The 144179-nt window shown below is 45.3% G+C and overlaps 2 protein-coding genes across 3 annotated transcripts in view; both read right to left on the bottom strand.

The window, feature by feature from the left end:
• Positions 1 to 61168: 61168 nt before the first annotated feature.
• USP12 (ubiquitin specific peptidase 12) lies at positions 61169 to 131475 on the bottom strand. Its single transcript, XM_040422447.1, has 10 exons — positions 131455 to 131475; positions 127960 to 128208; positions 92418 to 92498; positions 82348 to 82561; positions 75720 to 75949; positions 72458 to 72534; positions 68990 to 69073; positions 67107 to 67304; positions 66148 to 66226; positions 61169 to 61823 (listed from the first exon to the last, which is right to left on the bottom strand). The coding sequence occupies exons 1-10, from the start codon at positions 131473 to 131475 to the stop codon at positions 61722 to 61724; spliced, it is 1335 nt and encodes a 444-aa protein (XP_040278381.1). The 3' UTR covers positions 61169 to 61721.
• A 10425-nt stretch (positions 131476 to 141900) lies between these two features.
• The window catches only part of MTIF3 (mitochondrial translational initiation factor 3), a 19024-nt gene continuing 16745 nt past the window's right edge, over positions 141901 to 144179 (bottom strand). For both annotated transcript variants that reach the window (XM_040426182.1, XM_040426183.1), the window contains exon 5: positions 141901 to 142184. In XM_040426182.1, the coding sequence (XP_040282116.1) occupies positions 141966 to 142184 (219 nt within the window). In that variant the 3' untranslated portion in view covers positions 141901 to 141965. The remainder of the gene's footprint in view (positions 142185 to 144179) is intronic.

Below are 144179 nucleotides of genomic sequence, written 5' to 3'. Positions count from 1 at the left end.
TAGTGTAAACATAACGTCCCCCAAAAATAATTGTGGTAAGCTGATACTGTGCCAAGGTGTCCCCACGGTAATAGTGCTCCCAAAAGTCCCACCAATAGGAATAATTCTCTGCTAGAGCACACATGGTAGTAAAAGTGCTCCTACAGTGCCCCCCAACATGTCCCCACTGTGCCCCAGAAGTAATATTGCTCTCATAGTGCCCATACTAGTAATCATGTTCCCCCTAGACCCCTAGTAGTAATAAAGCCCACCATAATGCCCCGGTAGTAATAATTCTCCTTATAATGTGCAAAAATACCCCCTTTTAATGCCCCCAGTTGAGCTAATGTCCTCATAGTGCCCCCATAATGTGCCAGTATAAATTACCTCCATAGTGCTCCTCTCCCCTCTTCTCCTAGTGGCCCCCATAATGTACCAGTATAAAATGCCCCATATATAGTGCCTCAGTAGATGCCCTCAGTTTCCCCCATAATTTGCAAGTATAAAATACCCCTTTTTAGTGCCCCCGTAGATGACCCCATAGTACTCCTCTCTCCCCTTCCCCATAGTACCTACCATAATGTTCCCCAGTATAAAATTCCCCTATACAGAGCCCCCCATATAAAATACTCCTTCTTTGTGGCCTCAGTAGATGACCCCAATAATGTGCCAGTAAGAAGTGCCATCCAATAATGTGCCAGTAAGAAGTCCCCCCATAGATGCCCCCCAATAATGTGCCACCAATAATGTGCCAGTAAGAAGTGCCCCCCCCAATCGTATGCCAGTAACAAGTGCCCCCCATAGATGGCCCCCCAATCATGTGCCAGTAGCTAGTATTGTACCATATAAAAAAACACTTATACTTACCTCCATGGCAGCGATGCGATGCAGGCCTCTTCTGGCCTGTGTCCTGCGTTGTACGGCTCAGGCGGCGTGATGACGTCATCGCAGCGCCGCCTGCACCGCCCTCTGATAGGCTGCAGGCACTAGGCCTGCAGCCTATCAGAGGAATGGGGAAGAGAGATGCCTCTCCCTCCCCTGCCCCACAGCACATCCATCTGTATCGCTGTCCTGAGGACGGCGATACAGATTACTATGGGGATGAGCCTTCCCCTGTGTAACTTCGATGTCAGCCAGTGGCAGCTCATGCGTGACACCTGCTGTTTGCTCAGGCCCTTTGAGTAGGCCACATTATTTGTCAGTCGCCAGGACTACGGGATGAACAACGTCATTCCACTTCTTCATGTCCTGGAACAGATGCTGGTAAATCTGGCTGGTCAGGGGACTGGAGATGTGGTGCCTAGACCTCACAGCCACATGAGCCCTGTGGGGACTGAACTGCAGGAGGAGGACATTGGAGCACAAGCAATGTGTAGCGAAATTGATGGTTTTTATACACAGGTGACAGACAGGAGGAGCAGGAGCAGCCAGAGGAGCTATAGGGCGATGAGGAAGACAAGGCAGAGGACCCAGACACACCGTGGCAGTATCCAGTGGAGATGGAGACAGGGAGTTCCTCCGAGTCACTTGCACAAATGGCCCAATGCATGCTCACTTGCTTGCGTAGTGACAGCCGAATTGTCAGCATTTGGCAGAGGGATGACTTCTGGCTCTCCACCTTGTTGGACCCTCGCTACCAGTCCAAAATGGGGTCCTTTATTACACCCACTGAGAGGGAGGACAAACTGAACTACTATAGAGACATCCTATGTAGTCATTTGGCCGCTGCCTATCTGCGCCATCGTCCATCCTCTTGCAGTACTGCTCCCAGTCCATGCAAACTTCCGTCAGTGTAGAGTGTGAATGGTCTGTCATACTGAGCATAAGCCAGGATGGGGGTTCTAATCAGGGCTTTCTTCAACTCGTCAAACACTTGCTGCTTTGGCAGCCCCCATGATATGGGTCGTGTCTTCAGACCCTGGGCAGTCCCTCTCAAGAGTTCGCGTAGCGGACCGGCGATCTTCGCAAAGCCCTTTATAAATCTTCTATAGTAACCAGCCAATCCTAGGAATGCTTTTACTTTTTGAAGCGTCTTAGGTTGCTGCCACTTACTCACTGCCTCTACTTTACTCTCTGCGGGGCGAACTCCCTCCGCTGATACGATGTTTCCCAGATACTCTAGGCTAGTTTGGAATAGATGGCACTTCCTCAGTTTGGTCTTAAGGCTAAGAGCGCGGAGCCTACCGAACACTTGCTGCAGTCTCCTCAAATGTTCTTTAAACGTAGGTGCATGGACTATCACATCATCCAGGTAGATTAGAATTGATTCAAAGTTCAGTTCACCCAGGCAGTGTTCCATTAGGCAGAATGTACCCGGAGCATTCGTCAGTCCGAAGGGTATTCTGTTGAGCTCATACAGCCCCATGGGTAGGATAAAGGCTGTCTTCTGTCTATCCTTCTCTGCCATGGGTACTTGCCAGTAGCTGCTCGCCAAGTCCAGAGTTGAGAAATAATTGGCACGCTGTAGAGTCGTCAATGTCTCTTCAATCCTAGGCAGAGGAAAAGTCTTTTACTGTGGCAGCGTTTTACTTTCGATAGTCCACACAGAACCTAAAGGACCCATCCTTCTTCCGCACCAAGACCACTGGTGTGGCCCACGGGCTTTGGCTCTCTTTTACCACTCCACTATCTAACATCTGTGACAGCATCATTTTCACTTCTTGGTAGAGAGTGGGCGGAATCTGCCGGTACCTTTCTCGAATCGGGGGAGTATCGGTATTTTGTGTTACATAGCCGTTGTGCACCCGAAGTCCTCCTCACATCGCGAAAAGGCGGATTGAAACTCCTATAGCACTGCTTCAATCTTCTCTATCTGATCGGCGGTGAACTGGTTCACATCCATCTCCATTTGTTCTAAGATCTGCCAGCCATTCCACTCAGGTGTGGGTTACTCCACAGAGTTCTGGTCCACTGCCAAAGTCCAGGCATCATTTTCAAGAGCCCGTAGGCCAAACTGACTACCTGCGAGTGGTTCTCCTTGCAGCACATACAACTTAGCCACTTTCTCCCCAGCATGGAAGGTAACTTTATGATCGTGTACATTGACACATCGAACTAACACATGTCTCTCCGTGACTGTCATGATGGTCCTGGTGACCACTGGGCTACGGCTGGCTTCAGACATGCCCAGGGGTTCTATCAGCATATCTATCCCATTCAGTTTCCGCCGGCTTCCGACAGGCATTCGAACTATCTTCTCCTGTTGCGGAGGTACAGTGCAGGCTCTTCCATATGGGGCATACGTTGCTCCAACCGGCTTACCCTCAGGAGTGCTTTTGAAGATACTGCATGTCCGGATCAACCTCTGAAATGCTCTCTGGGTAGCCTTGTGGGAAGTCGTCTTCCTCCAATAACTTGGGTCCACCTTTGTAAACATGAGCTGATCCGATTCCCGCAGAACGTTCATTCCCAATACAACAGGAGCTCCGTCCCAAGCCGGTTTCTCTACAAGCACCACTCCCTTCTTGCCGACATCTTGTCCGCATAGCTTCATTCTAATCCAAGCTACTCCGAACACAGGTATAGCAGTCTGATTTACCACCGTCAGCTTAATCACGGTGGCTTTGTCAGGCTTTGTGAGGTAGCCAAAGTATCTCTCAAAGAACTTCACTAGCATTGTGGTTACTTCCGACCCTGTCTACAAGACATTTCACCATCTGTTCTTCAATCTGCACCTGTAGGTAGGGGCTTTTGGTCACCAGGTCCCGGAGTTCGTTAGGGGTAACCTGGCAACTGGCCTCCCCTGCGGTGTGCCCCACTACCATGAGGGGTTCCCATTTAATGGTGGCTGTTCTGGATTCAGGGCCTTTTGTGGGCATTGACGGGAGATATGTCCTCTTTCTCTGCAAATCCAACACTGCGGCCCCCTTGCCTTCCTGTCTTTTGAAAGACCACACATTTGTGCATCTTTAGGTGGGGATGGACCAGCCCAGTGCTCGATATAGAGGGGGACCCATGGGGGCAGCACCCCTTTTCCAGTAATCGGACTGAACTGGGGTCATCGATGGAGCCTATAACTGTGCCAATTGCCTCTGAATTTCTCCCAGGGATACACTCAGTGCCTTCACTGCCTCTCACAGATCCTTTTCATCAGAGGGAGCTCTTTGACTTCCTGCATCCTGCATCCTTACGGTGTAAGCCCCATAGCAACATAGCATCCACCAGGATACGTTCCCTGAGAGCCTGGCAAAGAGGAGGGCTACGCAATCCAAGAACGAACTGGTCCCAGAGGAATTGATCTCCATTTCCAAGAATGTTAGCACCGTTGGCCTCTCTCTTCCGTACATGTGACCAGATCTCCTGGAGGGCGTTGGCAAACTGGGGAATAGTCTCATCTTCACGCTGGAAGCTAGTGAAGAAACAGGACCTAAGGCTGCCGGTACTGGTCGTTTCTCCGTAGATAGACTCGAGAATATAGCATCCAGTGTTTTCCCTTCCTCTTCTGGACGTAGCATGACAATGCGTCTAGCATCCCCTTCCAAGGCGTTCAGCGCCACATCTGATTGTAAATCTGGAGCCAAGTTGTACAACCTGAGGGTGCTCTTAAGGTGTGCGGCCCAGTCTTCTAGCAGCATATTGTGGCCATATAGCAGCATATTGTGGCCATCAAACCCTTCCAGAATCTGCAGAGAAGATCTCTTCTGGTCTCCAGCAGCACCAAGCACCGCCTCCGTCTCTTCACTTCCTGCTCCCGCCCCCCACAGGGAGAATGTGATGCAATAAGTAATTTGCTAAGTGCAGTGTCAAACCTCCATATACAGCCTGCTATCATACTTCTAGAGGTCCAACACAGCCCATAATTTAGCTAATTACCAACTTTGCAAACAAAACAGGTTATTAATATTACTCTTATAGGCAGCTCCATGTAGACTTTTAGCATGTTATCCTTTGCTGCCATCTACTGACCAAAGTGAGACATTGCAGTAATTATACAATTTACACATGCAGAGTATTGCACAGTATTTGGACTGCACTGTGGAAAGGGTTAATATACAGCCAGCTAATACTGAGAGACTTTTAGACTTTCTGTAGGCACTGAAAAGCTGGTAAGTTTTCACAGTTACCATAGGAAAATATGCAGAGTTAAGTTTTGGAGGGGAAAAACAGATATAGTGACCTTTTGACTGTCTGGTTAAGCTCCTTCTAGACTGTTGATAGGTCTGAAAACTGCTTACGGTGCGTTCACACATGAGCGTACGGGATGGAGCGTTCTGTATGCGTGATTGTATGCGCGTTTACAATCGCGGCTCCGGAACAAGCGAACGCCCATTGTCGCGCGCCCCAAAGAAGCTCCTGTACTTCTTAGGGCGTCGGGCGTTTTACAGCGCGATCGTACGCGCTGTAAAACGCTCAGGTTAGAACCATGCCCATAGGAAAGCATTGGTTCTTGCCTGTTGAGCATTTTACAGCGCGTAGGAACGCGCTGTAAAACGCTCAGGTGTGAACCCAGCCTTAGTCCTTCCCATTGACTTATATTGAGACTCAGCACAAGTCCATGGCAGACTGAAATTGCAACATTGCTTCTGTTAGGCTGTGCATCTCCAGCTTCACTACTCCCACTAGAAGGTTCTAGGTCAGCTAGAAATTGTATAAAGTGAAGCAGTCAGATATTAGTTGTCTGCAGATAAGGGCCTGTGTTCAGTAGAAGAAACTGTGCCAGACTCCATGAGTGAGCAGACGCTGAGATGGGGATACTGAGCCACAGACCTTGGTACCACTTTTGCCAGGGTACCAGTCCTCTGAGAAACAGAGTGACAGCTAGGCTCACGCCTTTCTTCAGCACAGAACAGCCAGCTCAGTGCCTTGCCTGCATTGTTTTGCACTTCCTCCAGTAAAGAAGCACACTCGTTTACTGCAAACCCCGACTCTCTGGTCTAATTTCCCAATGGGTTTCACATGCCTTACCACTCCTTCCAGAGAGCAGCAATGCATGGTGACACCTCATTGGTGCACGGGGGACCCAGTGCAGCATTGGGGCCACACCAAAGTCAGCCAGCTACTGCAATGGCAGACGGGACATGAGTTGCACACATTTTGAAAAGTGGATAGATTTTTGCTGGCTAAACCAAGGTATGGAGTCTAAGGGATTCCATGGTTTTCCCCCTTTATCCCATATACAATGATGTAGACTTCACTGCAGAGAATCCTGAGGTTGTGACACCCGTAAGAGTCTCAGATTGGCAGTGATAGCCAGCAGAATTGTAAGAGTATTCAGAAACAGGCAGGAGGTCAGCAGAATTACCCAGGATGAAGAGAGGAAGCATGGTGTAGAACAGGCCAACATAAGTATTGTGGAAATACAAGTACCAGGCAGTCCAAGGGGGAATCCAAAAGGAACATCAGTGGGAATTACAAGATCAGCAATAAGAGTAAACAGTCATAGATTTATAGCAAGCATAAGACAACATCCTGAGGCCGAAACAAAGTTTAAATAGGCCACCGTGGCATCATCTTGCCTTGGCAACCCCACACCACTGAGAGGACATAGCTTTCAGGAAGAAGATGAGGTGGGTGCTGTTATATGTCTAGAAGTTGGACACCTAGGACCTCTAGTCGCCACTGCAAGAAGAGAGGGCTGTAGGCTGTCTAGCAACCACACGCTTACTATGGTTGGGAGTTGTTACAGCTGCTGAGACTTTCCTTTGGAACCTGGATGGCTAAGAAACATTTATTATGACTATTATTGCAACTGTGTTGGTAAATTCAGGTCATTTAAAGGGGTTGTCCCACGAAAAATATTCTACAGTTTTCAAACTAGCACCTGGATCTGAATACTTTTGTAGTTGCATGTAATTACAAATTTAGCATAGCCACTGAGTTATTCAATAAAATGTACCTGCTGTTTGTTTTTTCTTATTTCTTTGACCTGCTCACCGAGAAGGCCGCACATGCTCAGTTTCATCCTTCAACTGCTTTCTGAGCTGTGATAGGGAGAGCTGAGACCCACAACAGAAAAGACACTCCTCCCTTTGAGCTGTGAGGTTGATACATTTAGAAGAGCAATGAGTGGGGAGATGTCTGGATCCATGTGAGGTACAGGGCTGGTTCTAGTTTTGTTAGAAAGATAGTGGCTTTTCTCACATTGTTGGTCCCTGGGGCCATGCAGTAAAAGGAGGAGGCACCCTTTCTTCTATTGGGGCACACCCTGATTCTGGGGCTTCTGCCTGGTGGTAGTTGGGGTGCAAAATGGGAGTTGTAGTAAATCCAACAACATTAATGCACAGTTTCTTCTGTACACAGTGCAAATCCTTTCCCCAGATAGCGATGTATGGAGACTGGCAAAGCTCGGAGTTATCACTCTCTTTGTACATTGTCTTTCTAATGTCTCTCTCAGTAGAATCTATGGCTGGCAACAGTACCTTCGCGATAATGGCTGTAGTGTCCACAGCAGGATAGAGGGTTTTTGAAGGCACACCTGACCAGGACGTGTCCAAGTGTGAAGGGTGCCTTAACATTGTCCCTCACTTCAGCAAAGTCTGCATAGCTGTATTAGCGGTTACCTATGCTTGGCTAGGCAGATTCTAAGGCCTCTTTCACACTTGCGTTGTCCGGATCCGGCGTGTACTCCACTTGCCGGAATTACACTCCGGATCCGGAAAAACGCAAGTGTACTGAAAGCATTTGAAGACGGAACCGTCTTCCAAATGCTTTCAGTGTTACTATGGCACCCAGGACGCTATTAAAGTCCTGGTTGCCATAGTAGGAGCGGGGAGCGGGGGAGCGGTATACTTACAGTCCGTGCGGCTCCCGGGGCGCTCCAGAATGACGTCAGAGCGCCCCATGCGCATGAATGACGTGATCCATGCGATCACGTGATCCATGCGCTTGGGGCGCCCTGACGTCACTCTGGAGCGCCCGGGGAGCCGCACGGACGGTAAGTACACTGCTCCCCCGCTCCCCGCTACACTTACCATGGCTGTCAGGACTTTAGCGTCCCGGCAGCCATGGTAACCACTCTGAAAAAGCTAAATGTCGGCTCCGGCAATGCGCCGAAACGACGTTTAGCTTAAGGCCGGATCCGGATCAATGCCTTCCAATGGGCATTAATTCCGGATCCGGCCTTGCGGCAAGTGTTCCGGATTTTTGGCCGGAGCAAAAAGCGCAGCATGCTGCGGTATTTTCTCCGGCCAACAAACGTTCCGTACCGGAACTGAAGACATCCTGATGCATCCTGAACGGATTACTCTCCATTCAGAATGCATTAGGATAATCCTGATCAGGATTCTTCCGGCATAGAGCCCCGACGACGGAACTCTATGCCGGAAGACAATAACGCAGGTGTGAAAGAGCCCTAAGTTATCCTCTTTCTCTCTTCTTTGTCTCTCTTCTTCTTTCTCTCTCTCTCTCTCTTTCTGTTGATCTTGCAGAAACCAGTGAGTCTCTGTAGTTTGAGGCCTCAGAAGAAAGAGCACTGGTCACTGCTTTCTTCCTCCAACGACTGCAGTGTGCACTATTCTAACGTTAGGGGTGGGGCCAGCCCACATTTACCCTCCTACAAGGGCATACCATGTTATGATGGCTATACATTATATAACAATACAATACATTGAATAACAAACAATTTAAAGATATTCCGCTCTGAAACCGCATGCTTTGATCTACTTTTGTCCCTGGCAATAGATGCCTCATGTGCTGAACCATAATTTAACCATGTATTAACCAAGAGTTTTTAGAATGATGAGTGAACTGACAGGTCTTAAAGGGAACCTGCCATCAACTTTATGCTGCCCATACTAACGGCAGAATAAAGTAGAGACAAGTGAGTTGATTTCAGCGGTCTGTCATTAAAAAGTTAAAAGTAAGTGGTTGCCAAGAACCAACATCAAAATCATTGCAGACTGGACCTGGAGAAGAGTCCTGGTTATTCATGAATTCCTGCTCTCCTGCTGATGACTGACAGTCTAATACCTAGTTTTCTCTCTTTCTCTCTAGGAGAGAACTGCCAATCATCAGCAGATGGGCGAGAGAGCAGGAGATTAGGAATAACCAGGACTCTTCTCAGGTAGATTGGACTCTTCTCCAGGCCCAGTCTGCAATGATTATGATGCTGGTTCTCGGCAACCACTTACTTTTAGCTCATGAGCGACACACCGCTGACATCAGCATTTCTGTCACTAATTTATGCTGCCCTCAGTGAGGTCAGCATAAAGCTGATGACAGGTTCCCTTTAAAGCAGAAACAGCAGTGGATTTTAAAAGTGCAGTTTACACTGCTGTCCAGTAGGTGTCAGCATAAGACTGTACTGTACACTGTAGAACTTGTAATATGATTCCTTGAAGAGACATTTCCTGTATTCTTCTTATATGGATGAAATAATCCCTAATAAACATATGCATTCTCATATGCTAAGTAACATGTTAGGACATGTTGGCCATTTTATCTAAAAGCCAGAATTGGTACTTTTGGTTATTATATAACATTGGTGCAGGAACCGTAGACTAAGTTTAATTCTGCACACTGAAGATTACTCAGGGGACCGACTTTGCTGCGTTTTCTGCACATGACGCTCCTAGACCCCAGTGCAAAATCTCTACCATGGTCCACTACCTGCTATGCGCCTTTTATAACAGTGGTGTCTTCTTTAGTGGCAAAAAGACCTTTGGGTCCCTAAAGCACTAGGGCCTGGTGTGACTGCTACCTCTGTAACCCCCTGTTTTTTTTTTTACTTTAATGATTTTTCAGACGTGCAATCATTAAAGGGGTTCTGCCATGACTGTTGTGAAAAAAAATGAAAATAAGGCTACTTTCACACTAGAAGCACGGACCTCCGGCAGGCTGTTCCGTCGGGTGAACAGCCTCCCGGATCCGTCCTGCCGCTAGTGACCATGTGCCCCCGGACTGCCGCTCTGTCCCCATTGACTATAATGGGGGTGGGGGCGGAGTTCCAGCAGAGGCATGGCAGCGCACGGCGAGAGGCTGCCGGAATAAAACTACAACATGTCCGACATTTATTCCGTCAGCCTCTCGCCATAACTCCGCCCCTGCACCCATTATAGTCAATGGGGATGGAGCGGCAGCCCGGGGGCACGCGGTCACTAGCGGCAGGACGGATCCGGCAGGCTGTTCACCCGACGGAACAGCCTGCCGGAGGTCCGTGCCGCTAGTGTGAAAGTAGCCTTAGACATTGTATAGTACATGACAATACTTTTCTAACAAAGCTAGATCCAGCCCTGTACCTCACATGGATCCAGAGATCTCCCCATTCACTGCTGCAATTGCTCTACTAGATTATCTTCAACCTGGAGCTCAGGGGGCGTGTCCTTTCAGCTGCAGCTCTCTCCCTTTCACAGCTCAGGGGGGCATGTCCTGTCTGCTGCAGCTCTCTCTCACTCTGTAACTGCCACAGCTTCTAACAGAACATATGGCTGGTCGCAGTTGAAGATTTAAACTGAGCGTGTTCGACCAGCTCAGAGAGGTTGACAAAAAATAAGGAAAAGAGAAAACAGTAGGTGGCGCTATACAGATATTTTTTATTGAATAGCTCACTGGCTATACTAAATTTTTAATTACATGCAATTACTAAAGTATTCAGATCCATGTGCTGGTTTAAATAATGTAGAATATGCTTTGTGACAAAACCCATATAAGTGTTACAAAGGATCATCCCACAGACCACTGGTCACATCCTGGGTGGGGCTAGCTAGAGTCAGATTTGCCAAGCTGCCACATAGACATTTCTTACATTTCCCAAGTGCTAGAGACTGTCCAACAGAAAACCTGTCTTTGTTGCCCATAGCGACCAATCACAGCACAGCTTTCATTTTCCAAGAGCACTACTAAAAATGAAAGCTGCGCTGTGATTGGTCGCTATGGGCAACAGAGACAGTTTTTCTTTTAGACAGTCTCCAAGATCTTCCCTGTGTGTTTCCACCGCTGGCTCAGCCCTCTGTATGAGTGCGCTCAGTCAATTATAAGCCATGTGGCACATAAAAGATTACCACAGAGTTAGGCCTCCTGCACACAACCGTTTTTTCCCCCCGTTTACTAGCCGTTTTTTGCGTTCCGTATACGGTCCGTATACGGAACCATTCATTTCAATGGTTCCGCAAAAAAAACGGAATGTACTCCGTATGAATTCAGTTTCCGTATTTCCGTTTTTCCATTCCGTTGAAAGATAGAACATGTCCTATTATTGCCCGCAAATCACGTTCCGTGGCTCCATTCAAGTCAATGGGTCCGCAAAAAAAAACGGAACAGTTACGGAAATGCATCTGTATGTCTTCCGTATCCATTCCGTTTTTTGCGGAACCATCTATTGAAAATGTTATGCCCAGCCTAATTTTTTCTATGTAATTACTGTATACTGTATATGCCATACGGAAAAACGGAACAGAAACGGACACACAACGGAAACAAAAAATGGAATAACGGATCCGTGAAAAACGGACTGCAAAACACTGAAAAAGCCATACGGTCGTGTGCAGGAGGCCTTATACTGAGGGTATGGCCACACGTGGTGTAAATTGTGGGAATTCTCCACAGCGGAATTGCATGTGGAAAATCTGCAGCATTTTCAGTAGCAGCAAAGTGTATAAGATTTTAACAAACATCATCCACACACTGCAGAGGGCATACCAGCTGGATCTCTGCAATAAGTTCCGCTACGGTTTTTCTGCTGCTGAATATTGGTCCTGCAGTACCCCAGTGGAAGGAGGGATCTGCAATTAACTCTTACTGTTATGTCATGTTAATGTAATGCACTAGCCCTCTCTGGAGCTTATGGTGTGGGCTGGCTCCACCCCATAGTTCCAGTGTTTTTTAGTTAGTCTAGCTGTAGCAAGGGAGGAAGTAGGGAACAGTCTCCATGTGCTCCTCTCTTCAAGCCCAGAGCCTTTGGTACCTCTATGAGCTCCAGAGGATGAAAGAGAGGAAGATCTGGAGGTGGCTACAGCGTGAGAGTCAGCAAGATACCCAGCATAAAGCATTTCAGACCCTGCTACTGGCGAGGAGTAACCTTTTAAGACACCCTCAACAGCCACGGTTGCCAGATTGCAGTCGCTAGCCAACTATACCAATCCCAGAAACTTTAGCAAGAGAAAAAAATAATCAGAGGGCCATTGCTCCCAACTAACTTATTAGCTCATGCTTGGACATCTGGGAAGAATGTGGATTGTGTATTACTATTTCTATTTTGTACACAGTAAATAGAGACACCATATGCTTGCTATTTTACTATTTCAAGCCCTGCCTTGCACCCACAAGGACATTTCACATCAAGAGCACCCCAAAGCCATGAGCCCTAGCTACAGGGGATGCCACGCCTTCATTGCACAGACCCCTGGGAGCGACGGCTTGAGGGAGTACAACGTGACACATCTTCATCAGGACCACTACCACTCCCATTCTCTTCTACAGTTCCTCAGGGGCTCGCTGCAGATCTGCTGTGGACCTGCCATGTGTGGCTGTACCCTTGTGACTTCACTGTACTCAGGAGCGGAGATAGGTCATACTTAGTCATACAGAACGTCTAGGAGGCTGCTGTAAAAAGGGGAGACCTTCCTAACTCCCAGAAAAGTTGACAGACCTCCTGGGTTCTGGAAAAGCTGCCCGGCATCTCCCAGTTGGGTTTGGGCCCTAATTGGGTTTGGGCCCTGGGACTTATGTAACATCCCAGAGTTATGTTACTAAACTCTCCCCGCTACATCCTGTTAAGTGTATTTGCATTGTCATCCTGTGTAACTTAAAATCACATTCCTCACAAATGTGCATATTCTAAGCCTGTTACATATATTTTCTGTAATTTCCATGTACACCAGCAGGTGGCAGCAATGTTTGGCAGGACCTTAGTAACAGTTTAGCATATCTAGACTGGAATAGTACATTCTAGTTTAGCTCCCCCCTCTTTGAGGAGGTGTGGAATGTTCCCACATCCTGCCTCATGGAGAGGAAAGGAAGTTAGAGTTAGTGTACCAGCCACCCCGGCTAGGGGAAGGCTGTGCTGGTAGGAGCTCCCAGAAATAGGGATCCAGGCCAGAATCTAGTCTCGGCTGAGACCAAAGATCTTCATCCCAGTCTGAGCCTTTCAGCCTCAACTGGTGACAAGCAAGCAGCACCTCCAGAACTCCAGGGCGAGCCATTCCCTGTGAGCAGAACTGTGAGTAACTATCCAGAGACCAGGATAAGCCAAATTCCTCCTCAGCTAGTAAGTCCCATACCAAGCAGAAGATAGACAGAGCAGAAGACAGATTCCTGCCATATTCTCTAGGCACATAGTATAGGAGCAGAAGAGATATTGATCCCTGCTATACATTGCCAAAAGCCTGCTGGGGACCTAAAAGACTAATGCTGTATCTCATATGGATTCAAGCTGCAATCAGTAAAGACAAGTTGGATTATATTACAAGTCTAGATCTCATTTACTACTACTAAAATCCTCCATTACTCCTACTAACAACACTCATTTATTGCAAGTGAGCCAGGATCCAGGAGTCCAGCTGTACCAAGGTAGGAGACACCGTTGACACTATACCTACTACTACACAGAGACATTACCCCACTCTGGCATTCCTAACCTGGTACGTGAGTTGCAACACCTTAAAGGGCCCTAAAACTGTAACCTGCGCACACTGCAATTGGCGTCACAAACAAAACTCTTAACCATCATTGACACCTGACCCAGTCAGTGCATATTATTGCGCCAGTGTGCATTAGTCCAATCCGGCTTACTGCACTTACATCATCACATGCAGTCCCGGCCACCACACTGATGGGGTGTGCAAGACCAGTAAAGGGGGGGGGGGGGGGAAATATAGAAAGGGGCATGACTCATGGGTCAGATCAGTAAAGGAGGCAGAGTATTAGTAAAGGGGCATAGCATGTGTGAAGGGGTGTGGCTGTGAGACGAAGAATCCCCAGAGGTGCGCTAAACACACGGCAACCTTTCCAAAAGTTGGCACTTGGCAAGTAGAAGAAAAGAAGAAGAAAATCCCTTTATTGTCCCTCATTGGGGAAATTTTGGAACAAGATGGGTTTGTCACGAGTTGGAGGTCCCAGGAGAGACCACCGCGTCGTCAAGCAATAAACAAACGGAAATCAGGTACAGACACATAAGAGTTTATTGCACAGACAAAACATGAGCTCTATGTACCGTCAGCACAGTGGGAGAAAACCCCCACTGCGCCACTGTCTAGTAATACTCCAGAGGGGCATGACTAAGCAACTCCTGGTATTCACTAGGGCCCCAGAAGGTAGGGTTAGACTTTGCCGCAGGAAGTTGCCAGGGTCCACTCTGGAGCGTGAACTAGACCAGTGTTTCCCAACCAGTGTGCCTCCAGCTGTTGCAAAACTACAACTCCCAGCATGCCCGCACAGCCAAAGGCTGTCCGGGCATGCTGGGAGTTGTAGTTTTGCAAAAGCTGGAGGCACACTGGTTGGGAAACACTGAACTAGACAGTGACAGCAGGAACGAATGGACAACAGGTACCAGAAGGTACCGACGGCACATAGGCAAACATAACAGACAGGTAAATACAAAACAGGGCAACTAATAACACAAGCAGAAGTTCACGCAAGGGAGCAGGAGTGGCAATGAACAGAGAAGGACTTGCTCCACCAGTAGTAAACTGCATGGCCTTGCGCATGCCACTCTGCTGCAAAGGCTTGCTGAACACAGACATATGAATAAACACAAAGTAACTAAAACATAACTGGCAGAACAGATAACAGAAAGACAGGAAAGAGGACGTCAAAGAGGACGGGAATGAACAAGTAGGGAAACCCACAGAGCACAGACAGACACGGATCCCATGGGTCAGCAGCATGGGAGAGAGAGTACAAACCAGGAGCAGGACAAGACAACACACACCAGGAGAGCTGACACAGAACTGAGGAAACCTCAGCCTTATATACAGGTTCCATGGGTGCAGCAGAGAGGCCACACCCATGGAGCAGACAGAGAGAATTAACTCCTAATAGGAAAACAGGGGAGTTAACCCATACAGAACCACAAATGACACACAGGAACGGAGCTGCAGCGAGAGCAAAGACAGAAGGTCACAGCCAAAGGTAACGACTGTGACACTCCCACCCCTCAAAGCCCCCCCCCTCTCCTCCCCAAACAGAAAAGGGGAGGAAGTGGGGCAACAAACCAAACAGAACCAGGCAAGGGGACAGAAATCAAAGGGGTGACGAGGTACATGGGCAGGAACACACACACGACGACCGCAACCAGCCCAACCCCTGAAAACCAGCCTACACGGAGGGTCCGCAGCCAGTACGCCAGGGGAAGATAGCCAACCAACACGGCATACACCCCAAGTGAACCGCACCATGCAGTTACCTCCCCCTCCACTCTCCCTCCGGAGAATGACATGTCTGCCAAGAACTGATTGGCCAGACATGCAGACACTCCCTTCCGGAGGAGTGGGACCAGGAACGGGAACCAGACTGGAATACAAAGACAATCGGAATCAAAGGGGTACAGAGGTACACAAGCAGAACACATAAGACGACCGCAGCCAGCATGCAGCCCCTAGCAACCAGCCTACACGGTAAACGCAGCCAGTACACCAAGGCAACCAAATCCGATACCTAAAGGCAGCATAAAGAGGGAAATACAGAATGCACACACACACACACACACACACACACACACCACAGATAAGCAGAAAACAGAACAAAAAAAAAAAAACTCTGTGAAAGTTCACTTGTTCATTCTGTCACGAGTTGGAGGTCCCAAGAGAGACCACCGCGTCGTCAAGCAATAAACAAACAGAAATCAGGTACAGACACACAAGAGTTTATTGCACAAACAAAAACAGGGAAGGCAGCACAGACAAAACATGAGCTCTATGTGCGCCACGGTCTAGTAATACTCCAGAGGGGCGTGACTAAGCAACTCCTGGTATTCACTAGGGCCCCAGAAGGTAGGGTTAGGCTTTGCCGCAGGAAGTTGCCAGGGTCCACTCTGGAGCGTGAACTAGACAGTGACAGCAGGAACGAATGGACAACAGGTACCAGAAGGTACCGACGGCACATAGGCAAACATAACAGTCAGGTAAATACAAAACAGGGCAACTAATAACCCAAGCAGAAGTTCACGCAAGGGAGCAGGAGTGGCAATGAGCAGAGAAGGACTTGCTCCACCAGTAGTAAACTGCATGGCCTTGCGCATGCCACTCTGCTGCAAAGGCTTGCTGAACACAGACATATGAATAAACACAAAGTAACTAAAACATAACTGGCAGAACAGATAACAGAAAGACAGGAAAGAGGACGTCAAAGAGGACGGGAATGAACAAGTAGGGAAACCCACAGAGCACAGACAGACAGACACGGATCCCATGGGTCAGCAGCATGGGAGAGAGAGTACAAATCAGGAGCAGGACAAGACAACACACACCAGGAAAGCTGACACAGAACTGAGAAAACCTCAGCCTTATATACAGGTTCCATGGGTGCAGCAGAGAGGCCACACCCATGGAGCAGACAGAGAGAATTAACTCCTAATAGGAACACAGGGGAGTTAACCCATACAGAACCACAAATGACACACAGGAACGGAGCTGCAGCGAGAGCAAAGACAGAAGGTCACAGCTAAAGGTAACGACTGTGACAGGGTTATGTAACTTAAAGGGAACCTGTCACCAGTTTTATGGCGTCCTAACTAAGGGCAACATAAATAAGTGACTGATTCGCTTAGCAAAATGCTGGGTCACTTTCTTTAATTGACCCAGTCAATCTGCCAACATCTTGTATTGAAAAGCTCCAGCTGATAATGATGAGTCCTGAATATTCATGAGCTCCTGACTCTCCCCGCCCACCTGCTGCTTAATGACAGTTTGTTTCCATATGAATCAGCAGCAGGTGGGCAAGGGAGTGGCTATAGCTCTGAATTAAATATACGCTGGACTCAATGACATCACGCCGGACTCCAATCAGCTCATTAGCATGCGGCATCTTTGTGTGTATATTATGAGGTAACCATCTGTCACACCAGTAAGTGAATACATCTAAGGCACTTTTTAGTAGTTAATGATTGTATATAATTAGTTAGATTATAATCAAATATCCACATGACAGGTTCCCTTTAAACAGTGGAATCCAACTATTGCTATATTCGGGTCGCACAACCTATACCCACTTCAGTAGTAATTGGTCAGTATGGCAACTGCCTTGGTCCCCTTCTTTTAGTGTGCCATTGCCATAATCTCTAATATTACAAAACCACAATTAGTGCAATATGTGCGACACCGTACCTAAAATCACCAAATATTCAAACACACACATATAATGTAAAATAATAATTTATTGATGCAATTTAATACAAAACTCAATGAATGACATTATAAAAAGTTTAGCAGCAATACATGAGATGCCATGACAAAGACACTCTCCCCAAGGTTATGGTCACATGTTAACTATAACTCACACAAGTATAGACAAAAGTCAATGTATAGTGACCACTATAATTGGTAGTGTACCACACTTATATACTCCACCCTGATCCTGCACAAGGCATTAGGACACACATTCAGAAAGCAGCCCAAATATTTAAGGCAAAATAATTACCATAATACACCCCACTTGGGCACCAGGCTACTGCTACATTTGTGATAAAATACCATGAAAATAACCACAGATCATTATGAGGAGTTTCCTATACAGACCGAGAACTTGGAGAGACCACCGAACCCCGACTCGCGTTTTGCTGACGCTTCCTCCTGGGGGCGTGCCCAACCATCCTCTCCACCTCCTATTTATACCCCATCACATGAGTCTAAATTTACTACACCTGCAGGTAATCCGTCACATCCGAGACAACCGCAGGTGATGCAATGCTGCCTCATCCCGTCTACACAAATCGTTCTGCCGGGTCTCGCAATGAAGGGCGCCCACGTGATCCAGCTGGTCACGTGATCCGCCCCGTCATGGCTCCCAGCCGTATCTAAAAGATTGAGATATTTTAACTGTGTGTATCGGCCATGTGACCACCCGGTCACGTGAGGCACGCTAGCCATGGCCTAAAACTGTCACCCGATCAAACCCAAGGCGCCATCTTGGAAAAAAGGGGGGGGCAACCTGCCCTCAACCTGATTCCAATGAGGGATCCAAGTAAAATGAACCTAATGACTTGGGACTGGACATAATAGAAAAATATCTATTTGTTCATGATCATACTAACCCCATCTCATATTACACATTTAAAATACGGGGAAATTTGTTAGAAATAATCCCATCAGTTTACTATATAAGAGCATAAAACATACTAATTGGTTTATATACTTCAGTGAGCATGATTGATAGTGTCATTACAAATAAATATGCATAATTATTATAGTGAGAATAACTCCAATTAAAAAACTACTTAACAATGGATGCTTAGCATGATTATCTTATAACTAAATAATGTGATAATTATAAATCAATTAATAAATATATAAAAAAGGGAAAAAAGGAAAAAGGGAAAGGATTACATTAAGTGAATGTAATAATCAAAAATATTAAAAGCAAGACACCGTAAAAACACACAAAAGTGCTCAGTGCGACTGTGATGTGCAAAGTGCAAAAAGTGATATATCAGAATTAGATTGCATAAAAATAAATAAGAACAACCAATGGGATAGTCATGCGCCATGTCATCTAATGCTCAGTTTTTTATAGGGCCGTGGCCCCAGTGTTCACACAAGTCCAGATTATTCTCATTGATTACTGGCACACAACCGATTTTTTCAAGGAGAGAAACTTCAGTGTCAGAATGCCTATGACCCATAGTCATAATCCAAAGCCAGGGGCACCCAGAGGCAGACTAGAGATGGGTATCTGAAACACACCAAGATGGTTAGATAGAGGGTCACAACCTTTTAGTAACTGTTAAAAAATAATATATAAACATAAACAATACTACTGTTAAAACATAATAGCCGCAGGTCACAGGATCACCTCAAAATATAAACATGCACAGTTGGATGCCTAAAGGAATGGGGCAAAGCTATTGCCCTCTTTGAGGCCAAACGGTGTGACTGTATTGAGGGTGAAATTCCACTTCATCTACTTTTGACCCAGTATCTTTTTCCAGTTTCCTCCTCTGGGAGAAACAAGGACTCGAACTATCCCCCTGAAGCCCAGGAGGGATCCCTCGGATCCATGTTTCTCCCTGAAGTGTCTCGCCAAAGTTTGCAGTTGTGTAGGATCCTCAGCATCCCTTGCTGCCTCAATGGACAGGACATGCTCCCTAATCCGCCTCCTTAGTTGTTTCGATGTCATACTGATATATATCTGGTTACATGGGCATTCCACCCAATATATTATGACAACCGTGGTACATGTAATTGGATACATGATCCTATATTCTCTGTCACGTGCAGAATTCCAGAAGCTATCGGCCCTGTCCATGTTCGCACAGGCCATGCATTTTCCACATTCCTTACTACCCAAGGGAGTGCCCCTTGTGCCAAAGAGCCCCGGCTCCTTCCGAGTATAATGACTTTGGACTAGACAGTCCCTGAGGTTTCTAGCCCTCCGGTATGTTATTGATGGACCCAAGGGGATTATTTGTTTTAATTGAGGATCCACTCTCAATATTTCCCAGTATTTGGCCAGGGCGGAACGTACCTCTTTCCACTTCGTGTTAAATCCTGTAATGAACCTTATTTTTTCAGAATCCTGTCTGTCTCTTTGTGTCTCTATGCAGAAGATCCTGTCTCCGCGAACCCCTTGCTCTCCGGTAAGCCCTCTCAACGCATCGCGTTCCATAGACTCTCTGCTGAAACCTGTGACGTAAATCCTCTGCCTGCAATTCAAAGGACTCATCAGTCGAGCAGATCCTGCGAGCCCACAGGAACTGGCCAACCTGCATACTTTTAATCAAATTACCTGGATGCGATGATCTTGCGTGCAAGAGTGCATTAACAGAGGTCTTTTTTCTGTACCAATGTATCCTTGTGAATCCAACTGGAAGATCACATCCAAGAATTCCATATCTGTTCGGCCCACCTTAAAGGTAAATTTTATGTTTCTGTCATTTCTATTCAGTTCCTGTATGAACTGCCCAAACTCATCTTCCATACCCTGCCATATGATCAGGATGTCATCAATATAACGTCCCCAAAACTGGACCTTACTTGCCATTAGCAGGGGGTCTGTCTGGAGGACCTCTCTCTTCCACAGCCCCAGGAACAAATTTGCATATGAGGGCGCACATGACGCCCCCATTGCGGTGCCCTGGAGCTGCAGGAAGAAAGACCCCCCCCAAATAGGAAAAAATTATGAGTGAGGACATATTCAAGGAGAGTCAAGACAAAATCACACTTCCTCTTACCCACATTTGTGGTGTACAAGAAAAATTCGGTGGCCTTTAATCCATCCTGATGTTTTATGGAAGTATAGAGTGATTCCACATCACACAAAGCTATCAACATGTTCGGTTCCAGATGGATATCTTTTACCTTCTTCAAGACATCCGTTATATCTTTAAGGTATAAGGGAAGACCTGTAGCTGGCCAGCTAAGACCTGTACTAGGTTGCTAGTATAGGCTTATATGTGTATACAGCTAATCCTGCTAATAACCTTAATACAGTTCCTATGTTTATGTGTTAAAGGCAAAAGCAGAGTTATTTACTGTGATATTATGTTTTGGATGTCATATAACTGTTATAGTTTGTGTTCACAGAAGCAGAAAAAGATAATATGCCTTTAAGATTCATTTTGTAATGAAAGGTAATCTCAGTGACACAGCAGAAACAACAGAAAGCATAGTGTTAATCTGTTGTTGCTGGGCAGAAGTCTAGACCTATCACAGCCAGCTTCTCATACAGCAAGAGTTTTCACCAATCACAGCCAGCCTCACAGACAGCCTGTCTGGGAATTCCCCCAGCTCCTGCTGCTAGAATCATTATTCACCAGAGACAGGAGCTGAAAAGACATTCACTCCACTGAGAGCTGAGTTTTATGGGAACAAGAGGCCAAAAAAGGTAGTTAGAACCGTTATATAATGTTCATATTGTTAGTATTGTGATTAGAACTGTATACTGAACCAGTTATATATGTGTTTACTTACAGTTCCACCAAATTGCAAGCTACAGTTGCAAACTGTGAACTACTTAACAATCCATACAAATTGCAACCATACCAGATCATACTCAACCAATCTGCAAATAGTTACTGCTGAAAACTGCAAACCAAGTTTAGCCAGTAGAACTGTTAAATCTCAGATATACCTCTCAGAGAAATCATAAAGTGCTTAAATAACTTAAAGTGAGAGTACAGATACTCAAGAGAGAAATATATCCACCATTTTATGTTGAATGACAAGATTGAACAGTTGAACAACCATCTTATGCATACTGCCATTTTGTGATATCTTTTCAACACGTGTTATGTACATGGACTATCTGCTGCGGAGGCGGCAGTGTTATATATGAAGAAAAGTTAAGTTAATAAAGAAGTTATTTCAAGCATTTGGTGTGCTCTTAAGGGCTCATTCAGACGGCCGTATGCTGTCCGCAAAAATACTGAATGCTATCCGTTTTTTTGCGGATCCGCAAAAAAAATGAAACATGTCCTATACTTGTCCGTGAAAATCAGTACATGGCCCCATTGAAGTCTATGGGTCCGCAAAAATACTGAATGCTATCCGTTTTTTTGCGGATCCGCAAAAAAACGGATAGCATTCAGTATTTTTGCGGACAGCATACGGCCGTCTGAATGAGCCCTTAAACCTACTGTTTCCATAGAACGGCGCTAGAGGAATTACAGAGTAATAGACAGTCTGGTTAGACTAAAAGTCAGAGATATCAAAATTCTTCTAATGCCACATCGCAAAAGGCACTTCATAGTGTTGCGCCTGCCACAAGACCCTCCACCAATCGATGTAGATAGTGTTCCATGTACTTACAGATGGCATCATTCAGGCCGTATATTCTTGAGACAATCGGTCTCCTGGGTGGGTTCACCGGAGAGTCAGACCTTTGTGCACCTTTGGAAGGAAATGGAGGGTGGGAATTACCGGAGAGTCAGACACTAGGTAGGAACATTGTCGAGGAGAAATGATCCCCTCCTTAACCCCATGTTGTAGGATCTCCTCCAACTCTTGTTTAAACTTCATCAACAGGTTGAAGCTTAGCTTTTTGTAGCATTCCTTTTTATTTAACTGTCGCTTGGCCTCTCTCTCATACATAACTGCAGGCCAAATGACCACATTCCCACCCTTGTCCGCCGGTTTTATAACCACATCATTCCACCCTTCCATCTCTCTTAGTGCTCTCCTTTCCCCCCTTGTGCAGTTGTCTTCTCCAACTTGGCTAGAGATCTTCAATAGCTCTCCTACCACCAGTTGGACAAAGAGTTCCACATTAGGGTAGAGAGACAATGTTGGAAATTTGGTATACTTCGGAATCAGGTGTTTTGGGAACTCACCCAACTGTACAGATTTATCCTGTTCCTCCAGTAGAGCGGTGTAACGCACCTAGTTGATCAGTTAGGATCTCAACTGCGGAAGCAATGGACATGCACTATTATCCCACTGCCCTTGTTCTTGGCTGTGGGATTCGCGGTTACTCAGTATGTACCCCAGGCGTCTCTCTCAGTCTTGGGCGGAGAGTTTGGGGTAACAAAATCATTTACCACTATCCATCTATTTAGTATTACTGCTGGAGAGGAAGGTCTCCCAGTATTACAGGAGTCACAAGTTAGTATAAGCTTGTGCACAGTTCAGAGTTAGTATCTAGTATGCAATAGGTTCAGGGTTAGTATATAGCATGTCCTCAGTTTAGTATATTGTATGCCATAGGTTCAGAGCATGTCCACAGTTTAGTATATAGTATGCAGTAGGTTCAGAACATGTCCACTGTTTAGTATATAGTATGCAGTAGGTTCAGAGTTAGTATAGCATGTCCACAGTTTAGTATATAGTATGCAGTAGGTTCAGAGTTAGTATAGCATGTCCACAGTTTAGTATATGGTATGCAGTAGGTTCAGAGCATGTCCACAGTTTAGTATATAGTATGCAGTAGGTTCAGAGTTGGTTTGGGAGTATCTTCTCACACCAGTCAGGAACCACCCCACTCAGAGTTCCAGGACATTAATCAGAGCAGGTAACAGGCATATACTTGCGGTTAAGTTGGTCCTGGCTAGGAAGCCAGCAGAGGAAGCCAGTGGCAAGAAGGTAGACAGTCCTTCACGCTGTTGTTAGGGATCCAGGTCTGGATATGTGGACAGAGTCCTCAGATGCAGTGGAGCTAGCAGGGTGCGCACTCCATTAGTGGAACACCCTGCTTAGCACCTGTCTTCTATTTAAGGGCCGGACGGTAAGTGGGCGGAGTCACAGGAGGGCCCAGCAGCCACTGCGTTCCACGCTGGAGCGCAAGCCAGCGTAACAACACAGGCGGTCGCTGCGTTCCACGCTGGAACGCAAGCCAGCGTATCATCGCAGACGGCCGGTGCGTTCCACGCTGGAGCGCAAGTCAGCGTATCGTCACAGGGAGCCGCTGTGATCCAGGCTGTACTGTTACAGTGCCCCCCCCCTTAAGGGACCCCTCCGGGGTACCCCACTAGGAGAGGGTCGGTTGGGAACTCTTCTATGGAACAATCTTTGGAGTCTGGGAGCATGAACGTTTTGCACATCTTCCCAAGAGTCATCCTGGGGACCATACCCCTTCCATCTAATGAGATACTGGATCTTCCCCCGTCTTCTTCTGGAATCAATGAGCTGCTCAACTTCAAATTCTTCTTCTCCTTGGACCTCTATCGGAGGCAAGGGTCGAGGATCACTTGATGGGAACGGCCTAGATCTAAACGGCTTCAGTAGTGACACGTGGAATGTGGGATGTACCTGTAATCGCGGAGGAAGGGTGAGTCTCACCGTGTTGGGGTTAATAATGCTTTCTATCGGAAAAGGACCCAGGAATTGTCTTCCCAATTTCTTGGAAGGTACCCCCAACCGAAGGTTTTTTGTTGATAACCAAACCGAGTCCCCGACCTGGTAGGGAGGACTTTCTCTCCTACGACGGTCGTAGTAACACTTCTGTCTTTCTTTTGCCCGTTGAAGGTTGTCTTTTAGCGTCTTAAGGGTAGTTTGCAAAGTGGTCAGATAATCGTCTGTGGCTGGAACTTTTGTGGGAAGGCTGGTTTGAGGAAGAGACCTAGGGTGAAATCCGTAATTAGCAAAGAATGGAGTATGTAATGTGGAGGAATTCGTAGAATTATTATAGGCGAATTCAGCGAGAGGAAGTAGGCCCTCCCAGTCATCCTGGAGAAATGAGCAGTGACATCTGAGATACTGTTCCAGACACTGATTCACCCTTTCAGTCTGCCCATTAGTTTGGGGGTGATAGGCGGTAGACATTCTGTGGTCGATTTGAAGTCTGGAACAAAGTGCTCTCCAGAATTTGGATACGAATTGCGAACCCCTGTCTGATATGACCTGGCTAGGAATTCCATGTAACTTAATAATATTAGACAGGAATACCACGGCCGTTTCCTTGGAGTAGGGTAACTTCTTGAGGGGCACGAAGTGTGCCATCTTAGTCAGCAAATCCACTACCACCATGATGGTGTTGTTTCCTCTGGAAAGGGGAAGTTCAACTATGAAATCCATCGAGACCCATTCCCAGGGTCTGTTGGCGATGGGAAGACTCATTAGGAGACCATAAGGTCGGTTTCTGTCAGTTTTACATGAGGCACAGGTCTCGCACGTGGAAACGTATTCCTCAATTTGTTTGGTCATCTTTGGCCACCAGAAGTTCCTGCGTATCAGGGTTGTGGTTTTAGCAATGCCGGGATGTCCCGCGAGGGGTAAATCATGGCAAAGTTTGATCACCTGATTGGTGAGGGAGGGTGGTATGTACAGTTGGCTGTCCTTGTAAAGGAGACCCTGTTGGTTCTGCGAAAGACCAGGGGGGTATTAGCATGGTCATTAATTAGAGCATCCTTGAGCTGGGTTTCCAACGTTATGGTGGCAAGGACGAGTTTCTTCGGTGGAATGATCCATGTGGGGGCCGTGTCTAAGGTGCGAATTTCAGCCAGTCATGACAAGGCGTCGGCCTTCCCATTTTTTGAGCCTGGTCGGTATGTAATTTGGAAGTTAAACCTGTCAAAAAAAAAAACTCCACCGTACTTGACGGCCTGATAATGTTTTATTGGTTTTCAGGTATTGTAGATTACGGTGATCCGTATAAATTGTGATGGGGTGTATTGATCCTTCAAGTAAATGCCTCCAATTTTCCAGGGAGCACTTTATGGCGAGGAGTTCCTTTTCGCCTATGGGGTAATTGAATTCGGCGGTATTTAGCGTCCGGGAGTAGAACCCGATAGGATGTAACGGAGTTGAAAAAGAGCTTCGCTGGGACAGAACAGCTCCTATGGCTGCCTGGGATGCGTCTACTTCCAGCACATAGTGATGGTTCGGATTTGGGAGAGTTAGTATCGGTGCCGTAGTGAACCTGTTCTTTAATAACTCAAACGCTGATTGGGCGTCCTTGGACCAAACGAACTTCGTGTTGACACTAGTTAAGCGGGTTAGTGGTTTAGTGGTAGCGGAGAAATCTTTAATGAATTTCCTATAGAAGTTTGAGAACCCCAGGAACCGTTGAAGAGCTTTCCTGGAATCCGGAATCGGCCAATTTTGGATGCAAGTGATTTTTGAGGGATCCATCTGGATACCTTTGGGTGAAATTATGTATCCGAGGAAGGGAAGAGAGGTAGTCTCGAATACACATTTTTCCTGTTTGACGTATAAGCGATGAACACTTAACCGTGCGAGATCCCAACGACATGTTTCCTGTGATCGTGTAAGTTATCGGAATACACTAGTATATCATCAAGATAGATGATTACACATACGTCCAGTAGATCCCTAAAGATGTCGTTAATAAAATTTTGGAATGTGGCAGGGGCGTTGCACAACCCGAAGGGCATCACTGTATACTCGAAGAGACCATACCGAGTGCGGAAAGCTGTCTTCCATTCATCACCTTTTCTGATCCTAATTAAGTTGTATGCGCCTCTCAAATCCAGCTTGGTGTAGATTGTTGCTGTTTGTAATCTTTCTATGAGTTCGGATATTAGTGGCAAGGGGTACCGATTTTTGATTGTTACTTTGTTCAAGGCTCTGTAATCTATAATGGGCCTTAGGCTTGAGTCTTTGTTTCTCACAAAGAACATCCCTGCTGCTGCCGGGGAGGTTGAAGGCTGAATAAAACCTTTTCGTAAGTTCTCTTCTAGGTACTGTTTGAGGTGAACAAGTTCTGGTTGTGCCAATGGATAAATTCTACCCGTGGGTATCTCACTACCCGGCAGCAAGTCTATGGGGCAATCGTAAGATCTATGGGGCGGAAGAGATTCCGCCTTCTTTGCGCTAAATACCTCAGCAAAGTCTGCGTATTGGCTGGGGACCTGGTTCACTCCCACGTGCATGAGAGATTTGAGAGGAAAGCAGGTCTCCATACAATAAGGTGACGTAAACTGAACTCTCCCCTGTTTCCATAGGAGGGTTGGCTGGTGTATTTCCAACCATGGCAACCCAAGAATCACGGGAAACAATGGAGAGTGTATGATATCAAAGGATAAGAATTCTGTGTGGTTATTTTCACATGTCACCATGAGGGGTTGAGTCTGACTGTGGATAGGACTAGAAGTGGTACCGTCAATGAAACTCACGGATATCGGAAAGTTTTTTCTCATGTGGGGAATTTTATTTCGCTCAACCAGATGCATATCGATAAAATTCCCCGAAGCTCCCGTGTCCACCATGGCTTCAACGATAATCCGGTTTTGGTCCCACTGTAAGGTGAGAGACGTGTATATGTAACCACCAGTACTATTCTTTGTACTGCCTAAGGTACAAGACGTGCCGCTCTTACCTTCGCACTTCTTACGTATCGCGGGGCATCCGTCAACGGTATGGTCAGCAGACGCACAATATAAACAGAGGTTGAGGTTACGTCTCCTGGCTTTCTCTCTCTCGGTCAGAGGACCTCGGATCGCCCCAATCTCCATCATCTCTACAGCAGGACCCTGGCTGGACGGTCTTGGGTTGGGTGTGAAGCCTGAGACTCTCTCGGCTCTGCGTTCCCTCAGCCGTCTGTCAATGGTGGTGGCCTTCTGCATCAAGGCATTAAGTGTAAGTGGTAATTCTCCTTGGGCTAATTCGTCCTTCAGGGCCTCGGAAAGACCTAGGCGAAACTGATTCCTAAGGGTGAGGTCATTCCATTCAGTCTCCCGGGCCCAGCGAGTGTATTCCGCAATAAAGTCCTCTACAGGTCGTCTCCCTTGTTTAAGGCTGCGTATAGCGGTCTCAGCGGTCAGCTGTTTACTATGGTCCTCGTAGAGAAGGGCCATTTTTTCAAGGAACAGAGGGAAGGATTCCAGGACTGGGTCTTCTTTTTCTAAATAAGTATTGGCCCATGCTCTGGGCTCCCCCCTGAGGTATGAGATCATGGTAAGTACTTTTGTTCTGTCAGTTGGGTAAGTCCGGTGCTGCAGCTCAAACATTAGTTTGCACGCGTTCAGGAAATCCCTGAACTGCCTTCGGTCACCCGCGAATATCTCAGGTGGGCTGACCTTGGGTTCTGGTCCATCACGGGGGTGTCCTGGCCCCTGAGTGACAAGTTGCCGTATTGCCTGGTTTTCTAGCTGGAGATGTTGTATAGTCACATTGAGGGTCTCCACCCTCTTAGTGAGGGTGACGAGGTGACCTGCAACCTCCGCTGGATCCATGTGGGTTCCACTAATATGTAACGCACCTAGTTGATCAGTTAGGATCTCAACTGCGGAAGCAATGGACATGCACTATTATCCCACTGCCCTTGTTCTTGGCTGTGGGATTCGCGGTTACTCAGTATGTACCCCAGGCGTCTCTCTCAGTCTTGGGCGGAGAGTTTGGGGTAACAAAATAATTTACCGCTATCCATCTATTTAGTATTACTGCTGGAGAGGAAGGTCTCCCAGTATTACAGGAGTCACAAGTTAGTATAAGCTTGTGCACAGTTCAGAGTTAGTATCTAGTATGCAATAGGTTCAGGGTTAGTATATAGCATGTCCTCAGTTTAGTATATTGTATGCCATAGGTTCAGAACATGTCTACAGTTTAGTATATAGTATGCAGTAGGTTCAGAGCATGTCCACAGTTTAGTATATAGTATGCAGTAGGTTCAGAGCATGTCCACAGTTTAGTATATAGCATGCAGTAGGTTCAGAGTTAGTATAGCATGTCCACAGTTTAGTATATGGTATGCAGTAGGTTCAGAGCATGTCCACAGTTTAGTATATAGTATGCAGTAGGTTCAGAGTTGGTTTGGGAGTATCGTCTCACACCAGTCAGGAACCACCCCACTCAGAGTTCCAGGACATTAATCAGAGCAGGTAACAGGCATATACTTGCGGTTAGTTGGTCCTGGCTAGGAAGCCAGCAGTGGGGAAGCCAGTGGCAAGAAGGTAGACAGTCCTTCACGCTGTTGTTAGGGATCCAGGTCTGGATATGTGGACAGAGTCCTCAGATGCAGTGGAGCTAGCAGGGTGCGCACTCCATTAGTGGAACACCCTGCTTAGCACCTGTCTTCTATTTAAGGGCCGGACGGTAAGTGGGCGGAGTCACAGGAGGGCCCAGCAGCCACTGCGTTCCACGCTGGAACGCAAGCCAGCGTATCATCGCAGACGGCCGGTGCGTTCCACGCTGGAGCGCAAGTCAGCGTATCGTCACAGGGAGCCGCTGTGATCCAGGCTGTACTGTTACAAGCGGTAAGTGTGGCCAAAGTATTCTGTTCGGATCGAGTAGTAAAATTGGGATCCATTTTGCTGCTATAAAGTTTCTTAAAAATCACCCGTCTAGTAAAAAGGTGTAAGTCTTTCACTGTGGAGAAATAATCAAAATTACATGTCGGTGAGAAAGACAATCCTTTCTCCAATATTGACAATTGATCATTGGTGAGGACATGGTCAGAGAGGTTAATTGCCTGACGTCTTTTCCCTACAGGCTGTTGCGCATCCCCCATCTTTCGCTTGCTGAATTTTTGGGGTATCTCCGTAGTCCATGTCCCGATACGCTGCCTTCTTTACTCATAGACGTTACTGAGGACATTGATGTCAAACGTGTCCTTCCCCCATTTGTATAGTTTCTCCAACGATAAACCTTATTATTTTCTTGATCATGTAGATCCCGTTGGAATTTCTTACTTTTTACAATTTTTATTTGCCTTTCCCAAACCAGGAAGGCATCATCATCTCTTTTTTCAATCCCTCCGATTCTGTAGTTATCAATTTCTGGGAGAGTTGTTCCTCTAATGTAATAATATCCTCCTCCAGCTGAGACATACTTTTTATATTCAAGTCAATAATGAGGCGCATAAGAGCAACCAAACAGGAGCCACAGGCCGCCTCCCATTTGTCACAAAATTCCTCATCTTCCCTTTCAAAGGATGGGAACGTTTGTACTCGCAGCCCTCTTGGTATTAGTTCCTTCAGGATATATTTTTCTAAAGTGGCCTTATTCCACCATAGTTTCATCCTTCTGTGTAATGTATTTTTGAGTTGTGCCTTCAACTCACCAGTGCTCCTCTGACCTGGGTCGTCACCCACCACGGCAACTCCAGTAAAAACTGCATCAACCTGGGATAATTAGAATAGATCACGTGATCGAAAGTCCATCCTTCTTGGCGCTAAATCTTCTGTAAAAATACAGGAAAAATCTGAATCTCTAATATTACAAAACCACAATTGGTGCAATATGTGTGACACCGTACCTAAAATCACCAAATATTCAAACACACACATATAATGTAAAATAATAATTTATTGATGCAATTTAATACAAAACTCAATGAATGACATTATAAAAAGTTTGCCAGCAATACATGAGATGCCATGACAAAGACACTCTCCCCAAGGTTATGGTCACATGTTAACTATAACTCACACAAGTATAGACAAAAGTCAATGTATAGTGACCACTATATTCGGTAGTGTACCACACTTACATACTCCACCCTGATCCTGCACAAGGCATTAGGACACACATTCAGAAAGCAGCCCAAATATTTAAGGCAAAAGAATTACCATAATACACCCCACTTGGGCACCAGGCTACTGCTACATATTTGTTTTTTTGTGCCATTGCCATGCTAAACATATGTGTAGCTTTCAGGGGTACAGAGGCAGCAGTTGCATCCACACTCTGTGTGAGCCAGAAAGACCCTGTCACAGAAGAAGACACCACTACTAAAACAGCACATGGTAGATGGGAGACCTTGAACAGATTTTGCATTGGAGCCCAGGAACTTTAAGGGCCCTTTCACACCTGCGTTCTTGTCTTCCGGCATAGAGTTCCGTCGTCGGGGCTCTATGCCGGAAGAATCCTGATCAGGATTATCCCCATGGATTCTGAATGGAGTGAAATCCGTTCAGGATGCATCAGGATGTCTTCAGTTCCGGAACAGAAAGTTTTTTGGCCGGATTAAATACTGCAGCATGCTGCGCTTTTTGCTCCGGCCAAAAATCCGGAACACTTGCCGCAAGGCCGGATCCGGAATTAATGCCCATTGAAAGGCATTGATCCGGATCCGGCCTTAAGCTAAACGTCGTTTCGGCGCATTGCCGGAGCCGACATTTAGCTTTTTCTGAATGGTTACCATGGCTGCCGGGACGCTAAAGTCCTGGCAGCCATGGTAAAGTGTAGTGGGGAGCGGGGGAGCAGCATACTTACCGTCCGTGCGGCTCCCGGGGCTCTCCAGAGTGATGTCAGGGCGCCCCAAGCGCATGGATCATGTGATCGCATTGGACACGTCATCCCTGCGCATGGGGCGCTCTGACGTCATTCTGGAGCGCCCCGGGAGCCGCACGGACGGTAAGTATACCGCTCCCCCGCTCCCCGCTCCTACTATGGCAACCAGGACTTTAATAGCGTCCTGGCTGCCATAGTAACACTGAAAGCATTTTGAAGACGGTTCCGTCTTCAAATGCTTTCAGTACACTTGCGTTTTTCCGGATCCGGAGTGTAATTCCGGCAAGTGGAGTACATGCCGGATCCGGACAAACGCAAGTGTGAAAGAGCCCTAAGTTATATCTCTGATGTAAGACTTGTGTCCATGACCTTAGAGCAGGGATCAGCAACCTTCGGCACTCCAGATGTGGGGAGACTACGACTCCCAGCATGCACACTTGCTTGGCTGTTCTCAAAACTCCCATAGAAGTGAACGGAGCATTCTGGGAGTTGTAGTTGTACAACAGCTGGAGTGCTGGAGATTGCTGACCCCTGCCTTAGAGAGTAACTGTGTGATCTGCTTTTAGGGTGGACTGGCCATAGACTCTACAGGAAAATGTATTGGCGGGCCAATGCCCAGAGGTCCACCCAAGTCCTCCTTACGCCACTGGCTATGTACATAATGATCTGATGCCCTCAGCATTAATTAATGCTAGGAGCATCATGTACTTATGCACCTGGCCTGTAGCCGCAGGTACCCTCCTGAACTCAAGTCCTCAGGATGATGATACAGTTGAATACTGCAGCGGGGGTGGCAGTATTTTGTGATGCACTGTGGTATTTGGTTCTGTTGTGGTGGTGTTTTGTGCTGCTCTACAGAGTTGCTGGTCCTGCCTACTTCTGTTGTCCCTGCCTAATTGTGTTGCCCCACCTTCTTCTTTCAGTTTAAACCCGGATACTTTTAGGTAGTATTCTATGGCCACTCTAAGTTCCCAGGCCGCCCTGTGTGCTTTTCATCCATAAACAGACTGAGGGTAAGTCATGCTGTCATCTTCTGCTATTTATGGGGAACTGTGGGCACAAGAACTCATTCCGCTTTCAAGGAGGTTCTATGTCAATTCCAGACATTTTCATGTAAACATCCTCCTCCAACTAGGGGGTTTCTGACCTACAGCCTCATAGATTCTCCATCTCCAGGGCTTCATGTCTGCTCATTGTTTGGATGTCTCTGAACTTATTCAGGCATCCCATTATTTGGCTGACGTAAACCGCCTTGCAGTAAGCATTCTTTACCGGAGGACTTCTGAATAAAAACATGCCACAGAAATATTTACTGATGAAACCTTCACCGCCATGCCAACATACAGAAACGCATTAGTCAAGGGTACAACGTTTGGGTTGTGTCAAAGTCATGGCAGTGATCACCATATACAAACACCAGTGTTTTGTGCCTACAGTGTTATAATCATTTTTATGACGTCCTTCTATTAGACCTGTGAAGTATGTGTGGTATTCACCGCCATAGTAGTGTGTTTACTGTAAAAGTGTATAGAAATACTTGAGGATGGAACAGGATGAACATTTCAGATCAGGTCATGCCCTCTCATGATGGACTACAATAACATGCCATAGAAATTCCCTTTCAAGGTATATATAGTTTCTGCTGTCCCTCAGAGCAGAATGATTTTGTTCTAATAGTTTGGGATATCAAGGAAGGCTTAGAATAGAATAGATTTACTTTATAGAGAATTCACCCCTATTGGCCACCTAAGCCCCATTCTCAACTTAACAGTGGAGTCTGGCTACTTCCACTACTACTTGGAAACCCCCTCTGCAACTGAACTGGCTGCACAGGCCATATATCTGTCTTTTGAGTCGTTTTTATCAGCCAACCACTTGCAGCTAGCATCTCTGGAATGCCAGGCATTTGCTTGCTTTGTGTGATGGTTAAGGATTCCCCTGTGTAGTGACCCACTGGTTCACTGCAAAGGGGTTAAAGTATAACTGCAGTTTTATATTTTTATACCCTAGTGGTATAGTACACCCTGCTGTATAAATGCTTTTGTGCTTTATAATTTAATCTTTTTCAGTTTCACCTCATAATAACACCCAGAAATGTGTGTCACTTTCACATTGAGCAGCCTCTTCTCCCAGCGTTGTCATGTGCAGCCGTCTCCTCTCTGATATAAAGAAGAGACGGGGAGAGCACTGGGAGGAGGAGCACAGCCCGGAGTGCCTGGGCTCGGGCAGAAAGTGGAGGGGAGGGCTGCTTTAGATGGTGATATCTCCTGAATGGTAGCAGCTAGAAACATACAACTGGTCTTGTTTGAAAGCGGACATTCCAGTCCAAGCAACAGAGGAGAAATCACTGTTAGAAATTAAGTTGGGAATAATCGCTGATAAGATCTGCTTTTACTTTCACTTTCAGCTGCATTCACGGCATCCCAATTTCTATCAGTGATATCTTCCCCTGTACTGAACAGATTTCTGTCATTCTGGTATTGTCTAAAAGCTTGGAATATCATCTACAATGCAAAGCACATATCTCTAGCTGGTACCAAACCAGAGATATGAGCAGTTAAAGCAGACCCCCCTCTGTCAGTGTGGAGAAGAATGAGGGAGGAGAGAAAGATAGTAAAAAATATATAGAACATTTAAAAATGTGACATTATCATCAGTGTAGTGACCCACATAATAAAATTATGCCATTAAAAAATTCCACAAAATAATGTAAGGGTACTTTCACACTAGCGTTTTTCTTTTCCGGCACTGAGTTCCGTCAAAAGGGCTGAATGCCGGAAAAGAACTGATCAGGTATATCCCCATGCATTCTGAATGGAGAGCATTCCGTTCAGGATGCATCAGGATGTCTTCTGTTCAGTCTTTTTGACTGATCAGGCAAAAGAGAAAACCGTAGCATGCTACGGTTTTATCTCCGGCGAAAAAAAGTAAAACTGAAGACTTGCCTGAATGCCGGATCCGGCATTTTTTTCCATAAGAAAAGTATTAGTGCCGGATCCGGCATTCAAAATACTGGAATGCTGGATCTGTCCTTCCGGTCTGCGCATGCGCAGACTGAATCAAAGGTGAAAAAATAAATCCTGTATCCGTTTTGCCCAATGACACCGGAAAGACGGATCCGTCATTTCAATGCATTTTTTTGACTGATCAGGCATTTTTAAGACTGATCAGGATCCTGATCAGTCTTACTAATGTCATCAGTTGGCATACGTTTTGCCGGATCTGGCAGGCAGTTCCGGCGACGGAACTGCTTGCCGGATCACTCTGCCGCAAGTGTGAAAGTAGCCTAAAATTTGCAGTTTTTTTTAATCTTTCCCCTAAAAATAAATTAATAAAAGTTAGTTAATACACTATATATACCCCAAAATGGTTCACAGGATGGCCTCAAGGACATGGTAAAGATCATCACAGGAAGTACAGCAGAGGCCCTCTTAGGAAGATGCTGAAATAGAGGCACAGAGAAATAGGCTTGCTAAGGGCTGAATACAGACATCAGAAAGGTAAAATTAAAGCGGTTGTCCAAGATCAAACGTATTTAAAAAAAAATAGTTTACTCACTATTAATAGCCAGTCAAGGACCCCCCCCCTCGATGTTTTTAGGTATTTTTTCCACTTCTGCATGGCTTCGACAGTCCCCCACTGATTGTTGACATCGATGTTTATTTGTGTGATAACTTCCTGCCGCACTGTGGGTCCCAGCGTAGCGCAGCATCTCCTGATTTCAGCTGTCTATCAACTCGTCCCTGCATCTGCCCCCTCATTCATATTCCGCCTCCTGCTTTCATTCATTAGAAAGCGCCATGCCCGGTGACGTCCGTGCGCTCTGCATAATTACTTAGGCTGACGGTGACGTGGCCAGGCTCCCTGCGAAGCGGAAGAAGAGGCTTCGCTCTCCAGCAAGGGACCCGGTACGTCACTGACTATAAGAAAATAGCCACTTCCGGCTAAGAATTTGTGATATGAAAATGGGGCATCAGAAATGTGTGGCAAAGCTAGGACAGGCATGTGTGTAATATTTATGTCACTGTTGTACACTTACACCAATGTCCCCAATCCTGAACAACCCCTTTAACTGAAAAACAAAGCTTCATAAATATCTTCCCTTCAGCATCACATATGTTAGGAATTTCATTTTTGGTAGTGAAATGGCAGATACACTTTAATCTTATGGTTTACACTTCAAGCTACTTTCACACTAGCGTTTTTTGCAGATCCGTCATGGATCTGCAAAAACGCTTCCGTTACAATAATACAACCGCATGCATCCGTCATGAACAGATCCGGTTGTATTATCTATAGCCATGACGGATACGTCATGAAAGTCAATGGGGGACGGATCCATTTTCTATTGTGCCAGATTGTGTCAGAGAAATGTGTCTGATCCGTCCCCATTGACTTACATTGTGTGCCAGGACGGATCCGTTTGGCTCCGCTTCGTCAGGCGGACAGCAAAACGCTGCAGGCAGTGTTTTGGTGTCCGCCTCCAGAGCGGAATGGTGACAGAACGGAGGCAAACTGATGCATTCTGAGTGGATCCTTTTCCATTCAAAATGCATTAGGGCAAAACTGATCCGTTTTGGACCGCTGGTGAGAGCCCTGAATGGATTTCACAAACGGAAAGCCAAAACGCTAGTGTGAAAATAGCCTTAGCTGTTAAAATGTTTACTGGGATGATATGTGCACTATATATCCCAAAAGGGTATGTATAGGTAAGAAATAGTTAACTGGCAGTTGTTAGTTCCATTTGATGGGTATTGGGCTGGTCCCATGATCCCCTGGTTAACTGGTAGAGTCTGCTACTGAACAGGCAAGAGACAAGACCTGTTTTGCATGTGCTGCTTAAAAGTATGCCAAGAAAAAGGTTCACCCGGAAAACACCATTCCTGAGAGTGGAAAACTGCCAAAAAACACCTTTGCTAAGGTTTATCCCCTGAGAGAAGGAAACACTGAATATTTACAGAAGGTTGTGGACCATTAAAAAAAGGCTGTGTTAGACTGAGACAGTAAGGCCTCATGCACACGACCGTTGTGTGCATCCGCGTCCGTTCCGTCATTTTTCACAGTTTAGCGGAGGTCCCATTCATTTCTATGGAGCTGTGAAAAAAAAAATGATAGTCCTCCGTTTCTCCGCGTCCGTGATTCCAGTCCGTCAAAAAAATATAACCTGTCCTATTTTTGTCAGTGGAAAACGGAGGACGGACCCATTCAAGTCAATGGGTCCGTCAAAAAAACTAGATGCAAAACTGGTATGTCATCCGTGTCCGTGTCCGTGTCCATGTCCGTTTTTTTCTACAAGACCTTGGTGCAATAAAATTACACTTTTCATTAACCTTACTTTTTTTCCCCTGTCATACAAAAAAAAAAGGAAGACACAAGGAAACACAACTGAAGCAAAATCGGACACGGACCACTGAAGCCAAATCACTGACAGTGAAAAAACACTGTCGTGTGCATGAGGCCTAAGGTGAAAGCACGTTTATGGCAATAGACCTTACTGCAGATGGAAAAGGTAACTGCTTAGTGTAATAGCTATAGTGGAAGCAGGGGCTGTGACTGCTACGGGGCCTGAACTCAGAAGGGGCCCAACCAGGAGGACAAAAAGATTTTATCGTCAGGGCCCCCTCAACAGTATTATACAATGACATTATATACAGTAACATGACATACAGTATATATGTGTAGGAAACAGACAGAGCGGCTGTCTGGCTTGGTCTGAGACAGTAATCTTGGCTAGCCACAGGAGGGGGGTTGCATGGAAGGAGGGGGTTGTGAAGAAGTTGCTGGGGAGGCAGGGGGTCCATTCAAACATTTGCTGTGAGGCCCAGTCATTTCTAGTTACGCCACTGACTCTGTTGCTTCTAGGAGTCCTGTCATGGATCTACTCTTTTTATTTAGAAATGTTCCACATCATATGAACCTATATACTGTATAGTTAGACTGTTGCTCTTGCTCTATTATTTACTGTTCTCAGATAGGACAGCAAAAATGACCAGACTGGTTTGCTTTAAAAGGGTTGTCCAATGAAAAATATTCTACAGTTTTTATACCAGCACCTGGATCTGAATACTTTTGTAATTGCATGTAATTAAAAATTTAGCATAGCCAATGAGGTATTGAATTAAATGTATCTGTATAGCGCCACCTGCTGTTTTCTTTTTCTCATTTCTTTGACCTGCTTACTGAAATGTCCGCACATGCTCAGTTTCATCCTTCAACTGCCTCCTGAGCTGTGATAGGAGGAGCATGGACACGCCCCCTGAGCTGCAGCAGAAAAGACACTCCCCTTGAGCTTCCAGCTTGATATCAATCTAGCAGAGCAATGAATGGGGAAATCTCTAGATCCATGTGAGGTACAGGGCTCGTTCTAGCTTTGTTATAAAGAGATTGTCATGCACTATGATGTCTGATTTTCATTTTTTACATTAGTCATGGGATAACCCCTTTAAATTATAAATTCCCAGCCACCACTAAGGGGGCTTAGGAGACTACTGTTCATAAATTAAGTCCAATGATAAAAAATATTTGCAGTGACACAGTGGTTCACTGCTAAAGGATTAATGCCACTGGCGTAGCTATAGGGGTAGCAGCAGTCACAGTTGCGACCAGGCCCCTAAGCTAGAGAGGCCCAGGCCCTGAGAAGAGACCCAGAGAGACCACCGAATGTGGAGAGTGGCAGCAGGAGAGGTAAATATATATTTTTTATTTTGAAGTGTGGTCTGAGGTCTGATATTGGGGTCTGGAGGTCTAATGGGGTTCTGATTGGGGCTCTGGAGTAATAATGGGGGTCTGATATGGGGCTCTGTAAGTCTAATGGGGGTCGGATGGTCTAAAGGGGGTCTGGAGGTCTAGTCTGAGGTCTAATGGGAGTCTGGAGCTCTGGTCTGATATGGGGGTCTGGAGGCCTAATGTGGGTCTGGTCTGAGGTCTAATATGAAGGGGTCTGGAGGTCTAATGGGGGTCTTATCTGAGGTCTGATCAAATCGAATATAGCCAGCACCTGCTAGTTACCTGGCATTGCCCGGAAGGAGCGAACTCCACGTAAATCGCTGAAAAATCCAGCAAGACGCCAATATGTTGCGAATATGAATCTTCTTTATTGCTCAGTAGAGTAGATTATTTCAAAATAACGCGTTTCGGCATATAGCCTTTATCAACAGATACATCTCAAATTCACAGTGACTCATATATACACATCAAATAAGCAAAGTGACATCATCCCCCTCCCTCTTGGGGGCGGGAACAAAAAATAAACCAACCGATTTCTTGGTTTCACTATAGCATGGGAACACACATAACAGAAGATTTTTACATTATCGAAAATAGCAGATCAGCGAGTCGATAATGTCTACAATAAAGGAAAATTATTTGAATCAAGCAGTACGAAAACATACACATATCCAAACATACGCTTGATACATTGTATCCCAGAGGTCTTAATCGTGATTATGAGGTTGTAAGGTTATGAGACTATGTGTATGTTTTCGTACTGCTTGATTCGAATAATTTCTTTCTTTTCCTTTATTGTAGACATTATCGACTCGCTGATCTGCTATTTTCGATAATGTAAAAATCTTCTGTTATGTGTGTTCCCATGCTATAGTGAAACCAAGAAATCGGTTGGTTTATTTTTTGTTCCCGCCCATAAGGGGGTGGATGATGTCACTTTGCTTAATTGATGTGTATATATAAGAGTCACTGTGAATTTGAGATGTATCTGTTGAGGAAGGCTGTGGCGAAACCAACCTCGCCACTGGGTTCTGGAGAAGCCTGGTTGCCAGCCTCTTGCCCCAGGATTATGGGCCCTCTCATCAGCCCATGCTAAACTTAAACTCCATGGCAATTAAACTGTATTCGTGTAATCTGAGTGCCATTCACCTGATAATTGAATGCACTCAGACCGAAGCTATCTGGGGATATGTTAAATGTCTATGTTTACTGTAATGGTTGTGACATTGTATAGTTGAACAGTGACTTCTGTCCTATTGTCCCCACGTGTGTATTGGCGATGTCCCTTTGTCCTGAGAGATAATTGAATTACTCCTCGGTTGTCTCCAGGACAGAAGACATTGTGTAACACTGTGTATTCTCCTGCCTGTGATAATTACATTAACCTATTGTGTAAGGTAATTGTATCACAGTCAGAGCGGAGGATTTTGTGTGGGAGTGTCCGAGTGTATTGTACGTGTTTACTGGTTGTCTTACAAAACCCTGTGGGTGGTACTAATGTGTACCAATGTTATATAAGAACAATAAACACACAGCTCTGGCTGTCCACTGCTTTACCCTCAACACGGACCTTGGTCTCGTTCTTGGGGGGATTCACTGTATGCTGTTAGAGACTGATTGCTAGGAGTGTAAGCCGCTTGGGTGCGTTTCCTATTCGTCTGCTAGCAGCTGTTCGTGAGGTTCCGTTCGGGAGTTTGGAGCATTCCCTTGTATGCCGTAACAAAGGCTATATGCCGAAACGCGTTATTTTGAAATAATCTACTCTACTGAGCAATAAAGAAGATTAATATTCGCAACATATTGGCGGCTTGCTGGATTTTTCACCGATTATCTGAGGTCTGATACATGGGGGGTCTGAGAGGTCTAAAGGGGGTCTGGTCTCAGATGGGTTAGCTGATCGGAGGTCTGATCTGAAAGGTAAGGGGTTATTTATATTATGCGTCAGTACAATAAAGGGGTATTTTTTCCGTGTGGTGCCAGTATTTTCAGGGGGACTGTTTCCGCAGGATAGTATTGGGGGAGGCAGGATGGGGTGTTGAGAAGTTGGGGAATATGATGGAAAAGTAAGATGTCGGCTTGTTAAAATCTGCAGAGACACGGCTGAAAGAAATCATCATGGCGGTCTGGTCTGAAAGGAGAAGATGAGGAAAGAGAATATCTACATCATAGGAGAAGTCACTGGATGTAAGAGGTATGTGGGGCTGTATTACCCTTTATGTTCTGTAGCGCTGTATGTAATGTTTTCCAAGTATGTCATTAAAAGGGTTGTCCGCTTTTTTTTTCGTACGAGTTCTGCCTTCTCTGCTCTGTTTACCTGCTCACCGCTGCAATTGTTGCGGCAAGCAGATAAACAGAGCAGAGAAAGCAGCTCTCATATGAGTGATGCTTTCTCTTTAAACAGCTGATCGCGGGGGTCTGATATTGAATACCTATCCTGAGGATAGATCATCAGTAGGGAAGGGGGCTTTCAATTTTTACCTCAGGCAGGCAGCAGAAAGGCCATGTGCTCCCCTGCCCCATTGCCGGGGAGAGACTCTATCCCTGTGAAATATCAAGCTGCCACAGAACGGGAAAGGGAAAGAAGCATTGAATTTTTACAGGACCATAAAGGGACAGTGACAAATATAGTATAAGTAACACAAACATCCAGCTGTAGACTTCACTGCATGTGGTTATATTGCTTCTGCTGTCCGCCACACTTCTGAGAAGAATTGGCCATTCGATCTAGGGCTACACCCTGCATCTGAGTATTGCAGAAAAATACCAAGAGAGATTGCACACCTTTGGTCATTTGGAAGATTGCATGTAGCTATAGAAAGAGACTCAGGGGATGACCATCACAGCCATCCCTGTATACAGCCTTTGGGAAAAGCCTACTCTGAGTATTGTGCCTACTGTGTGTATTTGCACCGTGACACTTAGTGTCAACTCAGTAAAGGACAGACTCTATTTCACTATTTCCAAGCCAACCTCGTCATTGGTCTCCACATCTGATCTATTGCTCTTCAACTATCATCAAGGGTTCGTCAGCCACCACCAGGCAGAAGACCCCAAAGTCCAGGGTGTGCCCCTCAATTCACTGCAAGTGCAGCCTGGAGGAAAGCTGGAGCAGGGTTTAGTCACTGTGAGGATTATCACCAGCCTCACCGCCACCACCACCTCTCCCATTCTCTCCATTGCCATTCACTCCTACGGGCTGATAAGCGGAATCATCAATTCTTAACACTCTATGTTGTGCCATTCCTTTATTACTCCTGCTAGAAGCTCACAAATAAATTGCAGGCAGTCTGCAGTAAAGGTACTGCCGGGTGTTACCAGTAGTGAGTGTGTCTGTCAAATCAGTGCTGCTGGTGTCAGACTGTGTAGGGACACCCCCCCAACTGGTAACACCCAGCTGGAACTTTACTGCAATGCAAGTAGTTACTAAAACAGATACAGTTGAAACCAGAAGTTTACATACACTATATAAAAAGACACATATGCATTTTTTTCTCAATATCTGACAGGAAATCAGAATAAACCTGTCCTGTTTTTGGTCAATTAGGATTACCATAATTATTATTTTTTGCCAAATGCCAAAATAATGAGAATGTTTTAAGGCATTTTTATTACTTTCTGCAATGTCAAAAGTTTACACACACTAAGATTACCATGCCTTTAAACAATTCTGGACTGCCCATGATGATGTCATGTGTTTGGAAGCTTCTGTTAGGTTTGTTGGCCACATCTGAGTTAATTAGAGACACACCTGTGGATGTATTTAAATGCACACCTGAAACATACTGCTTCTATGTGTAGCATCATGGGAAAGTCTAAAGAAATCATCCAAGATATCAGGAAGAGAATTGTGGACTTGCACAAGTCTGGCTCAACTTTGGGTGCAATTTGAAGATGCCTCGTTCATCTGTAAAAACAATTATACGCAAGTACAAACAAGATGGGAATGTCCAGCCATCATACCGCTCAGGAAGGAGACGTTTCTGTGTCCCAGAGATGAACGTGTTTTGCTCCGACATGTGCATATCAACCCAAGAACAAAAGCAAAAGACCTTGTGAAGATGATGGCGGAAGCTGGTAAGGTTGTGTCAATATCCACAGTGAAAAGAGTACTGTATCAACATGGGCTGAAAGGCCACTCGGCCAGAAGAAGCCATTACTCCAAAAGAAACATAAAAAAGCCAGATTAATGTTTGCAAATGCACACAGGAACAAAGATCTACATTTTTGGAGACATGTCCTGTGGTCTGACGAAATTAAAATTGAACTCTGTGGCCATAATGACCATCATTACATTTGGAGGAAAAAAGGAGACGCTTGGAAGCCTAAGAACAGCATCCCAACTGTGACACACGGGGGTGGCAGCATCATGTTGTGGGGTTGTTTTGCTGCAGGAGGGACTTTACAAAATAGATGGCATCATGAGAAAAGAAGATTATGTGGAAATAATGAGGCAACATCTCAAGACATCAGCCAGGAAGTTAAAGCTTGGGCGGAAATGGGTATTCCAAATGGACAATGACCCGAGGCATACTGCCAAACTGGTTACAAAGTGTCTTAGGCTACTTTCACACTTGCGTTCAGAGCGGATCCGTCTGGGGTCTGCCCAGACGGATCCGCTCATATAATGCAGACTTGGGATCCGTTCAGAACGGATCCGTCTGCAATATATTGTAGAAAAAATTCTAAGTGTGAAAGTAGCTTCAGACGGATCCGTCCAGACTTTACATTGAAAGTCAATGGGGGACGGATCCGTTTCAAAATTGAGCCATATAGTGTCAAATTCAAACGGATCCGTCCCCATTGACTTACATTGTAAGTCTGGACGGATCCGTTTGCCTCCGCACGGCCAGGCGGACACCCGAACGCTGCAAGCAGCGTTCGGGTGTCCGCCTGCTGAGCGGAGCGGAGGCTGAACGCTGCCAGACTGATGCATTCTGAGCGGATCCGCATCCACTCAGAATGCATTGGTAGTTGGACGGATACGTTCGGGGCCGCTTGTGAGACTCTTCAAACGGAGCTCACAAGCGGAACCCCGATGCTAGTGTGAAAGTAGCCTTAAGGGTAAGAAAAGTCAATGTTTTGGAGCGGCCATCACAAAGCCCTGATCTCAACCCTATTGAAAATTTATGGGAAAAGCTGAAAAGGAAGGTGTGAGCAAGGCGACCAACAAACATGGCTCAGTTACACCAGTTTTGTCAGGAGGAATGGGCCCAAATTCCGACCAACTATTGTGAGAAGCTTGTGGAAGGATATCCAAAAAGTTTGACCCAAGTCATACAGTTTAAGGGCAATGGTACCAAATATTAGTGAAATGTATGTCAACTGTTGCAGAAAGTAATAAAAATGCCTTAAAACATTCTCTCTCATTATTCTGGCATTGGCAATAATAATAATTATGGTAATCCTAATTGACCAAAAACAGGAAAGGTTTATTCTGATTTCATATCAGATATTGAGAAAACATGAACAGTTGCAAGAAAAAGTATGTGAACCCTTTGGAATGATATGGATTTCTGCACAAATTGGTCATAAAAAGTGATCTGATCTTCATCTAAGTCACAACAATAGACAATCACAGCCTGCGTAAATAACACAAAAAGAATTAAATGTTACCATGTTTTTATTGAACACACCATGTAAACATTCACAGTGCAGGTGGAAAAAGTATGTGAACCCCTAGACTAATGACATCTCCAAGAGCTAATTGGAGTGAGGTGTCAGCCAACTGGAGTCCAATCAAGGAGATGAGATTGGAGGTGTTGGTTACAGCTGCCCTGCCCTATAAAAAACACACACCAGTTCTGGGTTTGCTTTTCCCAAGAAGCATTGCCTGATGTGAATGATGCCTCGCACAAAAAGCTCTCAGAAGACCTACGATTAAGAATTGTTGACTTGCATTAAGCTGGAAAGGGTTATAAAAGTATCTCCAAAAGCCTTGCTGTTCATCAGTCCACGGTAAGACAAATTGTCTATAAATGAAGAAAGTTCAGCACTGCTGCTACTCTCCCTAGTAGTGGCCGTCCTGTAAAGATGACTGCAAGAGCACAGCGCAGACTGCTCAATGAGATGAAGAAGAATCCTAGAGTGTCAGCTAAAGACTTACAAAAGTCTCTGGCATATGCCAACATCCCTGTTAGCGAATCTACGATACATAAAACACTAAACAAGAATGGATTTCATGGGAGGATACCACAGAGGAAGCCACTGCCGTCCTAAAAAAACATTGCTGTACGTTTACAGTTTGCACAAAAGCACCTGGATGTTCCACAGCAGTACTGGCAAAATATTCTGTGGACAGATGAAACCAAAGTTGAGTTGTTTGGAAGAAACACACAACACTATGTGTGGAGAAAAAGAGGCACAGCACACCAACATCAAAACCTCATCCCAACTGTGAAGTATGGTGGTGGTGGCATCATGGTTTGGGGCTGCTTTGCTGCGTCAGGGCCTAGACTGATTGCTATCAGCGAAGGAAAAATGAATTCCCAAGTTTATCAACCGAAAGCATAGAAGTAAATCAACAACAGAATGGCTTAAACAGAAGAAAATACGCCTTCTGGAGTGGCCCAGTCAGAGTCCTGACCTCAACCCGATTGAGATGCTGTGGCATGACCTCAAGAAAGCGATTCACACCAGACATCCCAAGAATATTGCTGAACTGAAACAGTTCTGTAAAGAGGAATGGTCAAGAATTACTCCTGACCGTTGTGCACGTCTGATCTGCAACTACAGGAAACGTTTGGTTGAAGTTATTGCTGCCAAAGGAGGTTCAACCAGTTATTAAATACAAGGGTTCACATACTTTTTCCACCTGCACTGTGAATGTTTACATGGTGTGTTCAATATAAAAACATGGTAACATTTAATTCTTTGCGTGTTATTAGTTTAAGCAGACTTTGATTGTCTATTGTTGTGACTTAGATGAAGATCAGATCACATTTTATGACCAATTTGTGCAGAAATCCATATCATTCCAAAGGGTTCACATACTTTTTCTTGCAACTGTATATATAATACAGATAGTTAGTGGGAGATAGTCAGTGTAGGTTAAATAGTGATATAGTGTAGCTAATAGGTTCCAGTGCAGGGTGTTAGGTAGTGTGATAGGAATTACTGTTTCTCTGCTGTCCATACATACATGCTACAGACATAGTGCACCAATCAGTAATATCTACTCAGACCTGCTAAAATGTGAAGTTGCATGTATTGTGCAAAAAATTTGTGCCGATTTGCACAATCGCGAAAATAATGACTGGAGATCACAAGTTCTAGAATTTGCGAATTTATTGTGAATATTATGCGAAATCACGAAAACGAATATTGCCTATGCTGCTCATCACTAATGTTAGACCTCACTTTAGACCGTCTAATCTGAGTTGCGAAATCAGTAGTATATTCATAAATTTTTTACTACACACAAGCTTACTACAAGCACATCCGTGTGCTCTAATCCAGTGTGCATCATCGTACGTCAAAGAGACAAGCTCTGGACAATCTCTGCAAAAGAGCAATCCAAGAAAAACATTGCCAAGTGGTTTGTGGGTTTCTCTTTCTAAAGTGCAGAACAAGTATACACCCACCAGGACAGGGAATGAAAACAAGTCCCGGCTGACACGACTTTCCACGTATGTATCATATGTATTTAGTAAGAACCTATAGTCTCCAGGATATATGCACTGTACTACATATTAGCATATATTCATTACATACAGACTACAAATATGCATACCTCCCAACTTTTTGGACAGTCAAAGAGGGACACTTGTGGTTTATTATGTGAAAGGTGCACTTTTCCTGCATATTTACATACTTCGACAGCTTTTTTTTTTTTTACACAATAGCCCAACAATTATCTGAATATAAAGATTTTTAAAATAAAATAAAAATTACATCAAGTGATTTTAGTCAGGCATACTACTGTGACATCACGACTGTGTGTCAGGTCACTGGCTAGAACATCATAAGTGGGTTTCGGGTAGGTGAAATGCTGCAACATCAGATTGGGTTTTTATCAGATAAGCGGATATGCCATCACAAATGAGTTTCATTCAGGTAGATTATTGTGAAATCACAAGTAGGTATCAGCTAGATAATCTCTGACGTTACAAGTGGGTTTCAGTTAAATGAGTTATGTGTCCCCTGTGACTTCCTTAAAGAGGACCTTTCACCGATCCTGACATTGTGAACTAAGCATCATGACATATACAGCGGCTCCCAGGGATCTCACTGCACTTACTATTATCCCTTGGGCGCCGCTCCGTTCTCCCGTTATGTCCTCCGGTATGTTCGGGGACTTGATTATAGTAGGCGGAGTCTGCCCTTGTTCTGTTGGGTGTCTCCTTCTCCTAGGCTGTAGCGCTGGCCAATCACATCGCAGAGCTCACAGCCTGGGAGGTTTTTTTCTCCCAGGCTGTTCTCCGCCTACTATAACCAAGTCCCCGAACAAACCGGAGGACATAACGGGAGAACGGAGCGGCGCCCAGGGATAATAGTAAGTGCAGTGAGATCCCTGGGCACCGCTGTATATGTCATGATACTTAGTTCACAATGTCAGGATCGGTGAAAGGTCCTCTTTAAGGCTTGTAACAGAGCTGGACATAGGGACCACTTCATATGGTGGATCTGGTGATCTCTATAATGGGGACACCCAGGGGCGTAGCTATAGGGGGTGGAGAGGTAGCAGTCAATACCGGGCCCAAAGCCCCTGTACCTCATAAGAAGACACCAGTATTATAGAAAGTGCATGCAGGTCAAGTTATACCTCTGGCTGGAGGGAAGGGGTTAGGTCAAGTATTTGGCATGGGGTGTTGCCGTTTCAATTGTGCTTCAGGCAGTATGAAGGCAATGTGCCTCCCTGCCCCTGGCCACAAAACAGAGGGAAGGGGGCCAAGCTGAACTCTTGCACCAGGGCCCATGAGCCATTAGCTACGGCCCTGGGGACACCATTTGCTTGGTTTCCATTCTCTGGAGGGATTTCTGGCTTTCACTGTGTTGAAGACCCATAACTGGGGCGCCACGGTTATTTTGCATATTACCGTTTCCCAGGGAGCTTTGCACTTTGGATTGCTGTGTTGAGTCTTAAATGTGGCGTGCAGTGTTTTTTGTAGCTCATCCCGCCAAGGTCTGCTATTGTTTTGAGTTATATGTGCTCGGTGACATCACAAGTGGGCTTCGGCTAGATGAGCTGCTGTGACATCACAAGTAGGCTTTAGCTAGATGAGCTGCTGTGACATCACAAGTGGGTTTTAGCTAGATGAGCTGCTGTGACATCACAAGTGGGTTTTAGCTAGATGAGCTGCTGTGACATCACAAGTGGGTTTTAGCTAGATGAGCTGCTGTGACATCACAAGTGGGTTTTAGCTAGATGAGCTGCTGTGACATCACAAGTGGGTTTTAGCTAGATGAGCTGCTGTGACATCACAAGTGGGTTTTAGCTAGATGAGCTGCTGTGACATCACAGGTAGGCTTTAGCTAGATGAGCTGCTGTGACATCACAAGTGGGTTTTAGCTAGAGGAACTGCTGTGACATCACTACTGTGTCTCTGCTAGATAAGCTGCTGTGACATCACAAGTGGGTTTCAGTTAGGCTACCTGCTGTGATATCAGATAAGTTTCAGTCAAGTAGACTATTGTGACATCACAAGTGGGTTTCAGCTAGATGGGCTGCTGTGACATCACAAGTGTGAAAAAGTAAACCACTGTGGTATCGTCAGGTACAGATCTGACATCCACTTTAGATGTACATCGGACATTTGGGAATAAAAATCCAATCCGCATGCAGTTTAACATTTTTGCAACAGAATCCACACACAGCTCGACCTGAGATGTGGATTTTAAATTGGCAGTATGTCAAGTTATGTTGCCGATTTCTGTAAATTTCATCCTTTACAACGCATAGTAAGGAATCCACAACATATTTGCATCAAAATCCAAATGTAACTTGCAGTCAAAATACGTCCAAGTGGACATACCCCTACATTTGGTTTCATGTTCTCCAGTTGAAATTGCTATCTTTGTTTTCATCAAACATGTCTTCTGGTACTGTGGCCGCATAACTTCATATTTGTGGCATATTATTCTAGAAATGCCGGTATACAAACTTCAGTCTGTATCTGAAATTGGGTGAACATTTGAATATGGGGTTCTATTAGGATATCTGTTTTTTTTTTTTTTTGTAATCGGTTCAGTTGCCTTTAAGACCCCATGCATTCAAAAGTCCATTAGTACGATCGTGACTTACATACTTCACATTCCAGGAAAAGCACAGCATAAATATTAGCGCGATATTGCATATGCAACGGGCTATGTGAGAGCAGTGCGAGCCTAGAGTCAGAATGCGGATGTTTAGTCTCCTTTACAATAACCTTCCTTATAAGAGAATAATTAGTCTGACCTAGTTTAATTGCCTTTTCACCCCTCTGCTTATTGAGCCATTTTACGATTATCTCACTCGTAGTGTAAATCTCGCCCGTGTTCGTCATTGTCTCCCAGCAGTTTATTATGGTGACTGCTGCTTATTAAGGGCGCTTGGCAGACAAATGTGTTATTTCTTCATGTCCTAAGTGATCATTTCATTGTCAATTCTGAGCTGTGATCATGCTACTAGAGTTTGTGAGATTTTTGGCATAAACACTAGAGAATGAAAATGGGAAGAAAAACAGAGACCAAAACTAAATAGCAGAGGGGGTTATTTGTCATGTGATATTGTTTTCATGCTAATTTTTGTTCACATTGTGTGGTTGCACCAAATTTATGAAATGGGCCACAGTTTTGATGTATTTGGTGCAACATACTGTTTTATATGACTAAGGCTACTTTCACACTTACGGCAGAGTGATTCGGCAATCTACCTGCAAACAGACAACATTTGTAGATGGATCCGGATCAGTCTTACAAATGCATTGCAAGAACGGATCTGTCTCTCCAGATGTCACCCAGAGAAACAGATCAGTTATATATTTTTTCTACATTTTTACCGGTCTGCACATGCGCAGACCAGAACGACGGAACCGGCACTAATACATTTCAATGTAAATTAATGCAGGACCCGGCATTCCAGCAACTGATCCGGAATTTGGGACAGAGATATAACCGCAGCATGCTGCGGTATGTCTTCCGTCCAAAACGCCGCTCAGTGACTGAACTGAAGACATCCTGAACGGATTTCTCTCCATTCAGAATGCAGGGCTGGAATCTCAGTATTCCTCCATGCGAGTGCCGGCATGGTGTTCCTTCCCTGTGCTGGCATCAGCCCTAAGGGAATGAACTGCGCATGCGCTAGCTGGCAAGCGCGAGATTACAGCGCTTCAACTATGTGACATCAGGGAAGCAAGGAGGAGATTCAGAGAATGGAGGCAGTGCTGGGCTCCTGAAACGTTGGTAACAGCCCCTTGGGCTCCTTACTTGCCTCATTTGCATATACACTCACCTAAAGAATTATTAGGAGCACCATACTAATACGGTGTTGGACCCCCTTTTGCCTTCAGAACTGCCTTAATTCTACGTGGCATTGATTCAACAAGGTGCTGATAGCATTCTTTAGAAATGTTGGCCCATATTGACAGGATAGCATCTTGCAGTTGATGGAGATTTGAGGGATGCACATCCAGGGCACGAAGCTCCCGTTCCACCACATCCCAAAGATGCTCTATTGGGTTGAGATCTGGTGACTGTGGGGGCCATTTTAGTACAGTGAACTCATTGTCATGTTCAGGAAACCAATTTGAAATGATTTGAGCTTTGTGACATGGTGCATTATCCTGCTGGAAGTAGCCATCAGAGGATGGATACATGTTCTCATTCTGTTTACGCCAAATTCGGACTCTACCATTTGAATGTCTCAACATAAATCGAGACTCATCAGACCAGGCAACATTTTTCCAGTCTTCAACAGTCCAATTTTGGTGAGCTCGTGCAAATTGTAGCCTCTTTTTCCTATTTGTAGTGGAGATGAGTGGTACCCGGTGGGGTCTTCTGCTGTTGTAGCCCATCCGCCTCAAGGTTGTGCGTGTTGTGGCTTCACAAATGCTTTGCTGCATACCTCGGTTGTAACGAGTGGTTATTTCAGTCAACGTTGCTCTTCTATCAGCTTGAATCAGTCGGCCCATTCTCCTCTGACCTCTAAAGGGTTAAAGAGGCAATTATGTGCGACAAGATTTACCCTACACTCTTATTCTTGTAATGTTGTATCCTCTGTAGAGTAGCATTAAAAAGATTAGTAAAAACAAAAACACCATTAAAAATACAACACACACTGACCCAAAAATATGCAACTCGTGAAAAAAAAAAAAGTCTCTAAAAAACAAAACAAAAACACACACGTTTGGTACCCAGACACAGAAGTTCGGGTTAGGTGTAGTGTAGATTTTATTATTTTCCCTTATAACATCGTTATAAGGGAAAATAATAGCGTTCTTAATACAGAATGCATAGTACAATAGGGATGGAGGGTTAAAAAAAATTAATAAAAATTATTTAACACTTGTTCGCACAGCCCGGCTTCTCTTCTGTCTTCTTCTTTGATGACAGGAGGAAAAGGACCTGTGGTGATGTCACTGCGCTTATCACAATGGTGATGGATCATGTGACGGACCATGTGATGAGTGCAGTGATGTCACCACAGGTCCTTTTCCTCCTCGTCATCAAAGAAGACAGACAGAAGAGAAGCCAGGCTGCATGAACAAGTGGATGAGGAGAGTTAAATTATTATTTTTTAACCCCTCCAGCCCTATTTTACTAAGCATTCTGTATTAGGAATGCTATTATTTTCCCTTATAACCAGGTTATAAGGGAAAATAATAATGATCGGGTCCCCATCCCGATCATCTCATAGCAACCATGCGTGAAAATCGCAGCGCATTCGCACTTGCTTGCGATTTTCACGCACCCCCATTCACTTCTATGGGGCCTGCGTTGCGTGAAAAACAATATAGAACATGCTGTGATTTTCACACAACGCACAAGTGATGCGTGAAAATCACCGCTCATGTGGACAGCCCCATAGAAGTGAAGGGCTCCGGATTCAGAGCGGGTGCAATGCGTTCACCTCACCCGTGTGAAAGAGGCCTTACACTCCGTTCACAGTGAAGTCTGAGGATGTGTTGCAATACCAAGCACTCCCTGTGGACACCAGTGGTTCTGTTCCAGGACAAGGCAGAGAATTTGGTTTTTCAAATGTCAGTTAACCTCCTTTGGACTTCAGAATGAAGCAAATTTTTAGCAAAAATTTTTTTTTCTTCATGTCCACATTCCAAAAGTCTTAACTTTTTGTATTATTCCATCCATATAGCTGTAAGAGGCTGTTTTATTGCAGGAGGAGTTGTATATTTAAATGCCACAATTAATTAATTTTTTTTTGTCGAAAGGGGGTTGTTTTTATACTTTATAAGTGACATGAAAACTTTATTACAATATCAAATTGATATATTTTCTCTTCTTTTGCACCATAAACAATATAGTTTTGAAAAACTGTTTTGCATTTTGCCACATTTAAGGACCCATAGGAATAAATTTTTTGGAGTCGTAGTTTTTATTGGTGCCACGACTGGCTACGTATGACTTTTTGATCATTCTTTATTGCTTTTTTTTTTTGAGGAGGTAGAATGATCACAGCTTGGAGGAGCTACGGGGTAGCAGTTGACCACAGGCCATGTTATACTGCTCTATAACACAAACAGTAACAGTGGATAAATTCTTCAGCATGGAGTGCCCCCTTAAAGGGGACGTGTTTCAAAAAAATGTATTTTAAAAACGTGTTTTAAAACAAGATAGCAACACATCTCTTTTAATTCTAATCTGTTTATATTTTCTGATTACAGATTTTTTTTAAATTCTGTTTCCAGTACATGATTATGGGGGGCGGCCATCTTGTCTGAGCTGTTAACAGCATTAAGAAAATTGCTTTACAGCAGCCCCATGGGCCATAGACACAATGGTCGGATGGTGACCTCTATGGGAGAGTGTTCTAGGCATGCTCTGTGATCTGTACAGAGGGCATTGTACAAGGAAAGAATAGATCAGCTCTGACAATCACCTATTTTGAATGGTGGATCCTGTCTTATCTATACCCAAAGGTGTTATCATTCCAGGCAGGATCAGAATGACAGATAAGCAGATAACTGCAGTTAAGTGATCTGCACAGACCAAGAAGTCGTGCCCATTATTAAGCTTAGTGGCCAGTGCGAAAAGTGCAGGATTTTATGGTTCTTTACAAATATTTTAAACATGAAGCGATTTAAATAGGTCATTTTCTGATGACACATTCTTTTTAAAGTACCCTTTACAAGGAATGACTTAAACCACTGACCAATGATTGGTGGTGTGAAATGCTCCCCAAGATCTGACACATTTCCCTTAGGATCCTTTCTACTGGTGAGAAGGAAACCTGTGTTCCACTGTATGAAAAGCATCAGTATTGGCTAGTAAAAGCTCTAGGTAGCAATGCCCTCTGTAAACATTGCTTCCGCTGTGCTGCCAATAGCGATATTTTTATGGCCACATTGTCGATCAAGATCTTTTTCATATATACGAGATATTAAAGATCTTCAAATGCAAATCTGACCAATGTCTGAAAGAGGAAGTTACAGGTTCTGACAAGTCGCCTGAAGGTGTACAACCAAGGCATCCATCCACCAGTAACGACACTTGCGTTCAAGAGTTTGTGTTGCTTACACTTTTATTTCTTTAGAACAGGAAATCAGAACAACACAACCGGTTATTTCAAGCAAGCCCTTTAATACACCCGCCAAACATCTATAAATCTGTATCAAAAGTGCAACGTTTTATAATTTATAGGTTGTTTAATACATCTAGTATGTTAACAAATAACATACATATTTAATAAATTTTTTTCCCAATATACAAAATAATGAACTGCTGTTTAAATTGACAATTATATAGTTACACAGCAATCAGTTCCGCTATTTACAACAGAAAATTCCCCTGTCTTTGACTACCCCTAAAAAATATTTTCTATAATGCTTCATATGTTGGTCATTTCGCTTGGTTAATATAATTTATTTCTTTTAATAAATTGCTAAATTCTGATATTAACATTTCAAGATTTTTTTTTTTTCAGCTGCACTAGAAGTAAAAAAAAAACAAAAAAAAAAACTCAGAACCATCACCTCAGAATAAAAAAGAAAAAATTTTTATGAAATGGGCAACAAATATGAAACAAAAATAAAATAACCCTATGATCACTTATTCCGCACTCTTACCAAAAATAATGGTCACTATAAAACATCAGCAAGAAAACTTGGCTTTCTTTCTTGAAATTACCTTTTAAAGGGGTATTCCTGAGGATAGGCCATCAATATCTGATCGGTAAATGTCCGACTCCCAGCACTCCCGCTGATCAGCTGATCTCCAGTAGCTCTGGAATCGCACGGCTCCTTTCATTGTGTAGTGGATGGAGTTGGTTACTGCAACGCTGCTCTTAAGGCTCCATTCACACGTTCGCAACATGTTTTGCGGATCCACAAAACACGGACAGCGGCAATGTGCGTCCTGCATTTTGCGGACCGCACATTTCCGGCACTAATAGAAGACAAGAATAGGACATGTTCTTTTTTTTGCGGAACGGAAGTGCGGACCCGCAATTCAGTGTCCGGGCAGCACATCGTGCTGCCCTATAGAAATGAATTGGTCCGCAATTCCGTTTCGCAAAATGCGGAACGAAATTGCGGACGTGTGAATGGACCCTAATAGTTACCATCCCCATCCACTACACAATGGATGGAGCCTTGTAATTCCAGTGCAGACTTCCAATGCGACTGAAAAATAGCTAATTGATGAGGGTGCTGGATCAGATATTGATGGTTTACCTTGAAAACAGGACATCAATAGTACAATAATGAAATACTCCTTTAAGGGTGGCTTTGGTGGAACTTTTTTGTGCCACAAAAAGCTGTTTGACACCACCCTTAGGCCTCTTTCCCACGGGCGTGTGCGCCCCGTGGTCGTGCTGCGGCCCGCAAAATGCAGGCCGCAATGCACGAGCACAGTCCGTGGGGCAGCCGCATCGGATCGCGACCCATTCACTTGAATGGGTCCGCGATCTGGCCGTTCCGCAAAAAGATAGAACATGTCCTATCTTTTAGCGGAACAGAAGTCCGGGACGAAACCCCAGGGAAGCCCTCCGTAGTGCTTCTGTTCCATGCTTCCGTATCTCCAGATTTGTGGACCCATTAAAGTGAATGGGTCCGCATCCGTGATGCGGAATGCCCACGAAATGGCACCCGTGTATTGCGGATCCGCAAATGCAGTCCGCAATACGGCAACGGGGCGCACACGCCCGTGTGAAAGAGGCCTAAAGGTAGGAAAAGAAAATAAAGTTTCTTAAAATCAATAGTATACAATTGTCCCTAGGCTATGTCTGGTATTGCATTCAAGCCAATGAGACTAAGCTGAAATACGAGTCCAAACCAATCGATGACCGTCGTATTGTTCTATTGATGAAAAGCAGACCCTTTTTCTAACTCTGGACAGACAACACTTTTAATCATCAAAACACGGAAATTAAAATTGAAGTTCTCACACTAGGGCTTTGTCCATATTTCGTCAGGGTTTCTGAATTTTTGACAGCAAGAACCGTGTAACCTGAAGCGCTGTTCTTGGCGTCGGCCCTAGAACCTGACTGACCTCATCATAAGGCCCCATACACACAACCGTATCCATTTTGTGGTCCGGAAATTGTGGATCCATAAAATACGGATGCAGTCGGTGTGCTGTCTGCATTTCACTTGTGGACTCATTCCTTTCAATGGGTCTGTGGTCTATGTGGCATATTGCAGAAGGTCTATCTTTTTGTGGAACGGACACACGGATGATCCGTGTGCTTTCCCCATCCGTATGTCTATTCTGCACAAATTTAGAACATGTCCTAAAGTCAACAATGTAGACGCAACACAGACTGCATCCGTATTTTACGGATCCGCGATTTGCAGACAAGGATTCTTTGCGAACTGAACAGTCAAGTGAACGATTTTGCAGCACGAAACAAAATGTAATTTTTTTTTACCTGTTTTGTTAAAAAGGTCCACCTTGGACCATAATTAGTAGAACACTGGGCCGATTTATTAATTTATTTCTACTACTTTTTATGAAGCAACACTTTATCCAGCACAAACGCATAAGAAAAAGTGGGTGGGATGACAGTGAAGGGCTGAGCAGGACTCATTTGCTAACATTTTCCTTCTTGGACGTGGCAGAAACCAGCGGCCGGTCTAACCTGGAATTATCAATGTCCGCCATATTCATCAACAGGGCATATTCTCTATTGATGAATCAGACATTCACATTTGCATGTTACACCAGCTTAAGCTTCGTCCCCGACAGGTCAGAAGATGGTTGGGATTCCCCTTTAAATGCAAGAAGATAAGAGAGAGAAAAAAAAATATATAAAAAAGAAGAAGTCGAAAAGCCAAGGTTTCTAGCCATGTGTGGAAAACGCTCACTACTTGTAAATGAGAGATAGTCTCAGGCTTATCAGAGTTCTGAGATGCAGCTCTCAGCATTACTTGGGCTACAGGCTCAATAGGGGTAATTTATTATGTGACTTGCACTAGTTTTCCAGCATAAAAAAGTTGCATATTTGGGTGCACACATTTGCACAAAAATTTGCTACAAAAATAAAATAAAAATAAAAAAAGTGAAAGGGGCTTAGCAGGAGGCGCATAGCTTCCCAACAGATTTACTATAATTTACATCAGAAACTGGTGATAATTATAGCACAAGTCTACGCCAGCTCATAGCGGCCAGAGATTCTCAATTCTGCCACCAAATTTATTCAGAGGCTGGGTCTCTTAATAAATTTGCTGCCACTTACTCCAGAGAACTTCTGACCAAGGCTGCCATATTAAATGCCATTCCTTATAAATTACCCCCTATGGAATTTCTGGGTGTCCTTGGATCAGAACTATAGAAGGGCAATTCCTGAGCCAATAAAAGTGTTTCGTGTTAGCAGAATAGTAATGATTAGCAGCAGTGATCTCTATTTACTACCCTATCAAACAGACTTTACCGGGTCTCACTGTCTTTAGTAAATACAGCCCATTCTCCAACAGGCCAACATAGGATCTATATACAGCACAATCCTCAAAATCTATGGTTTTAAAGTCTTACCACAATAAGGAAAGAAGGAATGGTATCAAGGCTGAACGGACAATAAATGAGCTGCAAACTTAATCCACTTTTCCAGGCAAGCTACATTCAAAAACACGGTCAGAAAATACACAGGGGTCATAATGGAACAGTTAACAATCAATACAATAACGTAGTACTGTCATAGTATTTGGTACTGTCATAGTTGTACCATATCAGCTTCAACTTGAAAGCATTGTACAGAAATAGAAAAAAATATTTTGCCCTAGGACAGCGCCACTCTTTTTCATGGGCTTAGTCTGGTAGTGCAGCTTTGAGCTTTGCCCCATTTACATTAGAGTAATATCAAACGCAGCCCATGGAGAAGGCTGTCGCCATTGCTGGGGAAAAAAATAAGAAAAATTTAAATGACCATCCATTCTAATCCTGGACAAGACCCTTTAAATTGTGATTTTCTCTTTTGTAACAATGGGTCCCATTGTTACAAAAGAGAAAATCACAATCAGACGTAGTACAGCCAAAAATCAGCATATTTTGGGTCTTTCTTCTTACTGGTTTCTGTAAATGTGTAAATGCACATTTCCTTTATGAGTCGTGAGTGGACTCTTCCTGGTTGGATTAAACACACAAGCACAGTTGCCAACATATCCTGGGACATTTGAAGGCTACCTTTGGGGGCAGTTTGTTTTATTGCATTGTACTCTTTTTGAGCTAAAAATCATTTATTCAATTTGTCTATTAAAAATGTTGAGCCCCTTTCTCTGTACAGCCTTGAGATTCTCTAGTAGCACGCTCTGTGTTTTTACTGTTCCATCAGGCAGCCCAGCTGACTGCTCCTGATCTCTGACCGTATAAACACTCATTCTGGATGTATTCCGTTTTTATTTTTGCGGAACCATTGACTTGAATGGAGCCACGGATCGTTATTTGCAGGCAATAATAGGGCAAGTTCTATCCTTCAGTGGAATGTAAACGGAATGCATACAGAGTACATTCCGTTTTTTTTGCGGAACCATTGAAATGAATGGTTCCGCATACGGACCGCAAACGGAATTCGCAAAAACGGAATGGAAAGTGAACAAAAAATTAAAATAAAATGTTCGTGTGCAAGAGGCCTGAAAGTACTATTCTCACAGCTATGACAAAGTTCCTGAATATTTTTTAATAAAGACCAATCGAAAAAATTATTTTAAGCGGAAAATAAGTAAAACGCAGTTATTATAGCCCATCATAACTGCTATGCTTCATCCCAATGAACACCTCAAAGCTGAAATCTGCACAAACCCTGTCCCCCTCCCCAGGACTGTTGGCAACAATGTGTGTGCTCAAAGCCGGTCAATAGGATGTCCTGCACTGCTACATTCCCTGATGCTATCTCCATGAAATGGGAAGAGACTGCAGCTGCCTCCCCCTCCTCCCTATTTACTCTAGATGGATTTTTTGGTGACTGAGAACATTTTTTTTTTTTACATTTACAAAACTTCTGCAGGCAGAGAAAGGGGAACTACTGGCTACAGGAAGATGTCATGTCAGTTTCATGCACTCCTACATACTATGGATTATTGAAAAAAATGTTATAACAATAGGTATGTTTTGGAGAGAAAATAAAAATTTACAGAATTATTATATATTTTTTTTAACTATTCTGTTTTTAAAGAAATGATCTATGGAAATAACACAACCTGCATAAATATTTGTACTAGGCATGATCTCAAAGAAAATCTTAACCTTGTGCCAGCATCAAACAGTTTTTGGAACCTTTAAGACAATCCCCAAAAAGCCTCCCTCCCGGCACAGACTGCCCACTAATTACAATCATTCTGTTACCTGCACTTTTCACCTATTCTCTTGCATCTCTTCTTTTGCTTTAAAGAGGGTTCTCCAGTCTATAGCTAAAAAGCCTCCTTCAGCTAAACTGTGGAGAGAAGACACTATGAGCAGTACTCGCCCTTCAGTCGTTCCACCGATTCCAGCTAGGATCCTGTGAGCACTCCACTGGTTGGGCATGCTCTTCCTCTGAAGTACTGACCAGATGTAATCCTCTTTCTTCCCGTTTAGCTTTATCTACAGGTCCTTCTCAAAAAATTTGCATAATGTGATAAAGTTCATTATTTTCTGTAATGTACTGATAAACATTAGACTTTCATATATTTTAGATTCATTACACACAACTGAAGTAGTTCAAGCCTTTTCTTGTTTTAATATTGATGATTTTGGCATACAGCTCATGAAAACCCCAAATTCCTATCTCCAAAAATTAGCATATCATGAAAAGGTTCTCTAAACAAGCTATTAACCTAATCATCTGAATCAACTAATTAACTCTAAAACACCTGCAAAAGATTCCTGAGGCTTTTAAAAACTCCCAGCCTGGTTCATTACTCAAAACCACAATCATGGGTAAGACTGCCGACCTGACTGCTATCCAGAAGGCCATCACTGACACCCTCAAGCAAGAGGGTAAGACACAGAAATAAATTTCTGAACGAATAGGCTGTTCCCAGAGTGCTGTATCAAGGCACCTCAGTGGGAAGTCTGTGGGAAGGAAAAAGTGTGGCAGAAAAGGCTGCACAACGAGAAGAGGTGACCGGACCCTGAGGAAGATTGTGGAGAAGGACCGATTCCAGACCTTGGGGGACCTGCGGAAGCAGTGGACTGAGTCTGGAGGAAGACTGGGGAGAGGGAAATGCCAAAATGCCTGAAGTACAGTGTCAAGTACCCACAGTCAGTGATTGTCTGGGGTGCCATGTCAGCTGCTGGTGTTGGTCCACTGTGTTTTATCAAGGGCAGGGACAATGCAGCTAGCTATCAGGAGATTTTGGAGCACTTCATGCTTCCATCTGCTGAAATGCTTTATGGAGATGAAGATTTCATTTTTCAGCACGACCTGGCACCTGCTCACAGTGCCAAAACCACTGGTAAATGGTTTACTGACCATGGTATTACTGTGCTCAATTGGCCTGCCAACTCTCCTGACCTTAACCCCATAGAGAATCTGTGGGATATTGGGAAGAGAAAGTTGAGAGACGCAAGACCCAACACTCAGGATGAGCTTAAGGCCGCTATCGAAGCATCCTGGGCCTCCATAACACCTCAGCAGTGCCACAGGCTGATTGCCTCCATGCCACGCCGCATTGAAGAAGTCATTTCTGCAAAAGGATTCCCGACCAAGTATTGAGTGCATAACTGAACTTAATTATTTGAAGGTTGACTTTTTTTGTATTAAAAACACTTTTCTTTTATTGGTCGGATGAAATATGCTATTTTTTGGAGATAGGAATTTTGGGTTTTCATGAGCTGTATGCCAAAATCATTAATATTAAAACAAGAAAAGGCTTGAACTACTTTTGTTGTGTGTAATGAATCTAAAATATATGAAAGTCTAATGTTTATCAGTACATTACAGAAAATAATGAACTTTATCACAATATGCTAATTTTTTGAGAAGGACCTGTACATTATGCAGCTGAAAAGGAAGAATAAAGAGCACATCCGGTTGTAACAGTGGGGAAAGTGCCTGCAGCCAGTAACATGACACCAACCAGGATTGCGGAAATTGGTGTCGTAATGGAAGTATAAGCACTGCTCAAAGTGTCATCTCTGCACAGGTTAGCTGAAATAGTCTTTTTAGGTACAGGCCCAGAGAACCCCTTTAATGTGAATGTACGCAATATTTTTATTTCAATAATTTCTAAATTCTGCATTGCTTATTTTCTTAGAGTATCTTTACATCAGAGTTCCAATTTTCTGATAAATGTAGATGAAAAAAAAAACTATTTTAGATTCTTGAAGCCACCACTAGAGGGAGGTTACTGCATACTATTCATACATTGAATTAAGTATCAACTCTGTATGCAGTAAGCTCTTCACTGCCTTCTAGTGGTGGCTTTGAGTAGCCTGTATGTTATTTTTACATCGATGCAGTGGATCTGGAGCCCCGGCTGCTGTAAAGATATACTCAAGATAGGAATTTTGAATGATAAAAAGGTGAACATGGTCTCGAAAAAGGTGGTCTTGTAAATGTACGTAGCCTGCAGAATACAGGGAAATTCACAAGAGGAGGAATAAGCAGAGTAATCCTATCATCATTAGGCGGATGCAGTTGGGCTTTCTGAACTGCAGGCAAAGTAAATGGCACTTCCCAGCATTAACGTTCAGTGGCTACGTATGACAAAGCTGACATTACTAACAGGTGAAGTGATAAAGGAGGACGACTCAAACTTTGGTACGTAATTCAGCATGGAAACAGCATCTCACAATGAATAAGTCATTAACTAGAGAAAATTAGTACATAGCAAATCTCAAAGCAGAATTCTGTCCATCTCTGTTACAAAGTGATCCCACTGAAAAGAATTTCAAACCCATTGGCGGTGTGTATGAGAATCACAGGTGTATATACGTCACTTATGTACCCACACATGATGACATACATATACACAGTAAAATTCCTTTTATTGGGCAAAAGAAGTAATCCATAAGAACAAGTAGTCCGGGGAGGGAAAGGCATTAAGGAGCCTCCCCCAATTAATATATATATAAAAAAAGAATCTAATAAAATTTATATGGCATATTCTATATATATTTTATATAAGCAATTTATTCTGTGATGATCAACACCCATAAAAAGTAATTTTTTACATTCTTTCCTATGACCGTTTTATAATCCAGGATTTCTAATAATTCAGTACTCACCAGATCCTGAAAAACAGAACTTACCTGACGTGAGTGCGTTAGTAATTTTGGCATTCATGCATTAATAATGTATGTTTTTTTTAAAACTCAGGGTTGAAGATGCTGTGGTGCTCACCAGAGCTCCAGTGAGTGCCACGGCCTCCTGGCCACTTAAGCAGCATAGTGCCTTACATATATAGTGGCTGTGCTTGGTATCGCACCTCAGCCCCATTCACTTGAATGAGACTGAGCTGCATCTAAGCCATGTGACGTCACTGGCCTAGGAAAAGCTGCAAGAAGGCCGTAGCGATACTACGAGCACTTCTGCCTCCTCAACGTAACATAGGAGCAACACAATGCAGTTCTAAGAAAACATGTTCCATAATTCCGAATACTAAAACATAAAAGAGGTTATCCAATCCCTATAATGACCCCCAAGGTACCTATTCTAGAGCATACTTACCTGCTCCCCAGCACTGAAGCCCCTAAGGATCCCGCAGCGGCGGCCGTAAAGGGATGTAGTGTGACGCAGGTGCCGGGGAGCAGGTATGCTCTAGAAGAGAGGCTCGGGCATTCTGGGGGGTCATTATAGAGATTGGACAACCCCTTTAACTAAGGCAACAGGAAAGCAGACAGGTCCTCCTTGCTGCTGGACTGAAGGAATTTTCCTGTGTATATGTACATATCATTGCGAATGTCCATGACATTCCTCTAACCAATAAATTAAATTTACATTAAATTTGACTATATTTTGAGTTAGAAAATAAGAATTTAAATCCAACCCGAGGGGCCAAGGTCAACATTTGTGCGGCAATAAATGATCGCTATTACCAGCAACTCCCCCCCAGCCCAAATACAAAGTGGGGAAATAAAAGACACCCATTACTGATCCCAAGCTTATCATCTGAACACACACTATAGACTTCTCAAGGCATTAAACAACCTGACTCGGGCTCATCTCTACTGTCCTTTGAAAGAAAGGCAATTGCGGTTGCTGGGCGCAAAATTATTATATATATATATATATATATATATATATATATATATATATATATTCATCTTTTTTTATTTTATTTTACAGCGGCTTACGTTTTTTCACTTTTCTTGTAGCGTAGAATGAACAGTGCGGAAATGCACAGGCTCTGGCTTAAAATTTCAGGAACACTCCCTGTGTAGCTTATAGCTAGCTAAAATAATGACAAAAGGGAAAGAATCAATGACTGGAAGTCCAATCCCCCAATGGTGAAGACCACCTCTGTTCTTGCTTAGCAGTAGTAGTGATGGAACTATATGGTGAGCGCGATTCCTGAGAGCAAATAAATCAATTCTCATGATAGGAGTTTCTTTTTGTTTCCTTGATCCGTGTTCTTTTGCTTCGGCGTGTGCAAACTGCGCTAATGCCCCCCTGAGCTCCCAGTACTCCATGTGTTTTCTCCTCTTGTCTGTAGATACATATATATGTAGCCTATACACATATCTATCCATATATGTGTATGTATATATACATATCTAGTCATCAGTGCTTTCTCCTTGTTCCAACTGTACAAAGAAGAAGAATGAGGCAGAATGTATGTCTTTTATCACAGTTCTCATTTAGTCACGAGACTGGTAGAAGAGGATATACCCAGATTCAGAGTTTTTAGAGATGTCTGATGTTAACCCGTAGAATTCTTCTATCGCTTGTGCATCAATTTTCTGTAGAAAAAGACAATAATCAGTCAATTATTCAAGCAATTTTTTTTTTTATTAGGGAAGTTTTTCATATAAATATTATATATTTCATAAAATGATTTCACTTATAGTGTAAAACTCATTTTATGTGACATCCATGGGATACAAGTGGATGTTATAGAGGGGGAAAAAAACCTTTATGCTAGATAATCTAAAGGAAAAAAAATAAAGGGGGACATAAGGAGTCCTGGCACATCTTCATGAGCCTAGTACAACATAGAGAACAAGACCCTCATCATTGACATTTTTTCTGATTTGATGAAAGTATTTTATGTACAATGCTGTGCAAATCCTTCCATAAGGCCTCATGCAAAGCTTTATAATTTTCTATTCCGGGCCTCCATTGCATTTTCCCCTTCCATCGCTCTGCTTTCTATTTTTTCCGGGGCGGATCTCACATGTTAAGAAAGGTTCATTGCGGCTCTTTATGCTGGCCATGAGGCAAATTATCCCACGCAATTGGAAGTCAACCGAGAGTTTGAAAAGGATCACTTGGGCCTCTGCACTGGATGAGCTGTTACACAGGGAAGAGATGTGTGCCTCTGATCACAACAAGATTCCGGCGTTTCTTAGGAGTTGGGAGCCATGGTCCAGGTTTAGATCATCTATGTCGTTTTCGGTTTGGTTGGCATCTGGGGTTCTCCCTGATTCTCCTCCTTAATAGTACCTAGCTATTCTCTAGATATGACCTATGATTTCTCCCCCCCCCCCCCCTCCCCTCCTCTTGTGTGTCACCCTGTCTTCCCCCCTTTTATGTCAAGTTTGTCTAGAATTATTGGCCTATACATCATTTGTTTGAGGCCTTATTAAGCCCTTTAGGGCCTTTGTTTCCGCTGACTTTTTGTCAGCTGACTGTTTGTTATACAGATACAGATACATGCTTATACCTTGTCCTTTATGCTGTACTGCTGTTCATGATGGCATGTCGCAATGTATCTTTGTATGCGGTATGTATACTGCAATTTGGGATGTTCTCTTATGATTGTAATTGATAATAATAATAATAATAATAATAATAATAATAAAATCTTATTGAACCATAAGGCCTCATGCACGCGGTTGTATCCATTTTTGCGGTCTGCAAATCACAGTCTTTGCATGAGGCCTAAACCACAAAAAAAGCCTGCGGGTCTGCTTCCCACACACAGCAATCAATGTCTCTATGAGCAGCTGGGGGCAGCAGGACTCGGGCTCTCTCTATGAGCAGGTGGGGGCAGCAGGACTCGGGCTCTCTCTATGAGCAGGTGGGGGCAGCAGGACTCAGGCTCTCTCTCTCTCTGAGCAGGTGGGGGCAGCAGGACTCAGGCTCTCTCTCTCTGAGCAGGTGGGGGCAGCAGGACTCAGGCTCTCTCTCTGAGCAGGTGGGGGCAGCAGGACTCAGGCTCTCTCTCTGAGCAGGTGCGGGCAGCAGGACTCAGGCTCCCTCTCTGAGCAGGTGGGGGCAGCAGGACTCTGGCTCTCTCTCTGAGCAGGTGGGGGCAGCAGGACTCAGGCTCTCTCTATGAGCAGGTGGGGGCAGCAGGACTCAGGCTCTCTCTATGAGCAGGTGGGGGCAGCAGGACTGACAGCTACACACAAAAAAACTACGAACCAGATTTAAAAAACAATCCCACTCTATCATAGACTGCCTTCAGAGATGGGAGCATGGAAGACCTCCAACAGTGAATGTCATCTATTTACCAAAGCTTATTACTTCACTGCATTCCCATTCCTTTCAGCATTCTGAGAAGGCTGGGTAGACAGCCCCTGTGGTAGAAATTGGCGATACTGGGCGTGCCTTCGTTTTCGTAGAATCAAAGGGACCTAACAATGTAACAAGTATCGGTGTGTAATTGTAATGTGTATTAATTTTCCTTTGATTTAACTTAGAGCTGGCAGAAAGAATCTGATTTATGAGAAACTGCAAAGCTGGACAATACACGATACAATAGATTACCTGAATGCTTGGAACATCTCCAAGGTCAGAGCTATTATCACCATGATAATGTGAAATGTAAAAATAAATAAAATAAAAAATGGCAGCCAATGAAGCCAATTAATTTCAGTGGATACTATACAGTTCTAGGGTTATGTTCATATGTGGCAGATTTGGTGCAGAACAATCAGACTTTTCTATACATGTGAATGCAAGTGGCTGCATGTGCTGATGAATAGGACAGTTGCAGAAATTCACAAATCTGCCCTGTGTAAATGCATATCAACCCTGGTTAAAGAAAATTCCAATTCAAAGCACCGCATCTTATTAGCTGTGCATGTCCTATCAGGACATACCAAAAGGGGTTGTCCAGCACAGAGAACCCCTATTACATATACGTGAACATATGTACGTACCTGTAAATATTTAGTACAAAAGAACAAGAAAAATTGTGTTATTAGGACAAGGGAATTGTTAGGTCTGCAATTCATGCCCACCACTCTGCTTCTGCTTCCTGTGGGCGCAAACGCTGCGCCACTTACCAGGTCATCGGGTGTCCTGATAGCAGATATCCTCTCAATGCTTCCTCCCGATGTTCCCTTAGGTCATGCGTGCACTCCCCTCCAGCCTCTTAAAGGCTTAGTAAGCATGCTCCCAAATCCTTCCCCAGCCAATGGCTGAGGTTCCCTGGGTATTTAATGCACCTTCTCCAGCAGGAGGGTGCCTAAGCTTTAGGTTCCCCATGACCAGCAAAGGTGTTTGATAATCTAGTGCTATTGCGATTTACCCGAGTTATCTTCTACCTGTATTCCTGCAGTGTTTCAAGTCTATGCCATCCTGACTGTGCGTTCTTGCACTTTCAAGTCCAAGTTCAGTTTGCGTTTAAGTTAACCCAGTCTGTCTACCCTGTCTGTGCTCCAGTGAAGTCCCCAGCCTGCCTGCTTCCAGTTAGCCTCATCACTACTCTGCCCTGAAGTCTTTCTGGTTTCTGCATTAACTGTGTGCTGCCTGGATCTAAAACGAACAAAAAAAAGTCTGTGACAGTTCAGACAATAACTGTGGTTTTGGGGCTTGGTGGGTCAGCTGCCAACTACACCGGGACTTACATCAGGAGGTGGTGGTCTAACTACTAACCTGCAGAGAAGTCCAGATCCCTAAACAGGGGTTAAAGGTTGCATACCAGACAAGCGCCTGGGTGAGAAATCCACGCAGGTGCAATGCGTGAGGTGAACGCATTGCACCCGCACTGAATCCAGACCCATTCACTTTAATGGGGCTGTGCAGATGAGTGGTGATTTCACTGGTGCGTTGCGTGAAAATCGCAGCATGTTCTATATTCTGCGTTTTTCACGCAACGCAGGCCACATAGAAATGAATGGGATTGAGTGAAAATCACAAGCATCCGCAAGCAAGTGCGGAGCGATTTTCACGCATGGTTGCTAGAAGATGATGATAGGGAGGAGCAAACCCAGACCCCATTAAAGTCTATTCACTGTATTATTTTCCCTTATAACATGGTTATAAAGGAAAATAGCATTCTTAATACTGCATGCTTAGTAAAATGTCAATTGAGGGGTTAAAAATAAATTTATTAACTCGCCTTATCCATTTGATCGCACAGCCGGCATCATCATCTTTCTTCTTTCAGGACCTGCAAAAAGACCTTTGATGACGTAATCGGGCTCACCGCGCTGTGACGTCAACGCAGGTCCTTCTGAATGAAAATAGAAGATCCTTCTATCTTCATTCAGCAGGACCTGCGTTGACGTCACAGCGCGGTGAGCCCGATTACGTCATCAAAGGTCTTTTTGCAGGTCCTGAAAGAAGAAAGATGATGATGCCGGCTGTGCGATCAAATGGATAAGGCGAGTTAATAAATTTATTTTTAACCCCTCAATTGACATTTTACTAAGCATGCGGTATTAAGAATGCTATTTTCCTTTATAACCATGTTATAAGGGAAAATAATTACATCTACGCAATACCGAACCCAAACCCGATCTTCAGTGAAGAAGTTCGGGTCTGGGTACCACATTCAGTTTTTTCTCAAGCGCTTGCAAAACGCAATGCACTCGCGCAGAAAAGACTGAACATTGGAACGCAATCGCAGACAAAACTGACTGCAATTGCGTGCCTACTTGTGCGGATTTCCCGCAATGCACCCTGAAGGTATCCGGCCCTCACCCGCGATGCCCGTGTGAAGGGGGCCTTAGGGTTAACCCTGCGCCAAATCAGTTAGTTGGCACAGAGGGTCCACACTCACTTAACAGGAATTTCTTAATCATAATTAGTGCTTTCTCCTTTTAGTATTTAAGGATCACAAATCAATATAGAAAACGAAAGAACAATGAATTCTGAAGGCAAACGGCTTACCTCTACAATGTCATCATCAAACAACAGCCAGAAGTCATGACTCTTCACTATTGCAATATAATGTCCTCTGTTTGGGCCACTGTTAAAATGGAGAAGAAATAACAACCATATGTACTTGAACCATATTACCAAAGCTGGACATCATAGAAATGTATGCAATTACAAGAAAATAAAATTCAAAAAGGTAAGTTACTCTAGACAGGCGAGTCCTGCATTGGTGCTTGCCACCTAGTAGCCAAGGAGATGGGTCCAGTTATTGCTAGCCACCCTTTTTCCAAAGGCCCCATTATCGGCTGTGTGTTCTGTGTCCATGGCATGTACTCCATTGATTACCAAGTCTTAAAGGGGACCTGTCCCCTCTCCTGACATGTCTGTTTTAGTAACTACTGGCATTCCCCATGTAATAACAATCTTGGAGCATCTATTCTTACGACTCTGTGTTGTGCCATTCCTCTATTAATCCTATTATAACTTTCCAAATTAATTCATAGCATTTTGCAATTAAGGTCCAGATGTCTGCACAGGCAGCACTGATTGGATAATGTGAGAGACTGTGCAGGGACACCCCCCCCCCCCCCCCCCCCCCCCCAAACTGGTAACACCCATGAGGACCTTCATTTGCTAACTATTCATTCATAACTTGGATAGGAATAATAAAGGAATGGTACAACATAGTCAGTAGAACAGATTCTCCAGAATTGGTATTTCAAGGGGAATGCAATTAGCTGCTAAAACAGACATGTCAGGAGATGGGACAGGTCCTCGTTAAGTTGAAATATTTAGAGGTGAAAGGCGGCAGTACAAGTGTCTCTGAAGCTATGAAAGACTCTTCATCAGTAGGGCATGATGGAGGAGTGCAGTTTTGGGCACATATCACAAAATATCGGGTTACATGTGGGTTTCATGTTTGTTTCTAATTAGCATGTCTGATTGTCTTGATTTTCATAAGGTGATCCTACCTTCCACAGTGGACAACCACAGCCACAAGGTCATACATTCTTTCTGGGTTGGTGGCATCTCCCGAAGTATTAAAAAGTCGAAGCTCTAAAGGAAAGACTACTCGGTACGAGAGCTTTGTGTATCGATGCAGCTGGTCCATGTATTTGAACCTCTTCAGGTGCAGAGCTAAAATCATAGGCAGCTTTTTTACCTTCATCCTGAAATGGACAAAAGCCAAATACATAGATAATGAGAGAGTGGTCTGAAGACCGAGTACACCAATACACAGTGTGGTGATAAACATATTGCTGAGTCCCGTGTGTGAATCAATGGACTGCTTACGTGTATATGAGACCACTGCTCCACTCACTTGTACAGTACTGCCGGAGGTAGTCAAACATACTCAGTAGTCCCAAAGTGGTGGTCATGCATGCGCAGTACCGGTCCATCCACACTGGGGACTCAGGGACTCCTGTTAGCATGGGGTAAATGCTGGATACATGTAAATGCAGCTCTCGAATAAACCCGTTAAAAGGTTTTACTTTCACAGGAATCCGATTTAAAAGGGGTTAATTGGGAAATAATATTGATGACCTATCCAGCCTCTCCTAACAGCTGACTGGCAGGGGTCCTGGGTGTCGGACCCCCGCCGATCTGATATTGATGACCTATCCTGAGGATAGGTCATGAATATTAATTCCCGAATAACCCTTTTAAGACATAATTACATATTAAAGGGGTCGTTTCTTGATAATAAGCTGATCCTAAAGTGTTCCCCTGAAAGGACCCCCAGCGATCAGCTGTAATCTGTGGTGAAAGCTGGCAGTGAGTGCTCAGTTTCTCAGCAGCGCCACCACAGGGCAAATTAGGCATTACACAGGGCCTGTTAAAATCAATGGATTGTGTCTATAAAGAAGGATGGGACAGGTCCGCCAGAGAGAAATATTCTTTACACCATAGGGGGATATCAGACAAAATAGTGGAGGTCGTCTTTTCAGGATCCTCATTTTACCTCCCAAACAGAATATATGAAAATGGGTTTTCCAAATTAGACAATCACTTTAAAGGCCTCACGCACACAGTACCAGATGAAGGGGTCGGAAGCCCACGGAAGCACTACGGAGCGACTTTGTGGGTTTTCTGTCCGTGCCTCCACACCACAAAAAAGTAGTGCATGCACTACTTTTTTTGCGGTGTGGACCGTCTGATGTGGATTGCGGACCACATTCAAGTGAATGGGTTCTGCATCCGCATACGGCGGCCCTACGGTGGGTGCCCGTGCATTGCGGTCTGCAGCACGGGCCTAGCCGACACACGTTCGTATGCATGAGCCCTAAGAAGTAATGGCAACTTGCTAGGACCTCTCATTTTGTGATTAGTGAGGGCTCAACCACTGGGAGCTCCATGCCACAGAACGAGGAGGATGAACCCCCGATCTGTGCAGGCTTCTGCAACATATCACTAATATAACATCACTTCTTCCGATGGGAATACCCATTCAATTTGGAAATAAGAGGTAGAGAAGAGTGTAGTCCGCATATGGCCCGGTCACTTCCTGCAAAGAACCTGGACCTGAAACAAGGCCTCAATCAAGAACAGACTGGTTGCTAAGGGCGAGCTCCTGACAACTTAATTTGAATGATTACAGCTGTCAGACAGCTTAACCTCAGTAACCAGTCTGTCCCAAGCGTTCTGTTATCCTTCATGAAATATGAACATCTGGAGAGAACAGATGATTGTGTGTGTGTGTATGGATCTGTAAGAGAACACATCATCGGGGTCCAGTTTTCACAAATTCTCAAACAGATGTCCCTTCTACACTATAGAATTCCATACGACATTTTCCACACATTACATTTTCTCTTTGGATTCGGTCAAGAAATGTCCATTATGGACGCATTACCTTTTATGTGCTTCCTGTTTACTGCGACATTCTTCACAGTAATACTTATATTCACTACAGAGGGTCTCCGTGTTGCTAAAACCCCTATGAATGACAAAATAAAATGAAGTAAGATAAATTGGTGATGACTGATGGATAATTACTCAAAAATTTTACATAAACTGACATGCTTCAGGAGCTCAGGGAATGGTCCGCATTAATCTTCCCGTATATCGGCACTGCATGAGCATTTCCGCTGCAGGACAAGGAAGCTAGAGGTTGCTAGATACTCAGGATAGGTCATCAGTAGGTCATTTGTGGGGGTCTGACAACCAGGACCAGTCAGCGGTTTGGGGAGACCACAGCAGCCCGGTGAGGGTTGCAGCCTTCTGACAGTCACAAGCACAGCACCATCCATTGGATAGCAGTTGGGTGTGGTATACCAGCTTAGCCCCATTCACTTGATTAAGATTGAGCTGCGCCAAGGCCACGTGAGCGATGAACATTAACGTCGCCACCCTAGGAAGAAGCCTCTTCAAACAGCTTACTGGTGGGGGTGCCAGGAGGCAGAACCTGCCAATCTGACATTGATGGTCTATCCAGGGAATAGCAATAGTAATGACAATTACTGGAGGACCGGAGTAGGGTATACAATGTATATACAGGGAGGACCGGAGTAGGGTATACAATGTATATACAGGGAGGACCGGAGTAGGGTATACAATGTATATACAGGGAGGACCGGAGTAGGGTATACAATGTATATACAGGGAGGACCGGAGTAGGGTATACAATGTATATACAGGGAGGACCGGAGTAGGGTATACAATGTATATACAGGGAGGACCGGAGTAGGGTATACAATGTATATACAGGGAGGACCGGAGTAGGGTATACAATGTATATACAGGGAGGACCGGAGTAGGGTATACAATGTATATACAGGGAGGACTGGAGGAGGGTATACAATGTATATACAGGGAGGACTGGAGGAGGGTATACAATGTATATACAAGGAGTGGAGGAGGGTATATAGTGTATATAGAGCAGGGGCGGGGAGGGACCATTTCATGTGGCCCCCGGCCAGAAACTGCTAATGACCGCTTCCATTATGGAAGCGGTCATTAGCATGTGGGAGGCACAGGAAGGTGAGGACAGTGCTGTACTGGCTGTACTCGCCTTCCCTGGTCCTCTTCCGGCCCCACGCTCTGTCCGGACATGTACAGTGTCAGTACGTAGTACACGTAGACGCGCACTATGACCTGACGCTGTGAGATCACAGTACAGCGCAGCAGGAAGAAGACCAAGTCCGAAACAGGAGAGGTAAGTTATTTTTTTAAATGTCTGATCTGAGGTCTGATTGGGGCCGATCTGATCTGAGGAAGGGGGATGGGGGCGGAGGGCCTATTGGTGGTCTGATCTGAGGCTGGGGGGTCTGACCTGAGGCTAGAAAAAGGTCTGATCGGGGTCTGATATGAAGTTGGGAGGTTTGATGGGGGTGTGATCTGAGGCTGGGGGGGGGGTCTGATGGGGCTGATCTAAGGTTGGTGTAGGCTTGGAGGTCTGATTGGAGGCTAATGGAGGTGGGGGGGGCAGATCTGAGGCTGAGAAAGGGACAAAGGTAGGGACGGTTGCAAAGAAAGAGACAGGGACAGTGACAGGGAGTGTGAAAGCTAGGTGAACCCCTCTCTGGACCCCTCTGGGATGAGCTTGGCTGCCATAAATGCCAAATAAAGAACTAAATATATAACATTCTCGACTTAAAAATTAGACTGCTATTTGTGCTGCAAAAATACAGCGCTCTCGATTTTTTTAATTGAAGCGCAATTTCTGTAACTTACCCCTAAGTCACTTATATGTTTTACCAAAGATAGTCGTCAAATTTTTAGGTTGAGAATTTTGTATGGCCCCCGAACGATGATATAAATATCCAAATGGCCCTTGGCAGCAAAAAGGTTCCCCACCCCTGATATAGAGGGAGGAGTGGAGGAGGGTATATAACGTATATAGAGGGAGGAGTGTGTATATAACGTATATAGAGGGAGGAGTGTGTATATATAACGTATATAGAGGGAGGAGAGGGTATATAACGTATATAGAGGGAGGAGTGGGTATATAACGTATATAGAGGGAGGAGTGGGTATATAACGTATATAGAGGGAGGAGTGTATATATAACGTATATAGAGGGAGGAGTGTGTATATAACGTATATAGAGGGAGGAGTGTATATATAACGTATATAGAGGGAGGAGTGTATATATAACGTATATAGAGGGAGGAGTGTGTATATAACGTATATAGAGGGAGGAGTGTGTATATAACGTATATAGAGGGAGGAGTGTATATATAACGTATATAGAGGGAGGAGTGTGTATATAACGTATATAGAGGGAGGAGTGTATATATAACGTATATAGAGGGAGGAGTGTGTATATAACGTATATAGAGGGAGGAGTGTGTATATAACGTATATAGAGGGAGGAGTGTGTATATAACGTATATAGAGGGAGGAGTGTGTATATAACGTATATAGAGGGAGGAGTGTGTATATAACGTATATAGAGGGAGGAGTGTATATATAACGTATATAGAGGGAGGAGTGTGTATATAACGTATATAGAGGGAGGAGTGTGTATATAACGTATATAGAGGGAGGAGTGTGTATATAACGTATATAGAGGGAGGAGTGTATATATATATAACGTATATAGAGGGAGGAGTGTATATATAACGTATATAGAGGGAGGAGTGTATATATAACGTATATAGAGGGAGGAGTGTATATATAATGTATCTAGATGGAGGACTGGAGGAGGGTATATAATGTATCTAGATGGAGGACTGGAGGAGGGTATATAATGTATCTAGATGGAGGACTGGAGGAGGGTATATAATGTATCTAGATGGAGGACTGGAGGAGGGTATATAATGTATCTAGATGGAGGACTGGAGGAGGGTATATAATGTATCTAGATGGAGGACTGGAGGAGGGTATATAATGTATCTAGATGGAGGACTGGAGGAGGGTATATAATGTATCTAGATGGAGGACTGGAGGAGGGTATATAATGTATCTAGATGGAGGACTGGAGGAGGGTATATAATGTATCTAGATGGAGGACTGGAGGAGGGTATATAATGTATCTAGATGGAGGACTGGAGGAGGGTATATAATGTATCTAGATGGAGGACTGGAGGAGGGTATATAATGTATCTAGATGGAGGACTGGAGGAGGGTATATAGTGTATTATGGGTTACCCCTTTAGACTCATCATGCTCTGTAAAAGCCCTGGATGACAGTGACATCCTGGGCTATCTGTAGAGCATGTAAAGACCTATAGGGGTGCTGTATGAAGCAGATATTCAGTTCTCTTCCACAGCAGGAATATTGAGATCTCTCACTATATGATAAATAGCCATAGAGTATTTAGGGGAGCTCCAAATCAGTAGATCTAAAACTAGTCTAAACTAATTCCATTACAATTACCTTAAACAGTGTGTGATTGACGTATTTTGTTCAACATCTACGGAAAGATCTAAAAAATCTTCATCTTTACTGCTTATCTGCAGAGAACACAAGAATTAGACAATCAGTTTATCTGTCCTGGTATTCTGATCGAGCCACTTAACCAATTCAGAGAATGCTGGGGCCCCTGCCGATCACTAGAAGGGAGGCCGGTATTCCGGTCTGAATGAAGAGGCAGACATGCATGCTTCTCCGGCGCCATTCATCTCTATAGCGCTGCCAGAGATAGCCAGGAGCAAGTACGCATTTGTGTCCACCGCCCCATTCAGAAGTCGGACCACAGGCCCCTGTTTTCGTTATCAGCAGAAGACCTTTTAATAGGACAATCCCTTTAAAGGAGCTCTCCACTTTCCACAATGCCCGCTTGTTGGAGGGAGAAGGCTGCTTTGACAGTAGGCTGATCACAGCATCCACCTGCCAGGAACCCTAGTGATCATCTGTGATCTACAGGGAAACCTGGCAGTAGGCGCTCAATTTCCCTGCTGCGCCACCACAGGGCATATTAAGCACAACACACTGCCCATTCAAATCAATGGTTTGTGTGCGCACCATTTAGGACAGGGCAGGTCCCCCTGAGCAAGAAAGACTCTTTATAACAAGTCTCCACTCTGGCCAAAAGATGAGGAACTTGACCACAAGACCTCTCTATATTAACTCAACATTTTCAAATGGGGTATATGATGAAAATGGGTTTTATAAACTGGAGCACCCCTTTAAAAACTGTGTTTTCCTAAAGAATAGGCATCTTTAACTTCGCTTCGGTCCAAAAGTCCTGATGAGTCAAGCTGCTCACAGGGGTTTCAATATCCAAACTCGGCATGTCATCGTAAATGACCCCCAATGCAAATGTGTGAATGGCAGATCTGATATCAACACCCGGTCTCCCTATAGAAGTATAAACGGAGAAATCCCCAACAGCAACGGGAGTGCTGTTCGCTTTTTTGCATGACTTACATGGGCAAGCCTAGTGTGAAAATCGGACCAACATAGAGCATGCTGCAAATTCCTCTGCATGGCCAGGTGGGGGGGATACAGGATAGCACACGTTAAATCGGTCCATTAATTATAATTTGAGATGAGCGAATTTCAGATTTTGAAATTAGTTCACGCTTCGTTTGGTGGTAAAAGCAGAATTGCATTATGGATTCCGTTACCACGGACGATAACGCAATTCTATGGCGGAATGCCTTTAGAGGCATTCCGTTATTCATTCCGTCATAATAGAAGTCTATGGGCTGCAAAACTGATCCGTCCCGTTTCCATTATACAGGGGAGTCCTCTCCTTAACGGAAACAGGACGGATCCGTTATGCAGCCTATAGACTTCTATAAGGCATTCTGTTACGCATTCAGTCATAGAATTGCGTTATCGTCCGTGGTAACGGAATCCATAACACAATTCTGCTTTTACCACCAAACGAAGCATGAACGAATTTCATAACATGAAATTCACTCATCTCTAATTGTAACGGGCAGCACGGGGGCTCAGTGGTTAGCACTGGTGTCTCGTAGCGCTGGGGTCCTGGGTTTGAATATGACTAAGGACAACATCTGCATGGAGTTTGTATGTTCTCACCGTGTTTGCGTGGGTTTCCTCCCACACGCCAAAGACCCACTGATAGGGACCTTAGATTGTGAGCCCCACTGGGGACAGTTGGATGCGAATGTCTGTAAAGCGATGTAGAATGTAGTAGAGCTACATAAGTGCGTATAATAAATAAGTAATGTTCAGTCTGTGTGCTGTCCATTCTATACTCAGACAGCACACAGATTATGAAAACTGAACGAGCCTCAAGTCCAGATGGCACAAAGTGTGTGTATAACGGATGTATGAATCACATGGCTGCATGATTGTGGATTTATTGGGAGTAACATATAAAGCCAGGAAATTGTAAGCTAGTAAAGTTTGATGTGATCACGGCTAACAAGGTGCTATGAAAGATCACGCCAAACACCACGGACAAATATCCCAAATGAGGTCAACTGTAGCCCACGACGCTGCATTAGCCCAAGACTCTCTATATAGTATGTTAAAGCAAACGAAATGCAGATTGTATGTGCCCTGGTAAGTGCTGTAAGGGAAGGTGCGTATATATATTAGTACAGAAGAACCGTGAAGCAGTAAATGCAGCGCTCCCCAGGTTCTGTACTGATCGCTTCCTGGTCTTCCTCGGCCGCTCACTGTGCTGTGACTGCGCACAGAGTAAAGACGTCAGGTCACAGCACACAGCAGGAAGAAGAAGAGCACTGGATGTGAGGAGCGGCGTCGGCATCCAGAGCAGGAAAGGAGTTTTTTTTTTTTTTTTACCTGATAGGGGTTATTCTCATGGAGGTCTGATCTGGAGTCCGATTGGGGGCTTATTAACATTGGGGGTCTGAGCTGAGGTCTGATGGAAATGGTTTCTTATTTTCCTCCTCTAAAAACTTAGGTGCATCTTATGGGCAGGTGTGTCTTATAGGGCCATTTTCAGGACTCCCATGGCTGCGCACGAGCGTCTTGCTCTCCACTCACTTCAAGGACCCCGTTCTGGAGATAGGAGAGAGGGTCCCAGAGATGGGACCCTCACCTATCTGACATTCATTGCATATCCTAGCAATATGCCATCAGTGTCCCAACATGGGAATAGCCCTTTAAATATTCTGTCTACAACCGGAGAGCACAAAAGCTAAGTCCTGCCCATCTTAGTCAAGCCTAACCCCTCACATAATCCCCAGCTCAAACAGGATGACTTGGGAGCCAAGAGTACAACAAATATCTATGGGACTCTATAGAAAATCCTGGAAGAGGCCACGCTCTGTCATGACGAGCATCAGTGGCAAGAGGGGAACCGGAAAGGTTATGAGGATTATAGTTATTGCTCCAACAATTTGGACGTTTCCCTTGCGTCACCATGATGCACTTGTCTCCGTATGGCCTCATGCAGACAAATGTATTTTAAATCTGTGTCCAATCTGCATTTTTTTGCAGATTGCACACGGACCCATTCATTTCTATGGGTCGGCACACAGATGTCATCTGTGTGCTGTCCACATCAACGTTCCTGCTCTGCACAGAACATGTTCTATTCTTGGATGAAATATGCGGACCACCGATCAACTGAAGTCAATGGGTCTGCAAAAATAAAAAATGGATGCGACGTGGACATCATCCACGTTTAGTGGTATATGTGACAAATTCTCCATGTAATCTCCCAGAAATTCCATCCAAAGTAAGAAGAGCTCACCGTCTCACACGTAAGACACCTGGTTTCATTAGTTAGCGTTCCCTGAAAGATCTCGTGTACCCAGGTGGGGTCCGGTGTGCTGTTATTGTTCTCATTATCAATGTTTCCGTTGGGGATCCGGCCATTTTGCTTCTCCTGCTTTCTCTCCTCCTGCAATATATCGGCTATTGTGTTGAGCAAGTAGTTCAAGAATTCGTGAGCGTCCTGTTGCATGTAGTTGTCAAAAAGCTCTGGGGGGGGAAGAAAAAAAAAAAAAAGGAAATCACATTGGTTATAGAGAAATTGAGAACAATATTAAAGGGGTTGTCTGCAATTAATAAGGTAAAAAAAGAATTCAGATTTTTTTTTCCTAGACGCTGCGCCACACATGTCCTTGGGATGTATTTTGCCGTTCTGTCCCATTTTCTTGAATGGAGCGGAGCTGCAATACAAGGCACGGGTGGTTAGAGTGGAGCTAGTGCTAGAAAAAAAAAAAAAAAAAATCTGATTCTTTTTCTAATCTCTAATCGAACACTTTTTGACCACAACCTGGGAATGCGGATCCTACAGGACTAGGCATCCAGTGTTATGAGCCAGATGACTTTGGTTACTTACCGGGTCTAGAGGGGCATATAGACATGGCATACCCTTCTCTCTTCGTACATCAGCCCCTGCAATCAGGATAGCTGCAGTTCATGTGTGTGTGGCGGCGCTGGTACTGCAACTCAAACATGCTCAGCCCCATACATATGACCCTAGCAGGGGGCTCAGCAACTGCCAGCACTACAGCTGTTGTGCATGCTGGGAGTTGTAGTTTCACAACAGCTGGTGTGTCGAAAGTTGTCACCCCCTGCCCTAGTAGGTTCTGAAAACCTGCTTGGAGTTCTTAAAGTCCTTTCCTATTATTGTTCATATTGGCAATATGCCCTGGCTTGGTTTAAAGGGGTTTTCCTGTAAAAAAGATTTTTTTATCATCAAGTTCCAGCAGCATGGTTCGGAAACAGAAGATTCATACTCGCCTACTCCACAGCGCTCCGGTGGTCCACGCTACCTCCATCTTCTGGTTTCTGAGCCGTTTACATCCAGCGGTGCATGGACATGGTCGCGTGCACTGCTCCAGCCAATGACTGGCTTCAGCAGTGTCATTCTGCTTGTGGCCACATCACTAATGAAGCCAGTCATTTGCTGGAGGGTGCATGTTGAGAGCAGAAGAAGAAAAAGTGCAGAGGACCGGGGAAGGATGGAGCAGGTAAGTATGGATCTTCTGTTTCAGGGCCATGCTGATAATTATTATTATTTTTTTTACTGGAAAATCCTTTTAAGGCCCCCATACACATTAGTGTATTGGTAGATTTGGCTGACGGTCTAATGTGTGCGGGGAGCTCCTGGCGCTTTACTGACATGATGTCGGAGAGTAAAAAAAGGATTTGGCGATATTTTCAGCAGATAAGCCGCTGCCTGATATGTCTGACAGCGACACTCATTTCCCTCGACTGAATTCACATACACGTTCCGCTAAGCCGAATGTGTATTAAGGAGCCGGCAGAGAGCGACGTATGGCCACCCTTAGACTAGGACTACATGGCGACATTGATGTCGCACCAATGTCACGCAACGCATTTTGGAATGCTAGTCTATGGTGTCGCACTGCATCCAGGATGGATTTTTGTGTGACCGTCGTGTCGCAGTGTGACACCATAGACTAGCATTACATCCATGTTGCAGTATAGTAGTACCCCATATGTCGCCATGTAGGCATGGGAAATGGCACCTGATACGCTTACCAACCTCAGCATAGAGACTTGAATTATTTTCACTCTGAATGTAGTTCATTTTCCACATACTTCAGCAAAGAAAAGCTTTATGAGAAGACTGGGGATGTTCACTGACCCTCTGCGGAGCTGAGCAGATGTGCACCATGCAAAAGCACCGCCAGCTACGATTACAGATAATCATCGCCCAGTTGTAGCTTCAGCAAAAAAAAGAAGAAATAAATTCCGCTTACAACGGCATTATAAGCGTGTACAGGGGAAAAGCGAAAGATCATGAAGTTAAAATAAGGTCATACAATTGCTGGCAAAAGAATGCAGCAGAGAACACAACATGCAGAGCACATCGAGGGTAGCGGTGGTAGAATGTTAATTTAAAGGGATTCTGCCACCAGAAAACTCACTGATAAACCAGGCACCGTGCCTTGCAGGGCTAGCTGGGTTGAATGTGATGATACCTTTCATCATTGTTATATTTTAGAGAAAAACTACTTTTTATTTTAAAGCAAATGAGCAGTTAAAGGGAGTCTGTCACCTCCAAAATCAGTTTACCGCCATGTAGGGTAGGTGCCTAAAAACACAAAACTATACCTTTCTTATGAAAATCCGGTCCCCTAATCCTGAGAAATACTTCATTTTACAAAAAGGCTCATCGGTGCACCATGGGTGGGGCCGCTCTGTTTGGTGCACCCAGCATACCTTGTGCCATCCCTACTGGCTCTGAAGTCTTAAAGGGAACCTGTTACCTGGATTTTGGGTATAGAGCTAAGGACATGGGCTGCTAGATTGCCGCTAGCACATCCGCAATACCCAGTCCCCATAGCTCTGTGTGCTTTTATTGTGTGTCAAAAAAACTATTTTATAGATATGTAAATGAACCTTAGACGAGTCCCGTCTCCTCCATGTTTCAGAGATGAGTCCAGCGTTCTCTGACTCTGAGTCCAGCCACGCCCACTGTGAAGGAGTCCAGCTCCGCCCCGCATCCTCCGAATCTCCTCCTTGCTCCCCGACGTCACAAAGCTAGAGCGCCGTAATCTCGCGATGCGCGAGCTAGCTCATGCGCAGTTCATTCCTGGAGGCCGATGCCTACCACAGGGAAGGAACACTATGCCGACATTGCGCATGCACTAGCTCGCGCATCGCGAGATTACAACGCTCTAGCTTTGTGATGTCTGGGAGCAAGGAGGAGATTCGGAGGATGCGGGGCGGTGCTGGGCTCCTTCACAGTGGGCGTGGCTGGGCTCCGGAAACGTAAGTAACAGCTCCTTGGGCTTCTTACTTAACTCATTTAAATCGTTTTTTTTGACAAAATAAAAACAGAAAGCTATGGAGAATGGATATTGCGGATGTGCTAGCGGTGATCTAGCAGTTCATGTCCTCAGCTCTATACCCAAAATCCAGGTGACAGGTTTCCTTTAAGGGGGGGGGGGGGGGGATAGGGGAGGTGCTGGACTGCTTTACTGTGGAGCAATGCTAGCGCAGCCCCTCCCACAGTGATCTCAATTTTTTTGTATGAAAGTACAAAGTATTTCTTAGGATTAAGACTGGATTCTTAAATGAAAGGTACATTTATGTATCGGGGCCCTTACTCTACATAGTGGCATGTTTACTTGGAAACAGATTATGGAGGTGACAGACTCCCTTTAAGTGCACAGAGGGCAGGCCCAAGCTACTGTGTGCACCCTTGCTCCTCCGGCTTCCTCTGTTGGCCCCTCCTTCACAACGGACATTCCCCTAAGCTAACAGTACAAGTCTGTGTGCCCCTATGGTACGTTCGCATCTGCAGCAGCAGCAGATTAGGGGCAGGCTGTCCCGGCAGACAGCAGCGTCGCTGTACATTTCGCCTAACCCTCATTGACTATAAAAGGTCCAGTGGTGATCCGGTCTCTTTCTGGCATAAATGCTGGGTTTCATTGCATGCAATAGTTTTTGTCTGGCTGCCAATGGTACCAGACCAGGCATGCAGCAAATGTGAACGTATTCATAAAAAGGAGCTGTCCCCTCTGCTGATATATATATTTTAGCAACTGCTTGTACTCCCCATATAATAATTCTGAAGCATTTATTCTTGTGGCTCTATGATGTAACATTCCTTTATTGTTCCTGCTAGAAATTTATGAACGAATTGAATTGCTGGCAGTTTTCAATGAATGTCCAGATGGGTGTTACCAGTTGGAGTTGTGTCCCTGCAGAGTCTGACATGGGCAGCACTGATTGGATAATGTTAGACTCTGCAGGGACACACCCCCAACTGGTAACACTCTTCTGGAACTATTTTGCATGAATATCTGCCATTGAGGGACAATTAATTCATTGTAGACTGATATAGAACACATGTCCAGTATGTAAGTTGATTTTAGTGGGGTGCAGCCAGACATCCATGACAGCACCTTGTCACCTTGAAGAAACGAAGATAATCTCCAACATGCCGACCATCCTTTCTCCAAAAGACTGCTCCCACACATCTTACACGGCCATCCAACTAGGACGTTCACATCACATCATTGGATGACTGCTAGTAATGACCTTATGGAACTGCTCTGTAAGTAATTCCCCAATAATAAATGGGTTTAATGGGAATATACATTGATTGCCTTTACTTCGGGTAGGTGATCAGTGTGTGATCACTGGGTGCCTGACCCCTAAGCACCATCACAGATGAACAGATTGTTGGGATATTGACCAGGAGCAGCAGCACATACCGTAGAGAGGTGGCCATCAGAGAGATCCCCATTCATCTACATTTTCAAAACTGCTCCAAGCTTCTCGTTTAGGCTAAACTGCGAATTAACCCTTTCACCCCCGGAGGTTGTTTGGGGTTTTTGTTTTGCGCTCCCTGCCTTCCCAGAGACATACCTTTTTGTCTGTTCACATAGCCATATGAGGGCTTGTTTCTTGCGGGACAAGTTGTACTTTCCAAAACCACCATTTAAAAAGAATTGCAAAATTTATTTTTTTGTCGCCATATTTTGACCCCTATAACTTTTTTGTAATTATGTGTATGGAGCTGTATGGGGGGCTAATTTTTTGCGGGGCGATCTGAACTTTTCATTGATACCAATCTGGAGTGTGTGTGACTTTTTGGATCACTTTTTATTTAATTTTTTTGTAGAAAATGAAGCCACCATAAATGGCGAATCGGCCATTTGGACGCTTTTTTCCCTTTTGCTGTATGGGGAATATATTTTTATACTATGGGTGTTTTCGTACATCGCGACACCCATGATGTGTATGTGTATTTTTTTTTTTTTAGTTCTTTTTACTTTTATTTTGGGAAGGGGGGGGGGGGATTAGAATTTTTATGGTTTTATTTTTTTTGTTTTTTTACACACTTTTTTATAGTTCCCATAGGGAACTATAACAATCAAATATTAGATTGCTATCATCATAGACCCCAATGCACTAGCAGTGGAATCTATGATCATTTTACTACTTTCCTATAGAGCCCTATTACAGGCAAGGGCTCCATAGGAAATACTATGCAGCAGCCTCCTGTCATTCATTAAGACAGGGGCTGCTGCACATAAGCTCCGGCTCCTCCGATTGCCACACGGAGGAGCCGGAGCATAACTGAAAGTGTGCGCGTTTGGTTTTCAGCGCGCTCCGATGCCGTAGTCACGGCATCTGAGGGGTTAAACGTCCGCGATCGGCATTACTGCCGGTTGCGGACATGAGCAGCGGGTGTCTGCTATAAGAAGAAGCAGGCGGCCACCTGTGGCTATGGCGTCCACAGTGCACGCGATCGGGCGCCATGTTTAAAGACCGGACCGATGACGCACATGTACGTCATTGGGCGTGAAGGGGTTAAAGGGAACCTGTCACCTGGTTAAAGAGCCACCAAGTCACCACCATTATGCAGCCAGGATTTAGGCCAGGGTTCAATGCGTTGTACTTCGCAGTGTGTGATTGCGAGAGCTCCCGCCCTGACCTACGTAGCATTGATAGGATCTCATTGAATTATATTTATTTAGGATGCTATGTAACCCTTAGAGGTCTGGAATGTATTGAATAACACTGACCGCATTAGGTCAGGATGAGAGCTCTCGCAATCACACACCGCAAGTACAACGCATTGAACTTGCTCTCCACTTTAATTCACAGGACCAGGCAGTGAAAACATTATAACAAATGACACTGTCAAAGTGCAGAGGGTGCGGTGGTTGTAGAGAGAGCAGAGCCTCTAGGTGTAATAGCAACGCCCTCGTTGCTCCTAGAGGCTCATTTGCATATATAAAAACATAATTTTTTCTCAGCAATGCGGGCACATATGAACATGGGACCAACACGGATGTCTTCAGCTGCCAAGTGCACATGGAACAGGTCAGCCAGTCTGCTGACAGATGCCCTTTAAATTTTGTTCAGATTTTCCACTTTTAAATCTTCAGTGCAATACAGCACCAGCAAAGTAAATGAGACTTTGTAACTTGTAGATGACATCTTCAGAGCACACATTGTCCAGCAGGGCCGATTATGTGTAGAATCCATACGATATGCCAAGGTTGTAGCTACAGGGGAAGGGGCTGCTTTGGTGCCCGAACTCAGAAGGGGGTCCACCCAGAAGGAGGACTAAAAGATTGTATAGCAAGGGCGCACTCAACAGTAACCTACAGGATACACGAGTAGGAAACGGACAGAGCGGCTGTCGGGCCTGGCCGGAGTGCGATCTTAACTAGCCACAGGAGCGGGGGTTGCAAAGAAGTTTCTGGGGGAGGCGGTCGGGACCAGTCATTTCTAGTTCTGCCACTGCGTCATGCAAGTTGAGGTTGCTGCGGATTTGCTGCAGTTCCACCCCCCGCCGCACACAGATACCGATACCCAGAGCGTCTATAGTTCTACCAACTTAAAACAACGACAGGGTGAGTAATACAGCAGTTACTTACCATTTTCTTTCCGTAACCGGGTAATGAACTTCTTTGGAGGAATGACTCCAACTTTTTTCTTTTGCGTGGCTATACTGTGGAAGAGATCGGCTAAGCAGGTGAGGAGATTCTCCTTCTTTCTTGGTTGGCTTTTGTAGGCAAGAACTTTTTCCCGAAAAGGGCGGCAAAAATAAAGTGCCTGAAGGACAGAGTTGCAGTAGCAGGTGTTCCCGAACTAAGGGTAAAACAACAACAACAAAAAAAAATATATGAAATTACCACATGTATAGCACTAATAGCCAAAGTCCACTCAACACATGTGAGCGCTAGATTAGCTGACGCCATGTTGTCACACTTAAAAGAGGTTGTCAAGAATTAGGGTACTTTCACACTTGCGGCAGAGGATTCCGGCAATCTGGACGCAAACGGATACATTTGTGAGACGGATCCGGATGCTCGGTTGTCATCCGGAAAAACAGAGCCGGTATTTATCTTTCTCACAGATTTAATGGTCTGCGCATGTGCGGACGGAAAGAACGGGGCATTTCAATGGAAATTAATTCCGGATCCGGCAAGGGTTCATGATTTTTGGCCGGAGAGAAAACTGCAGCATGCTGCGGTATTTTCTCCGGCCCAAAAACGTAAGAGGGACTGAACTGATGCATCCTGAACAGATTGCTCTCCATTCAGAATGCATTAGGATAAAACTGATCCGTTTTTTCCAGTATTGAGCCCCTAGGACAGAACTCAATACTGGAAAACAAAAACGCTAGTGTGAAAGTGCCCTTATTCATGTAGGTCATGTACATTGTATTCTAGGAGAATATGAAATTCTCATGCACACAACGCAGATTTTTTCCGTGCGGATTCTGACCTACGGTGCGGATTTTAAAATCTGCAGCATGTCAATTTACAGTTGAAACCAGAAGTTTACATACACTATATAAAAAGACACATATGCATGTTTTTCTCAATATCTGACATGAAATCAGAATAAACCTTTCCTGTTTTTGGTCAATTAGGATTACCATAATTATTATTATTTGCCAATGTCAGAATAATGAGACAGAGAAGGTTTTAAGGCATTTTTATTACTTTCTGCAAAAAAAAAAAAGCAGCTGAGGTGGGAATCAAAGTATGGGCATATGAAGGGAGGTTTTGGACTTCGACCAAGTTCACACTTGGTTATTTGATCAGTTATTTCCATCAGTTATTCTGAGCCCAAAACAGGTCTGTGTCAATGTCGTTTGGCTGCAGATCTCGCCCTTCCATTGAAAAGGGTGAAATCTGCACCAAAACTTGCAAACAATCGACATGCTGCGAATTTATAAATCTGTACTTCAGGTCAATTTCCGCACGGAATGAGCAAAGTGTACATGAGATTGGTCTAATCCCATACAATTTACTGTGTTTTTTCTGTACAAGACTCTGTGCAGAAAAAAACTTGAGTAGTCCGCTCCATGTGCAGGTGGCCTTACACCTCGGGTGCAACTTCTCTGTACCATCAGGAGTGGGTCTGGAAATCCCTATACACACGACCGTATGCCCTCCGAGACATTGTCCGTGAGCGGGCCATATGTCCCGGAGCGGCATTGATTATGATGCTGTGTACTCCCGTGCGCACAGATTACAATGATGCTGTGCACTTCGGGCCGCCCGCGGGACTATCATCCCGCACTTATATGATCTTATGAGTGCGGGACAATAGACCCGCGGGCGGCCCGAAGTGCACAGCATCATTGTAATCTATGATGCGGTGTACTCCCGTTCACACGATCAATGCCGCTCCGGGACATATGGCCCGCTCACGGACAATGTCACTGAGGGCATACGGTCGTGTGCAAGAGACCTTAGATGGTCGTTCCAACCTGCTGAAATTGAAGGGTGTGGCTGATGTTCTTATGTGTACAGACAGCTTAAAGGGGTTGTCTTACTTCAGTAAATGGCATCATAAAGACGGAGTTAAAGGGGTTGTCCAGTTTCAGAGCTGAACCCGGACATACCTCCATTTTCACCCAGGCAGCCCCCCTGACTTAAGCATCAGAGCAGTTCATGCTCCGATGCTCTCCTTTGCCCTGCGCTAAATAGCGCATGGCAAAGGCATTTTTTGGAGATCCGGTGACGTACCAGGGCTCTCCATGGGGCTGCCAGAAAGCCCGGTGACATCACCGGCACTGATGGGCGGGATTTAACGCTGCCCTAGCCAGTAAAACGGCTAGGGCAGCGCTAAAGCCCGCCCACCAAAGCCGGTGACGTCACCGAACACACTGCCGGGCGGAAGCTTCAGCCCAGCAGTGTGTTATTGAAACAAAAGAGCCCGTGCCCTGCGCGATTTAGCGCAGGGCAAGGGAGCGCATCGGAGCATAAGATGCTCCGATGCTAGCCTCAGGGGGGCTGCCTGGGTGAAAATAAGGGTATGTCCGGGATCAGCTCTGAACCCGGACAACCCCTTTATCATAAGCCAATTACTAATGTATTGTGATTATCCATATTGTCTTCTTTGCTGACACAATTCATTTATTCCATTGCATTATACGCTACTCGCATACATGGTTCCGACCCCCTGGAATCCATCAGCGGTGGTTGTGCATTCACCCTACAAGAAACTCGCTGGTGGCTGGGACTGGGGGAGCACGCATATCATATAATGTGATGGAAAAATGAATCCAGCCAGCAAAGGAAGCAATATAAACAATCACAATACATTAGTAAGCGCCTCGTATTAACTTTATCTACACGGTAAATGCCATTTCCTGAAGTGAGACGACTAAAGAGCACTTGTCATCACATTTTGCCTAGGCAGTAAATGGCTGCTGGGCACATTACAGTTTTCAAAAATAAATTTTTCTTAAAACTGACCATAAAGCAGATTTCCTGAAATAAATGTTAGTATCTTGGCCTGACCTGAGCTCAGTGTGGGAGGGGGGCGTATAACTGGATTTCTTGAGTCACCACCGCCAGCTCGCCCACCTCGCCGAGACTGACAACCCCGTCCTGACATCAGCTCGTCTATAATCTTGCTCCTGCTCATGGGGTCATTTATCAAACTGGTGCAATAGCAACCAATCAGATTCCACCTTTTATTTTACAAAGGAGAGGTCAAAAATTGAAAGGAGGAATCTGATTGGTTGCTATGGGCAACTAAGCCAGTTCTACTTTACACCAGATTGATAAATGACCCCATAAGTCTTCTCCTCGCTTGAGACATGTGCAGTGAGCTGAGGTGCACCACCTCATCTTCAGCAGCTCACAGCGCATGCGCAAGAAGTCTGTGAGCTTCTCACAGCAAGTTTTAAAAGATGTGATGAGCCGGTAACAAGGTCAGCAAGCTCAGGGAATGTCAATCACAGCGAGGTGGGCAGGCTGTGCGCTTGGCAGCTGAAGGCATCAGTGTTGGTCCCATGTTCATATGTGCCCGCATTGCTGAGAAAAAAAAAAGTGCAGACAGAATGGTAGTTGCAGAGAGAGCAGAGCCTCTAGGTGTAACGGTAACGCCCCCGTTGCACCTAGAGGCTTATTTGCATATATATTAAAACATCATTTTTCTCAGCAATGCGGGCACATATGAACATGGGACCAACACGGATGTCTTCAGCGGCCAAGTGCACATGTAACGACCTGTTACTAGCCAGTGTCATAGGAACAAACCTGCTGACAGATGAACTTTAAGAAAAATAAGATTGAAAACAGTGTAATGTGCCCAGCGGCAACATGCCATAAGTTGTATGGGCAAAACGTGATGACAGGTTCCCTCCCCCCCCCATGTTCCTTATCAAGGAGCCAAGATGAGACCGGTTAGGCTACTTTCACACTGGCGTTTTGGCTTTCCGTTTGTGAGATCCGTTCATGGCTCTCACAATCAGTGTGCATTCTGAATGGAAAAGGATCCGCTCAGTTTGCATCAGTTCAGTCTCCATTCCGCTTTAAGACGGACACAAAGACACTGCTTGCAGCGCTTTGGTGTCCGCCTGACGATGCGGATCCGTCCTGACACACAATGTAAGTCAAAGGGGATGGATCCGTTTTCACTGACACAATAGAAAACGGATCCGTCCTCCATTGACTTTCAATGGTGTTCAAGACGGATCCGTCTTGGCTATGTTACAGATAATACAAACTGATCCGTTCTGAACGGATGCAGACGTTTGTATTATCTGAACGGATCCGTCCATGACAGATCAGCACAAAACGCGAGTTGAAAGTTGCCTAACACGGACAGTCAGCACGGACACAGAAATTTGTCCCGAAAGCTCCTGGATAATAAAAGGATTGTCAGACGGAGTATGCGAGATAACCCGAAAACAAATGAAGAGGAAAAAGCAGCGAAAAGAGCAGCAATTGTGATTTCCATGTGATGTATTTGTGGATAAAGCGGATTACACATAAAACACGCAGTGAACAGACTCCTTTCTTCTGAAGTGATGACCGGTATAATGGCGGCTTCTACAGTCGCTCCTGTACACACTGCTGGAGTCTCCTATACCACCAGGACCATGTTCAGCTTTACATGGACCATAATGGGAAATACAGAAGTTCCATAACGCTCTGATCACATCTGTGTCATGGTCAGTGCAGTCCCAGTTCTGTCACACAACGCACCCCAATGGCGCCTGAGGGACTCCGCTGACTTGTATGGTACGTAGGATTGGGAAGAAGAACTTCGGAGGTCATATTGTGCATTTTGATTCCCTGTGGGCAACCCGTGAAGAGACAGAGCGGGAGGAGAGGCAGAGGGGTTAAAAGGGTTGTCTCACTTCAGCATATGGCATTTATCACGTAGAGAAAGTGAATACCAGGCACTTACTAATGTATTGTGATTGTCCATATTGCCTCCTTTGCTGGCTGGATTCATTTTTCCATCACACTATACACTGCTTGTTTCTGGCATGACCACCGCTGCTGTATTTGCAGGGTGGTCGTAACCATGGAAACAAACCGTGTATAATCTATAATAAATTAAAAAAAATATGAATCCAGACAGCAAAAGGAGGCAATATGAATATCACAATACATTAGTAAGTGGATTGTATTCACTTTGTGTACAAGATAAATGCAATTTGCTGAAGTTAGACATCCCTTTAAGGTAGTGGAACATTCCAGATATTCCTTCCGATCCCCTTGCACGTGTGTGTTCTTATAAGGATGGAGAATAAGCCGCCGCCGCCAGACACCTCTGGGAATGGTTTATCTCCCTTGATAACAAAAGGACTGGACATGTGGAAACCCAATATGCCCGATGCTGCTATCCCCAACATCTGCAATCCAGGGAGAGTCAGGATAAGGGTCCATTCACACGTCCGTTTTTTCTTTCCTGATCTGTTCCGTTTTTTCAGGAACAGATCTGGACCAGATCTGGACCCATTCATTTTCAATGGGTCCTGGAAAAAAAATCAGACATTGAGCTGTCCGTTTTTTTCCAGGACCCATTGAAAATGAATGGGTCCAGATCTGTTCCTGAAAAAACGGAACAGATCAGGAAAGAAAAAACGGACGTGTGAATAGACCCTAACCCCTTAACATTTCATGAATGTTTTTGGCGGGTTCGCCTCTTAGTCTATTGTGTAAGGATAGAGCAGAACAGTGACTGATCAGGCTAGCCAGAAAGGAGAGGACGCTGCAGTTATCAGGGGGAACCATGAAAGTTCTATATTGAACTGTGCCGACGTTCACCTCCACTGGGGTGACAGAACGAAGCACAGATTTCCAGGTACCTCAAGAAGGACCCTCTCTTGTGGTCAGTGGAGTCCCCGTGGAGTGATACACTGTCTAAGTGTGAAGGAACAGGGAAATGCAGATAATAAATGGTCCCAATGGTGGTTACCAAGCCAAAAGCCGCAAACTAAAGCCACATACACAAGGCACAGCAGAACGCGGGCTGCACCGGGGTATACAGACAGCACCACGTTACCCCATCTCGGTAATATGGCATCTTATGGAGATGTCCAGTTCATAAGGATCGTCCTTTCTGAGAAATCTTCCATCATATCACAGAGGCAGCCGATGATGCTGTGAACGCGCGGAGGGGTGTCCATTGGACGGATACCCTCCAGCTTCTCTCCACCAGGCCCGGCTTGATCGACGAGGCTCTCCCTATACATAAACCGGGAGAAATCTGTCAACCAGGCCAACTGATGAGAAGCTGGAGGGGAGCCGCCCTGCGGACACTCTTTTCAAAGCCATGTTCTATATGAAACGCCGCAGAATTAGAGAGCTGAACGTAGTTCTTTGTAATGAGGGAGCCCGTGGCAGTCTGATGTCCCCCGTGGTATGAGCGGTGTGAAACTGATGACAGGCTGCCTTGAAGTTTCGCTTTTAAAGCCCTGCATCCCCTTTGAACAGCGGCACAGACACCCAGCTGTCACGCTTTGCAAGTAGAATTCTTTAAACCTAAAAAAAATGCAGTTTATATAAAGCACCGGAGCCGCATTCTTGAGAAAAATACAAGTTTGTGACCTGGGAACGCTGCCATCACTTGTGAAAATCCACGTTATTTATTCCAGCACAATGTCATTTTAGAAGGAGGGTTTTTGTTCAGATGAAAGTGGAGAAGACGGGAGACAGACGTCTGCTATTTTTGGAGCAGTTATATAAAATTAGAGCGTATTTAGGCATCTGTAGCGGCGTCCTGACTATTGAAGCTCTACAGTCAGAATGTTATTCGTAAAACAGCAATGTCAGAGGCCGAAACTCCCTCTAGAATACCAAACATCAGTAATACGGACATCTAGGGATGAGCAAAGAGAGCTTCCGATCCTAGATCCAAAGTCGCTTCGCTCAAAATTTTGTTTTAATGCTGTACAAAGAGGCGAATGTATGGGCTCCGGCAAGATTTCGGTGAGTAACTTTGGGATTTGATTTTTCAACTTGAAAACCATTTTAAAACTTGGTACCAAAGCCGACTTCAGATACCTGTTTTAGGCCTCCTGCACACGACGCCATACTGTGCTGCCCTGTCGCCATACTGCGGACCGCATTTGCGGATCCACAATACACAGGCGCCGCTCCGTGGGCATTTCGCATCACGGATGCGGACCCATTCACTTCAAAGGGTCCATAAATTCGGAGATGCGGCATGAAAGCACGGAACAGAACCACTTGGGAGTGCTTCCGTGGGGTTTTGTCCCGTACTTCTGTTCCGCAAAAAGATGTTCTATCTTTTTGCGGAACGGGCGGATCGTGAACCCATTAAAGTGAATGGGTCCGCGATCCGCTGCCCCGCGGTCGGTGTTCGTTCATTGCAGCCCGCAAGCAGGGCCACAGGTGACATTAAAATAGTATTTTAGTTTAATAATCAAATGCCGAAGTTATTCACCGAAGTCTCACGAGACCTTCAGTGATAACTCACTTCGCCTTGCCGGAGCAAATCCTTTTTTTCGTATCCGTACAGCATTAAAAAAGAGTTTTGAGCGAAGGGACTTAGGACCTAGGATCCGAAGCTCACTTCGCTCATCCCTACTGACATCACAAAATTAATGGCAGCTAAAATACTAATACATCAGTAATATTACAGACTAGAATAATACATTTGCTGATCTGGAGACGTGTATGCATACAAAAAAAAAAAACACTACAGAAGGCCGCAACTACGCAATGCATCCAGTAAGGCATCATTTACACAGCGTGCTATCCACAACGGATCCTGTACCAGTTACTTAGATTGTGTTTCATGCCAGATCAGTCAGCTTAGTATCCCTTGACGCACTCAAAAACGCTGCTTGCAGTGCTTGTGTGCGCGTCACGGGAACGCAACGAAACGGAATGCATTCTGATGACAATGAATGGAGACCAAACTTAAAGGGTTTTTCTCCGGTTTTTAGATCCTCTGATAGATCTCAATACCGGAAAGGAAAATACAGATGTGAAAGAAGCCTTACATGCTGATTATGTCACAGCTTTAACCCTCTGCATTAGAAATAGGTGAATTCCACAGCCAAAAAATATTTTAAAGGCAATCCTGGCAAAATCCTGCAAATGCATGGGTTCTTCAGTAAACAACACTTCACATCTATTAGGTGATAAATGTCTGATTAATTGGGGTCTGACTAATGGGACTCACACAACATGAGAACCAGGGTCCTTTGAATGGAGCAGAGAAAATCTAGCCGTGCCATGTCCATAGCATAGAGACTGAATGGATCAGTGGTGCCCATGCATAACCACTAGTGCTAAGCAAACTTGTGTTTTCAAGTTCGGGTTCTCGTTATGAATTCCACTACCCCGGACCATAAGTTACAGTCTGTGGTAGCGGAATCCATTACAGAATTTAGGGATTGACAGATATTGATTTTTTTAGGGCCGATACCAATAATCTGTGAACTTTCCGGCCGATAATTTATACCGATATATTCTGTGAATTTTCATTAAAAAAAATAAAAAATTCCTACTCAAATCTGCTGAAAATGAATGTTTATTGTTAACGTGTAGTTATTTTTTTGTAAATCTTTCTTTTTCATTTATAATTCATTTATAATTAACGTGTGTTTTTTTTGTTTTTTTTTAACAAACTATTAGCCCCCTTAGGGACTAGAACACTTGTCCTATTCACCCTGATAGAGCTCTAATGAAGATAACTATCTCATTAATTCATATACAGGAGGCCGGAGCTGGCTGCAGAATCACATAGCCGGCTCCCGACCTCTATAAAAACGGCAGATGCGATCCGCGGCACCTGAGGGGTTAACTTCCGCGGATCGCAGCTATCGCTCATAGAGGTCGGGAGCCGGCTATGTGATTCTGCAGCCAGCTCCCGCCTCCTGTATATGAATGAATGAGAGAGTTCTCTTCATTGGTGGCGCAGTGGCCATAACCCCCTCCCCTTCTCTTGTCCTCCCTCCTCTCATTGGTGGCAGCAGCAGCACAGGGGGAGGGAGACACTGCTTCCTTCTCCCCTGTGCTGCTGAGGAAACACAGAAGCGCTGACAGCAGCGCGAACCTTGTTCCCCATACGTTATCGGTATATCGGCAAAATAGAGGCCGATAACGTTCAAAATCCTGAATATCAGCCGGCAATATGGGTAAAACCGATAATCGGTCGATCCCTTACAGAATTGTTATATAACCCAAACTTTGTATGCCGAACTTGAAAACACAAGTTCGCTCATCCCTAATAACCACCAGTCCACTGAAACAGTGGGCACAGGTCCTCAACAGTCAGACACTTCTTATCTATCCCTGTGTACAGGTGATACGCATTTATTATGGGAAAAACCCTTTAGCCCCTTCCCGACCTCCCCACATACATTTACATCGGCAGTAGGGTGAAACTCATTCTTTTTTTTTATTTATGTAATGTATAGGGGCAGTGATACGGACCATTTTTGTAATATACTTTAATTACTGAAATCGCACATTTCTATTAGAAAATAGCACTAAAGTGGCCCATATTGAGCCTTAGCGACGCTCCTCTGTCTTCGGTTTACATAACTGTGGAGACTTGCTCAACATTGACTGTCTTATGTAAACAGAAGACAGAGGAGCGTTTTAAGGTTCAAAATGGGCCACTTTAGAGCTATTTTTCTAATAGAAATGTGCGATTTCAGTAATTAAAGTATATTACAAAAATGGTCAGTATCACTGCCCCAACACATTACAAAAAAAGAAAAAAAAGGCAGTTACACTCACTGCTCTCCGCGCCTTATTAGTAAGCAAGAAGCACGGGGAGCAGTAAGTGTAGTGCTGCTAGCACTGGCTGACACCTAGCACCATGACCCGACACTGTGCCACATCAGGTCACAGTGCAGTGCAGGGCCAGAACAAGACCAGGGAGCGGCGAGTGCAGAGAGAGCAGTCTGAGCAGGAGAGGTAAGTAGTTTTATTTATTTTACTGTCATCTGAACTAAGGTCAGAGGGGGTCTGATCTGAGGCCTGATAAAGTTTGGGGGTCTGATGAAAAAAATATATTTTTTAAGATTTTCCTTCTCTAAAGCCTACATGCGTCTTATAATTAGGTGCATCTTATAAAGCAAATAACATGGTAATTCACTTATATGGTGCCAGCCCCAGCAAAAAATATAAAATATATGACCAAACCGTGCACAAAGAGCCAATCCATCTTCAAGTTCAATGACAATATAGAAATAATGGTCACTTACATTTACCAAGCCAAAGTAGTGCTCGTTCACTGGAAACTGTTCCGGACCAATCTCTTTCTCTAAAGCCGAGGCATTGGCGCCCTGGAGAGGAGAGAAAGAAGGCGCCATTAGAGATCTCTGTAGCTTTTACTTACATGTTCACAGTGTGGGGAATAGAACAGCAACACATAAGGCACTGAATTTTATTTTATTTTATTAAGCAATGCTGGGACTTGTTGTTCAACATCAAAGCCACTTGGTGAACACTTTCCATAAAGAAGCGTGGCTCTGATGTCACAGCAAGGAGGCAATTTCAAAGCATCATTTTAGCTGCGAGGAGATGGTGACCAAAACCTGACTGCAAAAAATGAAGCGCTCTTTGGCATGAGATAAAGGATTTCAGGACAAAAAATAAAAAAAATCCCTGACTTGGTCACGAGTACGAATACAGCTCTGGACGATTCTTTTGAACGCTTGCTGTTGTGAACTGCTGAGCTGTCTAGACATATCCCGCAAACATGGCCGACCGAGCCGCTCCCTACAACCAGTCCCTTCATGCTGTGACCGGTAAACTCCAGCGCGGCTTTTTTGGGGAAAGGCAGCTGAGGATTATTGCATCTTCTCTCACTCTGGCAGTTTCACAATATTGGACTCGCTGGAGGAGGAGGAGGAGGAGGAGGAGGAGGAGGAGGAGGATGATGATGGGGGTGGCTGGTCAGCCGTGGAGGATGATGAGCTGTATGAGGTTGCTGTAAATAAATGACTAGAATGGATTTTCATGCGATCATTGGGTTTTAGGACTTTGACAATGAAAAAAAGAGATCAAACTGCAGATATGGAGTGAGGCTGTCACCCGTCGTCGGGACGCACCGCTCAATCACTCGGGGGGGCATTATCAGAGGCATTTTTTATGCCATTTCCTCCAATGCAAATTTTTAAAAACTGTTGCACGACGTGCAATACATTTTGCCCCAGCAAAGGGGAAAATAGCATAAAAAAATGCCTTTGATACATTCCAACCAAAGTAGTGCGCACAAAACGTCAGTGAATTGCGGACGTTTGCCGTCTAATCTCCAGTAATCGCTCATGTATCCTGTGACTTTAACGCATGTATTCACACATGGCCCGTGGCTCTGTGGTGACATCACGGAAGCATCCTCTATTTTGTCCTCGATTACGGATCCCTCACATACACTAGTCTACGGGTCCGCGAAAACCACTGACACAGCACGGACGTCATCCGTATTTTGCCAGTGGTTTTCACGGAGTGGCGCTAGGAGATGTGCTGGAACTACATTTTCAGCCTAACAGTGTCCGTGGAATACAGATGAGAGGTGGGAGGACAAAAAAAACGGACATACGGACTAAACACAGATGCTTGATGGACATCTTCACAGATGAACCACAGGCCTCTTTTACACGTCCGTGATGACATCCGTGACAAGATGGCCAAAGTCACAACCAATCTCTCATATTAAAAACAAAAATGTGCCGTAAATTCCCCCGCACGCTTTCTAAATCTGCCCATTTACGAGGTCCTTGAACAGAAACATTCTATAAACCCGTCCTGACCTCATCTCAGGGGTTAGCACTGGTGCCTTGCAGCGCTGGGGTCCTGGGTTCGAATGCGACCAAGGACAACATCTGCATGGATTTTTTACTTTCCCCCCGTGTTTGCGGAGCCCTGGAAGCGAACGGAACTGCCTGCCGGAATCCTCTGCCGCAAGCTTGAAAGTACCCTTACATGGGGGGTGCAAGTAACTATGAAAGCAGACAGGTCAGGAAAGGGGACAGGTCCTTGAGCTTGCTGCCAAACAACCTCAGAAACGTCTGCAATAAATCTGCCATGTGTGACTATTGCCTTACTACAAGGTACCTTTCACTACATAACGATGGAATACCTCGATCAGTTCATACAGCAGGATGAGAAGGGCTCACTGAGCCAGCACAACCAACCTGACACAGCAAGGTAATGAGATCCCAGCGGAAAGGATTTAATTACTACCTGCCTGTTTACCAGAAGGTTCCCGCGCCATAAACCAGAATATAACACCGCGTGGACAAAGTCTCCAAGAAAACAATCACATTCACCCGAAAAATGAAAGCGCGGCCCGTTTTATGTGAATAAGGCTTCGATTTTTCGAATTATACTTGGTTCTTCAATTTCTCATCACTTTCAAGGCCTTTGCTTGCTGTCAAGAAACACGCCCATTTATTTCTAGAGGGTAAAAACCCATCCTAAGGCCTCGTGCACACGACTACGTATTTTGCGATACGCAAAAAATGCGGATGACGTCCGTGTGCATTCCGTATTTTGCGGAACGGAACAGCTGGCCCCTAATAGAACAGTACTATCCTTGTCCGTAAAAGCAGACAATAATAGGACATGTCCTCATTTTTTGCGGAACGGAAATACAGAAATGAAATGCACATGGAGTACCCTCCGTTTTTTTTTTGTGGACCCATTAAAATGAATGGTTCCGCACATGGTCCGAAAAAAAAAAAAAAAAAAAACACGGAACGGACACGTAAAGAAAAAACATTTGTATGCATGAGGCCTCCTGTCGCGTCACAGTATGGCACATGTCGCAGTGCAACACCATAGACTATCATTATTAAAAATGCTGCGCGACACATGTAGCAGTGTAGTTGTGCCCTATGTGTTGTGCGACTTATTGTTGGCGTCCTGTGTGGTATGTGGCACCAAAAGGTTAGCATCAGATCCATTAAGAGGGTATTCCCAGTTTTCCCACCTCAAAAAGTGGGGACTGTGAAATGTGGAAACGGCACAGCACAGCTTGATAAGTGGATAGGACACAAACGTCTGAGACCCGAGTCCTGTAATTTGCGAGGTGGGACCTCCATGGGTCGGACTCGTTTTTGCCAGTGGTCAATTGCTAATTGTAGATTAGATTTTCCAGCATATCCCACAGGGACCTGATCGGATGGGGTCTGGAAAATCTGGAGGCAAAGTCAATATCTAGATCTTTCTTACGTTCCTTAGACTGTTCCTGAAAAATTAAAAGTATAAATTAGAGAGGGCTCACCTACTAGTCAAGAATGGAATGGGTGCTCCTACAAAAGGATTCACCCAGTCCTCTAAAAATTATTTTTTTTTTTGTTCCTGAAAAATGTTTGCATTACCCTCACGAAAGAACCCATTGCCATTAGGCAATAGTCCGGCCAGGAAGGAGTGTACGTGGTCTGCATAAATGTTTTGGGGGATGGTAACCTCCTCATGGAGCCCAGGTTTCCCAGCAGGACGCTGCCCGGAGGATCACGCTGCCTCCGCCGGCTTGTCTTCTTCCCATCCAGTGATATAGGGTTAAACGTCTTATAATACTCATATGAGCAGAAAGTCTGACAAAAGAAAACATCAATTTTCCAATATTACGTTAATGTGCAGTGCTCCCGGCTCATCGCCAGTAATAGGACAAAGATTGCTGCGATAATCTAGAATCATCTCCATTATCAGGTGTACGAAGCGACGCGGAGGTAAACGCTTCAGCGCGGTAATGGAGCAGATCAACCACTCACAGAATGCAATCACCTAGTCGGGAGAAGTTTGCATGACGACACGATGTGGAAAACAGATCCTTCCGGATAATCTGGACACGGGAGCTGCCCCCTGCCCACATCCCTTACACCAGTACCTGCAGATGGGAATCCGAGGAAGGACTCGTCCAACACCCAAAAAGGTCAAATACAAATATAAATGTAATATATTCCACAAGGTCTGCATTTTATATATTTTTTTAATCTACCTTTTCTATTCCAATGTTAATCCATGTAAGGCTACACGCGCACGAACATTGTTTGTTTCCGTGTCCGTTCAGATTTTTTGCGGATAGCATGCAGACCCATTCATTTCAATGGGTCCGCATCAGTATGTCCATTCCGTAGCCCCTTAAAAAAAAAAAAAAAAAAAAAAAAAAAATAGAACATGTCCTATTCTTGTCCGTTTTAGGCATTGTTACAATGGATCCGCAAAAAAAAAAAAAAACAACACGGATGGCATACGGTCGTGTGCATGTAGCCCAACACAATATTTTTCCTGTTGGGACCGTTGCAGCAGATCAGCAATGCTAAATTCTGTAACCTAGGCCTCTTCCGATTGATCTGTATAAGGGTGCAATCACAAAACCGTATTTATGGGCCCGCATCTGTTCCGCAATTTTGCGGGACGGATGATAACCCATTCATTTCACCGTGTGCTGTCCGCATCCATACTTCCGTTCTGCGGCCCTGCAAAAGAGGCAGAACCTGTCCAATAGGCAATTCTATCGTAAGGCTTGCCGTGGGCGTTCCACAAAATGCAGAACACACACGGCGAGTATCCGTGTTTTGCAGATCTGCAATTTGTACCATAAGTGTGTATACAGAGAAAGCTGTCAGTCACAAATAAGATAGCCCTCATGTACAACTGAGCTCAGAAAGAGCAGAGACTTAAAGGGGTTTTCCGGGTGTTTAATATTGATGACCTAACCCCCAGGATAGGTCATCAATATCAGATTGGCAGGGGTCCGACACCCAGGACCACCCACTGATCAGCTGTTCAGGTGCCACTGACTTTACGAGAAGTCAGGGACAGATATGATGAGGTTTTCACTGCCTGGCTCTGTCAAAGTGCAGAGGGTGCGGCAGTTGCAGAGAGAGCAGAGCCTCTAGGTGTAACGGCAATGCCCCCCGTTGATCCTATAAGATCATTTGCATATATATTAAATCTTCATTTTGCTCAGAACATGGGACCAACACAGACGTCTTCAGCTGCCAAGTGCACATGTAACAGGTCAGCCAGTGTCATAGGGACAAAGCTGCTGATGTCACAGCATCTCAATGGGATTAGAGTCAAGACTTTGGGAAAGATTTATAAAACTGGTGTAAAGTAGAACTGGCTTAGTTACCCATAGCAACCAATCAGATTCCACCTTCATTTTGGACAGCTCCTTTGGAAAATGACAGGTGGAATCTGATTGGTTGCTATGGGCAACTAAGCCAGTTCTACTTTACACCAGTTTGATAAATCCCCCCCTTTGACTTCAAAACCTTAAAGAGGTTGTCCAGCTTTTATAGACTTTGGGCGATACCCCCTCCCATAGGAAGAAAGCATACTTCCCTGCTCCCCGATGCTCAATCCCAGCTCCTTTAGTCCATCATGCACCAGTCCCAGATTGTCAACTTCCAGAGTAAATGGGGGAGGGGGGGTCACATGTGTTACTGCAGCGGGGACACATCCCCCAAGTGGCATGTGACCCTGTAAGATATGTATTGTATGCTTCCATTCAGGGACAGTGACTAGCAATGTCGTCATTCACCACAGGGCAGGACGGTGGACACGGGAACAAGAAGTGCCGCAGCAGCAGTGCCGACCTCCGGAGACCGGATGGGGCAGATCACACAGATATAAATGTGTACGACTGAACCTCGCTCAGACTGTGCAGCCCACAGACGGCCATGTGTCCTGTGGGGCTCAGTCTTTTGAGGTTATAATTAGTGTTGAGCGAACTTGTGTTTTAAGTTCGGCGTCATCGAAGAATCGCGTTATGGATTCTAAATTCCGTTATGGTCCGTGGTAGCGGAATCCATAAAGCGATTCTTCGATAACCCGAACTTTAGACGCCGAACTTAAAACACAAGTTCGCTCAACACTAGTTCTAATCAGTTCTCCGTTATGTTGCTGAAGCTAAATTTGCAAAAATCACGACCACTAACCGGAGCCCTAACAGATCCCCAGGGTAGTTAAAGGGGTATTCCAGTTATAGAATGTAATTCAATCCCTATCCACAGGGACCCTCACCGATCAAGAGAAAAGCTGCTCTGTCCATTTCAGGGGGGCTCCACAGGGTACAGGACTCCCGTTCTTGTGATTGGTGGGGGTCCCAGCGGTAGGTAGTCATCCCCTATCCCAGAGATCAGCAACCTCCCGCACTCAGTCTGTTCTGAAACCACAACTCCCAGAATCCTCCTTTCACTTCTGTGGGAGTTACAAGAACAGCAGGGTGTGTTTGCATGCTGGGAGTTGTAGTTTCACAGCAGGTGGAGTGCTGAAGGGGTCTGATCCCTGCCCTATCCTGTGGACAGCGGCTAACTTTCTGTAACTACAATACCCATTTAAGTTACCACTATACGGCTAGACCTACACATTACATAGCTGAAAGCCATCTCTTCTGACCCCTCCACAGACATGCACCCTCAGCTCAGCCGAGCATGCCTGTGCCCTGAATGGGGAGAAAGCTGCTGCCAGGCAAGTCTGGTGGTGGCTTTTTATCCAGATTGGGGAGAGAAACTGGTTAATGACTAGGATGCTGTGATACATGGGGGGCTCCTGGAACAACCCACCGAGCAGAAGCTTACATACAGCCATAATATGGGTGAAAGGAGGCAGGAAAAGAGGGTTTCCACCCACAGGACACATGCCGAACACAGGGAGCTGGCAATATTTTTTAATTTGTGAACAAAGCCCGCCCCCTTGGGCTATGTAAGGGCACTTTCACACCAGCGTTATTCTTTTCCGGCATTGAGTTCCGTCCTAGGAGCTCTATACCGGAAAATAACTGATCAGTTTTATCCTAATGCATTCTGAATGGAGAGAAATCCGTTCAGGAAGCATCAGGATTCAGTTTTTGACTTTTCAGGACGGAGATAAAACTGCAGCATGCTACGGTTTTATCTCCAGCCAAAAAAAAAAAAACGGAACACTTACCTGAATGCCGGATTGACGGATCCGGTATTCCGGTCTGCGCATGCACAGACCTTTAAAAAGGTGTGAAAAAAATAAATACCGGATCCGTTTTGCCTGATGACACCGGAAAAACGGATCGGGTATTGCAATGCATTTTTCTGACTGATCAGTCAGAAAAAAAATGACATGCGTTTGCATACAGTTTGCCTGATCAGACAACGGACCTGCCTGCCGGAATCAAACAACGCACGTGAGAAAGTAGCCTTACATGGGTGTATCAGTGCCCTGCCCAATAATGATGCAGACACACACTGGGCACACTATGCCATGTTTGCAGAGCATATCCACATTTACACTGCCTGCACGTATTTATCCTACTACAGACGACAGCTTCAGTTTACCAGAAACATAAGGCTATGACTACTCACAGCTGAAGAGGTCGTCACACGTAACAGCGACTGCCGGGAACTCACAGCTAGCTTCAGTAATGGAGCCACGGTCTGCAGATACTGTTACATAGTGCCGACTGACGGGTCCCACGCACTGCACATACTGGATCAGGCACTCATACAACAGCCTGTATCCCGAGTATAAGGCAGTATATACAGACGCTCATACAACAGCCTGTATCCCGAGTATAAGGCAGTATATACAGACGCTCATACAACAGCCTGTATCCCGAGTATAAGGCAGTATATACAGACGCTCATACAACAGCCTGTATCCCGAGTATAAGGCAGTATATACAGACGCTCATACAACAGCCTGTATCCCGAGTATAAGGCAGTATATACAGACGCTCATACAACAGCCTGTATCCCGAGTATAAGGCAGTATATACAGACGCTCATACAACAGCCTGTATCCCGAGTATAAGGCAGTATATACAGACGCTCATACAACAGCCTGTATCCCGAGTATAAGGCAGTATATACAGACGCTCATACAACAGCCTGTATCCCGAGTATAAGGCAGTATATACAGACGCTCATACAACAGCCTGTATCCCGAGTATAAGGCAGTATATACAGACGCTCATACAACAGCCTGTATCCCGAGTATAAGGCAGTATATACAGACGCTCATACAACAGCCTGTATCCCGAGTATAAGGCAGTATATACAGACGCTCATACAACAGCCTGTATCCCGAGTATAAGGCAGTATATACAGACGCTCATACAACAGCCTGTATCCCGAGTATAAGGCAGTATATACAGACGCTCATACAACAGCCTGTATCCCGAGTATAAGGCAGTATATACAGACGCTCATACAACAGCCTGTATCCCGAGTATAAGGCAGTATATACAGACGCTCATACAACAGCCTGTATCCCGAGTATAAGGCCTCATGCAACACAGCCGTTGTTGTGGTCCGCATCTGAGCTGCATTTTTTGCGGCTCGGGTGCGGACGCATTCACTTCAATGGGGCTGCAAAAGATGAGGACAGCACTCCGTTGCTCCATTCCGTGGCCCCGCAAAAAAAATATAGCATGTCCTATTCTTGTCCGTTTTGCGGAAAAGAATAGGCATTTCTACAATGGGCCGCCCGTTACATAAATTGCGGAAGGCACACAGGCGGCTTCAGTTTTTTGCGGACCACAAAAAAAAGGAACGGTCGTGTGTACGAGGCCTAAGGCAGTATATACAGACACTCATACAACAGTTTGTATCCCGAATATGGTGCATATTACAAAGATGAATAAACTTATAACGTAAGGCTCACATGGCTAAAATCCTCTGCACAAAATCGTCGTCTGACCTGCCTCTGAACAGTGCATTTTTGATGGTGGAAAAAAGCGTCAAAAACAAGCAAAAAAATAAATGCCATTTTAGCCCTTTCTCAATAACTTCAAAGGGTAATGCAGGGGAAGCAGACATGAGATCAGCACCAGACAAAAAAAAAAAAAGGTCACTATGTGCATTGTGGAGGCCAGGCCAAAAAAAACGTCACTATGTGCACTGTGGAGGCCAGGCAAATAAAACGTCACTATGTGCACTGTGGAGGCCAGGCAACAAAAACGTCACTATGTGCACTGTGGAGGCCAGGCCAAAAAAAACGTCACTATGTGCACTGTGGAGGCCAGGCAACAAAAACGTCACTATGTGCACTGTGGAGGCCAGGCAAAAAAAACGTCACTATGTGCACTGTGGAGGCCAGGCAAATAAAACGCCACAATGTGCACTGTGGAGGCCAGGCAAAAAAAACGCCACTATGTGCACTGTGGAGGCCAGGCCAATAAAACGTCACTATGTGCACTGTGGAGGCCAGGCAACAAAAACGTCACTATGTGCACTGTGGAGGCCAGGCCAAAAAAACGTCACTATGTGCACTGTGGAGGCCAGGCAACAAAAACGTCACTATGTGCACTGTGGAGGCCAGGCAACAAAAACGTCACTATGTGCACTGTGGAGGCCAGGCAAATAAAACGCCACGATGTGCACTGTGGAGGCCAGGCAAATAAAACGCCACTATGTGCACTGTGGAGGCCAGGCAAAAAAAACGCCACTATGTGCACTGTGGAGGCCAGGCAAATAAAACGTCACTATGTGCACTGTGGAGGCCAGGCAAAAAAAACGTCACTATGTGCACTGTGGAGGCCAGGCAAAAAAAACGCCACTATGTGCACTGTGGAGGCCAGGCCAATAAAACGTCACTATGTGCACTGTGGAGGCCAGGCAAAAAAAACGTCACTATGTGCACTGTGGAGGCCAGGCAAATAAAACGCCACTATGTGCACTGTGGAGGCCAGGCCAATAAAACGTCACTATGTGCACTGTGGAGGCCAGGCAAATAAAACGCCACGATGTGCACTGTGGAGGCCAGGCAAATAAAACGCCACTATGTGCACTGTGGAGGCCAGGCCAAAAAAACGTCACTATGTGCACTGTGGAGGCCAGGCCAAAAAAACGTCACTATGTGCACTGTGGAGGCCAGGCAAATAAAACGTCACTATGTGCACTGTGGAGGCCAGGCAAATAAAACGTCACTATGTGCACTGTGGAGGCCAGGCAAATAAAACGTCACTATGTGCACTGTGGAGGCCAGGCAAATAAAACGTCACTATGTGCACTAAGTCACAGGCCTTTTCAGGCACAGCACATAGGCAATGAAGGAGTTAAAAAGAAAAAGCTCAGGAGAAAAGAATGACAATTAGTTCAAAAGGAAAAACCTGAAAGGTGGGGGAGCGGCAGCTACAAAGACATATGTGCTTTCAACTAATTAGGTGAAAGTCCCAGGCCACTAATTAGGGCAAAGCGAAGGCGACCACCAATGTAATGGAGTCTCGTGTGTGAGAGAGAGAAGGACTACGGCGAGTTCATCCAGCACGTTTATCAAAGGGTAAAGCCATAATACAGGGGGAAAAAAGCTGAGTGGATCACATACACCCTCCGGAATATAACAGTACAGATCACGCCGATAAAGCATTGTGGCACCAATCATTTACCGCTGTAGCAAAGAGAAAGCTCACTTTACAGCATGCTGCGTTTTCAGAAATTTTGATGGGTGGTGGCCTGGGTGCTGAGACCCGTCCCAATCCCTAGAACAAGAGGAGTGCTGTGTCCCTTGTTATTGTTCAGCTTTCAAAGTTACAAGTCCATAGACCTTCTAGGAATCCACAGGATGCTTGATAGGTTCTCAGAAGAGCGCTAAAGAGCTGGACAGACATGAAGGGGGACGCCCCCTCTTTATTACAATGACGTCTTAGCACCTAGACCACGACTGATCAAGACTTCCGATACGTCACTATGACGTGTCAGACGTTTCTGCTGTGAAGAACTACTTGGGCAATTTACAGCAGCGGGGTAGAGTGTACTGACGTGTCCATTAGGTCGGAGCTTCAGGTCAGGAGAGGTCATTGAGATTACATCAATACCTAAGGTGTGCATTCACACAGCGGACCGCAAACTGTCAATCCATATGGTCGCTTCCGTGCCCATGCGGCTGTGCCGCAAAAGATAGGACGTGTCCCGTATTTGCCCACAACATGAGTCAATGGGTCCGCACCGCGATGAAGGGTACATCCGGCCGATGTCAATGTTTTGTAGATCCGCAGTTTGTGGCCCACAAAACAGTCACGGTCGTGAATGCACAGTAAGGCCTCATGCACACGTTCCGTTTTTTGCGGAAGAGGCGGCTCATTGTACAAATGCCTGATCTTGTCCGCCAAACGGACAGGTTATATTTTTTTTTGCGGGGCCACGGAACGGAGCAACGGATGCGGACAGCACACGGAGTACTGTCTGCATCTTTTGCGGCCCCATTGAAGTGAATGGGTCCACACCCGAGCCACAAAAACTGCGGCTCAGATGCGGACCAGAACAACGGCCGTGTGCATGAGGCCTAAAGGATAGGATTGTACTGGTCTTGCAGGAGGCAGCGACCTACCTACAGCACATACTGTATGTGATATAACTTAGGATTATACAAGACCAACTGCTAATTATCTATAACGTTAGGAGACAATTATTTGTGGTTCTCCTGACATTTTTTTATTTCAATTTATATTTATATTCCTCCGGAAATAATAATTCTGGAGCACCTGTCTTTAGAACCTGAAGTGTGCTGTTCCGCCTTTAATCTTCCTGGAAACGTGTGACCAAACTGACAACCGTGCGTCTAATCACTGCTGACCGCTCACAAATGTAGGGACACACCCCTTTGATAGGGTATGATGGTATGGCCCAGCTGCCAATTTATTCATAAGCTTCTCACAGGAATAACAGAGGAATGGCACAACACAGACATAAAAAGACGCTCCAAAATGGCTATTACATGAGGGATACAAGTAGAGGAGGGGACAGGTCAAGTGAAGATCCTTTGCTGGAGCAGTAGAGGAGTGACGCAAACAAGTATTGCAAAGAAATTACACCAGATTTGATAAATCTCCCCCAAAGTAGAACTGGCTTAGTTGCCCATAGCAACCAATCAGATTCCACCTTTTATTATCCACTGGATCTTAGAAAAATGAAAAGGTGGAATCTGATTGGTTGCTATGGGCAACCAAGCCAGCTTTCCTTTACACCAGATGTGATAAACCTCCCCCAAGGTCCTCTGATAATTTGCCGCTTTTTCCTACCTTGCCCATTTTAATTTTCAGTGATTAATACACAGAAAAAAAATAAAAATAAAAACACTGACTGAAAAGCCCATAAGAACACAAACCACAACACAAATTTACAGTTAGGCCACCTGCACACATTGCGGAATAAATGCGGTTTTCTCATGCGGATTCCCGTGAAGAAAAACCGGAGCGTATTACAGTACCAGCATGTAGACTTTGCAGATTTTTTTCTATGCAGAAATTGACCTGCTGTGCGGATTTTGAAAACCACAACATGTCAATTCTTTGTGCGGATTTTACTCTTTTCAATGCAAGGGTGAGATCTGCAGGAAAACCACATCGAATCAGCCCAAAAAAATGCAAGTAACAGATGTAGTTTTTGGTGCGGAAAGTCGTGCGGATCTTATTATTATTAAAGCGCCATTCACTCCATAACGTTGTACATATGGTAAGGCCTCTTTCACACGGGCGTCATGTTTTTTGGCCGGATAAGATGCGGGTGCGTTGCGGGAAAATGCACGATTTTTCTGCGCAAGTGCAAAACATTGTAATGCGTTTTGCACGCGTGTGAGAAAAATCAGCATGCTTGGTACCCAAACCGGTTTGGGATCGGTGTTGTGTAGATGGTTATAAAGTGAAAATAATAGCATTCTTAATACAGAATGCATGGTACAATAGGGCTGGAGGGGTTAAAAAAAAACATTTTGATGACGTCACTGCGCTCATCACATGGTCCATCACATGATCTTTTACCATTGTGATGGATCATGCGACGGACCATGTGATGAGCGCAGTGACGTCACCACAGTTCCTTTTCCTACTGCACAGCAAAGATGAAGACAGAAGAGATGCCGGCTGCGCGATCAAGTGGATTAAGGAGAGTTACATTATATATATTTTTTTTAACCCCTCCAGCCCTATTGTACCATGCATTCTGTATTAAGAATGCTATTATTTTCCCTTATATAACCATGTTATAAGGGAAAATAATGATGATCGGGTATCCATCCTGATAGTCTCCTAGCAACCATGCGTGAAAATCGCACCGCATCCGCTTGCGATTTTCACGCAGCCCCATTCACTTCTATGGGGCCTGTGTTGCGTGGAAAATGCAAAAAGAGGAGCATGCTGCGATTTTCACGCAACGCACAAGTGATGCGTGAAAATCAACGCTCATGTGCACAGCTCCATAGAAATAAATGGGTCCGGATTCAGTGCGGGTGCAATGCGTTCACCTCACGCATTGCACCCGTACGGAAATCTCGCCCGTCTCAAAGAGGCCTAAGGGGTGCACATACATAATACAATTGCACCAAGCATAAACAAGATGAGTTACAGACTGGTACAGAAGGAGAGAGGGCCCTGCCCGTGAGGGCTTACAATCTACATGGTATGGGAGAAGGACACAGTAGGGGCGGGTGAAGTTGGTCGTGGCGGTATAGAGGCAGCAGGGTCACTGGTTGTAGGCTTGTCTGAAGAGGTGGGTTTTTAGGTTTCTTTTGAAGGATTCCACTGTAGGTGAGAGTCTGATATGTTGGGGTAGCGAGTTCCAGAGTATGGGGGATGCACGGGAGAAATCTTGGAGGCGATTGTGGGAAGAGGTGATAAGAGGACAGAAGGAGGTCTTGTGAGGATCGGAGAGTGCGTGTGGGGATGTATCGGGAAAGTAGCTCAGAGATGTAGGGAGGGGACAGGTTGTGGACGGCCTTGTATGTATTTGTTAGTACTTTGAAGTGAATTCGCTGGGCAATGGGGAGTCAGTGAAGGGATTGGCAGAGGGGAGAGGCAGAGGAGTAACAGGGTGAGAGGTGGATTAGTCGGGCAGCAGAGTTGAGGATAGATTGGAGGGGTGCGAGAGTGCTAGATGGAAGGCCACAAGGGAGAATTTTGCAGTAGTCTAGACGGGAGATGATGAGGGCATGTACAAGCATTTTCGCAGATTCAAAGTTGAGGAAAGAGCGGATGCGGGAGATGTTTTTGAGTTGGAGGCGGTGGAAAGGGCTTGGATGTGCGGTCGGAAGGAGAGAGCAGAATCCAAGGTCACCCCAAGGCAGAGGACTTGGTTGACCGGGGACAGTGTGCAGCCATTGACCGTGATAGATACAGGTGAAACTCGAAAAATGAGAATATTGTGCAAAAGTTCATTTATTTCAGTAATGCAACTTAAAAGGTGAAACTAACATATGAGATAGACTCATTACATGCAAAGCGAGATATTTCAAGCCTTTATTTGTTATAATTTGGATGATTATGGGTTACAGCTTCTGGAACCCCAAAGTCAGAAAATTTGGATATTGTGAAAAGGTTCATTGATTTCAGTAATGCAACTTAAAATTTGAATATTGTGAAAAGGTTCATTATTCTAGGCTCAAAGTGTCACACTCTAGTCAGCTCATTAATCCATACCCCCTGAGCAAAGGGGACCTGAGCCTTAACATTGTCTCTCAGGTTCAGTAGGAATCACAATGATGGAAAAGACTTCTGACCTGACAGCTGTGCCGAAAACCATCATTGACACCCTCCATGAGGAGGGAAAGCCTCAAAAGGCAATTGCTAAAAAAGTTAGATGTTCCCAAAGTGCTGTATCAAAGCACATTAATAGTAAGTTATGTGGAAGGGACAAGTGTGGAAGAGAAAGGTGCACAAGCACAGTCTGGAGAGGATTGTCAGGAAAAGGCCATTCAAAAGTATTGGGGACTTTCACAAGGAGTTGGCTGAGGCTGGAGCTAGCGCATCAAGAGCCACCACACTAGGGATCGACCGATATTGATTTTTTAGGGCCGATACCGATAATTTGTGAACTTTCAGGCCGATAGCCGATAATTTATACCGATATTCTGGGAATTTTCATTTTTGAGAAAAAAAAAAAATTCCTACACAAATCTGCTGAAAATTAATATGTTTGTTGTTAATGTGTATTTTTTTTGTTTATTGTTAATGTGTATTTTTTTTATAAATCTTTTTCATTTATACTTAATATATATATATTTTTTTTACTAACTTTTAACCCCCTTAGGGACTAGAACCTTTGTCCTATTCACCCTGATAGATCGCACTGCGCCACCAATGTTTTTACTATTGGCCGGGATTGGGATGGGGGTGGGGGGCGCACTGCGCCACCAATGATTAATACTGGGGGGCTTGGGGGGGCGCACTGCGCCACCAATGAAGATAAGTCTATCGATCATTCATATACAGGAGGCGGGAGCTGGCTGCAGAATCACATAGCCGGCTCCCGACCTCTATCAGCGGTAGCTGCGATCCGCGGCACCTGAGGAGTTAACTACCGCGGACCGCAGCTATTGCTCATAGAGGTCGGGAGCCGGCTATGTGATTCTGCAGCCAGCTCCCGCCTCCTGTATATATGAATTAATGAAAGGCTTATCTTCATTGGTGGCGCAGCGGCCACAGCCCCTCCTCTTATGTTCTATCCCCTCATTGGCGGCAGCGGCAGCAGCAGCACAGGGGGAGGAGACACTGCTTCCTTCTCCCCTGTGCTGCGGAGGGAACACAGAGAGCGCTGTCAGCAGCGCGTTCTGTGTTCCCTATACGTTATCGGTATATCGGCAAAATTGATGCCGATAACGTTCAAAATCCTCAATATCGGCCGATAATATCGGCCAAACCGATAATCGGTCGATCCCTACACCACACACAGATGGATCCTGGACATGGGCTTCAAATGTCGTATTCCTCTTGTCAAGCCTCTCCTGAACAACAAACAACGTCAGAAGCGTCTTAGGCTAATTTCACACTCGCGTTTGGTGCAGATCCGTCATGGATCTGCACAGACTGATCCGTTCAGATAATACAACCGTCTGCATCTGTTCAGAACGGATCAGTTTGTATTATCTTTAACATAGCCAAGATGGATCCGTCTTGAACACCATTGAAAGTCAATGGAGGACGGATCCGTTTTCTATTATACCAGATTGTGTCAGTGAAAACGGATCCGTCCCCACTGACTTACATTGTGTTCCAGGACGGATCCGTTTGGTTCAGTTTCGTCAAGCGGACAGCAAAACGCTGCAGGCAGCGTTTTGCTGTTCGCCTCCAGAGCGGAATGGAGACTGATCGGAGGCAAACTGATGCATTCTGAGCGGATCCTTTTCCATTCACAATGCATTGGGGCAAAACTGATCCGTTTTTTTGACCGCTTGTGAGAGCCCATGACAGATCTCACAAACGGAAAGCCAAAACGCCAGTGTGAAAGTAGCCTTACCTGGGCTAAAGAAAAAAAACTGGTCTGTCGCTCAGTGGTCCAATGTCTTCTTTTCTGATGAGCAACTTCTGCATCTCATTTGGAAACCAAGGACCCAGGGTCTGGAGGAAGAAAGGAGAGGCGCACAATGCAAGATGCTTGAAGTTTCCACAGTCAGTGTTGATTTGGGGAGCCATGTCCTCTGCTGGTGCTGGTCCTGTGCTTCATTCTCAAGTCCAGAGTCAACGCAGCCGTCTACCAGGAGATTTTCGAGTACTTCATGCTTCCTTCAGCTTTATGGAGATGGTGACTTCATTTTCCAGCAGGACTTGGCACCTGCCCACACAAAGTACCAAAACCTGGTTCAATGACCATGGGATTACTGTGCTTGATTGGCCAGCAAACTCCCTTGACCTGAACCCCATAGAGAATCTATGGGACATTGCCAAGAGAAAGAGGAGACATGAGACCGAACAATGCAGAAGAGCTGAAGGCTGAAGCATCCTGGACTTCCATCCCACCTCAGCAGTGCCATAGGCTGATAGCATCCATGCCACGCCGCACTGAGGGGCCCAAACCGAGTACATATGCATGATTATACTTTTCAGAGGTTCTACATTTTTCTATTTAACATCCTTTTTTATTGATTTTATGTAATATTCTAATTTTAATTCTAAATTGTGAGTTTGGGGTTTTCATAAGCTGTAAGCCATAATCATCCAAATTATAACAAAGGCTTGAAATATCTCACTAAGGCCTCTTTCAGACGGGCGTTGCGGGAAAATGTGCGGGTGCGTTACGGGAACATGCGCGATTTTTCCACGCGAGTGCAAAACATTGTAATCGCGCATGTTTGGTACCCAAACCCGAACTTCTTCATAGAAGTTCGGGCTTGGGATCGGTGTTCTGTAGATTGTATTATTTCCCCTTATAACATGGTTATAAGGGAAAATAATAGCATTGTGAATACAGAATACATAGTAAAATAACGCTGGAGGGGTTAAAAAATAATTTAACTCACCTTAGTCCACTTGATCGCGATGCCGGCATCTCCTTCTGTCTCCTTTGCTGAACAGGACCTGTGGTGAGCATTCATTACAGGTAAAGGACCTGTGGTGACGTCACTCCGGTAATCACATGATCCATCACATGATCTTTTACCATGGTGATGGATCATGTGATGACCGGAATGACGTCACCACAGGTCCTGTTGCTGCACAGAGATCAGATGAAGACAGAAGGAGATGCCGAGCTACGCGAGCAAGTGGACTAAGGTGAGTTAAAAAAAAATTTTAACCCCTCCAGCGATGTTTTACTATGCATTCTGTATTCTGAATGCTATTATTTTCCCTTATAACCATGTTATAAGGGAAAATAATAATGATCGGGTCTCTATCCCGATCGTCTCCTAGCAACCGTGCGTGAAAATCGCACCGCATCCGCACCTGCTTGCGATTTTCACGCAACCCCATTCACTTCTATGGGGCCTGCGTTGCGTGAAAAACGCAGAATATAGAGCATGCTGCGATTTTCACGCAACGCACAAGTGATGCGTGAAAATCACTGCTCATGTGCACAGCCCCATAGAAATGAATGGGTCGGTATTCAGTGCGGGTGCAATGCGTTCAACTCACGCATCGCATCCGCGCGGAATACTCGCCCGTGTGAAAGGGGCCTTAGGCCTCCTGCACTAACACCGTCCGTGGGGCAGCCACAGCGGATCGTGGACCCATTCACTTTAATGGGTCCCCGATCCGGCCGTTCCGCAAAAAGATAGAACATGTCCTATCTTTTTACGGAACGGAAGTTTAAGACGAAACCCCACGGAAGCACTGTGTAGTGCTTCCATAGGCTTCCGTTCCGCATCTCCGGATTTGCGGACCCTTTGAAGTGAATGGGTCCGCATCCAAAATGCGGAATGCACATGGAACAGTGCCAGTGTATTGCGGATCCGCAATATGGCAATGGGACACCTATGGTCGTGTGCAGGAGGCCTTAGCATGTAATGTAACATCTCATATGTTAGTTTCACCTGAAATGGCATTACTGAAATAAATGAACTTTTGCACAATAGTCAAATTTTTCGAGTTTCACCTGTAGGTCCATTAGGGCGGTTGAGCAAGATCTTATGCGTGTTCACCCACATCCGTTTTGCCTTAGGGTACCTGCATACAGGAGTGGGTCTGGATTTCTGTCCATTTCTGCACCCAAACCACACCAAAAACAGCAATTTCCAACTATGTTTTTTTTTTTTGGCGCTGATCTCACGTTTCATTTCAAAAGGGGGAACTGCAAAACCTAATTGACATGCTGCGGTTTTGGAAATCCAAATGACAGGTCAATTTCCGCGCCTACCGGTCACGATTTGAGAATATCCCACAGAATGAATACCGGGGGTAAGTCCTGATGCATGGACACACTTATCACCTGTTCAATCCTTAAAACATGAATGGCAGGGGGTCCCGAGGACTGAGGTTGAGGAATACTGCCCCAATACACTGCAGTTTTTCCACACATGAATCTGCGCAGCAACGCATGCAGGTATGTGTAGGTAAACACACGGTCAAGTACCGCGCAGCCGTATGGGCCCCAGCTTGTTATACCAACGAGACCCCACTGTTTAGTCTTCATTAATTAACAAGATCCAGCTGCGGCCTGTACGACCATGCAGTACACGCGGCCGCGTCACCGCTGCTCCATGTGGTCATACCCCTACTGTCAGCGCCATAGCACAGCACCCCGAGCAGGTGATCTCAGACAGATGTGATCTGGAGGTGTTGATGGGCCTGGGTTACATACATGCTGACAGCTTCCACGGTTATGATTCTACTTGAGCGCATGGGATTAACGAGCATAAAAAAAAAAGGTTCCCTTTCCTTATTTAATCTTGACAGGGATTTAATCTTGCCGGAGACCCAGAAATGTCTATTAAGAGATTTTATTTAAAATGCAGATTTGCTGTGCCTTAAAAAAAAAAAAAAAAAAGTCGAAACACCCAACTGTAAACATATCTTTATTCCCATACATCTGCCATAACCACTCATATCAGACATACTGTTTTTCGGGAGTCCTACACTGATGACCTATCCTCAGGATAGTTCATTAATATCTTATTGCAAAGAAAAAGGGGGTCAGTCAGCACATCCCAATGCGCAGGGGCACGTTGCTATGGCTGAGAACAAGACTGTTAAACAACACATGCAATGCAACAGCTCACTGCAAATCAAATAAAGTACAAAATTGCATCATAATTGCAAATGCTATACTAATAAGTTAGAGATGCTTGGCAAATACATTTTGTACAAAATGATTTGAGCCCGTCTGCCGCACGTCAAGGCGATCTCTGTAAGACGGGTTCCTAACACTAAATTCTACCTGTTATGTGCCATGACGGCTACCATATAATTCAGCGAGTGTAGGTTCCACATGCATGCTGGGCCTGCCTTACTTTGTCATTTTTGGTGCCAAAATGGCCTCCATTATATCCAAGGAATGCAGGTACCAACATGCATGCCGGGCCCACTCCACACCACTCCTGGTGCCAAAGAATGCAATGAGAGTCCACAAACTATCTCTCTCTTGGTGCCAAATGGCTTCCAGTGAGTGAGGGAGAGCAGGCCAAGCTATATACTCACACTAATTAAAGTCAGCCTATGGGGCACCAGGAGAGAGATAGTGGACTCTCATTGCAGTCTTTGGTGTGGAGTGGGCCCAGCATGCATGTTGGTACCTGCATTCCTTGGATATAATGGAGGCCATTTTGGCACCAAAGATGACAGAAATTAAAGCACGCCCAGCATGCATGTGGAACCTACACTCGCTGAATTATATGGTAGCCGTCATGGCACGTAACAGGTAGAATTTAGTGTTAGGAACCTGTCTTACAGAGATCGCCTTGACGTGCGGCAGACGGGCTCAAATAATTTTGTACAAAATGTATTTGCTAAGCATCTCTTATTTATAAGTATAGCACTCGCAATTATTATGCAATTTTTTACTTTATTTGGTTTGCAGAGAGCTGTTGCATTGCATGTTTTGTTTTACATTAATATCTTATTAGTGGGGGTCCGCTGGCTTACGAAAAGACCGCAGCTAGGCTTGAGAGAATCAAGCTTCAGATCATAGATATGAAGTCGATTTGTTCAAAAACTTTGTGGTTAATGCTGTTTCCCGTAGAGGATTAAAATGTATTGGCTCCATGGAGCCAAACTTCGTATCGCTCGAGACTTCAGTGAATTACTACGGTATTCATATCTGCGTATTTAAAAAGAAAAAAAAACATTTTTAAAATGGGAAAACCCCGAGGTACCAGCCAGTACCAAAGCCTACTTCAAATTCCGATTTTAAAATACGCAGATAGGAATACAGGACTAAGGCCTCTTGCACACGAACGTGTGCTGCGGACCGCAAATTGCGGTCCGCAATGCACAGGCACCGACCGTGGGCCAGCCACATGTGGATCGCAACCCCATTCACTTGAATGGGGACCTCGATCCGTCTGTTCCGCAAAAAGATAGGACAAGTTCTATCTTTTTGCGGAACACCACAGAAGCACTCCGTAGTGCTTCCATTCCGTGGTTCCGCACCACATTGAAGTGAATGGGTCCGCATCAGTGATGCGGAATGCACACGGCTGGTGAACCGAGTATTGCGGACCACAATACGGCCAGGGGGGGACACATGGTCGTGTGCAAGAGGCCTAATTCCCTGAAGTCTTGAGCAACTTCAGGCGATACGAAGTTTGGCTCCACGGAGACCATATATTTTAATGCTGAACAGAAACAAAATTAGCCATTAAGTTTTTGAACAAATCGACTTCGGATCTATGATTCGAAGCTCGATTCTCTCAAGCCTAGCCACAGCGCTCGGTGGCTTCCTCAAACAGCTGATTGTAGGAATGCTGGTAGTCAGGCGCAGACCAAGCAGATACTGATGAACTATCCTGAGGACAGGTCATCACTTTATGGATCCCATAAAAACCCCTTTAAAAAATGTAGGGCCGAAAAAAAAAAAAAAAAAAAAAAAAATTATATAATATAATATAAATAATAATAATAATAATAATATATATATATATATATATCCGTCACAGATTAGAAGCACAGCTTATAATCTAAAGACTGGTGAAATGTAATGCTGAAACACCGGCTACACCTCGATGATGGAAGCTCCGTGACAACTCTGCCCGTATCAATCCCAAGGAGATCACAGGAGCCAGGGTGTTGCCACTGGCACCGCATTATTTTTTTTAATGGTACAGCAATAAGAGTATACAGAGACATCTCTTCTCCCCCCCCCCCCCCCCCCAATTAATGTAAGGCTTTCCATTGTCGGGAAAAAAATCGACATTTTCTGGCTATATTTCCATAAGGCAGAATGTGACAGAACAGATTCATCATGCAAATACGCGAAAAACCTCAAATCAAGGGCACAGTATGGGCTCAGATTCCTATAGGCGCTGTATAATGGATTTGAAGTTAAGCCTGAATTCATGCTACATTTCTATTTTTGCGTCTTGCTTTTCCTCCGCATACTTTTCCATCTAGCAGCTACGTGAAGCCATCTGCGAGGACACGAGCCTGGATATGATGCTCCCTGAGGAGATCTACATGATGCTGTGGGTACACAGAGTTCGCCCTACCACCATTAAAATAACTGGCACGAAGCTATCCGCGGGCACAGCGCCTACCGGCAGAGACGTACAATCGTTATTTTCGCTTGCACAAATGACTTCACTGATGCCATGTGAATTTGTCAGTGCGAGAAAATGCAAGACCATCAACTGTGCCCTACTTCCGTCAAGGCCGGGAGCGGGCGATTCTCCTGCCAGCTATCTATTATGTGTGACAGCAGAGCGCCCGGCACCACGTATGCTGATCAATGGTTCCTACGCAGTGTCACACACTCATCAGGTTCTTCTGATGCAGTTTTAACCCAAAATCAGGTGTGGGAGAGGAATTATGAAGGACAGGGGCCGATTCACTTGCTTGAACCCACTCCAGGTTTTGGCTTCAAAAACCGCACTTTAAAAAAGACAGCAAAACCTGAATTTGCGAATATATCCTTGTGATTTCACAGTTTTGGGTGCTATTTTCAGCAAATTTGCATATAAAAAAAAAAAAAAAAAAAAAAAAAAAAAACCATCTCAAGATTCCAGATGTTTCTCTATGGGAAACATGAAAAGCAGGACACATACGTGCCGTTTCTTTTAATTTGGTGACGTTTCTGTGCCTCTGCCATTTTTTTTTTAATGCAAGCATTTTTTTCAGGACCTTCTCTATAGAGAAAAAAATGCTTGGAAAAATAAAGCACACAAAAATATTGAAAAAAATCCATCATTTAAAAAACACACAGTATCCAAAATGCTCAAATCCGTGAGCAGGTGGTCAGTGATGCATCCGTGAAGGATCCGTGTGTGCGTTTTTTTTGCTGTCCGTGTTTCACTGACACTGAACAGCTTAAAAATTATTTTCAAAGAATCTCTTCCTAATGATCTGTGAAACACAGATGCAACATGGATGGCATTTCAAGACTATAATGGGCCTGATGGATCTGAGAACACGGACATAATAGAGCATGCATCCGTGCTAAAAACACTGATGTGTGAATACAGACATTAATATAAATGGGGATGTGTGCTGTCCGTGGGGAACACATACAGCACATATCAGTGGAACATCAACGTGTTAATGAGGCTGGATTCTTAGGGTCAGTTCACACAGCTGATTTTTAAAATACATGTTGTAAGAAGGTACCTGGAATCATCGTGGATGGAAGGTACGTGTCACCGAGGTTCCTGGCCTCGGTGGAGTAAGAGCCGGTATTTTGTGTGTCAGCAGCAGCTATTGTTAACTGACACCTTCAGATTTAGCATGGCTTCCATAGCTGATCCGGGACGGCTCTTACTGGGAGTAGTCAAAGTGCTGGGTGGGTGACTACTCCCTATGTTCCAGGCAGGGTTTTGCCAGGCATAAAAACCAGTCAGCACGGCCAGGTGTGTGGATTTACCTCCCTCTGACAGTGGAGCTCAGGAGTCTGTGTGCCGTGAACTGAGGGCTGTGCTGGGATTTGAGGTTTGAGCCGGGGCTGGAGGACTCGGGCCCCTCTAAAGGCGAACAGGCCGCCAATGGACTTGATGAGGCTGAACTGCTAACAGGGTGTGAATTAACAACCAGGAGAAAAAATGACTTATTGTTTATGGACTTTCCTTGTGTGTGAACAAACACCAAGCCACCTGCGTTTTGTGATGCACCTTCTCTGCATTTTGTGTGAATAAACACCGCTGTTCGATTCAAGAACGGTGTACTTTGCCTCTATACGGCATCCGCTAGTCCTAACCAGAGCGAATCCCCACAATGTATTATGTTTAAACAATATTTATTGAGTTTTGACAAATATTGTAACAATGTGCACCTGTAACTGCAAAGCATAATAAAAGTGTAGAGAAAACAAACCTACCGGTCTCGGTATTGACTATGCTATAACATATGACCATCCGGAAGTATCATTGCACTGAGTTGGTACAAAAATTGCTTGCATGGATGGTTTACAAAAATGAGGATTATGAAAGAATGATATGGGGGAAGGGGAAAGGAAAGAAAAGAAAAATTAATATTAATAGCATAAAAAGAAAAATTTAAAAAGGAAGGAAATGTGCATTCCATCCCAGGGTTTATCTAGAAGGTCTCTTAAAAGGAGTTGTCCAGGTTCAGAGCTGAACCAGGACATACCCATATATTTTAACCCAGGCAGCACCCCTGAGGCTAGCATCGTAGCTCCAATGCGCTCCCTTGCCCTGTGCTAAATCACGCAGGGCACGGGCTCTTTTGTTTATCATCACACACTGCCGGGCGGCATGTAGAGAAAGTTAATATACCAGGCACTAATGTATTGCGATTCTCCATATTGCCTCCTTTGCTGGCTGGATTCATTTTTCCATCGCTTTATACACTTCTCGTCTCCGTGGTTTCGACCACCCTGCAATCCAGCGGCGGTGGTCGAGCTTGCACAATATAGGAAAAAGCACTGGCCTCTTTGGTGGCCGGGACCGTGAAGAGTCCAGCACTACTTTCTATAATGTACAAGCACGACCACCGCTGCTGGATTGCAGGGTGTTCATAAGTAGTGTTCAGAGAGTTTTCTTAAAGGTGTTTTATAGCATTTAAAAAAATATATATATATAATTTTCTATGCTGTGAGGAGGCCGCGGAACTAACCGAAGCACGAGAGCCTCTTCAAACAGCCTGCCGGCAGTGGTGCTGGGGGTCAGACCCCCACTGATCAGGACATTTATATTTTAGTCCCCTTTAAATGTGCTGTGAGCCCGTTATTTGTTAGAAGCAGGTTCATGAATATTCACTGCCACATTCTCATCAACAGCAGCAGACTACACGGCCAAGAAAAACCGCTGAGCGAAGGAGGTGAACCGGGTGCAGCCGAGAGTGAACCGTGCAGTAACCGGTACTGACACCGATGGAAAGTGACGGCCGGCGGTTATACAGCGATATTCTTTGGAAAATGCATGGGGGGGGGGGGGGGGGGGTGAAGGCTGCCATTACTCTGTAGTCAATGTATTGGCCACTCAGATTTAAAGGGCATCTGTCAGCAGTTTTGTACCTATGACACTGGCTGACCTGTTACATGTGCACTTGGCAGCTGAAGGCATCTGTGTTGGTCCCATGTTCATATGTGCCCGCATTGCTGAGAAAAATTACATTTTAATATATACAAATGAGCCTCTAGAAGCAACGGGGGCGTTGCTGTTACACCTAGAGGCTCTGCTCTCTCTGCAACCACCGCACCCTCTGCACTTTGATAGAGCCAGGCAGGTGTGGTCATGTTTTCAGTGCCTGGTCCTGTCAAAGTGCAGAGGGTGCGGCGGTTGCAGAGAGAGCAGAGCCTCTAGGTGTAACGGAAACGCCCCCTTTGCTCCTAGAGGCTCATTTGCATATATTAAAACTTCAGTTTTTCCAGCAATGCGGGCACATATGAACATAGGACCAACACAGACGTCTTCAGCTGTCAGGCACACATGTAATAGGTCAGCCAGTGTCATAGGTACAAAACTGCTGACAGATGCCCTTTAAAATAAACTGAAAATCTGCCCCAAAAACACGAACACAAAAAAAACTAGATAAATAGTGCAGATTTATATACTGCTTTTATAGGGTTTTTGATGTGGTTTTCCTGCGGGTTTTCTGCTTACAAGTAGGCAATCTGTGCAGCCAGCTGAAGCGTACATGCACATGGTGAATATGCAGATTTTCTGCAAAGATTTTTGTATGGAAAATCCACATAAGAGCTCATGCCAAGGAGCATACCCGTATTGCAGGCTGTAAATGGCGGTACCGCAATATACAGGCACCGGCCGTGTGCACTCCATGGTGCGGATGCACCATTGGCTTGAACGGGTCTGCAAGATATGACCGAAGATAAGACTTCACCTATCTTTTGCACAACGGAGGCATGGATCGGAAGCCCGCTGTGGTCCAGGCCTCCGCACCGCAAAAAGAACACGTCCTATCTTTTGCCGTATCTTGCAGATCCTGGACCCATTTAAGTCAACGGGTCCGCATTTGCAAATGGAGTGCACACGGCACGTGCCCAAGCATTGCAGATCGCTATTTGCGGCCCACAGAACGGGCCCTTACAATCGTGGGCATGAGCCATAATATAGTACCAGATCTTCAAAATCTCATCTACACGTTGCAAAAAGTTGCAGTGCGGAAATTGACCTGTGGTGCGGATTTTAAAAGTCTCAGCATGTCGACTGTTTGCACGGATTTTAAGCGCAGATTTCACAATTTGCAATTTTAAGGATGAGATCTGGGGCAAATTCGCATCAAACTCCGAAACAAGAACTGTGGATCTCGGTGTGAAAACGGCAAGAAAATCTGCATGGAAAATCCACAAACGACACTGCTGGGTAAACACTTTTTCCTGCTGTTTTTTAAATCCTGTGGATGGGAGAAATTCACTGTGCCTAAGGCCTCATGCACACGATCGTTCCGTTTTTTGCAGTCCGCAAATTGTGGATCCACAAAACACTGAAGCCGCCCGTGTGCCTTCCGCAAGTTGCGGAACATAACGGGCAGCCCATTGTAGAAATGCCTATTCTTGTCCGCAAAATGGACTTTATATTTTTTTTTTTGCGGGCCTACGGAAACAAACTGCGGCTCGGATGTGGATCCGCAAAACATGGATGGCGTCCGTGTGTGCTCCGCAACTTGCGGAATGGCGCAGACAGCCATTAATATAACTGCCTATTCTGGTCCGCAAAACGGACAAGAATAGGACAGGTTATATTTTTTTGTGGACCACGGAAGGGAGCAAAGGATGCGGAAAGCACACAGAGTGCTGTCCGCATCTTTTGCGGCCCCACTGAAGTGAATGGGTCCGCATCCGAGCCGCCAAAACTGCAGCTCAGATGCAGATCAAAACGGTCGTGTGCATGAGGCCTAAGGCTACATGCACACAACCGTATGCGTTTTGCGATCCACAAAAAAAAAAAAAAAACTATGGCATTAGTATTTTTTTTTGTTTTTTTTGCGGATCCATTGTAACAATGCCTAAAACGGACAAGAATAGGACATGTTCTATTTTTTTTTGCAGGGCTACGGAACGGACATACTTAACCAGACATTTTTTGCGGACCCATTGAAATAAATGGGTCCGCATCCTATCCGCAAAAAACAAAACAAAAAACGGAACGGACACGAAAACCAACAACGTTCGTGTGCATGTAGCCTAACCCGAAGGAGTAAGAGACTTGCAGGACATGTATCATGCCCCCTGAGCCCCTGTGATAAATCTGCTGCAATTCTGGACGTACAAATGCAGAAAGCGCACAGATAATCGTCTGCTCTCCGCACCCTTATATCTGTTTCGCAAAAAGATAGAACATGTCCTATTCTTGGCCGCAAAAAGCGGACCACAGACCCGCTGAAGTCAACAGGAAGGGGGGGGGGGAGAAACTGATGCAACAAGGACGTCATCTGTATTTGGCGTGTGTGTGAATTCATACGCTTGTCCATTTACTTGAGCTGAGATACCACACACAGCACAAGGACAAAAGGGAGCAAAACACCTACCTATTCATTATCCCAGGTAAAATGCTCATTGCCTCGGGGCCCTGACAATTTATAATAAAAAAAAAATAAAAAATAAAAAAAACACTGCAAATTACGTCCCTCATGCAAATAAAGATGTCAGCGCTTTGCTGCTTCCATGGTCCCAGCGGCCGCTCCACTCATCTACATGAATGGCATCCAATGTTTTTGTCACTTTTTGGCCTCATGCACACGACAGTTCTGTTTTTTGCAGTCCACAAACTGCTGATCCGCAAAAAACGGAGGTCGCCCGTGTGCCTTCCACAATTTGCAGAACGGAACGGACGGCCCAATGTAGAAATGCCTATTCTTGCCCGCAAAACGGACAAGAATAGGACATGCTATATGTTATTTGCGGGGCCACGGAACGGAGCAACGGATGCGGAGAGCACACAGAGTGCTGTCCGCATCTTTTGCGGCCCCGTTGAAGTGAATGAGTCCGCACCCGAGCCGCAAAAACTGCGGCTCGGATGTGTACCACAACAACGGCCGTGTGCATGAGGCCTTCCACAGATCAGTGTGTGCAGGTGAAGAGGTTTTTCATGTAACATCCTTCCCTCTTCACGTTTTACATTGCCGTCTGTGCCATCTCTCTGAGGACGTTGTTACATGTGGGGGGTTTCCGGGGGTTTCCCCCCCCCCCCCCCCAGAGTTCCTTCCAGAGACCCTCACGATGCCAGAAAGCATCCACAAAAGCCAGCACTGTGTTTTGGGGTTTGCCGCTTTATATCTCGTGCTCATGGCATAGTCGCCACTTTCTTACTGTATCCCGGAGCACACATCAAACGTAGTTGTAAGTCGCAGTCACACGACTGAGCGCCAAACTGGGTCAATCTGGTCTCTGCCGGGTCAGTATACTTTTTTGGGCTGACACCTGTCCAGTGGATTCTGTGGGAGCTCTACATTGATAAATGACCCCCAGTGTTTCTCAGTGTTTGCATTAAAAAAAAGGGTGAAATCTGCACAAGAGAATTGACGTGCTGCGGATTTAAAAATCCGCACGAAACGAAAACGCATAGCGCATGATCTTTGTCTAATGTCATCCAATTTGCTTGCACTGTATTACGCTGCGTTTTTCTGCACAAGAATCTGCGCAGAAAAACCTTGCATGTGTGTGCAGGGGGCCTTGGGGTCACCCCAATTGCGGATTACGCACATTTTTGGCGTAAAGATTTCATGCAGAAAACCCACAGCGCAATGTAGTACAAGCAAAGCATATGAGATTAGACAAAGATCATGTACACTTTGACCTGTTGTGCGGATTTTGAAATCTGCAGCGTGTCAATCGCCGTTACATTTTTTTTATTTTTATTTTTGTGCGGATTTCACGCTTTCAGTAAAAGAGTGAGATCTGTGGGGGGAGTACCAAAAAACACATTAACAGACACAAAAAAATGCACCAAAAACACGATACACCAGAGTTTTGGCACATAAATCAGAGGGATGTTCACACAACGGATTTTGAAAACACGCTGATTTTCTGCACGGTTTTTGGTGCCGTTTTTTTTGGGGAGGGGGTGCTGCCCCCATTGAAATGAATGGGAGGCGTCTTTTGGCATGGATTCTGATTGGATTCTGAAAAACAGAGCCAAAAACAGTTTTGTGAACGAACCCTAAAGTGTGAATTCACACGAAGCAGATTTGGTTCAGAAATGGCTGCAATTGTGCCATTCATCACAACCGCACTCCGATAAATGGAACTTTTATTTTTTACGGCCATTTCTGCAACCGAATCCGCTGCCTGCGACTCTCCCTTCAGGACAGGTTCACACGGGATGGAAACTTCGCAGACTTTCCATGTGGATCTGTGGATGGATAATTCTCAGCAAAATACAGTAGCCGAGACCCATCACATCCACGCACTGCAGAACACTATTGTAAGGGCTCATTCACACGGCCGTTGGTTGGTTGTTTTGCAGTCCGCAAACTGTGGAGCCGCAAAACACGGATAGCGATTTGTGCGTTACACATTTTGCAGAACAGAACAGCAGTCCCCTAACAGAACAGTGCTATCCTTGTCCATAATGCGGATAATAATAGGACATGCTCTATTTTTTTCCGGAATGGCCATGTGGACCCGGAGTAAATTCTGCTTTCTATGTGGACCCATTGAAGTGAATGGATCTGCATACAGGCTGCGAGCCTTAATCCGCAGCTCGTCGGCTCATGTTGTGGACAGAGAACGGATTTGATGCAAATTTCTCCCTGTTTACTTCAAAGACAAAGTAGAATTCTGCAATCAAACCCTTGGAAGTCCTCAGCACGGGAGCGGCTTTTGTGATCCACAGGAACAAAAATTGCTCCAAAATGTGCAGAATTTATCAGGCCCTGTTCACAGGGCACCCTTTGGTGGCATCATTTTGGTGTGGATCCGGCACCAAAACCCGTTGGCAGCCGTCTCCCAATGTTGTGAAAGGGAGGCTGCGCTGCCATTCATGCAGCTGGCGGTTTAAAGGTGCTTTCTTGCTGCAGTGCAGGCAGCGGCGGGTGTCCATTTGCGGTTTAAATCCATTCAATGGGGCCAATGTGTGTGCAGCAGTGCTAAACCGCAAGCGGGTCCGCAGTAGGGCTGAAACGATTACTCGATTGAATGATTACATTTTTTGCATCAAGGATTTGTTTGTGTCATGTGACCACGGAGCGGGATTGAAGCGCTTGCTAACTCACCGCTCCGTGGCCACCCGCCGGCCTGGACCTTGCTGCACTCCGCTGAGGGAAACTTTGTGCGCGCGTCCAGCTACCATGCTGGTGGGGTGTTCTTCCAGCAGCCTCCTCCGCAGCGCACTCCCTTTGGTCCTGGGCTGCAGGACGGGGGTTTCCTCACGCAGATCAAGGGGGAGATCCACGAGGAGAATGACCGGGCAGGGGCACGGCCACGGGCAGGTTAAATCCCCGGCCCTTCATAGAGCCTATCGGAGTGGTGGGCAAGGAGCCTGCGGATCCTGATGTCAAGCAGAAGCGGGACAAGATCAAGGAGGTGAGGAGCCTGGGGAGTGGGGCTGGTGTAACAGGCGACGCCAGCCACTGCTGGTACTGGAGGATGACATGACGGGTCACACTGGTGCGACGAGGGGGCGAGACTTACAGCCTAGGTGGCACTATGTCCTGGCTTTCTGTTCTACATGTGGGATCAGGGCTCAGTGCCAGTTTACAGCAATATGCAGCTTATTGTGGTAATTGGCATCTAGCAGGCATGATGCTGCTCCACTGCTGATGCCTTGATGGCACTGGGGGGGGGGGGGGGGGGCAAGCTGGTGGCACTGGGGGATAGCGGAGCTGGTGGCACTGGGGCTAACCGCACAGGGGGAACGAAGGGTGTTGGGGACTGATGTGTTTTTATAAAGGAAAACAGTCTATTAATTAATTTTTTCTTATTAGATTACTTGATTAATCGTAAAAAATAAAAAAAAAAAATCGGTAGAATACTCTATTAGGGTCCATTCACACAGCCGCAATTTTGTTCCGCATTTTGCGGAACGGAATTGCGGACCCATTCATTTCTATGGGGCAGCACGATGTGCTGCCCGGTAGGGGTGGGCGATATGGCCTAAAATCCATATTGCAATATAATTTTAAGCATGTGCGATATGCGATATATATCGCAATATATTTTCTATATTTGAAGGGGGGGGGGGTTAAACTTTTTATTTTATTTTTTTTATTTTTTTATTTAATAACTATTAGCCTCCTTAAGGGCTAGAACCCTTGTCATATTCACCCTAATAGAGCTCTATTAGGGTGAATAGGACTTTACACTCTCCCTGTGCACACAACAGCAGGGAGCTGACCATGGCAGCTAGCCTCTCATGTGCCCCCCAGCCTCTGATCCGCCCCCCAGCCTCTCCCTTTGATCAGCCCCCTCTGGTAACTCAAACCCCCCCCCCCCCCCCCCCCCCCCTCCCCAGTATTAATCATTGGTGGCAGTGGCCACAGGGTCCCCCTCCTCCCCCCCCCCCCATCATTGGTGGCAGTGGGCAGTTCCGATCGGAGTCCCAGCAGTGTAATGCTGGGGCTCCGATCGGTTACCATGGCAGCCAGGACGCTACTAAAGTCCTGGCTGCCATGGTATGTTAGTGAGCAGCATTAGGCTAGGTCTACACGACGACATTTGTCGCGCAACATTTTGCTGCACCAATGTCGCGCGACAATTTTTATAATGGCAGTCTATGGTGTCGCACTGCAACATGCGACATGCTGCGACGGTGACGCGACCGTCGCAGAAAAATCCATCTCGAATGGATTTTCTGCGACTGTCGCGTCGCAGTCGCAGCATGTCACATGTTGCAGTGCGACACCATAGACTGCCATTATAAAAATTGCCGCGCGACATTGGTGCAACAAAATGTCGCGCGACGAATGTCGTCGTGTAGACCTAGCCTTATAATCACGTGCGCCGTGGCCGCCGGGCGCTCCTTCTCATAGGTCTGTGCGACGCATTGCTAATGCTATAAGCATTAGCAATGCGCCGCACAGACATAAGAAGGAGCGACCGGCAGCCGCGGCGCACGCGAGTATAATGCTGCTCACTAACATACCATGGCAGCCAGGACTTCAGTAGCATCCTGGCTGCCATGGTAACCGATCGGAGCCCCAGCATTACACTGCTGGGACTCCGATCGGAACTGCCCACTGCCACCAATGCAGAGACTGAAGAACATTCCCGGCACCCGACCTCTGACAGAACGCTGTGATCCGCACGATTACGCCTCAACTGAGGGGTTAATTGCGCCGGATCGCAGCGTGCAGTCATAGGGGCCGGGATATGGCCAGCACATGAACGCTACGTTGGTATTCAGGCATTCATTGGTGGCGCAGTGACCACAGTCCCTCCCCTCCTCCTCCTACTCTGTTCTTATTGGTGGCCAGCGGCAGCCGCACACAGTGGGGAGGGAGGGACTCCCTCCTTCTCCACTGTGCCGGCTCAGGAGAACATGGTGCGCGCCAAGAGAGTGATCATTCACTACCGCTCCGTGGTCATATCGCGGTCCGGCGATATGCACAAAATCCATATCGTGGCACAAATTTATGTCGCATATCGCCTATATCGCCCACCCCTACTGCCCGGATACGGAATTGTGGACGCGCACTTCCGGGTCCGCAATTCCGTTCCCGAAAAAAATAGAACATGTCCTATTCTTGTCCGCAATTGCGGACAAGAATAGGCATATTCTATTAGTGCTGGCAATGTGCGGTCCACACATTGCCGCTGTCAGTGTTTTGCGGATCCGCAAAACACACACGGATGTGTGAATGGACCCTTACTAAAATAATAGTTTACTGCAGCCCTAGTCCGCAGTATTTAAACTGAAATACTGCGGCAGAAAGCGCTGCGGTTTCTGCTGTTAAAAATATGGCGGTTTCTCTATGTGAACTAGCTTAGCGCGGAATGTTTCCATATGGCACTTCTATTGTACCTGCAGGTCTTGGATTTCATATGGCGACACACCGAGGTTTAATCTGCCAGATTCCTTACAGAACAAACTGACGGGAGCAGCAACACAGGGAGGGTCTGCACTGCTCTGCCATGTGCACAGGGCTCTATCTGCATTTTTTTGGGTGTGCTTTTCAAATTCAGAAAAGCCCTGTGTGAAGGAGGACTAATGAGAGATCCCAGGCTTCATGCAATGGCCTCCTGGACTGAAGGAGAACACACGGGCGGGGGTCAGAGCTGCTCTACCAGCAACCTTTGCACTAACCGCTCCCTCCGCTGTCTGTGTATAAGAGTGACCCATACACAGGCAACCAGCAGATTTCAGTGCGTCGGAGCGCTTTGTTCAATGCGCAGGTTTTCAGGACGCGCTCTCCCATTTTGAGACCAGTATGCCCCATCTGCTGCAGTTTTAGGCCTCACGCCCACGGCCGCGGACCCATTCACTTCAATGGGGCCGCAAAAGATGCGGACAGTACTCTGTGTGCTGTCCGCATCCGTAAAAAAAAAAATATAACCTGTCCTATTCTTGTCCGCGCTTTGCGGACAAGAATAGGCAGTTATATTAAAGGCTGTCTGTGCCGTCCCGCAAATTGCGGAACGCACACCGACGCCATCCGTGTTTTGCGGATCCGCGATTTACGGACCGCAAAACACACAACGGTTGTGTGCCTGAGGCCTTATTCACATAATCTATACTTCTGTGCAGTTTCAGCGTGAAAATCTGCACTGAAAAAACATTTTGGCGCATTGGATTCAAAATTACCAAAATCACATGCAGAACTTCCCATTGCTTTCAAAGGGAAATCTGCATAAACCATACGGTGCTATTTATTTAATTTGTATTATTATTATTATTTTTTTAAACACACAAATGGTTTTAGAAAAGAAAAAATAAAATTAAAAAAAAGTGTCCGGTCCATTCCTGATGCGGATTCTGTGTGGAGTCCACGTCCAGAATTCCACTGAAAATGGCCAGGAATGCAAATCCTCGCTGAAACTGCACCCATAAAAAACAGGAAAAACAACTTGATCCGGATTACACATCAGGTGTTTTTTTTTTCCGTCGCCCAAAATACTGTGTGTGAACCCAGCCTTAGGGCTCACGCCCACAAACAAATGGGGTCCGTGGCGGTATCACAGACATGGGCCGTGTGCACTCCGTGCTGCAGTGCTGACCCATTGACTTAAACCAGATACCGCAAACACAGGACATACATAGGTATGGTTTTGAGCACTATTTCCATAAGGTCTTGTTCACACAGGAATTTATAAAGGTCCTCGACAGAGGTGAGAACAGATATGGGTCCCCCAGCCAGAACCCACATCCCCCGCCTTGGGGGACCCGGCATCTCTGCACGTTGCATCGTCAGCCCACTGACAGTAATGAAAGTTGTGTAATGCTTTATTTCCCCTGCAGGGGCGCCACAGCAGAATCGGCTGACAGATTCTGGCACTGATCCAATGGAGCTGAGCGGCAGTATCGGACACAGCCTGTAGACAGGTGTGGGGCTGTTTCTGGAATAAAGCAGCCGTCTTTTTCTAATCCCGGACCACCCCTTTAACGAACTAGTCCTCCGAGGACCTGTCAAACAAAATGGGCTTAAAGGGATTTTCAGGGCCTAGAAATTTTTTTTTAAAAGAATAAAAAATAAAAAATAGCTGCTTTCTGCTAAAAAGCTGGCTGGTATAAAGCCCCATTCACTTCAAGGGAGCGGAGCTGCAATACCAGAAGCAACCCGTGGACAGGTGTGGCGCTGTCTTTCGGGAAAAAAGCAGCCATGTTTTTCTAATCCTGGACCACCGCTAAACGACCAATGAACATTTGCTATCAGGAACCTGGTGGGGAAAGGGTCGTATGCAAGGAGAATAGCCTACACTGGAGACCGCTTGTTTGAGAGGTGTTCCATTCACTGACAGCAAGCAAAGTTTTTGAAGATGTTGAGGAACTGAAACCGTTGCAGAACTTTCACTGCACAGTGATCCAAGAGGACGACCCACCACGACTTATCACCTATTCCACTACCACAATAACGGGGGTCCCGAGACCCCCTGTTTGAATACAGCGACGCTCACATGGGGGAAGGGGGTCTGATAACGCTGAACTGACTGCCGTGGAAGTAGCAACGAGGAAACGAAAAGCATGGGGGACATAGGACCAGTGTTGGAGCACTCTCTAGTTAGTAGATGGGTCAGCCCTGGAGCACTCCCTAGTACAGGGGTCCACAACCTCCAGCTTCTGAGAAACTACAACTCCCAGCATGCACCACTGACACCTACAGGAGTTCCGAGAACACGCTGGGAGCTGTAGTTTCGCAACAGCTGGAATCCCGGAGGTCGCTGACCTGTCTTGTGTGCACCATGTATTCTTTTGGGAGGGGGCAAAACTGGCGTATGAGACCACGCCCCAAGATAGACAAGGTCAGAGCTGTCCCTTTAAGGGGAAGCAACTCCATAAATCTGGTACAAGCCGCCCCCGGCAGCACGCTTACGCCAATTACACGGCTACAAACGCCCTAATGAATGGGGCCCAAATCCAAGTCTTTCCGCCCTCCTCAAAAGTTCTATTCAGCATTATCTGCACCTGGAAAAGCTGGGTGACTGCAAAACAGTGGGGGGGCAAACACCCAACTTTACCAGGGTCCAGAATGGCCGCCTGTCTACAGGAGCAGGTTACTAGGCAGGGTGACAGGAGCAGACACACCGCTTGTCACCCAGCTTTCCCAGAGGCAGAGAAGAAGCCTGACAGAAGAGGACAAGTCAAGGACTGGTGGATCCACCTGACAGGAGGCCGGTTCCCAGTGCACGTCCCCTGCTGCACCTGTGGCAATTACCACAGGTGCAATAAAACGCAGAGGACGGCAGCCAGCCGCTGTGTGTAGGTGGGCACCTGCAGCCACCTACCTGCGGGCACAGAGCAGGAGGCTGAGAAGGGGCTCTCCACGGCTACAGCCACAGGCCGCACTGCATCCCCGGCCTCTCGTACAGCCCCACACCGCAAACCAGGCGCACCGGCCCGCAGCCAGCGCTCCGTCCTCTCCTCCAGAGCATGCGCTGCCAGGCCCCGGCCACTTACCATGGTACAGATAGAAGCGATCCTGGAGACTGTCATTAGGATTTCCATCCGCCCGGCGCCATCTTCACCCTTATCACCGCCAGCAGACAGGCCGGAGCCGCGCACTCCCGACACCCGCGGGCACCACGAACCAGGGCGCGGCCCCGACACCCGGCGAAGAGAGGGAGGGAGCAGTGCGCGTGTGCGGGGGCGTAGTGGTGTGTTATTACACAGCAGTCTGAGGGATCGCTTCTCAAACTGGTGGTGTACCTGAAAACGGGCTTGGTTTCCTATAGCAACCAATCAGATTAATCCTTTCATTTTCCAAAAGGGCTCTGAAAAATGAAAGGATCAATCTAATTGGTTGTTGCTATGGGCAACTAAGGCAGATTTCCTTTACACCAGTTTTAATAAATCTTCCCCCAATGTATACAGAGATTCATCAAAACTGGTGCAAAGGAAAAGTGACTTAGTTGCCCATAGCAACCAATCAGATCGATGCTTCATTTTCCAAAGGAGCTGTGAAAAAATGTAAGGTGGATTCTGATTGGTTGCTATGGGCAACTAAGGGCGGGTTTTCATCAGCATTAGTGATTCCGTTATGACGAAATGCAAAACGGAACCCTTTAAGAGGCATTCTGTTTTGCTCCATCCTAATACATTTAACTACATTTTTTACGGACCATATGCAGAACCATTCACTTCAATGGGTCCGCAAAAAAGTTTCCGTATGTCCGTATTTCTGTTCCGCAAGAAAATAGAACATGTCGTATTATGCGGAATGCACACGGACGTCATCCGTATTTTTTGCGGATCCGTTTTTTCGCGGACCGCAAAATACATACGGTTGTGTGCATGAGCCCTTACCAGCAGATCTCACTCCTGACCTGGTTTCTAAGACCCCACGCACACGACCATATGCATCTCGCAGTCCGAATGCTGTCTGCATTTTATTTGTTAACCCATTGTTTTCCATAGGTCCGTGGCCCGCATTTTGTGGACACTATCTATATGGAGAACCCTGTGCTTTTGCATCTGTATGTCAGTTATGCAAAAAATAGAAGATGTCCTATACTTGTCTGCAAAATGCTTACCACAGATCTATTGATGTCAGTGGGTCCGCAAAAAATGTGGCTGCAACACAGACCCTTATTTTGCACATCCTCGATTTGTGGAGACACGGTCATGTGCATGGAGCCTAAGTATTATATCTGGGACTATACTGCAGCTAGCACAGTGATCCTGGTTTTAATATTTAGAGTCTTAGCTTTAAAACAAGACCTGGCTCATAGCTCTAGTTGTCATACAGCCTGAGATATAGCTGTTAGTAGCAGATATCTCATACCTCTTTAGCTACAGAAAATTTACTAGAACTTTAACCTCTTCAGGACACATGACGTACCGGTATGTCATGTGTTGTTCCGATCACTGCTGTCCAGCCGGCTGTGATCGGAACAAGGTGCCTGCTCAAATCATTGAGCAGGCATCTCGGCTAAATGACAGCGACAACAGGGGACCAAAGGAGCCAGAACCCAGCCGCGAGGAGCAGGCGAGCAGGCTTTTTTGCAAGTTTGGCAGAAGGACCCCCCGAGGGTGAGTGGTCACACTGAGTAAGTTATCCGCAGGTAAATCCACATTGAAATCCACTTTTGTTTTTGGTCCAGAATAAGTCAGAGATTTCACTTATTGCACTGCAAAATAATATAATCTGCAGTGATAATCCACTGCATTTCTGCTGCAGTGCATGCTATAGATTTAGGCCAGACACACACAGGTGAGTTCAATGCAATAAATTTGCAACGAGTCAGTAAAGCCTAATTCACACGTCACTGGTTGTGAGTAGGGATGAGCGAATCGACTTCGGATGAAACATCCGAAGTCGATTCTCATAAAACTTAGTTCTAATACTGTACGGAGCAGGAGCTCCGTACAGTATTAGAATGTATTGGCTCCGATGAGCCGAAGTTATTGCTTCGCGAAGTCTGGTGAGATCACGGAGATGCGGAACGGAAGCACGGATCGGAACCACATGGTTCTGTGATGTTTCTGTCCATGCCTCCGCACCGCAATTGCGGACAAGAAAAGGCATTTTCTATGAGAGTGCCGGCGATGTGCGGTCCGCAAAATGCGGAACGCACATTGCCGGTGTTCGTGTTTTGCGGATCCGCAAAATACATACGGACGTGTGAATGGACCCTTAGTGAACGGGGTCTGTTTTAATTATTGTGTACTTGGTTGCTGAATTTCAATACAGATTCTACAACTGATATTCCGGAACAAATATTTGTGTGAACTTTCCCTTAGGACTCCATCTTGTACACTGCTGCCTAAAGACTTGCATAGAGGTACAGAGACCTCTACTTTAGTTATGTACGCATTTCACAAGGGAGGTTGATAGAATCCGACTGTGTATACACAGTCATAGAGGGAAGGCTGTCAATCGCTGATAGGACCGCCTCCCGGACTTCAAAGCCCAGAATGAACAGGAATTTAAGGGGATTCTGTCACCTCGTTTTTGGTTATAGAGCTGCGGACATGCACGGCTAGATCGCCGCTAGCATGTCCGCAATATACCGGTCCTATAGGGCTGTTTCCTTTTATTGTGGGAAGGAACACTATACCGGCACTGCGCATCGCGAGATTACGGCAATCTGACTGTGATGAAAGGAGGAGATTCAGAGGACGCAGGCGGTGCTGGGCTCCTTCACAGGGGGGCATGGCTGGGACCCAGGAAGGTTAGTGCAGCCCCTTGGGCTCCTTACAAGGCTCATTTAGATATCTCTAAAATCTTTTTTTAAACACAATAAAAGAACACAGCCCTATAGGACCGGTATATTGCGGACATGCTAGCGGCGATCTAGCCATGCATGTCCGCAGCACTATAACTGAAAATGAGGTGACAGAATCCCTTTAAATGAATCTGAATCTTTTCCAAAGAGACTCTGTATCTGCTCGTCTCCTCCTTCTCTATAACATGCCGCCTGTAGCTTACATTGCAATTTCATGGTGACAAATTCCCTAGGATATGCCCCCATTGTCTTATAGGTGCGGGTCCCACTGGTGGGAATGGAGACCCGCAAGTCAAGGAGGGCGCACTGCGCATACGCAGCCGCCCTCCATTAATTTTCTATGGGGCCGGGGACTCGGCTATTTCCGTCACCCCCATAGAAATGAACGGGAGCGGGCGCCGCGCATGCGCGGTACGCTCCTATTCACTTCTATGGGAGCTGGCTTGGTGGTGGACCGGACCGAAGTCCTCCAGCCACCACCTTGCGGGGCTCCATTCTCTATATAGGTGCGGGTCCCAGCGCTGGTACCCACACCTATAAGACAATGGGGGCATATCCTAGCGATATGCCCCCATTGTATGTGATGAGACAACCCCTTTGATGGAGTTGTTCCACTACAAACACTTATCACCATCCAGAGAATAGGTATAAGGCATAAGTGTGTAGTGAAGTTCCGATCACTAGAAGGGGGAGCCCAATTTCCCCGGGCCCCACACAATGTACTTACCTCGCTCCCTGACACCCGCATTGCTTCTGAGGCCAGTATGGCCGCCGCTGCATCTCTCTGTCACACGGATGAAAACATCTGGCATTGGGGGGGTTTGCCAATGTCTTTGCCATAAACGGGAAGAGAGAAGGGAGACGACACATGCGCACTGCCTCCTTTTAAAGCTGATAGGCGGGGGTGCCGGGTGTCGGATCCCCGCCACTGTGATATTGATGACCTAATGTGAGGATAGGTAATCAATATTATAAAGCCCAGACAACCCCTTTAAGGGTGTCTATCTGATAATTCCTGCTCCCACTATAGGAATATAGTATAGGTGACCTGAAAGGAGGAATATTAGGGTGCAGTTGGGGGGAATTAAATGTCAGCTGAACAACACGTCATCTATATGGTCAGCTTAACTTCTCTCATCTATGCAAAGAAAGCAGTATTTGTTGTCCAGTACAGTAGGCCATAGTCGGCAGATTGCCTGCAGATCCCAACATGCAATATCTACAGTGCCTTGCAAAAGTATTCACCCCCTTGACTTTTTCATATTTTGTTACATTACAGCCTTAAGTTCAATGTTTTGTTAATCTGAATTTTGTGTGATGGATCAGAACACAATAGTCTTAAGTTGGTGAAGTGAAATGAGAAAAATATATAAATAAAACTATTGTTTAGAAATAGAAAACAGAAAATTGACATGTGCGTATGTATTCACCCCCTTTGTTAGGAAGCCCATAAAACGTTCTGGTGCAACCAATTACCTTCAGAAGTCACATCATTAGTGTATGATGTCCACCTGCGTGCAATCTAAGTGTCACATGATCTGTCATTACATATACACACCTTTTTTGAAATGCCCCAGAGGCTGCAACACCTAAGCAAGAGGCATCACTAACCAAACACTGCCATGAAGACCAAGGAACTCTCCAAACAAGTAAGGGACAATGTTGTTGAGAAGTACAAGTCAGGGTTAGGTTATAAAAAAATATCCAGATCTTTGATGATCCCCAGGAGCACCATCAAATCTATCATAACCAAATGAAAAGAACATGGCACAACAGCAAACCTGCCAAGAGACGGCCGCCCACCAAAACTCATGGACCGGGCAAGTAGGGTATTAATCAGAGAGGCAGTGCAGAGACCTAAGGTAACCCTGGAGGAGCTGCAGAGTTCCACAGCAGAGACTGGAGTATCTGTACATAGGACGACAATAAGCCGTACGCTCCATAGAGTTAGGATTATGGAAGAGTGGCCAGAAGAAAGACATTACTTTCAGCTAAAAACAAAAAGGCACGTTGTGAGTTTGCGAAAAGGCATGTGGGAGACTCCCAAAATGTATGGAGGAAGGTGATCTGGTATGAGGAGACTAACATTGAACTTTTCGGCCATCAAAGAAAACGCTGTGTCTGGCGCAAACCCAACACATCACATCACCCAAAGAACCCCATCCCCACAGTGAGACATGGTGGTGGCAGCATCATGCTGTGGGGATGGGACTGGGAAACTGGTCAGAGTTGAGGGAAATATGGATGGTGCTAAATACAGGGATATACTTGAGCAAAACCTGTACCACTCTGTGCGTGATTTGAGGCTAGGACGGAGGTTCACCTTCCAGCCGGACAATGACCCCAAACACACTGATAAAGCAACACTTAAGTGGTTTAGGCCTCTTTCACATGGGCGAGTATTCCGCGCGGATGCGATGCGCGAGTTGAACGCATTGCACCCGCACTGAATCCGGACCCATTCATTTCTATGGGGCTGTACACATGAGCGGTGATTTTCACGCATCACTTGTGCGTTGCGTGAAAATCGCAGCATGCTCCTCTTTGTGTGTTTTTCACGTAACGCAGGCGGTGCGATTTTCACGGTTGCTAGGTGACGATCGGGATGGGGACCCGATCATTATTATTTTCCCTTATAACATCGTTATAAGGGAAAATAATAGCATTCTGAATACAGAATGCATAGTACAATAGGGCTGGAGGTGTTAAAAAAAAAAGAAATTTTTTTTAAACTCACCTTAATCCACTTGTTCGCGCAGCCGGCATCTCTTCTGTCTTCTTTTATGAAGAATAGGACCTTTGATGACGTCACTACGTTCATCACATGGTCTGTCACATGATCCATCACCATAGTGATGGATCATGTGACGGACCGTGTGATGAGCGTAGTGACGTCATCAAAGGTCCTATTCCTCACAGAACAAGACAGAAGAGATTTTGGCTGCACAAACAAGTGGATTAAAGTGAGTTACATTTTTTTTTTTAACCCCTCCAGCCCTATTGTACTATTTTCCCTTATAACCATGTTATAAGGGGAAATAATACAATCTACACTACAACTAACCCAAACGTGAACTTCAGTGAAGAAGTTCGGGTCTGGGTACCACAGTCAGTTTTTTATCACGCTCGTGCAAAATACATTGCACCCGCGCGATAAAAACTGAACATCGGAACGCAATCGCAGTCAAAACTGACTGCAATTGCGTACCTACTCGTGCGGGTTTTGCAGCAATGCACCGGGACGTATCCGGACCTAATCCGGACACGCTCGTCTGCAAGGGGCCTTAAAGGGACACTGACAGGCCCAATAAGCATATTTAGCTATATACAGTCAGGTCCATAAATATTGGGACATTGACACAATTCTAAAAATTTTGGCTCTATACACCACCACAATGGATTTGAAATGAAATGAAAGAGATGTGCTTTAAATGCAGACTGTCAGCTTTAATTTGAGGGCATTTACATCCAAATCAGGTGAACGGTGTAGGAATTACAACAGTTTGCATATGTGCCTCCCACTTGTTAAGGGTCCAAAAGTAATGGGACAATTGGCTTCTCAGCTGTTCCATGGCCGGGTGTGTGTTATTCCCTCATTATCTTAATTACAATGAGCAGATAAAAGGTCCAGAGTTCATCTCCAGTCTGCTATTTGCATTTTGAATCTGTTGCTGTCAACTCTCAAGATGAGATCCAAAGAGCTGTCACTATCAGTGAAGCAAGCCATCATTAGGCTGAAAAAACACAACAAACCCATCAGAGAGATAGCAAAAACATTAGGCGCGGCCAAAACAACTGTCTGGAACATTCTTAACCACCTCAGCCCCCAGTGCTTAAACACCCTGAAAGACCAGGCCACTTTTTACACTTCTGACCTACCGTTTCACCGTTTATTGCTCGGTCATGCAACTTACCACCCAAATGAATTTTACCTCCTTTTCTTCTCACTAATAGAGCTTTCATTTGGTGGTATTTCATTGCTGCTGACATTTTTACTTTTTTTGTTATTAATCGAAATTTAACGATTTTTTTGCAAAAAAATGACATTTTTCACTTTCAGGTGTAAAAATTTGCAAAAAAAACGACATCCATATATAAATTTTTCTCAAAATGTATTGTTCTACATGTCTTTGATAAAAAAAAATGTTTGGGTAAAAAAAAAATGGTTTGGGTAAAAGTTATAGCGTTTACAAACTATGGTACAAAAATGTGAATTTCCGCTTTTTGAAGCAGCTCTGACTTTCTGAGCACCTGTCATGTTTCCTGAGGTTCTACAATGGCCAGACAGTACAAACACACCACAAATGACCCCATTTCGGAAAGTAGACACCCTAAGGTATTCGCTGATGGGCATAGTGAGTTCATAGAACTTTTTATTTTTTGTCACAAGTCAGCGGAAAATGATGATTTTTTTTTCTTTTTTTTCTTACAATATCTCATATTCCACTAACTTGTGACAAAAAATAAAAACTTCTATGAACTCACTATGCCCATCAGCGAATACCTTGGGGTGTCTTCTTTCCAAAATGGGGTCACTTGTGGGGTAGTTATACTGCCCTGGCATTCTAGGGGCCCAAATGTGTGGTAAGTAGTTTGAAATCAAAATCTGTAAAAAATGGCCGGTGAAATCCGAAAAGTTGCTCTTTGGAATGTGGGCCCTTTTGCCCACCTAGGCTGCAAAAAAGTGTCACACATGTGGTATCTCCGTACTCAGGAGAAGTTGGGCAATGTGTTTTGGGGTGTCATTTTACATATACCCATGCTGGGTGAGATAAATATCTTGGTCAAATGCCAACTTTGTATATAAAAATGGGAAAAGTTGTCTTTTGCCAAGATATTTCTCTCACCCAGCATGGGTATATGTAAAATGACACCCCAAAACACATTGCCCAACTTCTCCCGAGTACAGCGATACCACATGTGTGACATTTTTTTGCAGCCTAGGTGGGCAAAGGGGCCCACATTCCAAAGAGCACCTTTCGGATTTCACCGGCCATTTTTTACAGATTTTGATTTCAAACCACTTCTCACGCATTCGGCCCCTAAAATGCCAGGGCAGCAGGCTTGGACTGGCCCACAGGGGTACAGGGGAATCCCCCGGTGGGCCCCTGAGCAAGGTGGGCCCCTAGTCTCCCACCCCTGGCACAAGTGGCACATAACACAGTAGATTTACTGCACTAAATACATATATTCCATGTACAGGACCTCAATCAGCCGATGTTCATATAAAAAATTTGTTAGATTATTGATTATATTTAAATGTATCCGTATAGTGGCCCCCCAAAATAAATTTTACTGGTGGCCCTAGGTGCCCCAGTCCGACACTGCAGGGCAGTATAACTACCCCACAAGTGACCCCATTTTGGACAGAAGACACCCCAAGGTATTTCGTGATGGGCATAGTGAGTTCATGGAAGTTTTTATTTTTTGTCACAAGTTAGTGGAATATGAGACTTTGTAAGAAAAAAAAAAAGAAAAAAATCATCATTTTCCGCTAACTTGTGACAAAAAATATAAAATTCTAGGAACTCGCCATGTGTCTCACGGAATACCTTGGGGTGTCTTCTTTCCAAAATGGGGTCACTTGTGGGGTAGTTATACTGCCCTGGCATTTTCCAGGGGCCCTAATGTGTGGTAAGTAGGTAAATGACCTGTGAAATCCTAAAGGTGCTCTTTGGAATGTGGGCCCCTTTGCCCACCTAGGCTGCCAAAAAGTGTCACACATGTGGTATCACCGTATTCAGGAGAAGTTGGGCAATGTGTTTTGGGGTGTCTTTTTACATATACTCATGCTGGGTGAGAGAAATATCTCGGCAAAAGACAACTTTTCCCATTTTTTATACAAAGTTGGCATTTGACCAAGATATTTATCTCACCCAGCATGGGTATATGTAAAATGACACCCCAAAACTCATTGCCCAACTTCTCCTGAGTACGGCGATACCACATGTGTGACACTTTTTTGCAGCCTAGATGCGCAAAAGGGCCCACATTCCTTTTATGAGGGTATTTTTAGACATTTGGATCCCAGACTTCTTCTCACGCTTTAGGGCCCCTAGAATGCCAGGGCAGTATAAATACCCCACATGTGACCCCATTTTGGAAAGAAGACACCCCAAGGTATTCAATGAGGGGCCTGGCGAGTTCATAGAAATTTTTTTTTTTTTTGGCACAAGTTAGCGGAAATTGATATTTTTTTTTTCTCACAAAGTCTCCCTTTCTGCTAACTTGGGACAAAAATTTCAATCTTTCATGGACTCAATATGCCCCTCACGGAATACCTTGGGGTGTCTTCTTTCCGAAATGGGGTCACATGTGGGGTATTTATACTGCCCTGGCATTCTAGGGGCCCTAAAGCGTGAGAAGTCTGGAATATAAATGTCTAAAAAAATTTACGCATTTGGATTCTGTGAGGGGTATGGTGAGTTCATGTGAGATTTTATTTTTTGACACAAGTTAGTGGAATATGAGACTTTGTAAGAAAAAAAAAAAAAATTCCGCAAACTTGGGCCAAAAAAATGTCTGAATGGAGCCTTACAGAGGGGTGATCAATGACAGGGGGGTGATCAATGACAGGGGGGTGATCAATGACAGTGGGGTGATCAGGGAGTCTATATGGGGTGATCACCCCCCTGTAAGGCTCCATTCAGATGTCCGTATGTGTTTTGCGGATCCGATCCATGTATCAGTGGATCCGTAAAAATCATACGGACATCTGAATGCAGCCTTACAGGGGGGTGATCAATGACAGGGGGGTGATCAATGACAGGGGGGTGATCAATGACAGGGGGGTGATCAGGGAGTCTATATGGGGTGATCACCCCCCTGTAAGGCTCCATTCAGATGTCCGTATGTGTTTTGCGGATCCGATCCATGTATCAGTGGATCCGTAAAAATCATACGGACATCTGAATGCAGCCTTACAGAGGGGTGATCAATGACAGGGGGGTGATCAGGGAGTCTATATGGGGTGATCACCCCCGTCATTGATCACCCTCCTGTAAGGCTCCATTCAGACGTCCGTATGCGTTTTGCGGATCCGATCCATCTATCAGTGGATCCGTAAAAATCATACGGACATCTGAATAGAGCCTTACAGGGGGGTGATCAATGACAGGGGGGTGATCAATGACAGGGGGGTGATCAGGGAGTCTATATGGGGTGATCAGGGGTTCATAAGGGGTTAATAAGTGACAGGGGGGGGGTGTAGTGTAGTGGTGTTTGGTGCTACTTTACTGAGCTACCTGTGTCCTCTGGTGGTCGATCCAAACAAAGGGGACCACCAGAGGACCAGGTAGCAGGTATATTAGACGCTGTTATCAAAACAGCGTCTAATATACCTGTTAGGGGTTAAAAAAATCACATCTCCAGCCTGCCAGCGAACGATCGCTGCTGGCAGGCTGGAGATCCACTCGCTTACCTTCCGATCCTGTGAACGCGAGATGACGCGTATATGCGTGACTCTGCGCAGCGCTGCCACCTCCGGAACGCGAATCTGCGTTAGGCGGTCCGGAGGTGGTTAAAAAGAAGGAACGCACCGATGAGCTTAGCAACACCAAAAGACCTGGAAGACCACGGAAAACAACTGTGGTGGAAACGAATAATTCTTTCTCTGGTGAAGAAAACACCCTTCACAACAGTTGGCCAGATCAAGAACACTTTCCAGGAGGTAGGTGTATGTGTGTCAAAGTCAACAATCAAGAGAAGACTTCACCAGAGTGAATACAGAGGGTTCACCACAAGATGTAAACCATTGGTGAGCCTCAAAAACAGGAAGGCCAGATTAGAGTTTGCCAAACGACATCTAAAAAAGCCTTCACAGTTCTGGAACAACATTCTAAGGACAGATGAGACCAAGATCAACTTGTACCAGAGTGATGGGAAGAGAAGAGTATAGAGAAGGAAAGGAACTGCTCATGATCCTAAGCACACCATCTCATTAGTGAAGAATGGTGGTGGTAGTGTCATGGCGTGGGCATGTATGGCTGCCAATGGAACTGGTTCTCTAGTATTTATTAATGATGTGACTGCTGACAAAAGCAGCAGGATGAATTCTGAAGTGTTTCGGGCAATATTATCTGCTCATATTCAGCCAAATGCTTCAGAACTCATTGGACGGCGCTTCACAGTGCAGATGGACAATGACCCAAAGCATACTGCAAAAGCAACCAAAGAGGTTTTTAAGGGAAAGAAGCGGAATGTTATGCAATGGCCAAGTCAATCTCCTGACCTGAATCCGATTGAGCATGCATTTCACTTGCTGAAGACAAAACTAAAGGGAAAATGCCCCAAGAACAAGCAGGAACTGAAGACAGTTGCAGTAGAGGCCTGGCAGAGCATCACCAGGGATGAAACCCAGCGTCTGGTGATGTCTATGCGTTCCAGACTTCAGGCTGTAATTGACTGCAAAGGATTTGCAACCAAGTATTAAAAAGTGAAAGTTTGATTTATGATTATTATTCTGTCCCATTACTTTTGGTTCCTTAACAAGTGGGAGGCACATATGCAAACTGTTGTAATTCCTACACCGTTCACCTGATTTGGATGTAAATACCCTCAAATTAAAGCTGCCAGTCTGCAGTTAAAGCACATCTTGTTCGTTTCACTTCAAATCCATTGTGGTGGTGTATAGAGCCAAAAATGTTAGAATTGTGTCAGTGTCCCAATATTTATGGACCTGACTGTATATGACTGCACAGGTCTTCTAATGTGTATTAAAATCATATAAGTATAACCCCCTGTCCACCTTTTAAATACAGTAAACTCATGTTTTATAACCTGATAGAATCGTCTTCTTTCTGCCCAAGGGGCGGCGTTTCAGCTTCACTTCTGCCCAGCCAGCCGCCCCCCAACCGCCGTTTTGAAGCGCCGCCCAGCTCATCAATATTCACTTCGCTGGGCGGCTTCTGCTGTCCCCGACGTTACGAGATCCGGCGCATGCCCAATACAAAGCTATGGGCATCGGACTCTATTTCATCTTCAGCGCATGCGCCCGGCACCCTCACTGGCTGGGATCACATAGCGCCTGCGTCCCCTCTGCTTCTTTGAGGCCGCTTCAGCCTCTGCGTTCTGCGCCGGGCACTATTCAGAGCAGCGCTTCAGATCGCTGCTCTCAAACACATCAGAAGGGGTTAAATACTAGCTTTGTATTGGGCATGCGCCGGATCTCGTAACGTCGGGGACAGCAGAAGCCGCCCAGCGAAGTGAATATTGATGAGCTGGGCGGCGCTTCAGAGCGGCGGTTGGGGGCGGCTGGCTGGGCAGAAGTGAAGCTGAAACGCCGCCCCTTGGGCAGAAAGAAGACGATTCTATCAGGTTATAAAACATGAGTTTGCTGTATTTATAAGGTGGACAGGGGGTTATACTTATATGATTTTAATACACATTAGAAGACCTGTGCATGAATATATATAGCTACATATGATTATTGGGCCTGTCAGTGTCCCTTTAAGGGGAAACATGTAAATGTGTTGGAATGGTCTAGTCACAGCCCAGATCTCAATCCAATAGAAAATCTGTGGTCAGACTTAAAGATTGCTGTTCACAAGCGCAAACCATCCAACTTGAAGGAGCTGGAGGAATGGGCAAAAATCCCAGTGGTAAGATGTGGCAAGCTCATAGAGACTTATCCAAAGCGACTCGGAGCTGTGATTGCTGCAAAAGGTGGCTCTACAAAGTATTGACTTTAGGGGGGTGAATAGTTATGCACATTGACTTTTTCTGTTATTTTGTCCTATTTGTTGTTTGCTTCACAATAATAAAAAAAAAAAAAAAATATTCAAAGTTGTGGACATGTTCTGTAAATTAAATGATGCAAATCCTCAAACAATCCATGTTAATTCCAGGTTGTGAGGCAAATGAGGTGAGGTGAATACTTTTGCAAGGCTCTGTAGGAACCTTACATTGAGCATATTACATTGTCGTGACCAATGAAATCCGACTGGTTAATATGGGCCCATACACCTTTAATACCTGTCAACTGCTATTCCTCACTTCCAACCAATGTCTGATCAGAACAAGCCCCATTATGGTGCTAGGTTCTGACACCCAGAACAGAATGATCTGGTGTCTGTTTCCCCCTCCACACATTTCCATGACATTTGGGACCATTTTCCACAATGCACTCCTCCGTAGAGGGGAATAAAGGGGATGAGACTCTATCCAAAGCCTCCATAGCACCCACATGGCCTTTCTCTACGGGATGTACACCCATGTAGCTGAGTGTGCATGTCCCTCTTTAAGAGTAGTGTGAATATGAAGTTTTATTCTGCCAGAGTCTGCTCCTGCAAGTGTCCAGGATGGAGCTTCAAAGGGATCCTCAGTATTAAATGAAGAGCGCCGTCAGATTACTTCTGTTCTGCTGATTCAAACGTTTTTGCCCTATCCAGATCTGTGGCTCCATTGCAAAGAAATCCTGTCTATTCTAAAATGCAAATAAGCTGCTTGGTGCAACAAGGGTAGCGCCTTTGCACCAAAAGCTCTGTCCTGTATCATAGAGAGCATTGTCTCTCCCTCCAGCTGTGAATGACATGGCCAAGTTCTCACCTTGGCCCTGTGTTCTAATGCATGCACCATCACTTTGGGAAGCGGTAAACGCGCAGTACAGGGGTGAAGACATCATGCTTGACAGGGGGGAAGTCATCTGTACGCACCAGGGCTGTACTGCACGTGCACTAGTTACTGAAGCGACAACACAGCGCCAGATTATATTACCAGCCTAGCCAGCCACGATACAGGGCAGAGCTTTTGGTGCGACAAGGTGCAAGGGTGCTGTCCTCGTTGCACCAATGAGCTCATTTGCATATCAGAACAGACGCAATTTCTCTGCAACAAAGGCACAGATCTGGACGGGGCAGAAACGTTTGAATCAGCAGAACAGAAGCAATGTGACAATGCTCTTCGTTTAACACTGCGGTATGTGCTGATAGATTCCCTTGAAGCTCCCTCCTGGCCACTTGCAGGAGAAGAATCTGGAAGAATAAAACTTCATATTCACACTACTCCATAAAAGGTGTGTGTCTCCTGCTCTCCCCAGCCTCCACCTAGAGCTTTTAGCGGTTTAGCATGTACTCCCTGTAAGATGTATTACTAGATAACACTGGGAAGATTTATTGAGCGTGATCCCTGCAGGTGTCAAATCTAATGGCAAAATCACTTTACAGTGGAACAATAATGAAAATGTAATCTTTCTTTAATAATAGGCTGCGTGTGAGTCCAGAATCGAGTCGGTTCTGCCCTTTATGGGATTGGTCTATGGTTGTCGTTTGTACTGGGCTTTTCAGCATGGGCGGCATCACTCGGCTTTTCTGCCAGCACTTCTACTTTCCGTTTCTGCAATTCCTTGGCAGACAATGGCCGCAGGACACAAATCATGGCTCTGCCATCTTTCCTTTCCTTGGGTTGCACCATGCATGTAGCACAATCCACCATGCTTTCTATCATTTGCTGCAGAACTGCCTGAAAAATAATCCAAAAAATAGGTTTATTAATGAAACCCTTAAAGACCTCTAAATCACAACATCTTTCCTTTATTAAAAAACATTTAAAGAGGATCTTTTTTAAATTCTAGATAAATACCTTTATTTGCGGGGTACCTCCTGCTGATGCTGCCACCCTGCCTGTTTTTAAAAAAAAAAACAATTGCTCCTGCGCCCCGCTGTGTCCCCTCGTGGTTTTCCCGCTCAGTATGTTAATACTGAGCATTGGTACAGGGAGGAGGAGACGCCAGGGTTTCTCTGTGGGCGTCTCCTTCCCCCTGGCTGTGCCGCCATCCAATCGCAGCGGAGAGCGTCACAGCCAGGAAGAAGGAGACGCCCATTGAGAAACCCTGGCGTCTCCTCCTCCCTGTACCAATGCTTAGTATTAACATACTGAGCTGAAAAAAGCGGGGGGCACAGCGGGGGGTACGAGCGATATTTAAAAAAAAAACTGGCAGGGTGGCAGCATCAGTAAAAGGTAGGTATCTAGAATTTAAAAAACATGAAAGGTCCTCTTTAAGGAAAACGTCATACATTGGGGCCTGAGGGGCAGTATTCAAAGTGAACACCAAAGATAGAGCACCATTTTGTTTCTGGAGCGTTCCTCCATATAGAAATAGTCAGCAGCTATCATAGTATCTGTGGCTGTATCACCAAGGGAAATAAAGGTTAAGGAACGTTAAAGGGGTTTTCCCATATCTCTAGGATATGACAAAAAAAAAAAAAGTCAGACAGGTGGACATACCACCTCTGGGACTCGCTCCTACGTCAGGAATAGAGCCTCTGAAGTGAAGGCAGAGCATGCTGCTCATACGCGTTGCGCTCTCTTTCCATAGCCGCCAGGTGCCTGCAGATACCCGGGGCTAATGTACACATTTAACCCCTTGTAGTACTGTAGTACGGTGCTGGCAGGGCCTTTAACCACCTCATTTCCCAGTGCTTAAACACCCTGAAAGACCAGGCCACTTTTTACACTTCTGACCTACACTACTTTCACCGTTTATTGCTCGGTCATGCAACTTACCACCCAAATGAATTTTACCTCCTTTTCTTCTCACTAATAGAGCTTTCATTTGGTGGTATTTCATTGCTGCTGACATTTTTACTTTTTTGGTTATTAATCGAAATTTAACGATTTTTTTGCAAAAAAAGGACATTTTTCACTTTCAGTTGTAAAATTTTGCAAAAAAAACTACATCCATATATAAATTTTGCTCTAAATTTATTGTTCTACATGTCTTTGATAAAAAAAAAATGTTTGGGTAACAAAAAAAATGGTTTGGGTAAAAGTTATAGCGTTTACAAACTATGGTACAAAAATGTGAATTTCCGCTTTTTGAAGCAGCTCTGACTTTCTGAGCACCTGTCATGTTTCCTGAGGTTCTACAATGCCCAGACAGTACAAACACCCCACAAATGACCCCATTTCGGAAAGTAGACACCCTAAGGTATTCGCTGATGGGCATAGTGAGGGTCTCTTCATTTTAGCGGAAAATGATGATTTTTTTTTTTTTTTTTTTCTTACAAAGTCTCATATTTCACTAACTTGTGACAAAAAATAAAAAGTTCTATGAACTCACTATGCCCATCAGCGAATACCTTGGGGTCTCTTCTTTCCAAAATGGGGTCACTTGTGGGGTAGTTATACTGCCCTGGCATTCTAGGGGCCCAAATGTGTGGTAAGGAGTTTGAAATCAAATTCTGTAAAAAATGACCAGTGAAATCCGAAAGGTGCTCTTTGGAATATGGGCCCCTTTGCCCACCTAGGCTGCAAAAAAGTGTCACACATCTGGTATCTCCGTACTCAGGAGAATGTGTTTTGGGGTGTCTTTTTACATATACCCATGCTGGGTGAGATAAATATCTTGGTCAAATGCCAACTTTGTATAAAAAAATGGGAAAAGTTGTCTTTTGCCAAGATATTTCTCTCACCCAGCATGGGTATATGTAAAAAGACACCCCAAAACACATTCCC

This window comes from Bufo bufo, chromosome 3, assembly GCF_905171765.1.
Source record: "Bufo bufo chromosome 3, aBufBuf1.1, whole genome shotgun sequence".
Lineage (NCBI taxonomy): Eukaryota > Metazoa > Chordata > Amphibia > Anura > Bufonidae > Bufo > Bufo bufo.
Note: the sequence above shows the minus strand (reverse complement) of the source record. Positions and strands in the feature narration are given on the sequence as shown.

What these genes read in the sequence shown, in the direction of transcription:
- USP12 (XM_040422447.1), bottom strand. Translation starts at nt 131,475, where the DNA reads ATGCGGGTGTCAGGGAGCGAG. An exon ending in CCGGTTACGGAAAGAAAATG is followed by an intron (nt 75,950 to 82,347) that starts GTAAGTAACTGC and finishes TTCCCCCCCCAG; the next exon opens with AGCTTTTTGACAACTACATG. An exon ending in GTGGTTGTCCACTGTGGAAG is followed by an intron (nt 66,227 to 67,106) that starts GTAGGATCACCT and finishes CCATTTTAACAG; the next exon opens with TGGCCCAAACAGAGGACATT.